A 144,179-nucleotide genomic window follows, 5' to 3' on the forward strand; every position below is an offset into this window, starting at 1 on the left:
AAAAGCATCAATCTATTGTCACTCAGTCTTCTTTACAGTCCAGCTCTCACATCCATACATGACCACTGGAAAAGCCATAGCTTTGACTAGATGGACCATGTGGTCCATACTAAGCAATAAATCCAACCAGTCCATCCTAAAGGAAATAAGTCCTGAATATTCATTGGAAGGACTGATGCTGAAGCTGAAACTCCAATACTTTGGCCACCTCATGCAAAGAACTGACTCATTGGAAAAGACCCTGATGTTGGGAATGATTGGAGATGGGAGGAGAAGGGGACAATAGAGGATGAGATGGTTGGATGGCATCACCAACCTGATGGACATGAGTTTGAGTAAGTTCTGGAAGTTGGTGTTTGACAGGGAAGCCTGGCATACTGCAGTCCACTGGGTCTCAGTTGGACACCACTGAGCAACTGAACTGAAGCAATAAATATTCCCTGTTATTTCTTGTAAGTAAAAATCATTACCTTTTGCAGTTGTTTTCAAATGTCAGTGGGTCAAGATGGCAAGTTGTGGGTTTAGTTCCAGTTTCACAGAAACACAAGGGCCTCCCTTGTGGCTCAGCTGGTAGGAGAATCCACGTGCAACACGGGAGACCTGGGTTTGATGCCTGGGTTGGGATGATCCCTTGGAGAAGGGAAAGGCTACTGTAGGGGGAGTTGTAATTTCCTCGGTTCTGTCTCGTCGCAACAAAAATTTGAAGCAATGGACCAGTGTTACAGCCCTTGGATGGAGCAGTGTTACAGCTCCATGTTACAACTCCATTTTATTTAGAAAGTAAAGGAAAATATATTCTTGAGGTGTAAGGGCATGCCAACCCAAAAGACACAAAGAGAAGAGAGGCCTCCTGCCCAAGTTTGGCTCCTCTTTTTATGTTTTTTTTCTCCTCCCCCCTGAGCCTGCCCTATGTAAATTGGGCTAGCCAGGAGGGCTGTTTGTTTTACCCGAGGTCCTCACTCTGGTCCTCAGGCCTTCCTTTGTCCTATTTTTGAGGGCTTTTCCTTTCCTTGTCTTTTAACCACTGCCATTCTGGACTCCTTTTTCCTATTCTAACTACCTAACACTACCAACTCCAGTATTCTAGCCTAGAGAATTCTGTTGCCAAGAGTCGTACATGACTGAGTGACTTTCACTTCGCTCATGGAAATATTTTGTTTATACTGAGTGGGAACATTGGCACATGTGTATATTGGTTTCCTGTTGCTTTGGCCACAGATTACCTCAAATTTCATGAATTAGTACAATACTAATTTATGATATTAGGGGCTTCCCTCATAGCTCAGTTGGTAAAGAATCGCAATGCAGGAGACCTGGGTTCAATTCCTGGGTCGGGAAGATCCCCTGGAGAACGAACTGGCAACCCACTCCAGTATTCTTGCCTAGAGAATCCCCATGGACAGAGGAGGCTGGTAGGCTATAGTCCATGGGGTCACAAGAGTTGGACATGACTTAGTGACTACACCACCACCATCAATTTATGATATTACAGTTCTGCAGATCACAAGTTTGACAGAGATATTGATGGACTAAAGTCAACATGTTGGCGGGGGTACATTTGTTCTGGAGGCTGTGGGGAAAAATCCATTTTCTTGCCTTTTCCATCATCTTGAGGCTGCCTGGGTTTCTTGGCTCTTGGCCCCCGTCCTTCCTCCATCTTCAGAGCTGGCATCTTCCAGTCTCCTTTTCTCTCATATCTTTCCAGGGTCTGCTGCCTTGGTTACATGGCCTCCTCTGATCTTTGTACCTCCCTTGGGAATACATTCCAGTATTCATTAACATGGGCCTTCCTGGGTGGCTCAGTAAAGATTCTGCCTGCCAATGCAGGAGACGCAAGAGACCAGAATTCAATCCCTGTGTCAGGAAGATACCCTGGAGGAAGAAACGGCAACACACTCCAGTATTCTTGCCTAGAAAATCCCATGGACAGAGGAATCTGGCAGGCTACAGTTCACGGGATCGCACAGAGTCGGACACGACTGAACAGCTAACACTTTCTTTTGTTATGGCCACTGAACTTTCTCAGGAAGAGAGACAAAATTCAGTCCATCTGCCTCGCTCTCCTACAGGAGAGCTTTGTTCTCTCTGTGTCCTGAGAGTACTTCAAGCCTCCTCTTGTAGACTGTGGGAAGCAAAAGTGAAAATGAAAGTCATTCAATTGTGTCCAACTCTTTGGGACCCCATGGACTAGTCCATGGAATTCTCCAGGCCAGAAGACTGGAGTGGGTAGCCTTCCCCTTCTCCAGGGAATCTTCCCAACCCAGGGATCGAACCCAGGTCTCCCACATTGCAGGTGGATTCTTTACCAGCTGAGTTACCAGGGAAGCCCAAGAATACTGGAGGTGGTAGCCTATCCCTTCTCCATTGAATTTTCCCCACCCAGGAATCAAACTGGAGTCTCCTGCATTGCAGGCAGATTCTTTACCAACTGAGCTGTCAGGGCGAGCCTGTAGCCAAAACCTCACTGGACCAGGTATCAGAGCCTGGGTTCTCCTGCAGACTCTGCCTCAGCTGTGGTGCCTTAGGGGAAACACTTAGCATTTTAAGGAATATGTAAATTATGTGGTCAGCAAAAATACCTGCCCTGCCTACCTTGTAGGTTTGTTCATCAGTTGGATAGTATGAAAAGACAAGCTTTGTAAGATGCCTGGAGCCAGACCGGAGATGCCATTGGTAATCAGATGTGCCATTTGAGGGGTTTACCGTGAGGTATACTATCCATAGGTTTGCAAAGATTCTGCCACAAATGAAGAGGCTTAGCAGGCATGCAAGGCACCTGGGGCAGACCAGACACAGTGAGGCCAACACACTCTCTTTTAAAGAGCCCTCCTCATGGTGCCAGACCCCAGGCCCCCCACTCTCACCCCAGAGGGAGCAGGCAGAGCTGTGAACAGGGGCTAGGGCAGATTTGAACCTTTCTGTGGGTTTCTGTGAGTGGGCAGGACTCTCTTTGGGAGTCACATCATTTCCTGTTCTGAGGAATTGTATGGAACACTGGAGAGATTTTTCCAGCCCAAAGATATTTATATCTCTGAGGATCCTCAATGTGTGCTAATAAAAATAAAGGCCTTAATTTGTGGGACTGGGTTTACAAAGCATGTACCATCTAGTTAAAGTGTTATTAAGGGGCTTTTCTGTGTCATTGGGGAGGGATTTCAATACTGAGTGTTCTTCAGAATTTGTTCTTCATTCACTTACATGCATGTCTTGAAAATAGGTTATTTGGGGGGCCAGTAGGGTAACACATGATGACTGGATGGCCGCAGACATGGAGGAGAAAATCTTCAATGATTACAGTGTTTGTGTCCTTCCTTCTTTTGTAAAAATGTCTCTGGGCTGCTCTATGTGTGTATGTGTGTGTGTGTGTGTGGCCCTGACAGCAGAACCCTAGGACTTTCATTTAGTAATTCTTTCAAAGCCCACAGATACAAATAAAAGATAACCCAGGTCCACCTCCATTTACTTCTCTTCTCTGAGCAATTGTTTCTACTGTGAGGGCTCAGAACCCTGTCATCTGAGATAATGAGCTGATAAGGAGTTAGAGAAAGTCCACATGGAATCAAAGTGCTGGTGACTGGGAAAAAAAAAAAACAACAAAAAACTCAAAACACCAAGGGGTCCTAAATTTAGCCCCCTTCTCTGCTACTTAGAGCCTTAGGGCTTTCAAAGGTGCTTTTCACCCCTTTTCAGCCTAGGTTTAATTTTCTTAAAATCATTATTGATTTGTCTCCACCATCAGTCTGTTTTCTATAGCTGTCGATTTTTTCTACCCACAAATCCATCCTGTTCCAAGGCGCTGCAGGGTGGGAGCCGCGGGCTCCTCCCGAGCCGCGAGCCTGCCTGTCAGCCCACCAGGCCACACACGCCGCCGTGACATCAATCACCCGACGGGAGGTGGCCACAGATGACTGCAGCCTCTACTCCATCAGTATCTTTTAACAAAGGACACAGAATGCTTTGAGTTTGCAGGAAACAACCTGGATTTTTGCCTTGTCTTCCTTGATGTATAGATTTCCCAGAACTAAATCACTTTCAAAGAGGGGAATTACTGCCCATTCCCGAAGGGGGAGTCTGGGAGACTCCTACTTACCTGTTCATCTGTCCCTCCATATCAAGGAGAGGAGGAAAGACCACATCTCAGTCTTGAGCAGTCATGTAAAGATATGTGGGCAAAGAAATCCGTTCTTTGCAAAGCCTGCCTTTCATACTGAATGTCACTCCTTAATTTTTCAGGGAGCAAAAGTCTTGATGAGAATTTTCCTCATCTTAATTTTTCCCTCCTACTTTTGGCTGCCTGACTTTGAGAGACATTTCTGTACTCATTAACACTTCTCTTTCATACAGAAGAGAGAAAATAGGTTGTACTCAATCCAGGCAATTTGACTCTGTGTTTTGAGAGAGTTGATATATGCACAGATATAAGATGTTCATTTAATTTCTCACCTATCATTGTTTGAATAGAATTTTAAGAAAGTCAAATCAGGTTTTCTTTTATTCAGTACTCAACAGAATTCATTGCTGTATATTATTAGAAGAATTCTAATGTACCTGCTAAATAATACATCCCTAACGGAGGCATTCAAAAAACCCTGAAGCTTGCGATGCAAACTTCAGTCTCTAGGAAGAAGAGTCCACCTTTCTTGGCTAAAGGATTAAATCTTTTAATGGCTGCAGTGGTTGCCCTGTCAGACATCTCTCAAAATGAAGGATGTGATACTCAAGGGACGATCCCATTGGCTATGCAAGATAAGTAACCTCATATCTGAGGGACTAGGAAGGAGGTATCCTGTTGCATAAATAAGGTGAGGAGGCCTTTAGTTAGTAAAATAAGGAGAAGATTTAAGTAAAACTGAGAGAGTTAACTAGCAGTATGGCAGGAGACCTACCCTGCTCAATTGCTGTTTTGTGTTAGTTTGTTTCTGTGCTTTATAATTCCCCATAGTCAAATTTAAGATTTAGAATCAAAGTATCCAGAGAGCTTGCCTAAGATAAAGCACTGGGAAGTAGTGTGTGTGCACATGTGTGCATTTATGTGTATAAGGAGGGTCAGAGCAGCTGACCCAATGCAAGGTAAGAAAAGGAGAGTAGTCAAGGTATGGAGTAGGAGGAGATACGTTTTCATGGTTATGGAGGATAATATCCTGCATGTATTGAACCATGAATGCTACAAATCTTTACCAAGAACTTAAATACATAGTTACCTAGAAATTTGAAATTATGATTGACAAGGTGAAGTGGATATGCTTATTAATGCTCCATTCATGTGGATTAACAGTATGAAGTAAACCATTACTCAGGAGGCAACTAAGAAGTTTCACAGAGTACCTCTAGCTCTAAAATTGGTCAATCTTGAGACGAATTCAAGACAATATCCTCCTGAAAGTGTTTCAGAGTGTGGTATCTCATTCACAGGCTTATCTTGAGCATTGTGTTGTGAAATGGACAAAATTAATTTATTCTCCTTTTCCTCCATTCTACAAATTTTTACCCTGCCCTTACTAGGACCAGCATAGCACCAGGTACTAGGGTTACAGGAAGCAATTTGAGTAAACTTTGCTGTCACCCTCAAGGGGTACACAGATTAAACGTATTGATCTGAGCAAATTGCTTGGCATATAAGAGGCTCAACAAGTACGACTTTCTGTTACATTCTCAATTTTTATAATCTGAGCTATCTTTTAAAAATAACTTTTTAAAATTGTAAAGCTGCAAATGATCCTGATGTATGGAAATGAAATGTTTCTTTTGTGATGTGAAAGGTTCTAAATGACACAGGAAAGGACTTTGAATTTTATATATCAAGGATTTTACTGTAGCTGGGTGCTGGGGAGTGTCTCGGATATAGCAGATCCATTGTTCCTATAGCTATATGGCTTGGTAATAATCTGTATAAATAAACAAATGGAGTTGTGTGCATTCCTAAAAATAGTTATTGAATGCCTATTGTGTGAATATAGCTTTATTACTAGTACCTCTGTGAAATACAGTTTTATGTTTTGTTTAAAATTCATAATGTGTCTATGATATGCCTGGCATAGTTAAGTGATGAAGAAAATACGAAATTATTTGAAATGGTCTCTGTCTTTAAGATTGTCTACTCTCCTTTTGCAGAGATTTGTTGAGTTGTTAAACGCAGTAGTGGGCTGTCATGAGTTTTGTGTTTCGAGTCCACAGAAGCACTCACGATCGGTTCCTCATCTTTCATCTTTGCTTGCATCTTGCCTTTTCCCTTGTTCTGAGCCAACATCCGATGGATGTACTTGCTGCCGCTGCCTCATTGGGCTGGAAGAAGCCTTCCCGGTGAGAGGCCTTACCTGGTCTCCAGACGAGGCAGGCTCTCACTAATCAGAAAGACTTCTAAAGACAACACCCACAGGCAAATGCTGACTCTAGGGTAACACTCATTGCATTTCATTATAAATGCCTCTTTAATGTGTGTCTTTCTGGTTTGAGTATAACCTATGGCCATGGGACTTAGATTGCTTGTACCTGGCCCCGTGGTGGGGTCAGCAGGGCCATGGTGAATATTTCTGGAAATGAAGAAAAGAAGAATAAATGAATTCTGCCCATCTCATAAAATACACGCCGTATTCTGACAACCACAAAAAATAAAAGAAATGGAAGACATTTGTCCTCTCTTGTGCGGCTCTCTCTGGCTGCCCCAAGGCTACCAAGGCCTTTTGATGATTGATTGTGCCTTGCTGTATTCTGATGATCACTTTTCTGGGAGCAGGCTACACTCTTTACATGTTGCCATGTAGCTGAATTAAGTTGAAATTCTGTGTCCTTCTAAATTTGGGAAATACTGGATTAAGCCATGTTAAAGAGATTTTTAAAATATGTATTTGTTTGATTTTTTGGCTGTGTCGAGTCTAAGTTGCAGCTCACAGGATACTTCTGTGTGGAGCACAGGCTCTTCATTACAGCTTGCAGGTTTTTCTCTAGTTGAGGCATGTGGGCATCACCCCACAGCATGTGGGATCCTCCTGGACCAGGGATCAACCTCCCATCCCCTGCATTGGGAGGCAGATTCCTAACACTGAGCCACTGAAGTCCCTAAAGGGATTGTTTTTAACTGTAGGGGCATTACTACTGAATGCATGATGAATCTCTAAGAAGGAGATGTGATAGGCAGCATTTTCAAGCTTTTGGACCTTTTTTTTTTTGGAGCATTTTGCGAAAACTTGAGGTCTGCAGTACACCCTTTCAGGCACATTGCATTTGACTCTCTTAAGGAAGAAATATGAATCTTCCAGGAGTCAAATTGAAGTCAAAGTGTTAGTCGCTCAGTCGTGTCTGACTCTTTGCGGCCCCATGGACTGTAGCCCACCGGGCTCCTCTGTCCATGGAATTTCCCAGGCAAGAACACTGTAGTGGGTTGTGGTTCACTTCCCCAGGGGATCTTCCTGACCCAGGGATCAAACCCTGGTCTCCCACACTGCAGGCAGATTCTTTACCGCCTGAGCCACTAGGGAAGCCCCAAAGGGAGAAACATGATTCTCCCAATAGTAAGGAGAGAGAACTGAGCTCAGTTTAACTTTCTGCTAAGTTACTGCTAAGGAAACTCAACAGTCTGCTATTGTCCTGAAAGAAAAAAGTCTAGTCAAATGCTGACTCTGGTAGATGATAGGAAATGAGCTCTCAAGTGTTGAGAAAAGTTTTGACAGCCTCCCAGCAACATGCTCCCCACAGGGCCAATCTCACCGCCACCCTGAAGCTGCCAACCCAGCGCCTGGGGAGATTCCCATGGAAGCAGATGGTGCTGCCTGGAGACGACTGTCTGAAGCTTGCATCTGGGCTCCTGAGCGCTGTCCAGCTGAGCACCCTGCAGACAGAATGCCCGGCAGTGGGCTTCCCGCTGCAATCCATTAGGGCCCCAGCACAGCCCATTCTTCTTTCCTTAAAAAGGGACTTGTGCTCCTTGAAATCATATCAGAAATACCTGCCCATGAATATGTGCAAGGCAAATTGTAGCCTTTAAAACAACGAATATAAGGATGGAATGCTGTCGATAAAGATGGGGTCACCTATTTAATGAAAGCTGGTAGTAGGAACCAGTATCAGTATATTAGCATTCAGAGAGGGGAGTTTTCCATGTTGTTTCTCTCCATTAGTTATCTTCTGACCAAAACATACCTCTCCTTGGTCAAACTTTTGTTAGGCTCCTTTATGCTTTCTTCAGGGCTTCCCAGGTGGTGTTAGTGGTAAAGAACCTGCTTGCCAATGCAGGAGATGTAAGAGACATGCCTTTGATTTCTGGAGCAGGAAGATCCCCTAGAGGAGGGCATGGCAACCCACTCCAGTATTCTTGCCTAGAGGATCCCACAGATAGAGGAGTCTGGTAGGGTATGGTCTATGGGGTCGCAAAGAGTCGGACGTGACTGAAGTGACTTAGCACACACACATGCACGCAAGTGTTCTTGACTGGATCTTCATCTCAGGTTTCCACATCTGTCCTTTCCAAGACCAGTCTTAGCAGGAATGTTGCCAAGTCAGTTTGGAGAAAATACCCCTACTCTTGCTTTCTGATCACCGTTGATACCTGGTCATGCTGGTCTGCTCTCAGCAAGGATCCTGTTAAGTAGATTTAGCAAAACTCTCCCTACTTTTGATGTCTTCTCTTGTAATTTTTCACCCACTGACCCCTTCACTCGGCTCCTTGGCTATAAATCTCCACTTGTCCTTGTCATAGTTGGAGTTGAGCCCCACCTGTCTCTTCGGTGGTGATTAACCCCATTGCAGTAGTCCTGAGAAAGTCTTCCTAACCATCTTGAAAAGTGAAAGTGAAGTCGCTCAGTCGTGTCCTACTCTTTGCGACCCCGTGAACTGTAGCCCACCAGGGGCCTCTGTCCATAGGATTCTCCAGCCAAGAATACTGGAGTGGGTTGCCATTTCCTTCTCCAGGGGATCTTCCCGACCCAGGGATTGAACCCATGTCTCCCACATTGTGGGCAGACGCTTTAACCTCTGAGCCACCAAGGAGCACACAGGTGTCAAGATGCTTTTTGTCCTTTAACATTAAACATGCCTTTCCCACTATGGGCTCTCTGCTTGGGATCATTTGTGCTTAGTTGCTGTTTAGTCACTAAGTTGTGTCCGATTCTTTTGTGACCTCATGAACTGGAGCCCACCAGGCTCCTCTGTCCATGGGATTTCCAAGGCAAGAATACTGAAGTGAGTTGCCATTTCCTTCTCCAGGGGAATCTTTCCAACCCAGGGATCGAACCTGAGCCTCCTGCCTTGGCAGGCGGATTCTTTACAACTGAGCCACCAGGGTAGTAATTAGCAAAAGTTAAAAAAAAAAAGAGAGAATGTATTTAGAAGGAAACTACAGAGGTGCTAGTTTTCTCTTTGGATGATTCAGAAACAGCTAGTCTTTAGTGAAAGTTCCTCAGTCATGTCCAACTCTCTTTGACCCATGGACTGTAGCCTGCCAGGTTCCTCTGTCCATGGGATTCTCCAGGCCAGAATACTGGAGTGGGTAGTTGTTCCCTTCTCCAAGAGATCTTCCTGACCCAGGGATTGAAGCAGGGTCTCCTGCATTGTAGGTGGATTCTTTACCAGCTGAGCTACCAGGGAAGCCCTAAGAATTAGGAGGCAGGATCATGAGAAGGTGAATTATATTCATAGCCAGAAAACATCTGTATTATTCCTAATATGAGGGCCAAGGATGTCAATAAATACAGAATAGTATAAATATGGCCTATCATCTCCATAACTTTATCTGCATAATGACAATTTTACAAAGCTAATGTTAAAGTAAAATTTATTAAAAAGAAAACCTATTTAAAAACCTTTCCTCTGCCTCATCTAAACAAAAATTCAGTTTTTACATTCTGCTAGCTATACCTAAAGAAATCAGACTGTCCAGTTTGTTTGAGCAGCCACGGTTTATGGCATTTATCCCAGAGCCCTGTCTAGCTTAGCTCAATGTCTGGTTTGGACTGTGAATTATATGTGTTCCTCTGGCCCTGCCTGATGTTGGATATACCCAAATACTGAAGCACATACACCTCTGTGAAGGCCCCTGCTCACCACTGACTACATTAGATGCTTCTGCACCACCTTGGTTCTCCAACTGTTTTTGAGCCTCTGGCCGCTTGGTTTATAGCAGCCACAGTTAAGGCCTCAGTGTGTATCTCTTCATGACCACATCTGAAGCAAAAGATTTTGCTTGAGTACAGCCCAGTGGTGCCTGTCCCCTCCAGCCTTGTTTTTCTCTGTTGCCCTTGTTGCCTGAAAACAAGTAAATCACAGGTTATTTATCTAGCAAAAAATGGGTTTATTTGGGATCAGTAGAGAATTACCATTTAGGGTTTGCAGCCACAGTGAGCTAATCACAAATCCCTCATGGGAAGGGAAGAAACATCCTTTTATAACAAGGGGAAGAACGTTGGGAGGGCTCTAGTCAACAGAGTCCATGGCTTTCCATTGGCTGAGTTGTTGCCAGGAGATAAGAGGAATCGCTTTTCTTCCTTCGCTGGGCTACATTCATAGGGCATGAGAGCGCCCCCTTCTGGCCTCCCGAATCTTTTTATTTCTGGCTGCTCTGGGTCTTCCATGCTGGCATGTGGGATCTAGTTCCCAGAGCAGGGATCGAACCTAGGCCGCCCCCCTGCCTTGGGAACGTGTAGTCTTTTCCACTGGACCACCAGGGAAGTCCCTCAATTCTGTTTAATTTGGATTTCTGTTTATTAATTTTTTAGCACCCTTGAGGCAAGAGATTCTGCAAAACCCACTCTGCCCCGTGCTTGGGCAATGTGGCATCATGTGGGGACTTTACGCTCATGTGGCCAAGACTTGACCAATGCAAGAGAGGAGAACGCAGATACACTTTACCTCTTTTCTCCTCCTGAGACCCAGCAGCTCATAGGCTTCTTGGAAGATAGGTCCAGGAGATGGAGTGACCTGTTGCATGTGATCCCAAGTGGTGGGCAACCTGCAGACACGCTGCTGTTTCCTCTCTCTCTTGTCCTGCCTTATCCTGTCCTGCTGTATCCCTCGTGTTTTCCTAGGATTGAATGTTGTAAGAACATATCAGCGCATAAGATTTTGCTTCGGGCTCTGGTTTCTCAGGAACCTGTGCTAATAAATGCTCCCCCAGATCTTTCAGCTCCATGCCTACCTTTTTACTCTCCTCCGAGACCCTGGAGCAGGGACTCTGCAGGGTGCATTTCCCAGACTTCTTTGCCAGTTTGTTTACAGGTTCTGCCCATAGGAAATCAGGAGGGCAGTTTGAATTGAAAAAGCAGCAGCAGGAAGAAGGGATTTCTTCTTATTTTTGTTGTTATGGTTGACAGTATAGCCACAGCAGGGGCGGTTAATTCCAACAGTGGTTAAAGACCCCAGCCTCCACCTATTGCCATCTGCTGTACCTGCCTGGGCTTCCCTGGTGGCTTAGATGGTAAAGAATCTGCCTGCAATGCAGGAGACCTGGGTTTGATCCCTGAATCAGGAAGATTTCCTCAAGAAGGGAATGCCTACCTACCCCAGTATTCTTGTCTGGAGAATTGCATGGCCAGAGGAGCCTGGCGGACTACAATCCATGGGGTCACAAGGAGTCGGCCATGACCGACCAACTAGCATTTCTTTCACCTCATCCCGGCCTTAGGTGAGGAGAGGCAGTATGCCTGGGTGGCAGCTCCTTCTTCTGCCAGGAGCTCTCCTCCAGCTCCTGGGTGGCCCCTGCTGTCAAGCATCCCTTCCTTCCCCTTCCCACAGCCTTGGGGGAGGTAGCTGTTTCCCCCCAGTTTTTATCTCTGTATTGTTTCAGAGGATTACAGGTGTCAATACACAAACATCTGACTCCTGTCATTTGTGGTAATTAGATCCTGTAAAGTCCCTGGAACACTACATGGATGAATACTGAACCATCACTCCTGGGGGAAACATATATACAACCCACACATGTGCCATACTTCTCTCACATAGATTGTAATCTTAAATCCTAAAAACAGGTCATCATGGAAGATGCAATTTTTTTAAGTTTTCAAGAGAAAAAATATTACAGATTTATATGACTTGCCTGGACTTATCCCAGGCCACCCCATTAACAGTTGCTACAAGTGAGACTCAAATCCCCTCCCACTGGCCCCAGATCCCAAGCTCCTTGCCCAGCCCGCACTGCCCCCTTACCATCTCCACCTTCTGCTTGACTTCTATCAGAGCTGAATAGGAAGGCTAAGCAGCAATTTTCAGGGACATTTGCTTTGCTCTGCCCATGTCTGCCAATGATCTTGAAAGCTCCAGGAATATTAATTTGATGGGTCATGAATGTTATGGAATAGGAAGATTATCAATACAAAATCTCATGCACAATGAAGGTCTACTGTAATCCATTTAGAACATTACTTGGCACACCATGTGTTCAACACTGTGCCCCCTTTTTTCCCACTTTACAGTTGAGTAAATTTACTTCACATTATTTGTGTGTTGCAAAGATAGTATTCAATTCTTGCTGGAGTTCATCTGATTTCAACACTTGTGTTTTCAACCATTACGCTATATTGTTTCCAAGTCTCTTAAAGATCTTTAAAGTTATAACCTTTTGTGACCATATAGTGGCTTCCCAGGTGGTGATAGAGATGCAAGAGACACATGTTTGATCCCTGGGACAGGAAGAGCCCCTGGAGGAAGAAAGGGCAACTCACTCCATTATTCTTGCGTGGAATCTTGCCTGGAGAATCCCATGGACTGAGGAGCCTGGTGGGCTACGATCCATGAGAAAAGATTCGGAAGTGTCTGAGCATGAACAACCATATAATATTTTATCATCCTGATATATAATTTCTTTAAACTATTTCTTTAATATTAAGGATGTAGGTAGGTTTCTATCTGTTTAATTAAACAGTTCTGTGATGAGTTGTATGCTTTTTATCATTTTGCTTCTATTGAAATTCTAAGGAATAATAATCTAACTCAGGTGATTAAACATCATTAGGGTTCCTGCTACATGTTGTAATTTTGTTTTCCACAAAGGGACTGTTTTGATTCATTTCACCAGCATTGATTCATTGTATCAATTAACCCAAATCACATCAGCATGTTCTAAAATTGTTACTACTGTTATCAGCATAAGTAATTTCTTGAATTTGTTTTAATTTTAATTTCCTCATTTTGGAGAAATATCTTGTTATGACAAGATGTATGTTTTTTCTATTTGTATTTGAATATCTGTAGTATCTTTTCCTCCTATAATGTTTGAAATTTTTCTATTTTCTATACATTTATATTTTCTATATGTTGAAGAAAAACTTAGTGGGCATGAGTTTGAGGAAGCTCCGGGAGATGGTGAGGGACAGGGAAGCCTGGCATGCTGCAGTCCGTGGGGTCGCAAAAAGTTGGACATGACTGAGTGACCAGCACTTTCTTTTCCCTTTTGTAAAATGTGTTTCAGGTAGGGCAACTGTGTTAGTCTTCCTGAGCTGCCGCAACAAAATACCACAGACTGGATGGCTTACACAACACAAATTTATATTTTCACAGTGCGGAGGCTGGATGTTTAACACCAAGGTGCCGGCTGGGTAGGCTTTGGTGAGGCGTATCCTTCTGGCTTGCAGACAGGTGCCTCTTCTCCATCTCCTCACATGGCCTTTTCTCTATATGCTTGCAGACAGCAAGAGTGAGCTAGAGAGCTCTCTGTTGTCTCTCCCTCTTTTTGTTTTTATTTATTTCAAAAAATATTTATTTATTTATTTGGCTGCATCGAGTCTTAGCAGTGGCACACAGGAGCTTTGTTGCACTTTGCTGGATCTTTGGCTCCGCACACGGCCTCTTTAGTTGCCGGGCATAAGCCCCAGAGTGCTTAGGGCTTCAGTAGTTGTAGCACATGGGCTTAGTTGCTCCTTGGCAAGTGGGATCTCAGTTCCGGACCAGGGATTGAACCCACCTCATCTGCATTGCAAATGCGGATTCTTAACCCCTGGGCCACCAGAGAAGTCCCTCTTCCTTCTTTTTATAAGGATACCGGTCCTGTTGAATTAGGACCTCATTTAACTTTGCCTCCTTTAGAGGCCCTATCTCCCAAATGGTCATTCTGGGGATTAGGGCTTCAATATGTGAATTTTGCAGGGACACACCTCCATCTACAGTAGTCACCAACTGCATTCAGTGAGTGCTACCACAGCAGTACAAGAAATGCTGTTGGAACTCTGACTTCAGTGGAGCTGGGGATTGAAGGTCATGAAAGTGGAGGACCTTGCCCATCTCTTTCCCTCACTTTCACACCATGCTCTAGGCACACTGGCTTGCTTCCATCTTTCCTTCAGCAGACACCACGTTCCTACCTTGGGCCCTCCCGATTCCATGAGACACTCCTCCTCTTGCTCTTTGAGGGGCCAGCTCCTTTATCATCCAAGCCTTAACTCTGCAGCCCAAGCAAAAGCTCCCTTCTGTCACTGTGCTGTTAGGTTCTCTACATGGCACTTTTACCGTCTCCGGAAATTGGCTTCCTAATTTATTTGCTTGTTTTCTGTTTGTCTTCCTCTCAGTAGGATATGATCCGTGTAAGAACAAGGGCCTTCACTGGCGTGTTTCTTCTGTTCCTACAATATTGCTGGTCACATGCCAGGCTCTCTAAATTATTTGTTCAATGATGGAAGCCAATACAGAAATTTCAGATTGTCTCAAAAACAAAATGAAAAGGAGTAGCTTTGCCACAAATGTAGATATCGAGGTGATCATTTACACCAAAACAAGGTTCCTGTTTGAGATTTAACCTGGTTACTGACATGCAACATGCAAGCAGTGAAGACTTGAGTTACCCCTTAGGGATTCTACTGCACTTTCTGAAACGTCAAGCATTATGCTCAATTTGTGTGCTACACAATTTCTCCTGCTTTGGCTGTTACCTGGGACAACAAGAAGGAATTGATTTCTCAGGTTAAGATTTAAGAAAATGAAACTTTTCTTAAGATCAGAGATACTGCCACACTTGATTTAAGATGATTTGAATTCTGCAGCAAGCTTTATACCATACAAGGAAGAGTTCTAGCCCACAGGAGCCGTTCACTGGCCAATTATTCCTTTTATTTTATATTGAATGTGGGGAATGCAGTTGATCCTATTGAAAACATTAACAGAGGCTTGTCTCTGTTTGATGGCTGTTCCCTATTTGGTGGCTGTTCCTTCTAGACAGAAAATACAAAACAATTAAGGTGGAAACACACAGCTCCTAAAGGAAGAAAACAATTTAAAGGTGCACAACTCGTTAGCTGGCATTTCTCTTATTCGTACCAAACAGGTAAACAGTTGGCCCTACTAGTTGTTGATGTACAGAATCAGCTTGTCCCTTCTTCTAATCTCATCAAGATTTCAGTGGTACACTTCCTTTATTTTGTTATATATATTAAAAGGAATTATGTTTTGAAGACTAAGCTATATATATACATAGAATTAATAAGGTGTGTCATCAAAATCTTTGGTTTACATTATATCCAGTTTTGCCTATGCATTTTAAAGCTTTTGTCTGCCAGGAGGTTAAAAAATAGAATAAAACATGCATGCAATATATTGAACCAGTATGTGGAAACATCCCAGGTGAGATATTTAACTCCAACTTCTATCACTCTTGTGTTGGTTATAAGCTTTTACTAATCTAAATTAGGTTCACAAGCAAGCTGAAATACATGTCTTATTTTATGAAAATAAACTATGCTTAAGGAAGCACTTGTTTTCCCTAAATAGGTTTCTTGAGGTGATAAAATAAGGACATAAGTTGAATATCTTTATTTTGTTGTCTTTAAATGCATTTTATGTTGAGAAGGAAAGTGTTAGTTGCTCAGTTGTGGCCGACTCTTTGTGATCCCATGGGCTATACAGTCCATGGAATTCTCTAGGACCGAATGCTAGAGTTGGTAGCCCTTTCCTTCTCCAGGGAATCTTCCCAACCCAGGGATCGAACCCGGTCTCCCATACTGTAGGCAGATTCTTTACCATCTGAACCTCCAGGAAAGCCCAACTGAGTAATAAGTGTGAAAACACTGAGTGAAATATTAACATTTCGCTTGATCTTAACCAGAATAGTTTCCTTAGAACAAGTTCCAACCTCTCTCTTTGTCATTGACTTGTTGGGAACTCAAGGATAACCATTTCACCAATTTTCTTTGAATTTGTCTCAAGTAATACAGGAAGAAGTGTGGCAGCAGAAAGATTTAAGAGCTCAGGGGAAAAATATCTTGCCCTGGAGTGTGAGGGACTTGAAAAGTCTGAGGAACATTAAGAAGCCTAAAAGGTTTCTCCCCTTACACTTCTTCATTCTGATAGGCTAAATCTGCAAACCTTTAAGAGAACCAGTTAATACAATAAGTTTAAACAAACAACAGGCCAGCTCAATAGGAAAAGAAAGACTAAATTGTAGCTTGACTAAACTGAATCATCTGGTAAAATTGGTTAAAACAGCAGTTAAATTGTTTAATTTCTTATGAGTTCGCCAGTGGATACCTGGGGTTCCTTGACTTCAACCCACACAGCTTGCTTGTTTACTGCGGGTGCTTCTCCTCCTCCGAGGACCAAAGCTGCTGCAATCACTCTGTCTGTGTATGTGTGTGTGTGCACGCCCTTCTGTAAGAAAGTCGCGCCCAAAGTGTAAGGTCAGTCAGTTCAGTGGTGTCGGTCAATTCAGTTGCTTAGTGGTGTCCAACTCTTTGTGACCCCATGGACTGCAGCACACCAGGCTTCCCTGTCATCACCAAAACCTGGAGCTTGCTCAAACTCATGTCCATTGAGCTGGTGATGCCATCCAACCATTTTATCCTTTGTCATCCCCTTCTCCTCCTGCCCTCCATCTTTGCCAGTCTCAGGGTCTTTTCCATTGAGTCAGTTCTTAGCATCCGTTAAGCTCTTCTTTATTCTCCAGTGGGCAGTAGAGGTCAGGCTGTAACTTTACCCAACCCCCAAAGTTTTCAGGGGCTTGGAAAGAGAAAATCTAGACAGAGAATAACTTATCACAATTACACAGCTTTAGATACCACCTGGCTGCCGCCTGCCTGGATTTATGTGGTAGAGGCCAGCATTTCATTTCCGTGATCTTTCCTTCCACCAGAAGTATGCCAGGTGTCTTCATAACTTGGAATTCCAGCCTTACTGACTTCCACACCCAGATAAATGGGCATGGGATTCCCTTAATCTAATCACATTCCACTGAATTTCATTCTGTCCTATGATAGACCTCCTCCCAGAAGACTGACAGTAGGCTTCTTTTCCCCAGAGAAGATCCTGTCCTCACCCTTAAAAGGTTGATTTGGCTTCCAGCAACACAATTTTTAAAAAATCTGCATCGACAGACACATTTTTGCAAAATATGTTTCATTCTTACTGGAATGATACCGTGTGTGGGATACCATTACCCATCTACATTATCTGGGTTGTAATTTAGTCCCCAAATTTTCTAAAAAAATCTTGGTATACAACTTACCCATTTAGTTAAGACTGTTTGAAAAATCAGCGTATGTTTGTGTATTTTACTGAGTTAATGTGTACATCCTATCCAAACCACACACTTTCAATTTTTTATTACACTCTTTATCAAAAAGTTCTTAAAGAAGTCTTGTATGTTAATTAATGTTTCTATTATGATTCTTTTAAAATGGGATACTCTTCTAATTCAGGGGGTGATGCCTAAAAAAGATTGTCTTTTGATTCAATATGGCAGGGCAAGGAAGATAATTATTGAAGTAATAGCATCCCAAGATGCTGACTTTAACTTTTGTATTGACAGTTGAAATTTCTTATCAGTTTAGAAAATGGGTAGTGATGATTCTTTCATACTCAGATATGCTAATATTGCTTTAATAAAAGATATTTGGGAAAAAGATGTTGGAACAAAATAAAATAGACTAGAACATAAATAACAAGAGCATATCAGGGAATGTCATCACCTTGAACAACCAGTCTGAGGGCTATAAATAACACAAATAACCGGAGCAGAACTGAGTGCTCTTTACAGCCTATGAAATAAGATCTAAGATCAGAACCCCATGATTGTGGTGGATAAAACCAATTTAACTGCTTGAATTTGAAATTAAGTGACCTCGAATGGATTCAGATTCCTTTAAAGTGGAGTAAACGTGATTCACTTACAAAAACTCAATTGTCAATCCAAATAAAAACTAAAGAAAGAAGCATCTTTTCAAATCCTTTATCCCTTGGCCCTGTTCAGTGTTCCCTGAGGGTATTAGTGACTCTGGTTAAGACATCATAGAATTAAATACCTGCTGAGGTTTAAAGATGCTTTTAGATCTGTCTGCTCCAGAAGGAAGGTAGGACAGGGCATATTCACATTACATTTCTCATGTCCAAGGCCAGGGAACTGGAAGCCACTTGAGAAGATAAGGAACCTAGGTTGGAAGAGCAAAACCCAACATGCAGAAGGTCAGTCAGGGAAGTCCAAGAGGAGATCTGAGTCTTTTGGTGAGGGGCGAAGAAGCAAATATATGAGCCATGTCTCATGATGACAAGTGTCTGAGGCCATCTAGGTTGCTTCCCTGATGGCTGAGATGGTAATGAATCTGCCTGCAGTGCAAGTTCCATCCCTGGGACTGAGAAGATCTCTGGAGGAGGGCATGACTACCCACTCTGATATTCTTGCCTGGAGAATCCCATGGGCAGAGGAGCCTGGCCGGCTATAGTCCATGGGGTTGCAAAGAGTCTGACACAACTGAGTGAATAGCACTTTCATTTTTTAAATTCATGTTTCTTCCTGCCTCTGTTCTCAGCCAGCAGGAGAGAGATGTCACCTGTTGGAACCCAGTATGAAAAGGGATGTGAGTCTCCCAGAGCCTCTGCATCCTTCCCATGCCAAGGGAGTTTAGCTTCCAATCTTTTCCTACAGCCCAGCCCTAGAAGATAGTGGGAGGAGACTAGTTTATGGGCTGTGGTTGGAAAATATTTATTAAAACAGCTTAAGTAATAATGATAGCTAACATTTACTGTTTACTGTTAAGTGCTTTACAGACATCATTTAATTTAACTTTTCTAACAACTCCATGAGGTTGGTTTGATGATCCTTTTTAAGATGGAGAAATCTGGGCTTATAAAGGTTAGAAGCATGTATCTGTAATACAATATGGGGTAGAGATTTAAATCTAGATCTGATTCTAAATTCTTCGTTCTTAACAATGATCTACTGCCTCTCAAGTAGCAACTAGACAAGTCAATGAACTTGACTACTTATCTGATTCCAGAGTGTATTTCCTCTTCTAGAAGTCTTTTAGTTGCACCATTGGTTTCTGGAAGCCCCTCTGTTCTTTTGTTTGAACCAGGTATAAACCTAGGTAATTAAGAGCATATGAAATCAATGGGAAAGTAATTTATCTGTCACCCAGGGTTACTAGGAAAAGAAAAGTTTCAAAATTGATTACAGCCTTATGAATTTTTATAAATCCATTAGTATAGTGATTGGAAAAAAATTAAGACCATAATATTGTTCATAAATAAGAACTAAATGACTTAAAAGACATCTGATGGTACCATTGCTGCAGTTGCAAAGTTTAATACAGTTATTAAAACATAGACAACTTTTATGGATGGGTAATGATTTTAATCCCAATTTGTAAGTCTCTTATCATAATACCAAACCACTCAAGGTAATAATAGTTGTTTCTTTTGCTGAATTCATATAAGCACATTTTTGTGACAAATTACACATTACTTTGTGTCATCTCTTGTGGGTGTAAACAGACATCTCCTTTTTGATTGCTGATTGAAATCCCGATTTTCTTAAGGAGTCCATCCCTTCCCTAGCAATGACAGCCATTTTAGTTCCCTCATCAGAGTTTAATTTAGGACATGTTTTATGACCCAGTTTTGGTCACTGAGATGCAGAGGGAAGTAGTTGGATGCTTCTGGGGATGGTTTCTTTGCTATTAAAGGAGAGACACATAAGAAGAGATATGCTTTTCTTTCATTGGATATTCTTGTATCTGGATGTGATTACTGGAATAGTTGCAGCCTCTTTGCAACCATGAGTGAGCTATTCTGAGAAGAGCTGGGTCGAAAGACGGGAAAATATTGGGTCCTTGATGTCCTACTAAATTTTCAATCTTGAAAGCCAACAGAGTTATAATGTATGAAATAAACACATTCCTGCTGTGAATCACAAGTTCCTTTTTTTGTTGTTATTTGCAGCTCAAAGCCTCCTAACTGGTATTGAGGACATCTCTATTCCTTTTATCATTGAAGGGCATTTATTTTATCAGAAACTTGTATTTGTTTGGTATAATCTTAAATTTAAGTTTGCTACTGTTTATCATTCTATGACCTATGCATTCCCTTAGTTAAGCAGATGGTAAGATGACCTGAACACATCTCTGCTAAAAGCAGAAAAAAGTAAATCAGAGGGGGTAGAGAAATAGGCAAAAATCAAAATAGAGTCTGATATTAAAGGATAGTATAAACTTTATATGTAATCCACATGTTTAGAAAGAGTTAAATGATATTTACTTTCTACAATTGGGAAAATTGGGCTTGTTTTCAAAAAGTCCTTTGTTCAGTCATCTTGTCAGTTAGCATTTAACACACATTAGCATTTTCTCTGCATTAACATTTACTTTGGGTACTCTGCTCACGCCTAGCTTTACCATTCAGTTTCTGCCTAGGGAAGGCTACAGTTAAACAGATGAAGTAAGATGCGTGTATTTTATTTATTTCTGTGTAACAATTTACCTAAAATTTATCAGCTTAGAGTGCTTATCTCTGTCTTTGTGGGTCGTGGTTTAGCTGGGTCCTAAGTTTCAGGGTCCCTCACAAGGCTGAAATCAGGCGTCAGCCAAAGCTTGGTGGCATCTGAAAGTTTGATTGAGAAGAAAGTTCCACTTCCAAGCTTACTCACATGGTTGCCAGCAGAATTCAGTTCTTTCAAAGCTTTTGGATTGAAGGCTTCAGTTCCTAGTTGGAGTTTAGCCTTAGGCTACCCACAGTGCCTGCCCCGTGGTCCTTTTCAATGGGACATCCCACTTGATCAAAGTGTGCAGTCTGAGAAGGCAATTGAGAGAGCCTGCCAGCAAGACTGTGGTCTCACTCTTGTATAACTAAGAAATGATACCACATTGCATTGTTACCTTCATATTCTGTTCCTAGAAGCAAGTTGCTATGTCTAGCCCACACTCAAGGAAAGGGAATTAAACAAGATCATGAATATCGAGAAATGGGAATCATTGGAGGTCATTTTCTAAATCTGCCTTCTATATATGATACATATATAAATATGTTTGATACAGAGCAATGAATGATGCGTTTCAAGGGAATAAAGCAAAATAGGAATGCACAAGGGTGAGGAACTAATTCTGGCTGGAGGCACAGAACGAAGATGGGACGTAAAGACTTGACTGCTGCTGCCAAACTACTTACCTTACGTTCCAGCTTGTATGGCACATACACATGTCATGTGGAAAAGCAATGGTAAAATTGCTGTTTTGGGTAAGTAAGGCTCACTGAAGCATTACGAATAGAGGAGTAACCCCTCACAGAAGATTCATGTGGGAATTCATAAGGCAGAATGGAGGAGTAATCTACAGGCAGAGAGGACAAGTGAAGGAGAGGCTGCAGGAATGAGAATGAGGGATAATGACAAACTGTCTTTGGGTTGTGAGGTGTCAAAGGATGGGCTGTGTGAGAGAGACATTGAAAGGAAGGAACAGTTCTCTTAGTGAGAACTGAAGTGTCTGTTACCTGAAAAGGACAACTCGAAGATAACACATTCTGACCCTGGAAGCCTGGGCTAATGGCTAGTCCTGTTAGTGAAACAGGGCAATCAAAACGTTGATTTTGTTGAGGCTCTGCTAGAGAGTCTAACAAATTACTACTTAGTAATAGCTTTATCTCCTGACCAAACTTATATTAGGAGTCTTGTTTTCAGGCAAATGGGCAAAGACAAAGATTAGTAAGCCACACTAATATTGGCTATTCCAGAAGACTGTAAATTGGATCACCATCATCATTGCAGAGCTGGGATTTTGTTTCTCAGATTCCCTAGACTGAATTTCTGCCTAAATAAATAGCCATCAGATGACATTATGGGGCAATTTATCATAGGGTATTATAGATAATCAATTTACAAAGCATTTGGGAAAATTTTCCTGAAGCTGTTTTATTGGCTACTAGTAGTGTCACATGTCAACCATCTATTATTTTGGATTTGCAACGGCAGCTAGTCTTTTATAAGACATCTAATCAATTTGGTGCACAGAGGCTTATTATTGAGGTAAAATTCACACAACGAAGATTCTTTCGTTCCAATAAGACTACACCATGGTTTTAGATTCCATTAGTGTACCAATATATAGTTACAATTGTACATAAGGAGGGAGAGCAATTTTGATCGATAAACTATGATGGTTTAATTCAACAGTATGTTAGAAAATCAGAAAAATGGAGTTTTGGAAAATGGCATTTTGTCTTTATAGTTGTAGGACTGTACATGGAAATAATCATCTCAGCTTTTTATGAGAGACAAAACCGTCAGCCAGACTACACGCATTTCTCAGACTCACAGCAGAACCTCTACAAAGGGTCAACATTAGAGCAAACGCTCAAACATCTTGTTCCCAGGTTGGTAACAAAGTCTAGTCTGTGTGTTTGTTGGAACTTTGCCTCAGCCAAAGCCAGGATTCTTTGGAATATGTAACACAGGCTGTTCTTAAAATAAGCTTAACAAAATGGCAATAAATGAAACTAATAGGATATAGCTTTTGGTTATGCAAATTAATTGCCATGTAAGTAACAAAAGGAGACCAGAGACCTAGAAATAGTCTGGAAAAGGCAATCAAGACCTTGGGTTTAGACGTATATATGGTTGAGTTCGGGTCGTGAAGATACCCTGGAGAAGAGAATGGCAACCCACTCCAGTATTCTTGCCTGGAAAATTCCACAGACAGAGGAGCCTGGCGGTCTACAGTCCATGGGTTGCAAAGAGTTGGACACCGAGTGACTCAACATTTTCACTTTCCTTTCTGTGCGGTTCCTCATTGGTGTGGTGCAGGGGAGATCCGGAACAGCAGAGGGCGCTGTGGACACTTGAAGAGGGGAGAGGCCTGCGGGGAAGGGAAGAAGGAAGTGACCCTGGATACCCATGGAGGGGCGGGTTGGCTGCGAGGCCTCTAGTGTTAACGTCTGCTTGCGGAGCAATGCTCTTGATTCACTTTTGTTCACGGTTCTCATTTGACCACCCTGGATCCATTCAGTTCTCGTGAAATTGTCTCTGAAGATGGAAGGATTAGTATTCACCGTCTTCTAAAACTTGTTTCTTAAGGAGGTAACACAAAATCTTGACATCTGAGAGATTTATATGTTCATGAAGTTTCGCTGCTGCTGCTGCTACTAAGTCGCTTCAGTCGTGTCCAACTCTGTGCGACCCCATAGATGGCAGCCCACCAGCCTCCTCCGTCCATGGGGTTTTCCAGTTGCCTGGAGTGGGGTGCCGTTGCCTTCTCCGGAAGTTTCGCTGTAAGAGGCAAATGTGTCCCATTCCTTGCAACCACATGAACTGTAGCCCGCCAGGCTCCGCAGTCCATGAAATTCTCCAGGCAAGAATACTGGAGTGGCTGTTCCCTTCTCCCGGGCATCTTCCCCACCCAGTGATTGAACCCAGATCTCCTAGATTGCAGGCAAATTCTTTACTATCTGAGCTACCAGGAAAGCCCAAGAAGCAAATATTATCTTGCAAAAGGAGAAATCTCATTTCTTTGTCTTTCTTCTGAGGTTCTCAATGCTTTGCAGGATTTAAACTGGTGAAATAGATGTGAAAACAAACGGGTCTAATGCATTTGCTGGTTAGTCTTAGGTGAGGAGGCTCAGAAGTCTGGCAGCTGTGAACTGGATGCAATATCTTTGCCCACTTTCAGTTCAGTCTTGCCCTATCTTCCCCTCTGTGATTTTTAAAAATACAACTTCCCCAAATTGTTGTTGTTCGGTTGCTAAGTCATGTCCAACTCTTTGAGACTCTATGGACTACCGCATGCCAGGCCTTCCTGTCTCTCACCATGTCCTGAAGTTTGCCCAAGTTCATGTGTATTGAATCGGTGATGCCATCCAACCATCTCATCTTCTTCCACCTTCTTCTCCTTTTCCTTTTTCCTCAAATTCAGGGCATGTTATGACTTAATTGTAAATTGTGATGAGATCCTTAATTACTAAAATATATTTAAACATTTTCAAACTAGAGAGAAAGGAAGAGAAGAGTTAATTTCTCAAAAGTTTACTTTTATTTTTTAATGATAATTTTTGGTTTTTAGTAGTGCTATAGAAAGTGTAGTTTCACTCTAGACTATTTGGAAAATGCATAGCACTGACAAGATGAAAATTAAGTTTAGTCATCATCATCCCTGCTCCATCAGAGATAGAGTGTTAGCATGTTTTCGTGTTTTCCTCTAGTTCTCTTCTCTCTGTTACATCAAGTTTGTGAATAGTTAGAAAAGCTAGCTCCATGTTTTCTTTGATTGCCAATATTCCTGATTGTAAACTGGAGACCATATTATTTCCTGGTAGATTCCTTAAACTAGGTTACTGTCTGAAAGGGTGTAATCATGTGTACGGATCTGGATATATGCTGTGCTGTGCTAGGTTGCTTTGCCATCCTATGGACTGTAGCCCAGCAGGTTCCTCTGTCCATGGGATTGGATTCTCTAGGCAAGAATACTGGAATGGGTGGCCATGCCTTCCTCTAGGGGATCTTCCCAACCAAGGGGTCGGACCCATGTCTCCTGCTTTGGCAGACAGGTCCCACTAGTGCCACCTGGGAAGCCCAAGGGTCTAGATACCTATTGCCAAATTGCTGTGCAGATAGATTGTATCTGGTTCCTCTTCATTTGTAGTGCATGAGAATTTTCATCTCACTGTACTCATCTCAGGATTTATCATTAAAATGTTAGAAGAAAATCATACTGATTTTGGTTTAATTTCTATTTCTTTAATGAGAAGCAAAATGGAACATTCTTTTTCCATAAAAATGTACCATTCATATTTCTTCTCTAACTTAAATGTCTTGTATGCTTCAAAAGGCTCCATTTTATCCTCCTTCTGTTAAGAGTATTTGGGGAGGTAAAATCCATTGGGCCCCTTGTTCCTAAATGTGAATTGGATTGTGCCAGTTAGATACATAAGTTTTGAAAGGTGAAAATGGGAGCCGATGCTACCTTTATGTGGCGGCTGGTGGAAAGTGGCCTCCAGCATGTGAGTGTTGGGAATGCCCAGCGCTATGGAACGTTCCATATGTGGAACGTTCCATAGTCAGAAGAGCCTGGCAGGCTACGGCCAATGGGGTTGCAAAGAGTTGGACATGACTGAGTATGCACACATGCACATTTCACAGTCTAGTCACCAGTTTCATGGATGTAGGGTGCTTATGATGTTAGCAGCTAAGGTCTCAGCAGAGCAGAATTTGGGTCCTGGCCGCACTAGTATTTATGATCTTCAAGGAGAAAGCCTTGTTGTGGCTTTCTGATTTCCTTTTCTTCAGCCATTCCAAAGATTTTGAAGGTATATAATATTCTCTCTTAAACTCCCTTCTTTTAGAAATATACAAAGTGGGTACTGTTTACTGCATGGAAACATGGCTGATACATCATCTGTTCCTCAAGTCTTCAGGATTCTTTCCTTGTGGCCTGATTGTATGGTTCTATGTACACATTTTACTGAGGACTTTTAGTGATTTTTTTGCACAACAATGCAAAAAAATAAAAGTATTTAATAGCCCTCTTCATAAAGGGTTTTTAGTTACTATACCCTAGTCTTAGTATTAATATATCTATTAGTATCCTTTATTTTCCCCTTCCATGGGGTCACAAAGACTCAGATATGACTGAGGCACACACAAGGATCACAGTCTTGCAGTGCGAAAGGGGCTTGTGTAACTCAGTGAAGCTATGAGCCGTGCTGTGCAAGGCCACCCAAGACAGCTGGGTCGTAGTGAAGAGTTCTGACAAGAAATGGTTCCCTGGAGAAGGAAATGGCAACCCACCCCAGTATTCTTGCCCCATGGATGGCATGAAAATGCAAAAAGATATGACTCCAGAAGATGAGCACCCTCAGGTTGGAAGGTATCCAATATGCTACTGAGGCCAAGTACAGATGTAAGAGTTGGTCCATAAAGAAGGCTGAGGACCATAGAATTGATGCTTTTGAATTGTGGTGTTAGAGAAGACTCTTGAGAGTCCCTTGGACAGCAGGGAGATTAAAAAAGCCAGTCAAAAAGGGTATCAACCCTGAATATTCATTGGAAGGATTGATGCTGAAGCTGAAGCTCCAATACTTTGGCCACTTGATGGGAAGATCCAACTCATTGGAAAAGACCCTGATGCTGGGAAATATTGAAGGCGAAAGGAGAAGAGGGTGGCAGAGGATGAGATGATTAGATAGCATCATTGGTTCAATGGACATGACTTTGAGCAAACCCTGGTAGATAGCGGAGGAGAGAGAAGCCTGGTGTGCTGCGGTCCATGAGGTCGCAAAGAGTTGGACATGACTTAGCAATATACAACAACAACAATCCTTTATTTACTTCATGATTTTTTAAAATTTCTATTTTCTAGATTCTATGTCTTCTCTTTAGGCTATGTCTTAATTGCCCTTGTGATTTAAAAATTCTGAAACTTATTTTGGCTTTTGACATGTTTTAGAAAACAAAGATCATAGTCATTTTAGAATCTAAACTTTTTACCTTTATCATTAGTATGTTTTCATATCTGTTAGGGAAGCTCCTCCTTGTTTTTCTTTAACAGTCTCTTTTGGGTATTCATATCATTTATTTTCTTCAGATGAGCTTGAAAAATATGTTGTCAAGTACTTAAAAATAAGCCCTAAACTAGTTTTGGAATTATTGACTTTTTTATATTGCTGAATCTTTCCATCCTTTAATATGGCTTATTCATCATTATTCAAATATTTTTTTCATCAGAAAAGAAAGTCAGAAAGTGAAAGTCACTCAGTTGTGTCCAACTCTTTGCAACCCTGTGGACTATACAGTCCATGGAATTCTCCAGGCCATAATACTGGAGTGGGTAGCCTTTCCCTTCTCCAGGGGATCTTCCTGACCCAGGAATTGAACCGGGGTCTCCTGCATGGCAGGCAGATTCTTTACCAACTGAGCTATCAGGGAGGCCCAAAGCATCAATTCTTCACACTGAGCCTTCTTTATGGTCCAGCTCTCACATCCATACATGAAAGTGAAAGTCACCCAGTCATGACTGACTCTTTGAGACGCCATGGACTATACAGTCCATGGACTTCTGTGGGCCAGAATACTGGAGTGGGTAGCCTTTCCCTTCTCCAGTAGGTCTTCCCAACCCAGGGATCGAACCCAGGTCTCCCGCATTGCAGGCATATTCTTTACCAACTGAGCCACAAGAGAAGTCCTTTTTCTCATGCCTCCCCATAAATTATCAGTTACAATTTTCTTAAGATATTGAAATTTCTTGTTAATATTATTCACAGGTTTCCCTACTGTATTTTTAATCAGTTTGTTTCTGTCACCTTTAGTGTATTTTATCCTCATCTGCCGACGTTTTTTTGTTGTTGTTCATTTTGTTTGATAGGATTTCTTTTCTTTATCTTTAACAACCATTATCTGTCTCATACTGGAAAGGCAATTCTCCACTTCAAAATATAGGTATTTTAATAATTTTCCTAGAGAGAAAAGATAATTCCAAGTTCATTCAAATAAAATCAGAGCATACTTACTAAGGTCTACAGGCACGTGGCTCTTTCTCTAGCAAATGCTAATGGATATATAATGAGAAATTTCCCATCTGTTTGAGGAAGTAGGAAACAAGTGCATGAACTTTTAAACAGTAGTGAGATTTAAAAATAGCTGAATAAGGCATTCCTGAAAAGGCAAAACTATGGAAACAGTAAAAATATCAGTGGTTGCCAAGGGTTCAGATGGAGAATAAAGAGGGGTAAACAGGTGAAGCACAGGGGAATTTTTAGGGCAGTGAAAAACTCTTCTGTATGAGAATGTAATGGGGAACACATGACATTGTGTAGTTGTCAAAATTCAGAGAACTAGACAACACAAAGAGTGAAATCTAATGTAAACTAATAGATTACTTTGGCTCAGTATTGGTTCCACAGTTGTGACAAGTGTACCACACAAATACAAGTTGATGATAATGGAAATTGAAGGCAGAGGAGACAGGGAATATATGGGAGCTCTCTACTTTTCTGCTGTTTTTCTATAAACTTAAAACTAGCCTAAAAAATGAAGTCTGTTATTTAAAATCAGTAAAGAACTTCAAAGGAAAGATTTCACAGGATAGTATTGCCAAATGCATAGTTCAGACAAAACTAGTAATGGTAACTCAGAGGACAAGGTATTATTTTAAGTAAATGTGATCAGAAAGGGTTGTGCCAAATAACACACCATAAGTGAGATTTTGCAAGGTTGACTTGGATGGATGGAGATTTGCTGCCTAGGCAGTGCTGGAAGGTTGGTTGGCTTCAGTAAAGGATGGAGGTAGAAAGGTGTCAGATGTAAGAGAGACGGCTAATGCTTTGCTTCAAACACATCTTTCCTCATTTTTAGTACCTAGCCTCTGAGTTTAGGATAATGTCTTTGAAAACCTTGACTATCGGGCTGAAGTGTTTGGACTTGAATCTCTAAACAACAGGGAGCCACAGCAGGCAAGTAACATGATTAAGGTGAAATCTGAGCTTGATATTTTAAATGTAGAATACTAGAAGGTAATTGCACAAGCCCTAGGAGGGGACCAAAGGGGAAAATATCCTCCTCCCATCCTGCTGTGATAGGATGAGGTGACACTTGTGGGGCCGGAGACAATGCCTGTAGCAGACACTGTTGATACTTTGCCTGGGATCTCTTTTCCTTCTGAGTGTGGCGGCCTCAGCTCCTATGAGCTTTTGCTTCTTTGTCTTTGGAAATTTATTTTTAAATTTTATTGTTGGAGTATAAATGCTTACCAGTGTTGTGTTAGTTTCCGCCATGCTGCGCTCAGTCGCCCTGTTGTGTCCGACTCTTTGCGACCTCGTGGACTGTAGCCCCAGGCTCCTCTGTCCATGGGGATTCTCCAGGCAAGGATACCAGAGTGGGTTCCCATGCCCTCCTCCAGGGAGTTTCTGCTGTACACCGCGCAACAACACAAATCAGCGTTAAGTATACACAGAACACCTCCCTCTTGAGCCTCCTTCCCAACCCACCCCCACCCCACCCCTCCAGGGAACCTAGCTGAGCTCCACGTGCTATCCGACAACTTCCCACTAGCTATGTGTTGTACACGTGGTCGTGTATATGTGTCAATGCTCCTCTCCCATTTTGTCCCACTCTCCTCTTCCCCTGCTGTGTCCGTGTGTCTATTCTCTATGAAAAATGGTACAGGTGAGCTTTTGCTTATAATGGCCTGTTCCTCCTGGTTGCTTTCAGCCTGCTGCCTGTGGGCTTCTGGACTGTTTTGCCCGCACTCGCGGAGAGAGCCAGAGGCCCTGGAAGAGTTCAATACTTCCTACCCCTCACCAGCCAGACCTTAGTTACTGACCTCACCACTTCTCCTGGGAATGTTACTTTATCATTTGCATATAAATCCTTGTCCCAGAATCTTTGTCTGGGGTCTCTGACTAAAAAAAATATTACCTAGTAAAAACTTTTGTGAGAAATTAGCTTTAAAACTCTGGACAAAAATCTCTCCAACTTTTCTGGCCATCCATCTCGTTATCAGCATGCTGAGGTGTTGGTGTGTGTCAGTCCTTTCTAAATTTCACTCTGATTTTAACATCCTAAGATCCCAGCTCTAACCCTTCTATTGAGTTTAAGGTTGGGAACTGCAGTCCTGAGAAGATTAATTTTTGTCCTGTTCCAAGTTTGCCCTCAATACCTCCACCTGATTTTTTAAGGAATTATCTCTATTACTAGTTGAGATGAGGGTAATTGATATACCAGAAATTAAGAATACTTGGTTTTATTAGAACCTTTTGCATGGACTGTCCCTGGCAATCCAGTGGTTAAGATTCCATCCTTCCAGTGTAGGAGGTGTGGGTTCAATTGAAGTTCAGGGAACTAAAATCCACATGATTACTGGTGAGGCCAAAAAAAAAAAAGAAAGTAAAACCCCAAGCAAACAAAACAGCCATATTTGCTTAAGCAGTACAGGTAATCAGGTAATTTGGGGAAAATAATATACATGTGAATGGAAAATGTTGAACTAGAGAATAATAAGTTGGAAGGTGGAGAACTTTCATCATCCTATAAAGAAAGGCAACATTAGAGCAAAATAAATGGATACTAGACACAAAGACCAAAAGAGGGGAGGAAGGATGCATTTAAAATGTAGGGAATATACATTTAAATGGGAAAAAGATGATGCAAAGCCAATTCAAGTCAACAAATACAGCCTACTTTATTGTTCCTTTAGGTATTATAAGGTTCCGGGGGCTATCATTTCTATCAGAATGTAATCTCTTAGGAGCTTAAAAATAAGACAGTATCCTTGAGAGGCAAGAATGAAGGTCAAGCATCTTAAAGGCAGGATTACTCTTGGGCAAAAGTGTTCAGAAAGTTGAGTGTGTCAGTATTCTTCTGCCCCTTCCTTCTATGTCTTGTCTTCACATCCTTTGGTGGTGGTGTTGGCTCCTCAGATGCCATGGCCAGCGAACCCTCTCTCCAAGCGACAGTTTCCCCCTCACTCCTCACCAGGACCTCATGCCACTAGGGTCCTTCCTCTCTCCCAATCTCTTTTCCCTCCTCTGGGCCTTGTTCTCTGATATGTATTAATGAATGTCAATCACTTATTAAGTACCTTAAGAATCTGTTAATGTGATGGCTAGGTAACTGATAAATTTATTGGACAGCAACGTTTTAACCCTTAAAGATGAATACTTAACAAATGTAGTCAGTTATAGGCCTGGCTAGTGGAGGGGAATATTTTTGAACAAAAGCAGTAGTTTTCTTCTGACCCTTTTTCCTAAGAGAGACAGTGACACAAATCTGTTCAAATAAATTAATGTTGCTTTTTTGATGACTGCCCCATATGGCAGGAAGAGGTTTAGATGCCAGCTGACATGCCCCACCAATCCCTTCACTGTGTATGTACACAAGAAGCAGGAAATGGAGTAAACTCAATTTTGTGTTATTCAGGGTGGTATTCATTGACCTATATACCTGCTAATTTGTGTAATGTTTGTTCAGGAAATTGCAGTTGAAAAAAGATCTTGCATCACAGGGGGAGCAGAGGACCCAGAGACATAATCTTCAATTTATCAAGATGGATGATGGATTCTTTCATTGCTTCTCAATTCCCAGAACTGGCTTATGTATTGATAAGGATGGTCCCCAAAGATCTGGGCATTATGCTGCTGCTGCTGCTGCTAAGTTGCTTCAGTCGTGTCCAACTCTGTGTGACTCCGTAGACGGCAGCCCACCAGGCTCCCCCGTCCCTGGGATTCTCCAGGCAAGAACACTGGAGTGGGTTGCCACTTCCTTCTCCAATGCATGAAAGTGAAAAGTGTAGTAGAACATAAAGGTGACAATAGTAAGTATATTTTTTTGTGTGCAGTTGTAGGAGCAAAAAGTTGATGACATAGGCTAAGAGCAAACAGAATTGCGGGCAATGAGTTCGACAACTAATTGAAGGAATTCTGCTCCAAAGGGAGGAGGAAAGACATGGGCAGTGGCTGAAGGGTGAAGTGGGATTGTGAGAGGGTTGTTTTTAGTTTACAATGGGAGAAATACGAGTATTCCTAGGCTAATGGGAAAAATCAGTGAGAGTGATGAATTGATGATGCAAGAGAAAGAGAAATGCTAGAGTGATAATGCTGGATAAGTGAGAATGGGGTTCAGCATATACGTTGGTTGTCTGACTTTGAAAGTGAAAGTCGCTCAGTTGTGTTCGACTTTTTGTGAACCTATGGACCATACAGTCCATGGAATTAAGTGGGTAGCCTTTCCCTTCTCCAGGGGATCTTCCCAACCCGGGGATTGAACCCAGGTCTCCTGCATTTCAGGCGGGTTCTTTACCAGCTGAGCCACAACTTTAGGGGTATGGACAGAGCACAGAAGACAGGGACAAGAGCAGAGGATCTGGACCCCGATACAGGAGGGTGTTTGGATGTGATGATGGGAGCAATGGAGTTCTCTTCAAATTGTTTCAACTAACAGTGAAATTGGAAGCCAGGTGATTGCAGAGAATGAGGATGGGGAAAAGATGTGGGAACTTTGAGGAGAAGACAGTGCAGCAAAGAGCCATCTGGTGATGAGGGTCTTGGGAGGGAGGGATGGCCTGGGGTTCTGAAACTGACATCATGTGATGATCCTATGGTCAGTTCATGGTGTCCAGGTGCTTTAATTGTGGCCAGGCTGTGAGTGTTGGCCGCGAGAGTTTCCCAGGGTTCTGAGTGTCCGTCATGATCTTGGAGACTGGAGGCTGTCAGACAGATGGGTTACATTCAGTGCAGACTCCCGCTGGACATTACATTGGCACGTTACACACGGGATCATTTCCCATTAGACTGAGATTGAGATGAAAGTCTGTTCTGCTGACCTAATGATTTTGGTCAGACACACACTGATTCTCCAGGCTGGCTGCTCTGTGGCTCTCTGAATAATGAATGCAAGTTAAATTAATAAAAGAACTTTCTTACTAAATCATGAGATAGCCACTAAATACAACTTAACTTTTACTAATTTCATGAAACTTTGACTAGAGATAATTATTACAGTTAATAATAAAAATGAATTCTGCCATCCCAAGGGGACGTATTTGTAGGTAACAATTCTCCAAGTCATATTACTCAGTTTATTAAAATATTTATTTTTTACTTTTTGGTTGTGCTGGGTCATTGTTGCTGCACAGGCTTTATCTCTAGTTGTGGTGGGGTGGGAGTTGCTCTCTAGTTGCGGTGTGAGGGCTTCTCAGCAGTGGCATCTCTTGTTGTGGAGGACAGACTATAGAGCGCAGGCTCAGAACTGTGGTGCATCGGCTTAGTGCTTCACAGCATGTGGGATCTTCCCAGACCAGGGATCGAACCCATGTCTCCTGCATTGTCAGGCGGCTTCTTTCCCACTGAGCCAACAGGGAAGCCCCCATACATACTCATTTTTTTTTTTCATTTATTTTTATTAGTTGGAAGCTAATTACTTTACAATATTGTAGTGGTTTTTGTCATATGTTGACATGAATCAGCCATGGATTTACATGTATTCCCCATTCCGATCCCCCCTCCCCATACATACTCATTGATTCATGTCCTTAAGCCATGTCTCTGATGGAAATCTCTCATCACTTTCCTGCCACATACTGGAAGTTCCTTCAGATGAAGGCTGGATGGTTCTTTGAGTGAGTGAGCGAGTGAAAGTCACTCAGTCGTGTCTGATTCTTTGTGACCCCATGGACTATACAGTTCATGGAATTCTCTAGGCCAGAATACCAGAGTGAGTAGCCTTTCCCTTCTCCAGGGTATCTTCCCAACCCAAGGATCAAACCCACGTCTCCTGCATTGCAGGCAGATTCTTCCTCTTTTTTTTTTTTTTTCAGGCAGATTCTTTACCAGCTGGGCCATAGTTAAGCCAAAGAGTACTGGAGTGGGTAGCCGGTCCCTTCTCCAGCAGGTCTTCTAGACCCAGGAATTGAACTGGGGTCTCCTGCATTGCAGGTGGATTCTTTACCAACTGAGCTCTCAGGGAAGTCTGGATGGTTCTTTAAGCCATTCATCTGGGCACTGAGAAGGGTCATGGGAAGAACATTTTGAGAGCACTGTTAGACCTGAGGGGAGATTTTAATCCAGAAACAACTGTCAGTTACATATTTCTTCTGGAAGGTGACTTCCTGTTTTATGTTTTTAAATACAGTGTTCATTCCAACCGTGGGTGATGTTTTGATTGGCTGAGGATTGTTAGTCGCCGCTGACTTGAGAGCCCCAAGGAGGCCCTATGAGCCCTTGGCTGGAGTGAGCGGAAAGGAAACTTGAGAGCAAATGCCTTTAGGGTGACATTTTCAACACATCCAGAATTCTTCTAGTGAGGCTGATAGTTTTACACCATCTGCTATAGGTTATTTAACACATCATCATCCACTCGAGGAAAGTAGGGCCTTCCTAAGCCAAAAGCAGGGAGGAGATACGTCTTCATGAGAACAATTCAAATGATTGCTGGCTGCTCCTGTCACTTTGACAGGATCTGGAAGGAATAAACACGCAAATGCCTCAGAGACCCATTTTCCTCTGCACTCCCGAAAGACTAGGGAGAGAGGTTAGGTAGAAAAAGACACTACAAACTACTGATGAAGAATGCTTACCCTTTCTGAAACATGTTGAGTCTCTGGGAACATTTTTGTCCTGTTGGTAGGTGGAGTGACGCTGGCAGTGAGCATGGGCCGTGTTTCCAGCTACCCCGCGTACTTGAGGCACGTAGCCAGGGGCTGTGACACATTGTGAAACTAAAGGGATTTTGTACTTTTGTTGGAGGACTCCCCTCTTTCCATTTTCATGGGGCTGCTAGTATTCATTTTTGCTTTTCTGCACTTTTTGAAACAAAGCATTACTAGTTGAAATTTTCCAGAGATGTAATAAAATGTTCGAGAAACAGCTCTCGTTAAGAATATACTGAGTCATTGCAACTGAGTCTTATGGTTCTTAATGGAGTATATTTTTAAAGTTAAGTAAGTGGAAAATTTAGGTGAAAGAGAACAATCTCCATCTAAATTCAACTACAAACTACTAAGTTGATATAGAGCAAAACGAATATTTGTAAGCTGTTCATAGGTGTTAAGATGTATTCATCACAATAATTAAATAAGCATGTTATACTTATTTCCCCTAATGGAATGGGTAAGTTTGAAGGATCAATGTATGAGGGATGCTTATATCAATTCAATGACATATTATTTACTTACATAGTCTCAAAATCAAATGATCATAGTGAAGCAAAAATTTAGTTCAAGCACCCTGAACATCTGTGATGGTATTTAGCTTATTTGTAGTTTTGTTCATTCATTCACTCATCTATCCCTCCATCCAATAGTATGGCACTTGTGCCATTTTTCAGGAGGTATCCAGAGCCCCAGGGTTGGCGTGGCAACTAAGACAGACGTGGGCTCAATGCTTACAGGCCATACCAGAGTAGTAAACTAGTAGTAAATTAGTAGTAAACTGGAGAAGGCAATGGCACCCCACTCCAGTACTCTTGCCTAGAAAATCCCATGGATGGAGGAGCCTGGTAGGCTGCAGTCCATGGGGTCGCGAAGAGTCAGACACGACTGAGCGACTTCACTTTCATTTTTCACTTTCCTGCATTGGAGAAGGAAATGGCAACCCACTCCAGTGTTCTTGCCTGGAGAATCCCAGGGACAGGGGAGCCTGGTGGGCTGCCGTCTATGAGGTCGCACAGAGTCGGACACGACTGAAGTGACTTAGCTTAGCTTAGCTTAGTAGTAAACTAGTGTTAAACAAGCAGTTATTATAACACACAATTACTCTTTTAACAAGACAGGTAGGGTTTTATGAGAAATATAAGAAGAAATATGTAAGGAATGAAACAGGGATGGTGGCTGGTCAAGGAAGCCCTCTCTAGGGAAATAATAGCCTGGACTAAATAGACTGGCAGGCACAGTGGGCTTCAGCCCCCTACTCTCTTCATTTATCTTACTGGAGGCATTTCTCCTCAGAGGTCATCAGTGAACTACCTGTGGACCAAATTTCCGTAACCTCCCATTCTTTACCTTAGAGTCTTTGTACCAGAATTCATTTTCCTTATTATTGCACATATTGGGATGTGTGGCACTCATCAGACAGACACCTTCAGATTCATTTTTTAAAATCTTATTTTGCTGGTTTTTATTTTAAAACAATTTATTGAAGTATATTTGACATGCAATATTGTATTAGTTTCCTGTGTACAATGTAGTGATTCAACATTCGTATAGGTTGTGACATGACCTTGACATTCTTGTTCTCTTTTTGGCCTCATAGAGGAGATTGGGGTCACTATGGCATCAGCTTGTGTTAAGGATGATTGAAGAAAATGCATCATTATACTGCCCGCTATGCATGTGAGCTCTGGCATCAGCTCTTTTGCATATTACAGCCTTCATAAAGTCATATGTGAAATTTAGATTATCTTCATCTGGCTGCAACCCAATGAACTGAAGTTTTTTTGATTACTGATATTTTGTGGTTTTATATTAGTACTGCCTAGGAAGACCTGTGTGCTCAAATACAACTCCTGGAGTAGTGGCATCCTGAGCGGGGGTATGATCATTTTGGAGAGGTCAGTGGGAACCATTGCTAATGAGAATGATGCTGAGGTAGGTAACTGGAACACATGAAGGTTTTTCTCTGCATGCAGAAACAAATAGAACTTGGGAAGAATCAGGAAGAGTTGTTTCTGGTTGGCAGGATCTGAGCAGTCAGCCTACTAGAAAAAAAAAAAAAGTCCTAAAGCAGGAACAGATGTGCAGGGTTGAAGGGACAAAGTCATGGGATGTGGGAATTTGGCTAGGAGCCCAGGATAAGAGAGGTAGAAGAATTTCATGAGGGGTGTCCAGGGAACAGTGCAGTTTGGGTGCTTGGAATCTCTAGTGTGAATCTGGGCCCGGGTAGCAAAAGGTTTCAAGTTTTTAGAATGAAAATGGCAGTGAGAAATAGTGCAGCCTTTGACTGATGGTGGAATTTTAAGGGAATTTGCAAGTTAGTCCCAGAGACCCAAGTGTCAACTATAGTTCTAGCAGAGTTATTTTACTAGCTGCATGAGAAAAAAAGTAGCTGAATGAGGCATCTTTTTTTTTTAAAATTAATTAATTAATTAATTAATTTATTTTTTGTCATACATTGATATGAATCAGCCATAGATTTACACGTATTCCCCATCCCGATCCCCCCTCCCACCTCCCTCTCCACCCGATTCCTCTGGGTCTTCCCAGTGCACCAGGCCCGAGCACTTGTCTCATGCATCCCACCTGGCTGGTGATCTGTTTCACCATAGATAATATACAGGCTGTTCTTTTCAAAATATCCCACCCTCACCTTCTCCACAGAGTTCAAAAGTCTGTTCTGTACTTCTGTGTCTCTTTTCTGTTTTGCATATAGGGTTATTGTTACCATCTTTCTAAATTCCATATATATGTGTTAGTATGCTGTAATGTCTTTATCTTTCTGGCTTACTTCACTCTGTATAATGGGCTCCAGTTTCATCCATCTCATTAGGACTGGTTCAAATGAATTCTTTTTAACGGCTGAGTAATATTCCATGGTGTATATGTACCACAGCTTCCTTATCCATTCATCTGCTGATGGGCATCTAGGTTGCTTCCATGTCCTGGCTATTATAAACAGTGCTGCGATGAACATTGGGGTGCACGTGTCTCTTTCAGATCTGGTTTCCTCAGTGTGTATGCCCAGAAGTGGGATTGCTGGGTCATATGGCAGTTCTATTTCCAGTTTTTTAAGAAATCTCCACACTGTTTTCCATAGCGGCTGCACTAGTTTGCATTCCCACCAACAGTGTAAGAGGGTTCCCTTTTCTCCACACCCTCTCCAGCATTTATTGCTTGTAGACTTTTGGATAGCAGCCATCCTGACTGGCGTGTAATGGTACCAAGGAGGCACTTTGGATGGACACTTCGTGATCCACACTAGGTCCTCAAGCATTGTCATTTTCACTGATATATAGCTGGAAAGGAGATGGACAGCTTTGGAGAGTAGGCACCTTTTTTTTAGGAAGGGATGGTGGGTGAGGCCCAGAGGTGTATGTCGCTTATAGTAGTAGTAGCAGTATTAGTTGCTCAGTCGTGTCTGACTCTCATGATCTCATGGACTGTAGCCCACCAGGCTGCTCTCTCTATGGGATTCTCCAGTCAAGAATACTGGAGTGGGTAACCATACACTTCTCCAGGGGATCTTCCCCACCCAGGGATTGAACCTGAGTCTCTTGTGCTGCAGGTAAATTCTTTACCGTCTGATCAACTAGGGAAGCCCACTGGAATGGGTATGTTGCTTACAGCTTCCTGAATTTGAAAGAGTGAATCTATGTCATACAAATTAAATAAGATGTAAGCTTTCCACTTAATTGAACTTAATTGGAAATAAATCCTCAAGAAGATGCTTTCAACACATCAGTTCACCAGTGAGGGTAATCTTAGAAACCGAGAGCCTCCCTGGAACCCTGGTAGCTTCTCCTTGTTGGTATGTGAGATTTGCCCTCTGACTTAGCAGAGAGGGGTGGTACCTTCTATTCTCAAACAAGAGGGTCTTCAAAAGGATTTCCTTGAGTTTTCAAAGCCAGGCGTTGTGGTTAGGAGACACACAGGAACTAGTACCAGGCTTAGGACCGAGAAAGCTTAAGTACCTGGCAGCCTTGGGTGGGTTTGACTGTCGGAGGCCATCAGAGGGTGAAAAGTAGAGGTGCATCCAAGGAAACCTGATGCTAGGGTCTCAGTTTGCCCAGGACTGTGAGGCTTCCTGATTCGTGACACTTTCAATAGTAAAAGCAGGCTTGACTTGGGCAACCTAGGATGCTGGATCATCTTTGATGTCCCATTGAAATTGATCTGTAGTTCCTGATTGTAAGGGAAGGCAGGCCTGGGTGTCTCACCTCCTGCAGTCTAGATGTGGGCCATGAGGGACAGAGATCGGCCAGGAGCTCATTGAGGGCCCAGTAGGCCAGCAGGAAGAGTGGGGGCAACGTGAGCAGAAAGCCTTCTGAAGCATAGCCAAGGCTGAGAAAGGATTCCAAGAGGCCTCTTGGAATGGATATTGACGTGGCCAGGGACAGAGTACCTGTAGGCCAGCAAGTCTAGCAGGGAGTTTCTGAGGAGCCAGTGCAAGTATCCCTGGAGAGAAGATGTCATCTTTATCTGTCCGCTGAATACCACTTGTTCAGTCGCTCAGTCTTGTCTGACTCTTTGCAGCCCCATGGACTGCAGCACGCCAGGCTTCCCTGTCCTTCACCATGTTCCGGAGTTTGCTCAAATTCATGCTGATTGAGTTGGTGATGCCATCCAACCGTCTTATCCTCTGTCACCCTCTTCTCCTCCTGCTCTCAATCTTTCCCAGCATCAGGGTCTTGGGGATGCAGCTTTCACCATGTGGCAGGGCCAGAGCATGCAAAGCCTCCTCCCTGGGGGAGAACTGATCCACTCTCACTCCTCCTGCTTCAGCTTGTGACCCAGCACCTGGGACTTAAGTAGGGGCAGAAGCTTGTGGGATAAGATTACAGAAAGTACCTTGCTTCCTTCCTTTACGTAAAGGAGAGCGGCTAGAACACTAAATCAGGTCTGGAGGTGTTTTGGGTTTTTTTTGGCTGCACCATGGGACTTATGGGATCTCAGTTCCCCAACCACCACAGACTGAACCCAGGCCATGGCAGTGAAAGTGCCAAATCCCAACCACTAGACCAGTAGGGAGCTTCCAAGCCTGGAATTTGGATATCTTGAACTGGACATTCTTATGACTGCATTTACCACTGCATTGTCTTAAAGTGATCAGAGTGAAGCAAATACCCAAGAATAAGCCATAATACCTTACAGTAGACTTTTCATCCAGAGGCAAAGAAGGATCATATTTACTGAGTGCAGTTAAAAGGGACCTTGGAGACAAAAATAATAAAGATGTATAACGTTTGTAAAACAATGCAGTTATAGAAATCAGTCTATTGGTAACAAAATGAGAGGGGCTTCCCAGATGGTGCAGTGGTAAAGAATCTGTCTGCTAATGCAGGAAACATGTGTTTGATTCCTGGCTCAGGAAGATGCCCTGGAGGAGGAAATGGCAACCACTCCAGTATTCTTGCCTGGAAAATTCCATGGACAGAGGAGACTGGAGGGCTACAATCCATGGGGCCACAAAGAGTTGAACATGACTGAGCACACACAACATAATGGGAACACACAGAAAATAAGCCCCCAAAAGTCAGGCTTGTTCTGTGATAGTAACTCCTCACCAGGTTAGTATCATATGTCCTGGCTATCAAGCATGCTTCTGATTCAGCTTCCTGTTTTCCTTTTGGAAGAATCCAGAGTTGATGTCTGTGTGTGCTGCTCTTTGATCTCCTTACATTGGGAGAGTCTGATATTTTCAAGGCCATACTCCACAGCAGTCTGCAAATTTGAACTTGTCATGGAACCAGATATGCAGGCATCTAAAAGGCCCACATTGCAAGAACAACAGCTAAAAATCTTCTTTCTTTCCCGAAGAAGAGTCCAGACCATTTATCACAGTCAGAGGCAATGCATGAGATGACTGTAACAAACAAATGAATGAGTGCCCGATAAATCACAGTAGCTTGATTAATCAATAAAGATATTGATTTTTTAAAAGTGATCTTTCGCATCCCCTCCCCACCCTCCACCAAGGGATTTGCGCAGGCCACTGAAAGATAAATGTGTCTCCCATTCTTTGGGGCTTATGTTTGACCCAGTGTAATAGGAATTGATCATTATCTAAATGTTGTTTTGGCTGAAACATTGTAATCTGCTGTATTACAATGTCTTAGAGTTGCTTCTACAGGTGCCATCCTCTGTAGCTACATCTTTTTATTATAAAGACTCATGCTTCTGATCAGGAATCCCCCTGGAGCTCTCTTTTCCCAGCTATATGTTGATGAGGAGCCAGAAAACCAATAACGGAAATTTTCCTAACTCATCAGAGGCTACATGTGTGAAGATTATTGTTTGCCAGAGGCTGGTGTTTTCTATCAGAAACTTACAGGAGTGAATAGGCCAGATGAGGTGTGCTAAGATGCCCAGTGCTTTACGTTTTTCTCAAGGAAGGAAAGATTTCCCATTCCCCAGTAGGAAGCATGGATTCTTCTCATACCACTGATACTGGAGGTCATGGTTATGGAGAACGTTTGCATGCTTTTCTTGGTGGAAGGAGACTGGAGCCAGTCCCCCATCCCTGGCACGTTCCCGGCTTCCTTCTGTCTCCTCTCTGCCCCCCACTGAGGAGCTCTCAGCCACTTAATACATCAGAGGGAGTGGACAGCTTTCTCATCTTCTCTGTGGTCCAAGGTGACCTCAGAGGACTCAACACCATTTTGCCCAAAGTCTGAAGTAATGAAATCTAGAAGGTCAAAACACTGACCACATGATCTGAGCCCCAAACTTATACATGCCAGTGCTAATGTTGCATTTTCACTTAGACATTTCACGAACATTTCTACCTTCATTTGTCCATGCATGCATGCCAAGTCACTTCAGTCGTGTCTGACTCTTTGCGACCCTATGAACTGTAGCCTGCCAGGCTCCTCTGTCCATAGGATTCTCCAGGCAAGAATACTGGAGTGGGTTGCTTGTGCCCTCCTCCAGGGGATCTTCCCAAACCAGGGATTGAACCCACTTCTCTTGTGTCTCTTGCATTGGCAGGTGGGTTTGTTACCACTAGTGCCACTGGGGAAGCCACCTTCACACATGTAAAATGGCTATTTATCTACCCTCAAACCTATTCTCACCCGGGCCTCCCCATTTCAGTGAGTAGTATCACTCTTTACTCACCTCTCTAAGCCAAGAATCACTCAACTAATCTTCAGAGAGTTGATAATGAGACTTTGTACAAAGTATATCTAATTCTATCCTATTTAAAGTCCTTCAGCATCTTCCCACAGTACTCAGAAGATAGCTCAGAGTCTTCACTGTGGTCTTCAAGGCTGGGCCTGGCCTGGTTCCTGCCTTCCCCTCAGGTCTCTCTTTATTCTGCTATTCTCTAGCTATGCTGACCTCCCTGCTTTCCTTGAATATACTTTCTTCCTTGCCTTAGAATCTTTTCTGGCCTTAGATCCATTTTGGGTGGTTCCCTCTGCTTTAGGACCTATTTTGCTCCATATTTCTTACCTCAGGTTAAGCATCACTTCTTCAGAGATGCAGTTTCCAACTCTCCTGTCCAAAGTAGGTCCTTCTCCTGTTGTTCTTAAAATACCTTAGTTTCCTGCCAACCACTAATCTCAACATGAGATTATTTTCTTGTCATTCATTTGTTAATTTAGTGTCTTCCCACCCCTCTCAGGAAATGTATTTTTTTGAGGCCAGTGACCACACCTCTCTTGTTAATTATTGACTATAAGCAGTGGTTAGGCCTGGCCCAACTTCTGGTACCTATGGGCATTTAATATATTATTTCTTGAATAAATAAATATTAAAAATGATGAGTAAAGTTACTACCCAGTTGGCCTTAACCTTTCTCAAGTCACTGTCTGCTACCAGACAACTGACAATACCATGGGCTGGTGAGGGTGTGAGGCGATTGTTTCTCAAGCATAGTTGATAGAACTATAAATAGGCATAACCCCTGGTGGCTCAGACTGTAAGGAATCCAGCTTCAATGCAGGAGACCTGGGTTCGATCCCTGGGTAAGCAAGATCCCCTAGAGCGGGGAATGGCGACCCACTCCAGTATTCTTGCCTGGAGAATTCCATAGACAGAGGAGCCTGGCAGGTTACAGTCCATGGGGCTGCAGAGTCAGACACGACTGAGCAACTAACACTTTCACTTTCCTAGCTTTTCCAGAGGGCAATCTAGTAGTAGAAAAGTATTAGACATATATGCTATATGATTAAGCAACCTTTTACTTTTAAATTTAATTTTATTTTTAATTAATTTTTATTGGCATATAGTTGATTTATAATGTGTTAGATTTAGGTGTATAGCAAAGTGAATCATTTATATATATATATATAACTGATTCTTTTCCCATATAGCTCATTACAGAGTATTGAGTAGAGTTCCCTGCAGCAACCTTATTTTTAAAGAGTAATCACAAAATGGGGAGAGATTTATGCCCAAGGAGTATATCATAGAGTTATTCATAATAGCACCAAATTGGGAACAACCCATACATCCATTAAACTGGTTAAATAAATTATGGTACATAAAAACAATTGAATAATAGGTGACCATTACAAATGGTGCAGATCTATATTTATTGACATGGATGAATGTCTATGACATATTGTTGAGTAAAACTATCAGTTTTCATATATTATGTACATATATAATGATTCCCTTCACACAAAATTGTTTACACTCAACTATATGTATGTATATATAGAGAGAAAATGGAGGAATGTTTATCCAAATGTTAGCGGTGGTTGTACCTTGATAATGGAAATTCTAGTGATTTTTGTTTTGTTTTTTTGAGTTGTTTGGTTTCTATAAGGAGAATTTATATCTTTTATACTAACAGTAAAACTATTTGTCAACCTACCTACCTATCAATCTATACCTACTTTGCTGCTAGACACCATTGATAATAGTTTGGAAATATTTAATATGTATCCACAAATGAAGTTGCTCTGTAGTTTTATTTTATGGGTGTTTTTTTGCGTTTTGGTAGTAGGCTTAGCCAGTTAACTAAATAAAAACAATTGTAATTATTTCTGTTTTGTTTTCTGTGCTCCAGCACAGTAATACTACAGAAATGATCAGATTTTTAAACCATTAAAATATCTAGACTAGATGAACAGAGGTGGGGAAGGTGATATTTCTTTGGCAAATTAAAATCTGTGATTATTGGACCAGGAATCAAACTGGGGTCTCCTGCATTGCAGGTAGATACTTTACTAGCTGAGCTACAGGGGAGGGGTGAAGAAGGGGTTAATTAAGTTATGATGGGGTTCTCTCAACTACTCCTGCACAGATTTTTCTTTTCTTTTTTTTTTTTTTATCACTTCTAGCAGTTGTAGTTTGGTAGGCCTATACCTCAATCTTGTTCTTTTGGAAAGCCATTGAAACTTTCTAGTAAGTGGGTGGCGCTCCTACCTAATTTCCACCAGTAGTTGCTGATTATATTTCTTTAGATATTTGAATGGGAATCTGTAGAGGACGTGGAATTAGAGATGTGACTTCAGATGGCTATCTTGAACCAAATGCCTTTAAGATGACTTTTCATGGAGACACTTGGTCCCTTCTGTCTGCACAATAAGATGCACGTAATTGTACTTGGAGGAACATTTGGAGAGGGAAAGGGTAGATTTAAATTTGGGTATATGTCCCTGAGACTTTTTTTTTTTCCAGTGAAGTTACCTAATTATCAGTTTAGCTTTTACACTAGGTGCTATAACATATAATTTTTTATATATTTGAGAATTTATGAAAACTAGTGAGTACTTTTTGTAACAAATGTTTACTAATCAATCTTGGTTTAATCATAAGCCTTTTATAAATTATTCTTACCTAAGTCAATGTTTTCTACTTAACCCAGAGTTTGGGGGGTGTGTGTGTGTATGTGTGTATTTGGTACTATTTTTCTTGTTAAAAAATAAAGATGAGGTTCATATGGCAAAGTCAGCCAAGTTTTCATGCTTCACAATTTTACTGTGGGAAGGGTCCCCCAATTTTTTTGAACCCTTGGGAAGATTTCTCAACATGCATATTAAGGAACAAGAATAAATAAAAAGCTTTTCTTAATGGCTAAAAAATAGCTACTCTACCTTGTGTCTTTAAAATACTGTTTATAAAAGAAAATGACAGCAGGTTAATTTGGATCCTCCCTGTGAACTTGGAACTATTTGGATGAAGACACAGACAGTTTTCTGTCATGCAGTTCTAGGTGTGAAATCTGCTATCATGTTGGGAAAATATATATATTGTTTTTTGGGAAAGAACTATCAGAAACCGTCAGTCAGAAGAGACACAGGTGCTATATTTAGTATCCTGAAGGCATTCTTCAGGTAGTATGATTCTGATGAAACCAATTGTTTACACACAGCTTACACACACATACTGATTCTAGTGGTTTTAGAAGAAAATTTGTGACTTTACAGAAGTGAATGTGATATATTTTGGGTGTTATTTTCACTGACTTTGATTGCTCTGTCCTCACATCTGTTGCAGCTGCCTTCTATGGCAATGGTGCTTCTCTGCATTAATTCCCTTCAAAATGAAAAATACTAGGACAGATAAGACTCAATTGTTGCCTGTAGGAGTTTTTACATCAGATTCCCTTGATCTCTACTGTGCCTGTTTTCTGGGAAAAACTTTTGCTTGAATCTTTATCAACCTGATTGAAAATTTTGTGACGAAGAAGTCCACATTAGCGTCCCTCTGGTGTGAGGCATCCATTTCTATTTTCTATATGGATCTCTTTTCATTTCTAGTTTTTACAAGTTGGAAGAGTAGAGCAACCAGTAGTAGTTGATAAAGGGCAACAAAATCAGCAATAAACACCTGTAAAGATCATGTCTTCATCTAACCCATCCTTGTAACTGTTTGAAGATAGCATCTTAAAATACAGTGCATTGCCATTCAAATCACTGAATTTAGGCTCATGACTAGATCACAAGGACACCCACCCATGAGCTCACAAGGAGGAATGAAAGGGGAACCACAGTTGCCTGTGTCTGGAGTGGCCTTACAGTATAGATATGAAAAGTTGTGATATTCTGGATATAAAACTAATGCTCCTGAGGATATTGAAATGAGGCATCTTGTTAACAGCAAAATTTTCTGTACCCTTGTGTATCAAGTCTATCACGAATGTCACAGTGCCTTTTTATTTTCTTTATAAATCAGTTAGATATCTCTGCCCTTGGTAAGACTTCAGGTTCTCCCAATACCTCATCTTCCTTCTTCTGACAAATGTGAATTCATCTTTGTCCACCTCAGTTTCTTCATTTTGGTTATTGAATCTTTCCCTTGTTCTTCATCATTCTCAGATCTTCAGCCACTGGTCATGAGTTTCCTGACCCCTCTCCTTGCAAGAGGGAAGCTAACAAGACCATCAAGTCTGGCAGAAGAAGGTGAGAAAAGAGTCTTACTGTGTAGTCAGCTGAGCATCCCATTCCTGCCCATGGTTCTTGGGCCCCTGGCAGCCATAGCAGCAATTTTCTTCATGTAGGCTTTGGGTTAAGAGGGCTCCTCTGTGGCTATGCTTCTCTGTGTAAGAGTTACTCTATAATCAATTTGGAAAGAAAAGAAATCAAGGTCATTTGAAACTCTTCTGATTAAATAGCCTATTTTGTGCCTGTAGACCAAAACTTCTGTGTGGGGGAGTTTTACATGACATTTCTCTGCTCTTTTAGTCAAAAAATATCTTTTTATTAACTTCTAAATGGGAATGAGGTGAGGTAGTCTTTAGAATTCCTACTACCCACAATAAATTGCAATGATGATTATTCTTCAAAATGTAAGTATTAATTCACCTATGACATACATTTTTATCATAATATGTTTGCTCCTTGGGCTTTGCTCAAAAGGTTATTTGGGGTCTAAATATTGTGACGAGTGAAATACCAGGAGCCAAGGCAAGTTCTCCTGAGATTCAAAACTTTTGGGAGCACGGATTAAATTCTCTGCAGAGATTTTAGCCTAGAAATGACACTAATTCAGTCCCTGACACAGATAAGTTGGTTCCTGGCCTTCAGATTTCTTCATCACTCCGCCGTGGTCTCCGTTAACTGACTCCATCTTTGCAAGATGTTTCCTTCTTCACACTCTGTTCAACCACCTTTTAGAACTTGCCAATTGTTTCCTACTGGGTCCCTGATTGATACACCTCTCTTCCTCTGCCAAGGGCAGGAGAACTATGACAGGATATTCTTATTTAATTTTCAATGAGTTCCATGAGAGCAAGGACAATGGGCTTTGTTTTGCTCTGTCTGTTTTTATAAATGGATTAATTAATGTAGGAACATTGTTGGTCTGTCTTCGGGAAGAGTATCAGTGAAGCAAGGAACAAGGGATCTTAAAATAATGTTTATGCAAACATATCATAGGGTCTGAGCTATATGTGTCTTACATAAACTTTTTATATATTGTCAAAGCCAACTTTTACCTTGCTGATCACAATATGAGAATGAAATAACCCACACTGGAAGAATTAATTCTTAAAATGTTTCAAGTAGTAGGTGTGTTTTTTGAACACAGGCTTTCTTAAAATCTTTTCTTTTTCATTGCTGTTTCATGAGTACCCAGCCTGGAAAGTAAGGATTTTCAGATATTATTTCACACACAAAGTCTAGTAGTTTATTATATGGAGATAGTGAAGGACAGGGAAGCCTAGTGTGCTGCAGTCCATGGGGTCACAAAGAGTTGGACACTATTTGGCAACTGAACAACAAAGACATTAAAATTTAGTTAGTGGATTTGCAACTCTAGAACAGAAATATATTAAGTGATAATATGCTGAAGCCCAGAATCAGTCTGTACACTTACTGTTCAGTTGCTCAGTCATGTCCGACTCTGCGACCCCATGGACTGCAGCATGCCAAGCTTCCATGTCCTTCACCAGCTCCCGGAGTTGAACTTTTATGCTCATCCTCATATAGAATAACAAAAATGTGTTATCCTCTAGCACATTGATTTAATAGCTTTTTATAGATCTCAGCCAAGCAATTATTCCCAAACCCCAGCTATTCTGACCTTTCTCATCATTGTTTTTCCTGCTATAAAAAGCATTTTGTACATAGTACTGGGTACTGGGCAGGAATCTTAAGCACACACTATCCCTAAATTCTTAAGCTTTAATCTTTTGCTGTAGCTCTTCTGTTCTGAAGAGAAAGAAGGTTTGCTCAGAGAAACTAAAAGCAGCAGGCAGGACTTTGAAGATATATAAAAGGAAGTTTTCTAAGTGTTCAGTGAAATACTTATTTATCTTTCTTTTTACTTATGGGACTCTTGATTGATTAATTTTTTACAGTTCTCCAAATAACAAAGTTTACACTCTTAACACTGGCAATTATCTTTCACCCAGAACTCCTTCTAAGTAAATTTTATTTTCTTTATAACCCTTATTACATGTAAAATTATCTTAATATATTTATTTAAAAACAAATCTTTCTTCTCCATAAGAATATAAACTCCATGAAGACTGGTACCAGCTTTATTCCTATATCTTGGAAAGTATTTGACATATAATAGGGATGGAAAAAAAATATTTATGAAATAAATCATGATGTCATTAGCTTTGGGCCTTTAGGTGGTAAAGTTGATTGTGTCACAGGTTATTTGGTGACAGCTATGTTTATAATGCTACGTATTTTCTCTGAAAAGATATTTCACTGGATGAAAAAAATACCTTAGCATTTGGGGCCAAAAAACCCCAGACAGATTTGATTATCAAAGTAGATGTAGATTCAAGGCTTATGTGCCATCCATCAAGAGGTGGTCCATTGCTCAGGAGAAAGGGATAAATACTTGTTACCACCGATGCTTTACTTTAAACAATTTCAAAGCATGCTGTAACTCCCTTGTGCTCCCAGAGTAAGATTTAGGATTAAAAAGCTCCAAGAGTTTCCAATCTCAGTGGAAAATTGGCTGTCCCATGGAACGAGATATATACTAACTGATTTCACCATGCAATTGGGTTCTTAATGAAAGCAGCATAAAACAAAATTTCACCCCTCTGTGTTCCATTTGTACATCTTGTACCTGAAATAAAATGTAACTGTTGTAAATCTTCAAGTTGGATTCAATAAAGCAATAATACTGTACTGTACAAACTGACCATTTAGCTTAACGACTGATATGTTACACCATTAACTTGTCTCACGCTTTGTGTTAGGGCTCCCTGCTAACTGACTAGTTGTTAACTACTGTAATGAACAGATTCTTCCAAGGGGAAAAACCTCTTACCTGGGGAAGTTGGTGATATCCCTGACTGATGGCGTAAAGGTGGCCATGGAATAATGAATAGATTTTAAACTTATTAAAGTTTTACTGTAGAGGCATTGTAGGACCTCAAAAAATTTGCTTTAGAAATGAAATAAGTGAAAGAAAAAGCATGTAATATCTTGTCAAGGCTTTGTAATTTGCACATTACATGTTGGTTTCTTAGCTGCTACTTAAAAAAATCTCTGTAGTCAAATTACATGGTTTGGAAATATAGTGTTATTATTAGTGCCATGGCACTTATTTTCTCTTTTGACCAGTGTACCCTCTGATTAAAAATATCTTTCCCATCCTCTGCAGAAATAGATGAAACTGTGGAGGTAGTGAACTCTGAATTATAATAAGCTGGTGGGAAGGCAGAGCATCCACAGAGACACCGTAGACGTGGAGAAGAGAAGGGATGACTTCAAGCCAGTTTTTCCAACTGATGAAGGGAATGGATATACCTGTTAGTCATAGGTGGTCCAGCCACACCTGTACTGGACATAATAGTCCATGTCTCTATGATAACGTGATAAAGGATTCCCACAGTTTTATCAGCTTTTATGGCAAAGTAATCTAAATTCTTCATTTTGCAGAAGAAGCTCTAATGTCTTCTACTTTTGAGTTTTGTAATATACAAGGGCCCCTTTCTCCTGCAAGGCAGATTCATCTTTGTATTTTTCTTAGAAAGCAAGCAATCCGGCAATTTTTGATATGTGATTTTCCACAATTATATTATCAATAGTATCCACTCCTTCAGAAATATATTAACTGAAAAAATTAAAGTCATGAAGATGTTGGAGGAAAACAGCTATGTGTGTTTATATAATCGAGGGTGGGGAGGAGTGTTCTTTTTTTTGAAAGGCTTTCTCAGCATGGTGCAAAAAGGCAGAATTCACAATTGAAATGTTCATGTGTTGCAACTAAATCAAAATTAAAAACAAACTTCTGAATGAAAGCCCACGATAGAGTTAAAAGGCAAACTGGAAACTGAAACAATGTTTTTGCATGATAGTTAAATGTTAATTTGCTAAATGTGTGATGTATTTTTAGAAAGAAATAGGGGAAATTGGAAACCTGAGTACCCAACCATGGGGGACTGATGAAGTAGGTTATGGGCATCCATTAAGCAAAATAAAAATATGTAGTCATAAAAATATAATTTCATATAACATGGGAAGATATTCAGAATACAGTTAAATAAGAGAGGCAGTTACACAAAAGAAATATGATAAATATATTTCTATTTTTACTAAATGTTAAATGATTAGGACAAAACTTTAGAAGGTAAAAACATAAAGTATAATGATCAACTGTGGTTGGTAATATTTTAGGTGATTTTAGATGATCTAATTTGTCTAAAATGAGCATGAATTACTCATGTAGAAGTACAAAGAATTACATCAAAGTGTATAAAATACATCCCGGATATATAAAGAGTGTCACGCTGCTGCTTAAAATATTCTTTCATTTTTATTTTATTTTAGTGAATACCATCAAAAGTCCTTTTAAGTGGATGCCTTTGGAAATCATATGAAATCTTTCAGATGCTTGGGAAGGGGCATAAGCTGATATTTAAAGTGTCTGTCAACAGGTTATATGATGATCTAATATGTGGAATTTACAGATCAGGGGAAAAATGATGCAGCTGCTGCTTGTATGTGTATACCACAGAGGACCACCACCCAGAAGTGATGCTGGCCAAACACTGTCATTGCTCATGATGGGTAATAAAAAGTCCCTGGCCATAAACTCCCTGCTCCTGTCATGGCTGTGCTGAAAGAGCGCCATGAGGAGCAGAGCCAGGAAAACAATTACTGGAAAAACTGATATGAAGAGGACCTGCCATGGTTTGACTGCTTTCACTAGTGTCTCATTGTGGTTTACCACTGGTATTCCAAATAGAGATTGAATGGACCAGTTCTTGCTTTTGCACAGTTTTCTCTATTCCGCGCCCGACCCCCATGGTGGAAGTATGCTGTGACGTGTAGCTAAACTATTAGCAGAGCTCCTCTGAACCTATATTAAAATCCTGCTATGCTACTCACTAATGTATAATCTTGGGTAGGTCACTTAACTTCCCTGTTTTTCCCTGGTGACTCAACTAGTAAAGAATCTGCCTGCAATGTGGGAGACGTTGGGTTCGATCATTGGATTAGGAAGATTCCCTGGAGGAGGGCATGGAAACCCACTCCAGTATGCTTGCCTGGAGAATCCCATGGACAGTGGAGCCCGACAGGCTACAGTCCATGGGGTTGGCAAAGAGTTGGACACGACTGAGTGACTAAGCGGCAGCAAAGTAGAGTTGGTCCTACTACGCACCTCCTAGGGTTGAGAGGATGAAATGGGATAATACTTGTAAAGAACCAAGACAGTCATTGGCCCATGATAAGTACACAGTGAATGTCAGCTACTGTTGTCATGATGTTCACAACCTTTTGAAAGCTCCCAAATTTAGAGGATGGTTTTGGTCATAGTATAGTTCTATGAGTAGCTGATATGGCTGGTTTACCCATATGCTTGGAGTTCTAACTCTGAGCTAATCATTTTGCATTCAGTCATTTTAACAACTCTAGGAGTTGATATTATATCCTAGTTTTCAGATGATGGCAATGAGGTTCATCAGGACCCATTCTTTTCCAATCTCACATAGTCCCTTCACCTATACCTTCTGTCTGCTTTTCTGTTATAGAGTCCCCTAGAATTCACAGGGCTAAATTCCAGCTACCCTTTTAGCCATCCACCCCCAAAAGACCAGGTACTACTCTTCAGCAGGGATTTGAAGAATTCCAAATAAGTAGTCCAGAAGAATTGCTGGTGTTTTGCTATGGCCCTTTATTGCATTCTGTGAGTAGATTTTGCTCAGTCTTGGTGATTGAGCTTAGAACTTATTGTCCTCTCAGTTGGAGTACTGCCTCCATTCAGTCATCTCAGGATAGGAGAATTGCTGAACTCTCAGTTTCTGTCTCCTTTTGCTGCAAGACATCCATAGAGACTGCCTCAAACCTCTACCTCTTATGCACCTATTGTCTTCTTTTCCTCCCCTGCATTCTGTTTTGTCCACTTGTAGGCCTCCATTGACAGAAACCACCTGCTTACTTGAGCCTCTGCCTAATGGCATGTTGGCTCCTTCAACGTGCCACTGGCCAAGGCAGATTTGGTCCCTGCCGGAGAATCATTGGATCAACAGCATGCTTTCTATATTAGCTCTGTTAGGCCTGTGGATTCTTCCAAATCTGTTCCTCTTGCCAAAAACAAAGCTCCAGCCTTGAATTTGTAGTCTGTTCATGTCAGAATCCACTTCTCAACTCTTTTCATGGTCATTAACGCCAGCCAATAAATGAAATCTCCATTCCCACTCTATGAGGACAGAGGAAGGTGCCATCGTTGACCTGAGTTACCATTACCATAGAGCATCTTCCCATCTGTCCATGTGGGGAGCCTGGGAATTATCCAGCCTCTTGCCTTCGAATGGAGGAAGAGGTCCACTGACCATCTCAGCTCATGCTCAAAATGCCAAAATGAGCTCATTTCATTTTGAAATAATGAAATCATTTACCAAATTGTATTGATTTCTCAAGACTTTAATGTTTAAATATTTTTCATCAGCTGTCAAGAGATAAAGCTGCCTGCAGAAAGCAGAAAATAGAAAAGTCAATTCTCTGACTAGAGTGGAAAACTGCATAACTTGAAATTCTCTTGCCTGTCTCCTATAAAACCAAAAACATGCAAAAATAACCTCCTATTTGCATATAAAATAGCTACATAAAATTGGTCTACAGCTTATCTCATTCTGTAAACACAAGGAAAGGAGAAAATACACATTTGTATGTACAGCTTATGTTGAAAAGTCTTATTAAACCTAAATTATGCATTTCCATTCAGGAAAAACATGTCCACTAATAGAAAACTGCAGCCATTTTGCTGGCAAAACACACCAAAGGTTCACATGGTGGGAAGCAGTTCTCTATCTTATACAAGCTGTTGGTGACAGGCATAGTGAAGTATTTGGTTAAAATACTGTTTCTTAGGCTTCTGTGGAATGTGGCTGCACTACCGCAGAAGTGTCATCATTTGTGAGGTTGGTGAATGTACGTCATATGGTGGAGAGAGCAGGAGTGAATGGACAGACCACGAGGCGGGTCTGATGCCTATGAGAGCAGAGGAGAAAGCAAAGAAGAAGATGAGTAGGAAGTGTCTCAGACCAGAACAGCTTCCAGATAGGCTCAGCTAGGTTGCTAAGGAGCTTCAGGGTAAGGAGAGTGCCCATTAGGAGACTTCCATGTTGGACAGGAGTAGCCAGGAGAGGATATGGCCCGAGCATGAGTGCTTCCCTAGATTCCACATTGAGATGTGGCGGCTGTTGGCTAACTGCAGTCTTTGCACCTTGTTCTCTTTTTCCCCAGTAGATTTTGTTTTCATTAAAAAAAATTATATTGAAGTGTAGCTGATTTACAGGTTTCACAGGTGGCTCAGTGGTAAAGAATCCCACTACCAATGCAGGAGACCAAGGAGAGGCCAGTTCGATGTCAGGGTTGGGAAGATCTTGTAGAGTTGCCTTTTACTCCAGAAATTCTCTACTGGAGTAGAGAATACATCAGTATTTGTCTGGAAAATTCCATGGAGAGAGGAGCCTGGTAGGCTGCAGTCCATGGGATTGCAAAGGATCAGACACGACTGAGCATGCACACACACATGCAAACACATAGCTGATTTACAACATTGTATTTACTTTCTGCTGTATGGCAGAGTGACTCGAAGTGGGCTTCTTTGGTGACTCAGTGGTAAAGAATCTGCCTGCTAATGCAGGAGATGCAGGAGATATGGGTTCAATCCCTGGATTGGGAAGATCCCATGGAGGAGGAAATGGCAACCCACTCCAGTATTCTTGAAATCTCATGGACAGAGGAGTCTGGTGGGCTACATATAGTCCATGGAATAGCAAAAGAGTTGGACAAATTTTCATATTTTTTTCTATTTTGGTGTACTGCAGGATAATGAATATAGTTCTCTGTGTAATACAGTAGGACCTTGATGTTTATCCTTTCTATATATAATGTTCTGTATCTGCTGATCCCAAATTCCCAATTCTTTCCTTCCCCACCCACCCCTCCCTTGGCAACCATAAGTCTTTTCTCTAAATCTGTGAGTCTGATTTTGTTTCACAGGTATGTTCATTTGTTTCATAGTTTAGATTCCACATATAGGTAATGTCATGCGGTATTTGTCTTACTCTTTCTGATTTACTTCTCCTAGTATGATAATCTCTAGGTCCATCCATGTTGCTGCAAGTAGCATTATTTTATTCTTTTTTTTATGGCTGAATAATATTTCAATGTGCCATATCTTCTTTACCATTCATTTGTCGATAGACATTTAGGCTGTTTCTTTTCTCTGTTGAAGCAGATTGGAGTGCCTATCACCATAGCTGTCCTTGTTGCCATGGTAGCCATTTGTTGACTTCAAGCAGATGTTCTTATATTTTATCCTTATATAGCTTCCTGATGGGAAGATTAATTTGATGTACTCTGATGTTCTGTAGACTTAAGCAGACTCTTGAATCTTACTTGTTTTAACAAAAGTTTTACTATAGTTTGGTAGCAAGGATTGGCAGTCATGAACCATTTCTGTTTAGAAATTCTTTGCAAAATGACATAAACTTAAAGAAGAAAGAGTAAAGACAGTATTTCTTCTGATAAATTGGTTTTACTGGGGCAGAGCTCCTTGGTGCCTACTACCCAACATGGCCTAGAAGTGAAGGACCCACCAGAAATGAAACTCCAGTGAGGAGAAGTAACTGCTCAGTTATCAAGTCTTTGGCCCTCAAATAACTTCTTTTAGTCTTTCCCAGTTTTTGCGCCCCCCCTCCCCCATTTCAGATTGATTTTTCTCACTATTGAGGTTACTCATGGCTACCTAATGACTTGATGGGTAAGAGAAGATAGGAAGGTAATGGGTGTGGAAGTAATCTCTACCCAACTTTAGGTTGAATCACCTAAAAATCAAGAATTCTTTTTTACAATTAACCTTGTGTATAGGTTAAAGTGTGTAACAGGTACCACTTCTTGAATAACTGAACAAATAACAGTGTAGATATTGGACAGGAGCCAAGCACAGTTCAACTGGGATATGTCTATCTAGTGATAGATGGATCTTGTGGTGCCTGCTAGGCTGTGATGCTCTCCCTTGACTGAGTTTCTAAGCAGGACATTTTTATCATGTTGGTTAGTTGCAAACTGAAAGATACAGAAAGACTTACTATAATGCAAGGAGAAATTGGAAGATAGGTTTTGAAGACAGAGAGCATAATTGTAAAAATTATGGAGACTCAGAGGGGCATTGAGTGATGGGGCAAAACTTAGTAGTTAAGTGTTAAATGGAGCAATACAATATAGTAAGATTGGAACGCTATGGGCTGATTAGACAAATCTGTCCTCCTGCCTGTTTTTGTAAATAAAGTTTTATTGGAACGCAGCCATACCTATTTGCTTATACACTGTCTATGTCTGCTTTTATGCCAGAAGGGCAGAGTTGAGTAGTTCCTAAAGCCAAGAGCATTTATTTTCAGTCCCTTTAAGAAAATACTTGTGATGCATGAAATACAGGCTTAGAGTAGGCATGAGGAAGACCATCATCATTGATTTTACAATTTTGTCTGGAAGCGGGAAAACTTTTTTGGGGATTTTGTTTAATATTGTTGTTGTTTAGTTGCTAAGTTGTGTCCAACTCTTTTGCCACCCCATGGATTGTAACCCACTAGGCTGCTCTGTCCATGGGATTCTTCAGGCAAGAATACTGGAGTGGGTTGCCAATTCCTACTCCAGTTTGATTAACACAGTTTCAACATTTTGGAGGTGGTGGACCCACCTTCTTTTACCTGTCTCCTAGATATGTCTCCTTGCCATAGTCTTCACTTTTTCCCCCCGCCTTTTCATTTTTTGTCAGCCCCTTACACTGCATTGCTTTCCTCTCATCTTCTTGTCTCATTTTTTCTTTTCCTTTGCCCTTCCAGCTTTGCTTTCTCTTTCTCCTATGAGAATCTTTATTCCCACATTTTCTGCCCAGTTGTTAACAGTCTTAGACAGGGTTGGGATTATAGATCTAGTGCACTTAGCCTTTAATTTGCCTTCTTTCAAGGTTTGCATTTCCAGCACCACATTCTCTTAAGGCAGAACACACCTGTACCTCCTGTCAAGTACAGGATTCCACAGTGTATTTCACACTAAATCCTTCACACCATTTGCTTTTAGATGCATCTTGCTACACCAGTTTATGTGAGTGTCACCACATGCAGTTTAAATAATGGACAGTTTCACTGGCTCAGCAGAGCCTCTGGCTTTCATGTCATATTTCTCCCTTGCCTCCTATAAAGAAATGCCTATTTTTTCCTCCCCCAGGTTATTACAAATCTTGTCACTATTATAGAAGCACAATTTTCTAGTCTCTTCAGTTTTGCCTGTATTGATTTTTAACTCAATTTTATTTGCATTGCTTTTAATGGAATATGTGGGCATTTTCATTCATACAGGTGACTTGATGAAGGAACAGTGCACTCTTTGTACTCAGCAAGTAATTTTTTCTCATTTGAGAGCTCTAGTTTTAATTAAGTAGTGCTGTGATTTAAGTAGTGGGTGCTTCCTGTAAGAAATTTTATTATTTTGTGACTCCTACCATGATTACTATCATTTACCATGAGCAAAGTAAAATAAAGAGGATTTATGGACTGTCAATTAAGGTACCCTACATTCAACCATATAAACTCTATTCCCACATGTCTGGGACCTACATTCAATTCAGTGGACATTTACTTCCTGCTTAATGTATTCAAATGAAATCACAGTTAATATCACACATTTTTTCCTTAAATCATTTTTGGAAAAGTTAAGTTCTGAATAAAGAAAAAGCAAAATATATAGTATTCAAGAACATTAATGTAATTTAAAGTAATGGCAACATAATTACCTTTAGTACAATGCCCCTATTGAGATTGTAGTGCAGTCCACATTAAAATGTTAAAAGGGAATTTCAGCTACTTAGGTAATAATGACATGTAAGATTTCTTAATTATCTTATTGGAAACTAATTTTGAAACTCTTCATGAAGAGGCTCAAATGATGGTGGTTCTTGTGAGTAAGGGGACATCAGGTTAGCAAAGACTGGGAATTTCATGATCACAGTGTGAAGGAAGGTGATGCAGGATGACAATTCAAAACTTCTTACTTCCTTTTTTTGTGCATTTCTGGACCTGCTTTGACTAATTCCACAAAAGTGACTTTTAAACAAGCTGACAGGAGAGTTTCAGATGTCCAGTATAAACCAGCCTTGATCCTGAGAACCCCTTGAACTCTTTTGCATTAAACAGGGTCACAAAAATATTGCTAATATTTATATAATTTCTAATTTTATATTGATATAATGCTATAATGAACTATATCATGTACTTTTTTCCTGAGGGTCCATTAATAGAAATGGGACTTTAAGGTCAAAGGTAAACATATGTTTGAAGCTCTTGACACTTTGCAAAAATGCACATATGAAAACTTATAACAGTTTACACTCCACTGTCATTGTATTAATGATCCTATTCCCCACTCATTCTTCATCCAACTCTCCAACATGTGTTACTTTTCAGAAATATCTATCAGCTTGATAGATAAAAATAGCAATTTACTGTATTCATTTATGTCTCTTTGATATTAGAAAGGGAGCCAATTTTTCATATTTTATGGTACATAAATATTTCCTACTCATGGTATTTGTTTAATTTGTTTAACTTTTCCATCTCTCTCATGTCATTCATCTGTGTCTACCTGGTCCTAATCTATGTTTACATAGAAGAACTTGTCCAACAGATAAGAGTGACAAAGCTGTTCAGACCAGCAAAGAACTTCCTCACAGGATTATTCATAAGTAGAATAGGTTATCTTTTGAGACAGTGGGCTCCTTACTGGAAACATCTATCTTTGGAGATTCTTTTGGTTGCTTGAAGTTTGGAAGAGAACTCAGTTATCTGTTCTGAAACTGTGGGATCCCTTTGAACTTTTGTTCAAAGCATTTTGTATTATGGTTCCTTGTTTGTTCTCTGCAGAAATTTAAAAAAAAAATTTGTCTTCATAGTTGATTACAGGTAGAAGACAGCTGCCCATTATAGATAGTAAGGACCAGTAAGGTAACTTTTGATAACTTATGTGAGACTAAAGTCAAATATCTACCCACAAAGAAAGAATAGCGAGGGGGAGGTTCTTCCTCAGTGGAAACTCAGATAATGACTCAGCGTGGGCAAACTTTGGCTTTCATTACACATTCTTTTAAAATAATACAGTAGGGAAACACCAATAGCAGTAATTGTTTTGACATGAAACGTGACATTAGCTTTTTCCCACTTTCAGTGTAAACAGTGCATTTATAGTCCACTTAACACTAACAGATAATTTTCTCCTAATGAATGTAAGAGTGGTTAAAAAAAAAATATCATGATGTATGAGGAGCGGTGACTGTTCTTAATGGAATTATGCATGCTTGATTCTTATTACCATAATTAGGTTTTCCCATATTATGTGTTTTGCAGGATTGTATTCTAGTAGAGTACTAAATCAATAGCAGCCTCCTTGGGGTCTGAAAAAAAGCTCAAGCCAAATGAACTTTCCCATATGTATGTAAAATAAACTGCCATAAATTAATGGGAGAGCTTTTTTCATGCTCTTGTAGTCTGAAATCATGAAGAATACATCTTTTCAGACATATAATTATATCACATTTGGGGGAAAAATAAGATACCAAATGAAGTAAAAATATGAAAGCATGTGCTATTGTCATCTTTTCTTATTTCTTCCTCTACTATTCTTATTTCTCATGGGGTAACTGGGGAATACTGACTATTTAATAAGATGGAATATTTTATCAGTTGAGACAATTAAAGACGGAAATAGAAAAGGTGCAATATACAAAAACAGGAAGTGTAAGGGCAAGGCTTTGCTCTTAACTCCCATTGTATTCAGTGGGCTATTGTGAACTGTCTTCCAATTACACTTTAAACAGTTTCTCTTGAGACATTTTCTCTATCTGGTTGGTTCTTGGAGTGTCATCATCTTGTATCATTAATACCATCAAACATCACATAAGATTCTGTTCTGTATAAAATATATTTGTATCACCGCAATTTTGAGCTCACGATTTGATGCTGATGCCAACGTTGATGATGCGTGTTAGGTACATAGAATGTCCAGAATCCTGGGCTCTGTCCTTTGGAGGTGTTTCATTATCTCATTTGATCCTTGTAACAGTCTAATGAAGTAGATGCTATTATTAGAATCCCTTTTATAGTTGAGGACCTGGAAGCTCAGAGAGGTTAAATAACTCCCCACAAAGTTATCTATTTAGTAAGAAACATAACTGGAATAGAGACTCAGAGCCTACACTCTTCATCAGTATGATCTATTATCTACCCTCCAACCATCTCAGAAAAAGTTTCAAAACTGACAAGTATAAAGGAAGTGTGGACAATTTAAACCTTGTATGCATTTATAAAGCTAATGGCTAGTGTACAACAGGTGAGAATATAGAGGAGAGCTCTGGGATGATGGTCATGGTGAGGTATCACATGGAATAAGAATTAGCATTGGTTGGGACTTCCCTGGTGGTCCAGTGGTTGAGAATCCACCTTCCAATGCAGGGGATGAGGGTGTGATCCCCTGTCGAGGAACTAAGATCCTACATGCCAAAGGGCAACTAAGCCTGTGCACCTCAACTAGAGAGCCCGTGTGCCACAAGGAAACATCCGCTATGCTGCGACTAAGACCGACAGAGCCAAAAATGAATAAATATTAAAAAATGAATTATCATTGGCAATCTTGTTCAGCAGGCCCAGTTTCAGTTTGGAATCCTGCAAAATTTTCCTTTCATTTTTTCCAACCTGTTCCTCTGCTTTTCTCTATTTCTCTATTCCCTTCATCTGTCAGATGCCCACTAGAGTTCAACAGTCTTTACTGAGTTTTAGTGACAAGATTTAAGGTTAATCCCATGGCAGTCACCTTTCTAATGTGTTATTCTTATAATATATACACAAACCACAAAGGTTTCCATATCATAAAACTCAGAACTTTTTAGTCACTTCTACTAATGCAGAAGCTAATTCAAATTTTACAAAATAAAAGAAGGGATTTGCTCAAGGAAGCATTAAAAATTCATTAGAGCTCAAAGGCACCAACTTTCAGTTCTCTGAAAATGGGCTGTGAACTCTACAGGCCCCTGCAACTAAAACAGGAGTTGGAGGGAGAGACTGCAGGCCAGCTTTTAGGTTAAACTGTTAAACCAGGGAGAAGGCGTGCGGGCAGTTGTTCTTGCCATGAGGGGAATGGAGTAAAGGCATGTGGATAAGGGAGCCCACGGAGATAGGCCCTCACCCTGGTTCTGTTAGTGACCCATGGAATGACCTGCAGCAGTGTGACTGCGCTCAGTTTTCTTGTCTCTAAAATGCAGTTAACGGTGCCTTCCTCTCTGTATTGCTGGGGATGGAATGTGAATACCTGTAAAACTCTTGGTACTGGACGTGCGTGCGTGCATGCTAAGTTGCTTTAGTCGTGTCTGACTCTGGGCAACCACATGGACTGCAGCCTGCTAGGCTTGTCTGTCCACGGCATTCTCCAGGCAAGAATACTGGAGTGGGTTGCCATTTCCTTCTCCAGGGGCTCTTTGTGACCCAGGGATCGAACCCAAGTCTCTTACATCTACCTGTATTGACAGGCAGGTTCTTTACCACTAGCCACCTAGGAAGCCCTGGTACTGGACAATGCTTGTGCTTAGTCGTTAAGTCATGTCTGACTCTTTGTAACCCCATGGACCATAGCCAGCCAGGCTTCTCTGTCCATGAGGATTCTCCAGGCAAGAATACCAGAGTGGGTTGCCATGCCCTCCTCCAGGAAATCTTCCAAACCCAGGGATTGAACCCAGGTCTCCTGCATTGCAGGTGGATTCTTTATCATCTGAGCCACCAGGGAAACCCAGTAGTAAATGTTCAGTAAATGGTAATTCCTACCATCTTCACTCCTCCTGCTTTCTGGTAGTGAAAATAAGATGTTCCCCATCACTTGGAGACTGACCACTGCTTGGTGTCTCAATTAGCATCAATAAAATGATAGCTCCCAGGGACTGAACATACCGCATTCTTCCTGAGTGGCTCTGGGTCAGCTGCTCTTCTGTTTACTTCATAATTCAATCTTCCAATATACTTCTGAGGGAGGTGCAGTTATTCCGTACTTACAGAGGAGGAAGCTGAATGTGTATAACTCTTATCCAGAATCACCGAGCACTTAACTGGCATTCCCAGGGCTAAGATTAATATCCAAATATTATTAAACTCTAACACTAGTGTTCTTTTTGCTCAAATATTTGCTTGCATGAAAGGTCAGTTTACTGAGATGATTACTGGGAAATTGAGATTACAAGTCTCCATTTTGTTCTTTACCTTAAATCTTTTTCCTCTTAGCTTTGAACTCTTTTAAACTCTGATGTCATAGTATCTGATTTGTATTTCTTTGTATAATTTTCAGCATATCATTTCTGCACGTACTGTGGCTTGCATATACCTAAGTATTTTATTTACTTTTGGGGGAAATTGTAAATGGCATTTGTGACTTTAATTGTGGTTCTGCATATGTATTGTTGGTATGTGGAAATGTGATTGATTTTGTGTTGATTTGGTATTCTTTGATCTTGGCTGAGCTTACTTGTTCTAGGATGATTTCTATAAACTATTAATACTTGGGGCACTCTATGTAGATAATCATGTCATATGCAAAGACAGACAGTTTTATTTCTTCCTTTCCAATTTTATGCCTTTTATTTATTTATTTGACCTTATTGCAGTGACCAGGATTTTCAGTAGTGCCCTGAGTAAGAGTGGTAAAAGTAGATGTCAGACTTCCTTGCCTCATTTCTTATGTTACAAAGCATTCAGTCTTTCACTATGAAGTATGACATTAGGCACAGGTTTTTTGTAGATGCTTTTTATCAAGTGGAGGCTTTGCTGCTGTTGTTTTAGTCACTAAGTCATGTCTGACTTTTTGCGACCCCATGGACAGTAGCCCACCAGGCTCCTCTGTCCATGGTGTTTCCCAGGCAAGAATGCTGGAGTTGGTTGCCATTTCCTTCTCCAGGGGATCTTCCCGACCCAGGGATCAAACTCACATCTGAATTGGCAGGTGGATTCTTTACCACTGAGCCATCAGGGAAGCCCCAAGTGGAGGCTAACACCTCTCTATTCCCAACTTGTTGAGAGTTTCTATCATGAATGGTCTTGGATTTTGTCCAGTGCTTTTTCTACATCAAATAACATGACCATATAATTCGATTAGTTGGTTTTTTGTTTTTTGTTTTTGTCTTCAGAGGCAAAGGAAAAGAATCAGAGTCTACATTGGGTTCTGTGAGTTTCAGCTGAAAATAACAGTGGTTTATTGCAGTTGCTGAACACGTTAGAAAGTAAATCTCTATTGTAGATAGCCCTGCAAATCCAAAGCTGTAGGAGGTTTAGAAAAAGATGGGTTTTAGCAGCATGTGTAACAATGATGACAGCACTGTAAGTCTGATGTTGAATTTTTCTAACTCCCTTAAACATGACATTGGGCATGAGTCAATCATATGTTTCAATCTTTAGAGAGAAGAAAAAGGTATTTTGTCTCCAAGTTCTTTTCTATTACCCTGTTTGTACTGTAGAATAACATAATGGGTAGATTGTGTAGAAAGTAATCTAGATTTTTATCGTCATCAACTGTTTATAATCCAAGTTCACATTCTTAGGAAGATAAGACAATAAGACATAAAACAAATGGTTAGCAAAAATTCTCCACAGCCTGACATAAAATGGACTTTTGGGGTCCATTTGTCCGGGAATTAGGCAATGCATGCTGGAGAAAGTATCTTCCAGATCGACTTCAGGTCTTGAGAAAGTTGCACAGAAAGGACTTCATTTACATTCTGTGTTATTCGTCATCGTTCATTCAGGCAACATTCGTGGTTCTTCTTCTGGGCGGGGCTTGGGCTGGGAAGTGGAAAGAATGTGGAGGGAAGCGTGCAGTGGGCTTTGATATTAGGGAGGAAGAGAGACGCATAAACAACTGTGAGGTTGAAGCTAAAGCACAGCCAAGATGTGGATGAAAAGTGACAAAGAAGAGCATCCAAATGCTTCACTGATGTGACAACATCTGCCCATACGTTTGAAATAATTGGCGTGACAATCAGAACCTTTCAGTTTCCATCTGGATATTTGTTGTATTGTCAACAGGGCCCAGTTTGGAAGAGAAAGTCTTCATTCGGTTTTGTAGTGTGATAGATGCTTTCAGGTTCTTTTGTTTCTTCCCTGTAACATGGTTGTAGCTGCTCATGTAATATACTTCTGATGATGTCACAGAGGCGGCACCCTGGTGTCTTCCATCACTCACGCACCAGGCCACACTGGCACTAATCCTCATTGCATTTACGCTACCTAATTTAAAAACTGCTGTCTAATACCCTGAGGACAAAGAAACTCCAGGAGAATTAAGTGATAATATTATTCAGTGATATCTTTTGAGAGCATTTACCTAATCAAAACAAAATTGGGAAACCTGGTATGAATCTCTCCCTCTCCCCGGATGGTGCAGAGCGAGGCAGCCGTCTGGAGCTAGCTATGAAATACCTTCCACGGCAGTCCCTAAATGGAAGTTTGAGCAAGGAGGTGAGACGAGAAGGGGGCCAGCCCAGCTCAGCGAGATCTCAGGGCTTCCTGGCAAGTCCCTTTGATGTGCTGTGCCTTTGAAGTAAACCCTTGCAGAGTGGGCACCCCTATCCTGCAAGCTCATCATTAGCCCCTGCAGTTTATCAGAGGGAGGAAAGTCCTCTGGTAATTGCTTCTTTGAGGGAGTCAGAGAAAAGTGAGACAGAGAAGGAGATAACAAAGACAAGGAGAGAGAGAGAGAGAGAGCAAGAACTCCAGAAGGTGGTGAGAACTGGAATGTGAGCCTGAAAGTCACTGGCATTTGAATCTTAACTCCCTGGGTTGGGAAGATTCCCCTGGAGGAGGTCATGGCAACCCACTCCAGTATTCTTGCCTGGAGAATCTCGTGGACAGAGGAGCCTGGTGGGCTACAGTCCATGGGGTCTCAAAGAGTCAGACATGACTGGAGTGACAACACGCGTGCACACACACCTATATTTTAGTTGCAGTCTGTAACATTAAAATAATTAGGGCTTGGCTTTATAGAGGATTTTTGGGGGGGCTATTTTATACTTTTGTCTCCAGGTTCCTGAGCCTGTTTTATGCTGATAGGACTACTGATTACTTATTTGTGTTTTAAAATGTCACTTTTAGAGAAATCTAAGTCTTCTTGAATATCTTTATTTCACCCATTTTAAACTCTTTTTGAAATTCAAGGCACATAACTGCCAGCATCAAGAAGCTGCAAAATGAAGATGACAATTGTGTTTATTTCATAAGGTTATTATGAGGAGAAAATGAGCTAATATTTGGAAAGTCCTTAGAAGTATGCCTGGCAAAGTAACTGTTTTGATGTAAGTGTTTATTAAACAGAATAATAGAACCATAGAAGGGAATAATAAAATACTGAATAAAATATACCATGGTATCATTAAATGATGATCATCTGTCATCATTTAATATTGATCTATGTTGAATTATTTCCAAACTCCGTTGATTACTCTAGAGAAGTCAGAGTTGGTTTTTGTCCTCTCTTGCTATAATTCAGTTCAGTCACTCAGTCATGTCTGACTCTTTGCGACCCCATGAACCACAGCATGGCAGGCCTCCCTGTCTATCACCAACTCCCGGAGTTTACCCAAACCCATGTCCATCGAGTTGGTGATGCCATCCAACCATCTCATCCTCTGTCGTTCCCTTCTCCTCCTGCCTTCAATCTTTCCCAGCATCAGGGTCTCTTCAAATGAGTCAGCTCTTTGCATCAGGTGGCCAAAGTATTGGAGTTTCAGCTTCAACATCAGTCCTTCCAATGAACACCCAGGACTGATCTCCTTTAGGATGGACTGGTTGGATCTTCTTGCAGTCCAAGGGACTCTCAAGAGTCTTCTCCAACACCACAGTTCAAAAGCATCAATTCTTTGATGCTCAGCTTTCTTTATGGTCCAACTCTCACATCCATACATGACCACTGGAAAAACCATAGCCTTGACTAGATGGACGTTTGTTGGCAAAGTAATGTCTCTGCTTTTTAATATGCTATCTAGGTTGGTCATAACTTTCCTTCCAAGGAGTAAGTGTCTTTTAATTTCATGGCTGCAATCACCATCTGCAGTGATTTTAGAGCCTAGAAAAATAAAGTCATCCACTGTTTCCACTGTTTCCCCATCTATTTGCCATGAAGTGATGGGACCAGATGCCATGATCTTAGTTTTCTGAATGTTGAGCTTTAAGCCAACCTTTTCACTCTCTTCTTTCACTTGCATCAAGAGGCTCTTTAGTTCCTCTTCACTTTCTGCCATAAGGGTGGTGTCATCTGCATATCTGAGGTTATTGCTATTTCTCCCGGCAGTCTTGATTCCAGCTTGTGCTTCCTCCAGCCCAGCGTTTCTCGTGATGTACTCTACATATAAGTTAAATAAGCAGCGTGACAATATACAGCCTTGATGTACTCCTTTTCCTATTTGGAACCAGTCTGTTGTTCCATGTCCAGTTCTAACTGTTGCTTCCTGACCTGCATATAGGTCTCTCAAGAGGCAGGTCAGGTGGGCTGGTATGCCCATCTCTTTCAGAATTTTCCAGTTTATTGTGATCCACACAGTCAAAGGCTCTGGCATAGTCAATAAAGCAGAAGTAGATGTTTTTCTGGAACTCTCTTGCTTTTTCGATGATCCAGCGGATGTTGTCAATTTGATCTCTGGTTCCTCTGCCTCTTCCAAAACCAGCTTGAACATCTGGAAGTTCACGGTTCACGTATTGCTGAAGCCTGGCTTGGATAATTTTAGGCATTACTTTACTAGCATGTGAGATGAGTGCAATTGTGAGTTAGTTTGAGCATTCTTTGGCATTGCCTTTCTTTGGGATTGGAATGAAAACTGATCTTTTCCAGTCCTGTGGCTGATGCTAAAAGTCCATCTTTGGAACCATTTGGTGTCATTTAGGAGCTCCAAAGATCTCTGGTATGTAACCCTTTATGTATCAGTGCAGAGAAGAATTTAGGGAGAGCAAAGTGATAGCTAAGAAATGATTTATTGGTATAGGCTTATAAGCAGGCACGTGAGAAATGCTGTGCCCTGAGAACTTACTGGGCTACAGGTTTATAATCAGAGGATAACCGGGGAGGTGGAGAAGACCTTCTTTGTCTCTCTTGAGTAAACATCATGCCTCCATCATCAGCTCCTCCTCCAGGTTGACCAGGGGAGTTTTCTTGTCCTTGTATGCGAAGCTAGGTCCACAAATTATTGCATTTTATGTGTGCAGAGACCATGTCTAAGGGATCATTAACTTTCTGAGCTCACTGGGCAGTATGTGAGTCTCATGCCACCATTGTTTTACTGTTTGGGGGCATGTCTCATGCTTCTAGAGTTGTGTGCTTCTGTTGCTAAGCAAGCCTGCTTGGTTTTGTGGTTAAGCGAACCTGCTCTTTTGAGTAATCATGAACTTACAGGGGTCTTCCATATTTTTTCTAATTATAATACCCTAGTGGGATTAACTATTTAATCACCTACTTTGTCCCTATCATCTTGGTGCTCCCTGTTATAGATATCACAGAAGACACTGATTAAATTATTTCTAAGCCCTAGGCTTTTGACTTCTATGGTGTTAAGGAGAACACTTGTCCTCAGTTACTTAGGCTTTGTCAGGATTATGGCCAAATTTGGCAGATTATGGCATTGTCTTGAGGTTTGGCTGAGCTGTGGCCCAAGGTAGTCAGATGGTGACTGACTTTATCAAGGTGAAAGTTTCTCTGGTTTGATATCTGATAAGCAATATCCTTTGACCCCTCTTCCAGGAAAAAATTAAAAGTTCTTTTGGTTTCCATGTTTTCTCTCCATATTTCTGTGGAGTCTCTCACCAGGTATTTCAGAAGCAATGCCAGAAGAAATCACTTGTCTCCTTTGACTGATGTATTTATATTAATCATCACTCTTTTAGCAGAGCCTGATCTAGAACATCCCAGTGACAAATTTCTTTCTGTTGCTTTTGCAGCAAACTTAGAACATTAAGGCTAAAAATCTACCCAGGGCCAGGGCTGTTGATGACATCACTGTTAGTCCCAGGGTAGTGCCTGACATTTCAGTTTATGGCTTACATTCAGGCTATGGGGATGGTGTGGTGACCATCCATGGTTGTAGATGGACATTGGCTGAAAGTCTGACTTAGGGTTTGCAAAATAATTGCAGTTTCCTGGTTACCAATTTTTAAAGTTTATAGACAGATGTCTGCAAATTTGTTTGAGGTCTCAATACAGAAGAAATTGTACCATATCTGTGCATTCAGAATACCAAGGGTGTATCTAGTCTATTTAAAATAAAGCTCTAGCTGTTTTCATGCTTTAGACCATCATGTGTGTGTACATGCCAAGTCGCTTCAGTTGTGCCCAACTCTATGCAACCCTATGGACAGTAGCCCACCAGGCTCCCTGTCCCTGGGATTCTGGAGAAAATTCTCATTCTTTACTGTGGAGCCACAGGGAAGCCCCTTAGACCATCATCTTAGGAACAAATACAATAGTTACTCTTTACTTTGTGGAACTGAATGCTTAGAGCCACATCTAAATGTAATCCGAGGGCTTAGGTACTAGGTCTGTGCTCAATGGATGTGCTGACATTACATGAATTAAATGTATTACACTTTTAGGGGCTACCTGATATCTCAGCATCCTGTGATTGAAAATTACTGTGAAATGGGATCCTGTGTTTCAAACCTAGCAAGATGACTGATTCCCTACTCATTGCATTCTCCTCTGTAAACAATTACAAGAAAAACTGGAACAGTCACTTGCATGTTTTTAGTGATGGCTGGGTGTCTAACATTGTTGAAAGTACATTAGTAATGTAATCTGTCAATTAACACTCACATCCTCCTCCTAAGGTTTTTATATTTCTCTCCATCAACAAAAGACAGCCTATGGAATAGGAGAAAATATTTGTAAATGATATGAGCAACAAGCTGTACATGAATGAACTTATTCACTTTACCCATAAACACAAGGTCCTACTCAGTACCCATTGTGGAGAGTGAGTTCATCACTGTTTGGACAGACACTCGTAAGAATGACAAAAGTTCCTGAAGGTCATAATCATCCTTGAAATCTTAGTGCTTTTCACTTAGATAAGTATCTCCTTGACCTTTAATTTCCATATTTTCTTTCACATATCTTACGATAACTGGAAGCTAAATGTAGAAATGCTTATTTAAATTTCTTCAGAAAATATATAAAAACAAACTCCCATGCATAAAAGTGATACACAAAATGTGCATTGAAAATGGTATGAGAACTGTCATCTCACCATCACCTTTTTTTTTCACCTGCTTAGGGAATTGTCCATCTCTGGCCTGTTGAACAAATTTTTGACTGCAAAATTGAAGACTGCCAGATCAAAAATGCTGCTTTAAGCATGTTATTTCTTAGCTTATATTTTACACTTGGGAGAAAAAAGCATTAAACTACACGTTAAAGCTTAATAGAATGGTATTAAAGAATGGGACTGATTTTAAGATGTAAGTTGCAGAAATACTTTTGTAGGTCAATCAAGATTTATTTATATAGCACTATTTATGATGTCTAGATTTTACTGAACTTGAACAGTATAAGCCAAACTGCAATACTTAGTCTCTTATACCACAGGTCCCCATAATCCTAAGAATATTTCTAAATTTGAGAAACTAGCTACAGCTTTCACTGCTTAATTTTCAATCCATTGAGGAAGGAAAAAAAAAATTTGTTAAAAAGACATAATTTCCCCTTGTGTCTGAAATTCTGGCTTATATATTGTTATGTTAAATGAACTGTTAAAATAGTTTTGCAAAATTGAAAAAATATGTCTTGTATCCATATAGAAATAATTCTAAATTTTTGGAACCTAAAAATACCACAAGAACTAAAAACGGGGCTTCCCAGGTGGCCCAGTGGTAAGGAATCCACCTGCCAATGCAGGGGACACAAGAGACATGGGTTCAATCCCTGGGTTGGGAAGATCCCCTGGAGAAGGAAATGGCAACCCACTCCAGTATTCTTGCCTGGAAAATCCCATGGACAGAGGAGCCTGGTGGGGACTCCATGGGGCCGCAAAGAGTTAGACACGACTGAGCAACTGAGTAGGCACACACCCATGCATCCAGAACTAAAAACAGTTTTCAAGTAAAGCAATCTATAACTGACATTTATTTATCAAGTGCTGTATGCCCAATGTGCCCAGGATGCCCAGTGAACCATCTCACTGAATCATCACCTTCATCCTAAGAGACAGACATTTTCATCGACCCCATTTTTCAAACAGGGAAGCTGAGGCCTAGAGAAACTGAAAAGTGAAAGAGAAAGTGTTAGTCACTCAGCCGTGTCTGACTTTTTGCAAGCTCATGCCATAGATTGTGGCTCACCAGTCTTCTCTGTCCATGGAATTTCCCAGCAAGCATATTGGAATGGGTAGCCATTCCCTTTTCCAGGGGATTTTCTCAACCCAGGAGTCGAACCTGGGTCTCCCACATTGCAGGTGGATTCTTTACCATCTGAGCTACCAGGGAAGGAACTGGTAGATGATGCAGCAGGGGTTAGAACTCTTCTGATTCTATGGTCCATGCTCTCAATCCTTGGGTAGTAGATGCTTGAGGGACCAGAAAAAATAAGTAGAACCCAGAATCTTAAAAAATGCTGTTACTCTGCTTATGCGAAATTGATCACACTCTATCAGAGTAAGATCATAGAAGGAAAAATTGTCATTTCCCCAAGTTCACTGACCTGTTGATCCCTGTTGTTTGGTCACTAAATCATGTCTGCTCTTTTGTGACCCCATGGACTGTAGCCTGCCAGACTCCTCTGTCCATGAGATTTCCCAAGCAAGAATCCTGAAGTGGGTTGCCATTTCTTTCTCCAGGGTATCTTCCCAACCCAGGGATCAAACCTGTGTCTCCTGCATTGGCAGAGGATTCTTTACCACTGAACCCCTAGGAAGCAATTAAAGACAATATTGCTGAGTTAGAATTTAGCTATCCAAGGCAATTGGGGAACATGTGAGAGACAGCCTGGCCTTGGTGGTCCTTACTCCTATTCTGACTCTGGAGCCCTGCTGCCTCTTCCCACTAGTCAGTTCCAGGTTGATGCTCACTCTGGTTAAGAGCATGGATTCTGGAGTTAGACACACCTAAATCCTAGTCCTGGACGGAGATCTGTCACTAGGAGATTTTGGAAAAGTGACAACTTTTCTGAGCTCCATTTTTCCATTCATGAAAAAAAGGTATATAAGAATATAATATGTTTTGGTGTTGTCAGGGGACAAAATGAGCTAATTCCAGCACATAATATGCTCAGTTTTTCTCTTGCTCCCCTCCCACTCCTGTTCCTCTTGCCCTGTTCCTGACCACTGACTGTCTAAAGTCCTTAGTTTTTATTTATTTATTTATTTTTAACATTCTATGATGAGGTCTTGTTTGCTGCAAAATCTGTTCTCTTCTTCCCGCATCCATATTCATGTTTTATGTGTGAAGGTTGATCTTAGCTTGAGTTTAGGAATAAAGCAATTGAATGAGCCTCCTGGGAGTGTTGGCATCTTGAAAGCAAAAGCTAGTAACCCAAACAAATCTAGTTTGCAGACTCTCAAGCTGTGTGACAATATGAAAGGATGTTAGGCAGAGTGGGAGAGACATTTTTGGTAAGCCTTTTCAAACCAAATTGTATTAGCCATAGTCTATTCTGCTAGAGAGGACTGGCCTCCAGCATATTTGTGCACTGCCCTCAATCCGAAGGCCCTCTTGAAAGCAGAAACACTTCCTGCTCCGAAGTGGGAACAAGAAGGTGTACAGATATGCTGGCCTGACAGTGTCAAAGGCTGACTGTCCCCACCTTAGAGGCACACTTGGTAGAGTTTATAGTTTGTTACTCAGAGCATTCGATTCAACAATTGTAATCAAATGCTCTGCTGGTTGAGATGCATAGATGTGAGGAAAGAGAAGAACTCAAACGGTTAATAGAGAATTTCAGAAGAAGTGTTGAAATGGCAACCCACTCCAGTATTCTTACCTGGGAAATCCAGTGATCGGAGGAGCCTGGCGAGCTACAGTCCTTGGGGTTACAAAAGAGTCAGCCTTGACTTAGCGACTAAACAACCAACCAACATAGTTGCTTTATAATGTGTCAATTTCCGCTGTACAGCAAAGTGATTTAGTTATACACATATATTCTTTGTCACATTCATTTCCACCATGGTTTATCACAGGATATTGAATGTAGTTCCTTGTGCTATATATTGGGACTTTGCTGTTTATTCATTCTCTATATAACGGTTTGCATCTGCTAATCCCAAACTCCCGATCCTTCACTTGCCTGCTGCCCCTCCCCCATGGAAACCACACGTCTGTTCTCTATACCTGTGAGTCTGTTTCTGTTTCATAGATATGTTCGTTCGTGTTGTATTTTAGGTTCCATGTATAAGTGATATCATGTGGTATTTGTGTTTCTCTTTCTGACTTCTCTTAGTATGACACTCTCTAGGTCCATCCATGTTTCTGAAAATAGCATTATTTCATTCTTCTTTATGATTGAGTAATTCCCCCCCCCCCCCAAGCACTATGGTAGGGATTATCTTCTGAAGATAAGAGGTGCTGAAAGTAAGAGTACTTAAGAGTAGGATTCACTTAGCTTAAGTCCTGAAATGTACACAAAATGGGATCTCTTGTAGTATCATGAGTGCTGTTGCTAGAATCATTGTTAGTTACAGTATGAAACAGGTTATTCTTCCTTCTTGAAGAATCAACTCTCAAGTGGCACTTAGAGGTTCACATATTTTCAGTGACGTGCATGTTGACCACTAATATAACCAATAGAGTGGGTTAGTGGAAAGAGGGAATCTAGAGCTTCTTCCCACATGTCATTTAGTAATAACAGTTAGTATAGCTGAACAGAATTTACCCTCCCTCTTCTTTTTTCCTGACTTGAACTCTATCTGTAGGGATTGTTTCTTTATATTTGTTCTCTGTGATTCTATGCTACTGCTGCTAAGTCACGTCAGTTGTGTCTGACTCTGAGAGACCCCATAGACGGCAGCCCACTAGGCTCCTGTCCCTGGGATTCTCCAGGCGAGAATACTGGAGTGGGTTGCCATTTCCTTCTCCAACCCATGCAAGTGAATTCTATAAGAAATAATTTAAAGGATGATTTTCTTAGTTGCCAGGCCAGAGAGAAATATTTTCCAAAGGTCAGTGATCTTTAACACTGCTTGATCTTTCTCATAAATTCAATATAAGCCCTTATACAATATAGATTTCCTTGAAGTTTCAGAGCCTATAAGAAAGTGCAGCTTCTCCCCAGGTCAGGACTGTCAAGGCTGTGACTTCAACCACCAGAGTCATACAGCTGATTAGGACCTTGCAGAGCAAGGATAAAGAGACTTGGGAAACTAAAATCCACTGTAGGAAAATAAAGGAATATAGATTCACCCCCAAAGTGGGGTGAGGTTGTGCCCTTTTAAAAAAAATTTTAAATCTGGAGCTTTGTTCATCAACCATGAGATTGACCACCAGGCCATAGCTTCAGAATGAAAAATGAGAAGAGTCTGCATATTAGACAGTGCTAAATGGACTAGGTTATTTTGGTTGTCTAAGAAAATAGAGATGCCGATTCCTGATGAGCATGGTCTGTGGGGAAAGACTCTGTTAGGAGCAGCATCTTTGATTTTTGTCCATAGGATTCTTCTTATTTTATAACCTCGGGGAGAAGACGGTGACTTTACATGTGGCTTCAGATTTCACTTCTCTTATTCCTGATTTGGTCTCTCTGCTTGTGTGGTCAGGGGTTTTATTGTTTAGGATGAGGCATGTTGGTTTGTAGAATTATCTGTCTAATATCCCCATGATTTCCCCTGCTTAGTATTCCTGGCCTTCCTCGCTGTGTTCTGTGAATCGTTATCTGACTCTGTTTATGTCACTACCAACTGCTCTCCTGATTATATTTGTGACCTTGGTTATATAGCTCACCCTCTCTGTCTCAACACCCTCCTTTGATGAAGAAGAATGACAGTTACTTTTAAGTTCTTTAGAGAAAGATGTGTGTCTTTATTTGTAAGATATTTATCAGAATCCAGGGAACTGTAAAACTGCAAAGATTCTTAAGCAAAAAATGTGGCATTGGAACATCTATTTTTTTGTTATTGTCTACTTTTCAAACACCAGGCAGTTAGCCTAAGTGTAACAAAGTTGTGAACTGTTGCTATGTATTTGAATATAGCTTGATCTGACAGGCTGTAGATAAGTCATGGTTCCTTTCCACAGGTGAGACTGATGGGCCCAGGATATTGGTGACATAAAAATGAAGAAGATAGATATTATACAAGTCATGATCTAATTGCTCCAAAGCCAAGGACATTAAACATCTTTGAATAAAACATACAGTCAAATCCTAAGATTCATCCATTAATTTCTTTTTTTTTTTTTTTCTTTGTCAGCAATGTCTGTGTTTTTTAATGTACCCCTTCATCTGCAATTTTCTGGAAGAGTTTGAGTAAGATAGGTGTTAGCTCTTCTCTAAATTTTTGGTAGAATTCAGCTGTGAAGCCATCTGGGTCCTGGGCTTTTGTTTGCTGGAAGATTTTTGATGACAGTTTCGATTTCCTTGCTTGTGATGGGTCTGTTAAGATCTTCTATTTCTTCCTGGTTCAGTTTTGGAAAGTTATACTTTTCTAAGAATTTGTCCATTTCATCCAAGTTGTCCATTTTATTGGCATAGAGCTGCTGGTAGTAGTCTCTTATGATCCTTTGTATTTCAGTGTTGTCTGTTGTGATCTCTCCATTTTCATTTCTAATTTTGTTAATTTGGTTTTTCTCTCTTTGTTTCTTAATGAGTCTTGCTAATGGTTTGTCAATTTTGTTTATTTTTTCAAAAAACCAGCTTTTAGCTTTGTTGATTTTTGCTATGGTCTCTTTAGTTTCTTTTGCATTTATTTCTGCCCTTATTTTTAAGATTTCTTTCCTTCTGCTAACCCTGGGGTTCTTCATTTCTTCCTTCTCTAATTGCTTTAGGTGTAGAGTTAGGTTATTTATTTGGGTTTTTTCTTGTTTCTTGATGTAAGCCTGTAATGCTATGAACCTTCCCCTTAGCACTGCTTTTACAGTGTCCCATAGGTTTTGGGTTGTTGTGTTTTCATTTTCATTCATTTCTATACATATTTTGATTTCTTTTTTGATTTCTTCTATGATTTGTTGGTTATTCAGAAGCGTGTTATTTAGCCTCCATATGTTTGAAGTTTTAACAATTTTTTTCCTGTAATTGAGATCTAATCTTACTGCACTGTGGTCAGAAAAGATGACTGGAATGATTTCAATTTTTTGAATTTTCCAAGACCAGATTTATGGCCCAGGATGTGATCTATTCTGGAGAAGGTTCCGTGTGCACTTGAGAAAAAGGTGAAGTTGATTGTTTTGGGGTGAAATGTCCTATAGATATCAATTAGGTCTAGCTGGTCCATTGTGTCATTTAAGGTTTGTGTTTCCTTGTTAATTTTCTGTTTAGTTGATCTATCCATAGTTGTGAGTGGGGTATTAAAGTCTCCCACTATTATTGTGTTACTATTAATTTCCTCTTTCATACTCGTTAGCGTTTGCCGTACATATTGCGGTGCTCCTATGTTGGGTGCATATATAATTATAATTGTTATATCTTCTTCTTTGATTGATCCTTTGATCATTATGTAGTGTCCTTCTTTGTCTCTTTTCACATCCTTTATTTGAAAGTCTATTTTATCTGATATGAGTATTGCGACTCCTGCTTTCTTTTGGTCTCCGTTTGCATGAAATATTTTTTTCCAGCCCTTCACTTTTAGTCTGTATGTGTCTCTTGTTTTGAGGTGGGTCTCTTGTAGACAGCATATATAGGGGTCTTGTTTTTGTATCCATTCAGCCAATCTTTGTCTTTTGGTTGGGGCATTCAACCCATTTACATTTAAGGTAATTATTGATAGGTGTGGTCCGTTGCCATTTACTTTGTTGTTTTGGGTTCACGTTTATACAACCTTTCTGTATTTCCTGTCTAGAGAAGATCCTTTAGCATTTGTTGAAGAGCTGGTTTGGTGGTGCTGAATTCTCTCAGCTTTTGCTTGTCTGTAAAGCTTTTTGAATTCTCCTTCATATCTGAATGAGATCCTTGCTGGATACAGTAATCTAGGTTGTAGGTTATTCTCTTTCATTACTTTCAGTATGTCTTGCCATTCCCTTCTGGCCTGGAGGTTTCTATTGATAGATCAGCTGTTATCCTTATGGGAATCCCTTTGTGTGTTATTTGTTGTTTCTCCCTTGCTGCTTTTAATATTTGTTCTTTGTGTTTGATCTTTGTTAATTTGATTAATATGTGTCTTGGGGTGTTTCGCCTTGGGTTTCTCCTGTTTGGGACTCTCTGGGTTTCTTGGACTTGGGTGGCTATTTCCTTCCCCATTTTAGGGAAGTTTTCAGCTATTATCTCCTAGAGTATTTTCTCATGGCCTTTCTTTTTGTCTTCTTCTTCTGGAACTCCTATGATTCGAATGTTGGGGCATTTCACATTGTCCCAGAGGTCCCTGAGGTTGTCCTCATTTCTTTTGATCCTTTTTTCTTTTTTCCTCTCTGCTTCATTTATTTCCACCATTTTATCTTCTACCTCACTTATCTTATCTTCTGCCTCCGTTATTCTACTCTTGGTTCCCTCCAAAGTGTTTTTGATCTCATTCATTGCATTATTCATTTTTAATTGACTCTTTTTTATTTCTTCTAGGTCTTTATTAAACAGTTCTTGAATCTTTTCAATCTTTGTTTCCAGGCTATTTATCTGTAACTCCATTTTGTTTTCAAGATTTTGGATCATTTTTATTATCATTATTCTAAATTCTTTTTCAGGTAGATTCCCTATCTCCTCCTCTTTTGTTTGACTTGGTGGGCATTTTTCATGTTCCTTTACCTGTTGGGTATTTCTTTGCCTTTTCATCTTGTTTAGATTGCTGTATCTGGAGTGGGCTTTCTGTATTCTGGAGGTCTGTGGTTCCTTTTTGTTGTGGAGAATTAACCCAGTGGGTGGGGTTAGACGATTGGCTTGTCAAGATTTCCTGGTTAGGGAAGCGTGCGTCAGTGTTCTGGTGCATGGAACTTGATTTCTTCTCTTTGGAGAGCAATGGAGTGCCCAGTAATGAGTTTTGAGATGGGTCTATGTGTTAGGTGTGTCCTTGGGCAGCCTGTATGTTGATGTTCAGGGCTATGTTCCTGCGTTGCTGGAGAATTTGCGTGGTATGTCTTGCTCTAAAACTTATTGGCTCTTGGGTGGTGGTTGGTTTCAGTGTAGGTATGGAGGCTTTTGGACGGTCACTTATTACTTAAAGTTCCATGTAGTCAGGAGTTTTCTGGTGTTCTCAGGTTTTGAGCTTAAGTCTCCTGCCTCTGGATTTCAGTTTTATTCTTCCTGTAGTCTCAGGACTTCTCCAACTATACAGCCCTCCTTTCGAAGACAATGGGCTGCTTTTCTGGGCGCCTGATGACCTCAGCTAGCGATCAGAAGTTGTTTTGCGAAGTTTGCTCTGCGTTCAGTTATTCTTTTGATGAATTTGTAGGAGAGAAAGTGGTCTCCCCGTCCTACTCCTCCGCCATCTTGGCTCCTCTCTCATCCATTAATTTCAACCAATATTTAAACAAATCCAACCAATATGTTTTTATCAAATATTTGGGTCCCAGGCTCTTTACTGAGGTTACAAAAGGAAGATGAAGCTTTTGTTAATGAGCTTATAGTCTAATGAAGAAGACAAATTTTGTTCTAAAAGTAAAGGGGAGTAATATTTTAAACCAGGGCATGACTTATATAGCCCTATAGTTTAGAAATATTATTTTGAGTTTCTAATGAAGAACAGCTTGGGGTGGGAGTCAGCAAAACTGAAGACAGAAGATCAGTTCATAGACTATGGCAAAATCAAATGACCACAACATGCAAGATTCTCTGTTAAGTGCTGACAATTCTAGAATAATGTGTATGACATGGTTCTTGCATCCAGGTATAGAGTATACTTAGAGATATATGGCATAAAATCTAAAATTAAATAAATATGTGATCTTCTTTTTCCTTAAAGGCATGGGGTTTTTTGGTTTGTTCAGTATTTCATACCTAGAACAGAACTGTTGCTCAGTAAATGTTTGAAAGAATAAATGAGTTGAAAGACTGTCTGATGAATACATGATATAGACTTTTAAAGGAGTGAGAATTTTACATAAGGAAATAATTACTGTGGCATGTTGATGACCTCAGATACCAGGAATAGACAGCAGAGGAGAAGGATGTGTGTATGTGTGTCCCATCACATCAGACTGGACATCTGATTTAAAATGAATTTTGAAGGTTAAGTGGCTGTTTTCCAGAAGGGCACAAGGAGGAAGGATATTTTACAGAGAAAATCATGTGCAAAGGCATAAAAGTTGTGCAGGTGTTTGCAGTTCTCTGACTGCATGTGTATTAATCTGGCGTGAGTATAAATAAGATGGGATTTGGGCTAAAGGAGAAGAGGAACTTGGTAGACAGAGACCACATCTTGATAAACTACCACACAAAGTAACACATTATACCTTATAGCCTTTTAAGGAATTTTGAGCAGGAGGGGGAGATAGTTGTGTTGCTAGTTCACACCAAGAGCAATGACGTGGATGCACTGGAGGACTTGAGGCAAATCAGGAGGTTCTGTTAAACAGAGATTGGGAAACTGCCATTTAAATGAAGTTGATTATGCTCAACTTAATTTCAATAGTATATAATTTTATTTTCTCTTTAGCTTGGTTCCCTTTCCCATTCTTTGTGTTACTATGCTTATGCTGTTTTAAGCTGTGAATCTCTTGGAATTTATCCAATTTGAATTGTATTGAGCTTCTAGGATGTGTAGGTAAAGGTCCTTTATCAAATTTGGGAAGTTTTTAACCATTATTTTCTTAAATATTCTTTCTGCCTTTTTTCTTATGTCCCCTGGGTATCCCATTATGTGTATGTTGGTATGCTTGAATAGTATTCTACAGGTTTCTGAAGCTTTGTTCATTTTTTTTCACTCATTTTTTCCCTGTTCCTAAGACTAGACAATCCCAGTCCAAGTTTGCAAATTCTTCCTACTGCTGGCTCAAATATGGTGTTGGGTACCTCTAGTGAATTTATTCTACAATGTATTTCAGAATTTCTATTTGGTTCTTTTTATAATTTCTATCTCTTTATTGGCATGCTATATTTGCCAAGATATTGTTCTCATACTTTATTTTCCTTTTGTTGCTGTTGTTCAGTTGCTCAGTTGTGTCCAACTCTTTGTGATCCCCATGGACTGCAGCAGGCCAGGCTTCCCTGTCCTTCACCATCTCTTGGAGCTTGCTCAACCTCATGTACATTGAATCAGTGATGCCATCCAACTATCTCATCCTCTGTCATCCCCTTCTCCTCCTGCCTTTGATCTCTCCCAGCATCGGGGTCTTTGGCATTGGCTCTTCGCACCAGGTGGCCAAAGTATTAGAACTTCAGCCTCAGCATCAGTCCCTTCAATGAATATTCGAGATTGATTTCCTTTAGGACTGGCTGGTTTGATCTCCTTGCAGTCCCAGGGACTCTCAAGAGTCTTCTCCAATACTACAGTTCACAAGCATCAATTCTTTGGTGCTCAGCCTTCTTTGTGGTCCAATTCTCACATCCATATATGACTTCTGGAAAAGCCATAGCTTTGACTAAATGGACCTTTGTTGGCAAAGTAATGTCTCTGCTTTCTTTTTTTTTTTTTTAATTGAAGGATAATTGCTTTACAGAATTTTGTTGTTTTCTGTCAAACCTCAACATGAATCAGCCATAGGTATACCTATGTCCCCTCCCTCTTGAAACTCCCTCCCATCGCCCTTCCCATCCCACCCTTCTAGGTTGATCTAGAGCCCCTGTTTGTGTTACCTGAGACATACAGCAAATTCCCATTGGCTATCTATTTTACATATGGTGATGGAAGCTTCCATGTAACTCTCTCCATACATCTCACCCTTTCCTCCTCTCTCCCTGTGCTCATACCTCTGTTCTCTATGTCTGTTTCTCCATTGCTGCCCTGCAAATAAATTCTTTGGTACCATCTTTCTAGATTCCATAGATATGTCTTAGTGTACGATATTTATCTTTCTCTTTCTGACTTACTTCACTCTATATAATAATCTCTAGGTTCATTCACCTCATTAGAACTGACTCAAATGTGTTCCTTTTTTATGGCTGAGTAATGTTCCTTTGTGTATATGTATCACAACTTCTTTATCGATTCATCTGTCGATGGACATCTAGGTTGCTTCCATGTTCTAGCTATTATGAATAGTGCTGCAATGAACATTGGGGTACGTGTGTCTTTTTCAATTTTGGTTACCTCAGGGTATATGTGTAAGAGTGGGATTACTGGATCATATGGCGGTTTTATTCCTAGTTTTTTAAGGAGTCTCCATACTGTCTTCCATAGTGGCTGTGTCAATTTACATTCCCACCAACAGTGCAGGAGGGCTCCCTTTTCACCACACCCTCTCCAGCATTTTTTGTTTGTAGACTTTTTGATGGCCACTCTGCTTGTGTGAGGTAATATCTCATTGTAGTTTTGATTTGCATTTCCCTGATAATGAGTGATGTTGAGCATCTTTTCATGTGTTTGTTAGCCATCTGTATGTCTTCTTTGGAGAAATGTCTGTTTAGGTCTTCTATTCATTTTTTATTGAGCTGTTTGTTTTTCTGGTATTGAATTGTATGAGCTGCTTGTTTATTTTGGAATTTTTAATATGCTGTCTAGGTTTCTCATAGCTTTTCTTCAAAGGAGCAAGTGTCTTTTAATTTCATGGCTGCAGTCACCATCCACAGTGATTTTGGAGACCAAGAAAATAAAGTCTATGACTGTTTCCATTGTTTCCCCATCTATTTGTCATGAAGTGATGGGACTGAATGCCATGACCTTAGTTTTTTGAATGTTGAGTTTTAAACCAGCTTTTTCACTCTCCTGTTTCAACTTCATCAAGAAGCTCTTTAGTTCCTCTTTACTTTCTGCCATAAGGGTGGTATCAGCTGCATATCTGAGGTTATTGATATTTCTCCTGGAAATTTTGATTCCAGCTTGTGCTTCATCCAGCCTGGCATGTTGCATATGTACTCTGCATATAAGTTAAATAAGCAGGGTGACAGTATACAGCCTTGACATACTCCTTTCCAAATTTTGAACCAGGTTCAAATTTTATTTATTTTCCTTTAGCTTTTCTTATTGAAAAAGATATGGTTTCTTTTAGTTCTTTGAAAATGTTTAAAATAGTTGATTTAATTTATTTGTCTACTAAGTTAATCATCTTCAGATCCTTAAGGGTAGTTTCTATTTCTACTTCTTCTGTGTATGGGCCACATTTTCTTGTATTTTTGTGTGTCTCATCATTTTTTGTTGAAAATTAGACTTTTAAAATAATATAATTTGACAACTTGGGAAATCAAATTCTTCCCCTCTACTCAGATTTGTTGTTGCTATTTCTTTATTTAGTAATCCTCATCGGCTAATTCTGTAGTAAACTAATGATTGAATAAAGATTTCTTTAAATGCCTTAGTTCAATAAGACACACAACCTTTGCAACAGGCTCTGACTGTGTTTTGGAACATTCATTCAATGCTCAGTTAGACAGTCTACATTTCTGCTTTCATTGCTTTTGCAGTGTGTCAAGATCAATTTAGGACCTTCTCAAGTTCTTTCCTGGATATATGCATGACTCTGTGACCATGTCTAGTCCTACATATACCATGGCTTTCTAGATTTCCAGTAATAAAATGTTCAAAGTTTGAACATCTCATTCCCCAGATTTTTCCTTTAAGTCTCTTATTTACCCCAACTGGTAATGCTGCCTCAGGCAGCTGTGATGTTAAACAATTGCTGCTGATTGTTTTTGACAAATGCTCCATAGAAAAGGCTGCAGGCACTGAATGAGGGCTGAGTCAGGTCAAATAAAAACAAATTCTGAGAATAGGTTTTTCCCTTAAATGACAGACATGTCAAATAATGGCAGTTCTCTGAATATGGTATTTGGAGGGTCTCTAAACCTATTCTACCCACAAGTGACTGCTGCTTACTTTACTATGATTATGGAGTGGTTGATTTTGAAGGATCATAGAGCTGGGAAGAAAGGAATAGGATTAGAATACATTAAAATTCTATAAAGATCATTGTTATTACTGAGATTCAATCATTTTTCTTGAACACTCATTATATTGTTACTAGCCTTGGTTAGTTTTCAGACTGCTAGAAAGTTGATTTTGACAATTTTGTGGGTGTTTTCATTGCTTTTATGGAGGAAAATGACTTCTTTTTAGAGTCTTTAATGAAAATGACTTCTTTTTAGAAGTCTTTAATGAAAATGACTTCTTCTTTTTATAAGTCTTTAATCCTTCATTCCCAGTTTCCATAAGAAAAAAAAATTCCTTTGGATTGGGTGAGGACTTATAATGTCACCGGTCCTTTCAACATATCATTTGATTAAAACACGTAAGAAGCAATGTCTTCAAAATACTGAGCACCGAGAATTTTGCACAAAATGAAATTATAAAGACACTTTCAGATATGTAACATCTTAAAATTTGCCTCCTAAGTAACCTTTCTCAAGTATATTCTCATATATCGGAATATAGACTTTGTGAAAATGAGAGAGCAAACCAAGAAAAAGAATGACATGAAATGCTGGAAAGAGACAATTCTATGAGAAGTTGCAGATCAATTGCTATAGAGTAAACTAGTCTATTGTGGAATAACTAGTCCAGGTTGGAGGAAAAGGACCGAGTGCTCTAAGAGGAATTTCTCAGAAGAAATAAGAACTTATGAAAAATTGTAAAGTTTTATGATGAAAAAGTCTGTTAGAAGAGACTTCTTACAGCGATGGTAAGGTTGAGATGTTACCCAAGATATAGAGAAAATGAGCAAATGAAAACATTAGGAATTTTTAAAATTGAAGTAAAAACAAAACAAAAGTTGTTCAAGAAAGGGCATCTAGTTTTAGTTTGTTACTTGGCTCAATATAAAATAACAGCTTGTATAACTGTAGAAATATAAATACTGAAATGAAAATAACCAAAATTTGTGTTATAACTGCGTAACAAGATAAGGTGCAGAGTGTAAAGTCTCATAACAATTTAACAAATACTGTCTGAAATTGATAAAGAGATGGCACCATGGGCATATTATTTAGGAGTTTTAAACTAAAATTCCGAAAGTAAAATTTGAAGATGGTTGCCCTTTGGAAGATAAAGAAGACAGATGACATGTGTGTGTTATAATGCTATTTGTGTTTTCAACTATAGCTGTTTATACTAGATGAAGGTAAACACTGACAACTTTAAGCCTAGTTTTAGTGAAGTGTTTTAAATATGAGGCTGGAAATTGAAGGAGTGTAAGTCAGTATAGCACATTTTCTAGGAAATTTTCAAGGAAGTTGACTGGGAAGGGAGGAGAAAAATAGAGGGTAGGAGGAATGTTGGAATAGTGATTGGACCAAGTCATTTACCCAATATTTATTTTATTTTATTTTTTTAATTTATTTTTATTTTTTTTATTAGTTGGAGGCTAATTACTTCACAACATTTCAGTGGGTTTTGTCATACATTGACATGAATCAGGCATGGAGTCACACATATTCCCCATCCTGATCCCCCCTCCCACCTCCCTCTCCACCCGATTCCTCTGGGTCTTCCCAGTGCACCAGGCCCGAGCACTTGTCTCATGCATCCCACCTGGGCTGGTGATCTGTTTCACCATAGATAATATACATGCTGTTCTTTCGAAACATCCCACCCTCACCTTCTCCCACAGAGTTCAAAAGTCTGTTCTGTACTTCTGTGTCTCTTTTTCTGTTTTGCATATAGGGTTATCATTACCATCTTTCTAAATTCCATATATATGTGTTAGTATGCTGTAATGTCCAATATTTATTTAAAAAAAAAACTTTAGAGTGTATGTAAGCTGAGAGAATAGTAGATGATAAGAAAATTTGAGGGAGTAAAGCTTGAGTACTCTGAAAAGACGCTTCTTTCTCTGAGCCTGGAAGGAGGGCTATAAGAATGGGAAAGTAAGTCAGTTTTTATGAAGAGAGATGAGAGGCTGAGGATTTTTCTTCTTTTTGATAAACCTCTAAGCTGAGAATGAGACAGGGTCATCTTCTATGAAATGTGTTGATTGGTTCTTTAGGAGAAAGGTGAAGGTTTGAAATAGCAGCTTGAGGGTTTAGAAGTTAGTATTGACATGTATCAAATTAACAAGTGGTACTGAAGAGCTCAGTGATATTTAAGCCACTAAGGAATATAACTATTCCCACCATCACCATCAGGTGATCTCCCTTTCTGAACAGAACAGTAGACTCAGTAGTCTGGGTAGGAGAGTGGAGAAGAGGGATGATTAGTTAAGATGAGGGTTGAGGAGTTTAGAACTGATTTGGATGAAAGGACCCCACTGCAGGTATTAGAAAGAGATAAACCCAAATGGCTATGCCTGGAGAGGGAAGGGGATGACATCTAGAAAATGGAATGTTCAAGAGGCTCATAGTATCTGTGGACTTAAAAATATTCACAACCTAAAAGTTGAATGTTATGTTTTATCTGGTGGGAATTTTTGAGACTTCCAGCCCAGGAGATAGCATCTCAAGTAACCCTGAGAGAATGCTCTGAGGAGGCTAGGGGGGAAGCCAGGTTATATAGAATTTTTGCAATAAAGGGCAGATAGTCTGAAAGCCAAAAGATTATTATGAATTAAAGGAAAACTAGATATCTCAAGTTAAAGAATTTAGTGCTTTTCTATGTATGGGAAGATGCAAGAGTCTGGTTTCACTGAAATCATTTCTTTTGATATGTACTCACCTCTTTATGACAAGTATCCTGTATTTTCATATCTTGAGTTTTCTCAGGGCTCATTGTGAGGAGTTGTTGCAGTCTGGATGGTAGATATTCTTTCCTGAGATCCCTCAGGACTCCCCAGTTCACCATCCATGGTGGCTGCAATTGCTAATGACTGTGACATCCTTTGTTTACTGACATGGCAGGAAATATTCCATTTCTCATATCCACAAGGTTGAAGAAAAATTTTAGGTAAAAGAGATTTTAGAAGCTCGCTAGTGAAAAAAGGTTGAGGTGTAAACTTTTAGTCAATGAAATAACTTGCATTGCCCAGTCCGTTTGAGATTTGTTGTAAGTATGTTTAGTTTTTATTTGAGTAATTGTATTACCTATAAGGAAAAGGTATAAACATATTTAGAATGGGGAATAATGTATTGGAAGTTGAATATCAGGACATATGACCTCTACTGCTTCAAAGTTGAGGGAGACTTAAGAAAATGTGCAGACTTCAGGAAGGTTTGAAGGATGACAAAGGAAGAAGTTTCGAGATGGTGGAGTGAAGAGCGTACTCCAATGTTTGTACAGGAGAAACTGACTGAGATTGCATGAAGGGAATCATATTTTTTCTGAATATTTATTTATTTACTTGACTTCTCCAGGTCCTAGTTGTGGCATGCTGGTCTTCGATCTTTCGAATCTTTCAATCCTGTGGCATGTAAGATCTTTAGTTGCAGCCTGGGAGACCTAGTTCCCTGACCAGGGATTGAACCCGAGTCCCCTGCTTTGGGAGCATGGAGTGTTAGCCATTGCACCACCAAGGAAGTCCTAGAAGCTTGAGTTTTAATTCTCGACATCCAAAATGTCTTTCCAGGAAAAATGAAATCAAGATGGGCCTTGACCAGTTAGCCAGTGTGTGCTTAATCTCTTCTTGGATTAAATCTCTTCATGTCATCTCCCCCAACACTGCCTGTGTTGTAAGCTCAAGCTAACAAGCTCTCTTGAATGACATATTCATACAGCTCATCAGCTTTGTTTCATTCTGCCCCTTCCTGCCCAGTCTCTCAGCCACAACTGCTACTTTCTGCTGCCTCCACTCCCCAGTGGGGGTTGGAAAGTGGGGTGAGCAGGAAGCAAGAAAAACATGGGAAAGAAAAGGAAACTATAAAAGGGGGGAAGATGAACACACATAAACACACACACAAGAGTTCAAATGGAAAGGGAAATTTGGAAAGAAATGGAGTTTGTGAAAGGTTTAAAATGATATTGGGGGGAGAGGAAAGGATGAGGGAAAACATGAAGAGGAAGGATGAGAATGCCAGAGTCTCTTAGTTGTTTTGAAATTGCTTTTTTTGCTGGTTTGTTATGAGGAGTGGAAAATATGGGGTCTTTATTTGACTATCGGTGGTTCTTCTTTTTTTTTTTTTCACTGTGAACCCATGTGGGAATGGTGGTCATATGCAAGGCACACTCTCATGGAAGTTCCCAGGTTTATGAGAAATTTCCAACACACTAATTTTAATTCTGCTCCTTTCTCTTTCAGCTAAGAAGGTATGTTATAAGCAAACAGGTAAAAGTGATCTTGTTATAAAAATAATGCATTTAATTTATCTTAAAAATCCTTGAACATTTGACTGTTATTATTGTAAATTACTTTTCAGAATTCTCATAGCCAATTATGATACTTGGGTTGAGGACATCCTCAGTAAGTTACTTATGGAATTTTATATGCCAGTTTGGTACAAAATAAAGAATAGTTTCTATATGTAAATGAGTAGCTGGGGGAATGCAATCAATTCAGCAAATAACTATTGAGCATCTCTAATGTGCTGGGTATATTGATCTCAATCACTTATCATAAGCTTTGCAAGAGCAATATCCTTCTTGATCCTGTTCTTTCTATCTCCGCTCTTCCTCCCTACCTCCTCCTCCTCCTTTGTCTACTTCTGATATCTCAGTTTCTATCATTACTGTATGACATATACTACATGCTCTACAAATAAATGCATAAATTTTGGGTGCTTTGGTGTTATAAGAACGCAAAACCTTTAAGTGCTGCTTTAAATTAAGGAGAATAAAACTTAGAATTAAAATTGGGATGTTGTGATTTCTTCATATGTGAGTGTTACCAGTTTTCTCTTTGTCCTACATTTGTATCATCCACATCTACCTTTTCCAGGGAATTTCCAAGCTTTGGGATATATATTATCAGGAGTATCTGAAGACTGGCACACATAAAAAAACTCACAAATAAATAAGAGGCTAATTTAGAAAGAAATTCTATGGTAAAGCAAAAAATTCTATGGGAAACTCACAGCCTGAATGGAAGAATTTTGGAAGGCTTAGCATTTGAATTGTTCTAGAGACGTTGGAGATAATGGGAAAGAACTTAGAAGTGGCAAAAGAACTTGAGAAGATTTATCATGGGTTATAAATTGGATAGCAAGTACAAATGGAGAAATGAAAGTACAAATTGGAATTATATTTTAAATATTTTGATTGTTGGATTACTCTTTGAATGTACTTCACATGGAACTCTGGCTATTTAACAGGCTCCATTATAACTGGAGACATAAAGCAACTAGTTAATGGAGGTTAACGGCACACTCTATGGGTCCAAAGTAAACTTTTATTGGGATGTTGAGAAAGGAGAAGGTAATATTTAAACAGATTTTTGGAGGCTGTAAGAAATTCTTGTGTGAAGAGGCAAGACACACCATGAGGAAAATAATGTCTTAGGAAACACCAGGTTTTTTGTTGGAAAGTATAAAATCTGTGTATTGGAACATAGATTTTATGACCAAGTACAGCAGGAGCCTAAGTGGGAAAGATTTGTTAAAACAATTGCTATTTATTGAATGTTTAGTGTCAGATATCGTGGGCTTCCCAGGTGGCTCAGTGGTAAAGAATTTGCCTGCCAATGCAGGATTGTCAGGATCCAATGTAGGTTTGATTCCTGGGTCAGGAAGATGCCCTGGAGAAGAAAAGGCAACCCACTCCAGTATTCTTGTCTGGAGAATCCCACGGACAGAGGAGGCTTATGGGCTGCAGTCTATCGGGTTGCAAAGAGATGGACATGATTGAGCAACTGAGCACATGCATGCATGTCAGGTATTGTGCAACTACCTTGATCGCTGCAACTAAGTTGTGACTATGTTCATAATTATAGTCAAGGAAAATAATTAGAAGAAGGCTGAGGATAGAATGCTGGTAAATACTGACACTAAAGGCTAGGCAGAGACAGAGAAGAATAAAGTATAAATGGTCACAAGTAAGTCAAGAATCAGCAGAAATCATATCCCAAAGCAGAGGAGAAATGTTCCAAGAAGGTGGCTGTGGCAAAGGGCCAAATTTCAACAGTCTGATGTCTGAGAAGAGGGAGTAGGAGCTAACATTTTAGTGATCATGGTTTGCATTTGGGGAGAGCATTTTCAGTGGAATATTGGAAATAGAAATGATATTAGAGGAGGCATCGGTGAATGTTGATGAGAAGGTAGAAACTGCAGAGAATCAGCTGCTGTTGAGGATTAATGGACCTTGAAGGAAGCAAATGGGGACTAACTCGAGGGGTCAATAGGACCTGAGAATCTTCTTATAGACAAAGAGAGAGGAATAATAAAGACAGCAGGATTGATCTACTGGAGATAAAACATCCCTGATGTGGGAAAGCTGAAGGGAGGGGATGAGCTCCAAAAGCTAGGGGGCCTTGGGAGGGAGGGAGCCCACCGCCAGGCAGAACTGGAGGGAGGGCTTCCATGTTGATCTGACTCTGCATTGAAGTTTTGACTACTGTTTGGTACCACACATGTCTCCATATTTCTGTAGCGGTAAATAAGTCAGACCTGATCACTGGATCACTGGGATCATGCCCCCATGCACCCGTAGGTCCCTGAGCTCGTTCCCAGTATTTGGCCACAATCAGTAGTTCCAGGACTACTTTATAAAATAGCTATGGCTTTTCTGAACGTAGGAACATTTCAGAGTAATGTAAAAACATGACCTGTTTCTACAGGTCAGCTTTATTTGTATCTTAATCTAGCATGGGCAAGAGAGCAGAGGCTGAAACACAGGTGGTGCAGGGCCTTATGTACATGCTAACCCCGCCTTCTCACCCATCTGCAGGCAAATCTTCCTCAGTGGATGCTATCATTATAGCACCAATCATAATAAGCTGTTTCAGCAATTATCCCACACTCTTTCTGGAGTGTAAGGTTTCTCAGGAGCACAGAATTCTGTCCAGGCATAGTTACACTGCAGTCAGTGTTAGCAGCACATAATTTATGTTGGACCCTATTTCCAGCAAGCTGCAGTTCATTTATATTTTTTGTATTTTGGTAGGAAACCATTTTTCCCTAGTTAACTGAGATCTACTCTTTAGGCAAGAAAAGGAACCCACTAGTTTTCAGACCATAGAAACAGATGCACTCTTAGGTCTGGCTTCATGAAGTGGGAAGCAGATATACTGACATGGGATTATCTGAGGGCCTCACCGCCACTTGGCTGTCTTCTTACACTACCTGTTGATATCTAAGGCCTGAAATTTATACTTTTTTCTTTCCAGCTTTCTTCTTTTAGTTTCTAAACTAAACATTTCTGAGGTGGTGGTGTGAGGGAGTCCTAATCAGTTAATCCCTATAGAGAGATTCCTTGATATGTGGGCCTTTCAAAAATATTCTGCTTTATGTAACCAGACCCTCAGAAATCCCAAGGAATTTGTGAAAGAAGACCCGCCAAACTCCTCACTTTATAGATGAAGAAACTGAAATTCAAAGGTTAAATGACAAGCCTGTCTTAGCAAGTGTGCTAAAGGCTTTGTAATTCTTACCGCCATCTTCTTTAGTTCCTTCCTAAATGGAGAAATTAACCACTCAAGAGGAAGGACATCATGGGGACCCAGGCTTTATAAGCAGGCTTGAAGCCTGGTGTCATCATGTCATCTTGAGTTACCATTTATTGAACAAGTACTGTGAGCCAGTTACCATGCTGTTTACACAAATTCTCACCTATCGATCATACACAGTGCTGCAAGGCTGGTAGTATTATCCACATTTTAATAAATACTAAACTGCTATTTATAATGAGAAATTGGCTGGCAATGGGCCGACTAATAGATGACAGGGTCAGGAGTTGAACCCTTGTCTGCCTGGCTTCCTCCATGCTGCCCCGTTGGAGTTCACAGCTTCCATGCCAAGTAAGCATGAGGCATTCAGTTTCAGTTTCTTATCTTTTAAAAAATATTTAGTTGTTTATTTGGCTGCATCAGGAATTAATTGTGGCATGCAGGATCTTTGTTGCATCATTGGATCTTTCCTTTCGGTGCAGAGGACTCTCGAGTTGTGTTGCATAGGCTCAGTAGTTGCAGCATGTGGGATCTTAGTTCCCCGACCAGGGATCAAACCTACATTCCCTGCCTTACAAGGCAGATTATTAACCACTGGATCATCAGGGAAATTCCTCCTTATCTTTAAAATGGATATATTCATACGTATCTTGCAGGGTGTTTTGACCATTAAATCAGAACACAAGGGAAACAGCTAATACGATAGCATTAGCTGTTTCAACAGCAGTGATGGGTGTTCTTGTTTCTCCAAGTGATTCTGTTGGGTGGGCTTCCCCGGTAGCTTAGCTGGTAAAGAATCCGCCTGCAATGCAGGAGACCCCGGTTTGATACCTGGGTGGGGAAGATCCCCTGGAGAAGGAATAGGCTACTCACTCCAGTATTCATGGGCTCCCCTGGTGTCTCAGATGGCAAAGAATCTGCTGGCGATGTGGGAGACCTGGGTTTGATCCCTGGGTTGGGAAGATCCCCTTGAAGAGGGCATGACATCCCTCTCTAGTATTCTTGTCTGCAGTATCTTCATCAACAGAGGAGCCTGGAAGGCTGCAGTCCATGGGGTTGCAAAGTGTAGGTTGGGGCTAAGCACACATTCTGTTGGTTACTGTGGGCCTGGGTCTGCAATCTAGGTTTTCTGATTCCCACCTCCTCCTCATGTTGCCATGTGATACAGAGAGAAGGGCCTTGTGGGGCAAACAAAAAACAGGCAGAGGAGGAAGAGCAAAGGGGAGAGAGAGTGGGAGCAGTCAGCAGTGACAGGCATACTTGTAATGATGGGTACGTGGCTGATCAAGAAGGGCCCCTCGGGAGGATGCAGTGATGTGTGCAGGGGAATGGCCATGAAGCGGAACCAGCCCCAGTGGGAAGGGAGGCGTTGAGGGATGTGAAAGTGAGCAGAGCCATCTTTTGGCTTAATTTACCATTTATTTGACTTGAGGTAAACTAGAAGAAGAGATCTATTTAAAATGGATTTCAAATTACGAAATTAAAGAAGCTTCAAATTGCAGGTATAGAAATTGCGGATGATCTGACCACATCCAACTATGGAAAGGATCAAATAAATATGATTAAAGCATAATTGGAGTTTAACAGGGATAGAGAGGTTATGAGAAAGGAGCAGGCTGTTTTGAATGAACTCATCCATCCATTTCCTCGTTCGTTAAGTACTGCTCAGCCCTGGCCATGTGGGAGGCACTGTGATAGCAATTAGAGACACAAAGCTGAAGAAAGAAAGGCTTTTTTTCTCAAGGAGTTCGAGGAAACATGTATAAATGAGTGACTAGAATATGACATTGAAAGTCCCACTAAAGAGCCTTGTGTAGAATGTTCCTGGAATACAGAATAGAACCACTTCATGTAGCCTTGAAGAACACTAAAGGACTGCTTAACAAATTAAATGATCATCTTCTTGGAGGATCAATAGCAGTGATTCTGACTGAAAAGTGGGTGAGGGTCATTCTGGAAAGAAGTAAGTAAAAGACACAGGGACAGCCTCTGCTCAAGGAGATAATGGTGTGTTATGATTGGAGTGGAGTGTTGGGCCTGTGGGAGAAGTGATAGATTATAACACTGCTAGCAATGCCTTAGAAAGTTTGGGATTGTACTTGCGGGTGGTGAGGAAACTGGAGAGGATCTGAAACATTAAGAGCTTCCTAGGGCAGTGTGGCAGAAACACATGCTTCAGAGGTCACTGTGGTAGTGTAGGTGAGAGATGAAGGTGTGAAGTAAGGTAGCAGAATGGAGGAGGCCCAGAATAGTACAGTCTTCAACTATTTCATGAGTGTTTTAAAATTTTATTTATTTAGCTGCACCAGGTCTTAGTTGCAGCATGTGGAATCTTTTTTAAGTTGCGGCCTGGAAGTTCTTTAGTTTCAGCCTGTGAACTCTTAGTTGTGGCATGTGGGATCTAGTTCCCTGACCTGGAATTGAACCCCGGCCCCCTGCATTGGGACTGCAGAGTCTTAGCTACTGGACCACCATGGAAGCCTCTCATGATTGTTTTTTAAAGTTCCAATATGGCTTGCTATTTTGAAGTACCTAAGTAAAAGTCTCCATATACTTTTAACTTACTGTTTTTAAGGACCCAAGTGAAAGAACTTTCCTTGGTGTGATACCATTTTTCTAACCACTGGTCAGTGGTTTCCTCCACTCTTTGATTTCTTTTTCCAGTCACCCTCTCCCCTCCCCTTGTCACAAATTCATATTCTTTCTCTCCCTCAGCTCTGGCAACAACTCCAGGCCCTCACATTTCCCCAGCCTGATTCCTGACTCAAAAATAGGAGGAATATTTGTTTTTCTCTTTCTGACTTACTTCACTCTGTATGATAGTCTCTAGGTCCATCCATGTTTCTACAAATGACCCAATTCCATTCCTTGTTATGACTGAGTAATATTCCATTGTATATATGTACCACAAATATATTTTAATGCATCTGTATGGAATCTGAAAAAAATTTGTATAGACAATCTTATTACAAAGCAGAAATAGAGACACAGACATAGAGAAAGATATATGAATACCAAGTGGGAATTGTGGGGGTGGGATGATTTGGGGGTTTGGGATTGGCATATATACACTACTATTTATAAAATGAGGACTCTTAGTAATCGCTCAGTGATAAAGAATCTGCCTGCAATGTGGGAGACTCAGGTTCAGTTCCTGGGTTGGGAAGATCCCGTGGAGAAGGGCATGGCAACCAACACTAGTATTCTTAATTGGAAAATTCCATGGACAGAGGAGCTTGGGTGGGCTACAGTCCTTGGGGTCACAAAGAGTTGGACACGACTGAGTTACTAACACATGTATAAAATAGGCAACTAAGGAGAGTCTACTGTATAGCACAGGGAACTCAACTCAATGCTCTGTGTGAAGAAAATATGAAAGAGGGGATATATATGTATGCATATAGCTGATTCACTTTGCTGTAGAAAACTAACAGAACATTGTAAATCAACTATACTCCAATAAAAACATTTTAAAAAATATGGGGAAGAGTAAGCATGGAGCTGGTAGAAGAAATCCTTTGATATGGGTAGATATTTCTTTTGGGGGGAAATGTAGACTAAACCAATACCAGAACCCATGGGCTGGTGGGAAGATGAATAATAATTACATCAACAAGTCCCCACTTTGCAGAGCAGAATTCTGTTGGAAGGTAGCAGTCCTGAGACCTCTGTGAGGGAGTCAGCTCAGCTCAAACTTCTGAAACCCATTCAGACCTACATGAACGATAGCAACCCAAGAGTCCCCTCTTAGAGGCGGGTAAGGGTTGACAGGCATCAGAGCCAGGAGAAGATAATAATTTATGTTAAAAGGATAATGCTTGTGTAATACACACATTTATACATTTATCTTTTTGTCTTCTTGTTTTATAACATTTAGAAAATTTTATATTTTATAAATGCACAATTCAGTTGATTGGTTATATTTCACAACATTAAATAATTTTGAAAGGTAAAACACTGATATTGCTATCAGTACTTTGGTATTAAATATAGAAATAGCACAATAGTTATTTTGCTCTAGTATTACAATAGCTAAATGCAATGTCTTTCCTATCTGATTGTGGAACCCCTGTATATTATCATGGAGAATGGTAGACTTTCCAGAGAAGTAGGGGAAGCTCAACTTTTATAAATGTTTAATAAAAAAACACTTATTAAACCACTTAAAAGTTTATTATTTAGATACCCATTAAACTATCTAATTAAACCATTAAACCATTTGTATGTTTATTAAGCCATTGCTATAATTTCCATCCTGACAATTTTTTGGGTCATATTTTCATATTAAGTTCATCATTTTTAAAAATTGGAGTATAGTTGCTTTACAGTGTTGAGTTTGTTTCTGCTATACAGCAAGTAAGAGCCAGAGACTGTTTTGGGCTTTGTGGTCCATGGTCACTGTTTCAACTACTCCACTCTGCCATTGTGGCATGAAATCAGCCATAGGTAGACACACATGAATGAATGGCAGAGGTTCCAATAAATCTTTCTCTGTGGAAGGATTGCCAGTCCAATTTGGCCCATAGGCTGTGGTTCACTGACCCCTGGATTATGGTGTTAAATAACTGGTTAAGATCAACCTGGACTGAAGTCTCTAATAGTGTGCTGTTGGGTCCCATCTGTGAATATGCTTTGTTCAAAATTGTTGTCAGCAGTGTTGATGAGATAGAAGGCAAGTCATGAGCAATAAGAACTGATGAGAAATAGCTAACATTTTGGACAATAGGGATTCAAATGGTATTTTGATGGATGAATAGTGAGAAAAAGTGAGAAAGATGAAATTTAGTAGAATAAATATAAAGTTGGGCCTAAAGTTGAAAAAGCACTCTGGAAGTACAGAGGGGTACTATGCCTGGCAGTTATTCCTGTGGAAAATTCTCAGAGCAACTGCCTAAAGTGTTTACAGCTGCCCAGTGATATGAGGTGGTTACCAAGAATGCTAGTGGTATTTTAGGTTACTTTAACAATCTGAAGTGTCTAAGGCAAGTGGGGTTGTGATCCTACTCAGTTGGGTGTGGACCAGAGTCTACTGAAGAGCTATATGTAGTTTTAGGGATCATGTCTTATTAAATATTTTGTCACATAAGCAAGGACACATATCTATTGGTTTGGAGAAGGATGTAAAAATCCAAGGGATTTATTTCTAGAACTACTGAAAATATTTTATAGATATGTATTCAGTTCTAAACAGACCAGTAAAGCACACTTTTTCAAGGTGAGAGGAACTTTCCCTGTTTGCAGAAAAGTAAGTACAGAACCTGTGGGCATGAAACTTGGAGCATGAAGTATTTCTCTGTGGAGAAGGCAGGGCCGAGTGGGGAATCACACAGACAAACCATATTGGCTTGAAGAAATCTGGTCAGCGGGGAGAAATCTTGGTGCAGGAAGAAGAATCTTTCCACGGTGAATATCTGTAGTGTTTCCTGCCTCTCTCAATTGGATGGGAAGAGTAAATTCTCTCCCCTGTTGTTAGAGAGACTATAAAATGGTACAATCACTTTGGGAAAAGTTTGTCAATTTCTTAAGTAGTTAAACATATACCTACCATATGATCCTGTCATTCCCCTCCCAAATAATAATAATTATCCCAAACAACTGAAGGCCTATGTCCAAATAAAGACTTGGACAGCTTGGCTTCTGTCAGTCCCAAATTGACAACAACCCAAATGTGTGTCAACATGTGAATGGATAAACAAATTGTGATATATTTTGAAAATATCAATAGAATACCACTCAGTGATAGAAGGAATGATAGTCCCCCAACATGGATAAATCTCACGTTGGTGTGGGATGTAGGATATGAAGATGGGAAGAGGGACTATGAAGCAACAAGAGGAAAATTTTATGGGTGATTTTTTTGTTCATTGTCTTTATTTTTAGGATGGTTTCACAGGTGTACATATATGTGAAAACTTATCAAATTGTACACTTGAAATGTGTATAGCTTACTGAATATAAATTATACCTCAATAGCACTAATAAAATAATATACAAAAAAGGCTGTGATGCCTGAAAACTGTAAAATGTGATGACTGGTTATGATTCAAAGAAAAGTAATCCAATTTCCTGCATTGTTTTAGGGTAACTAACATTCATTAGAATCCCTGTAATAACAAAATTTAAATTGACTTTAAATGCTGTTTTTCACAAATAATCTCATATTTCAGGAGGCCTCATGCTATGAGAACTACAGCAATTTTAGTTTTATTGCTTGCTTGGCTGAGGAGAATAAACAAAACTAAGAGGCAAGAATCAGTTCCCTCAATTTTGTGTGGTTTTAGCTTTTAATTCCCCTGCCCAGCCTCCATACCCTCAGTGCTTAGAACAATAAGGCCATGATGATAGTGGATGTTTAATAAATGCCTTGACTTAATGTATAATTAAAAGGCCCGAACAATGTACTCTCAGTTGCTTATTAAAATATCTGTTGATGGAGAAAACCCTTCTATGGGTATAGAATAATTTAAAAGCACTAGGTAGAAGACATTCAAAGTAACAGACTATCTAAGTATTTTTAGACTTCAGATAAATAGCAGTTTCTTCTTGATAAATTTAACTCTCCAGATGTGAGGACAATTTTTTTTTTCTTTAGTAAGTTCCGTCTAGTCAAAGCTATGGTTTTTCCATACTCATGTATGGATGTGAGAGCTGGACTATAAAGAAAGATGAGAGCCGAAGAATTGATGCTTTTGAACTATGGTGTTGGAGAAGACTCCTGAGAGTCCCTTGAACAGCAAGGAGATCAAACCAGTCAATCCTAAAGGGAATCAGTACTGAATATTCATTGGAAGGATTGATGTTGAAGCTGAAACTCCAATACTTTGGCCACCTGATGCGAAGAACTGACTCACTGAAAAAGACCCTGATGCTGGGAAAGATTGAAGGCAGGAGGAGAAGGGGATGACAGAGGATGAGATGGTTGGATGGCATCACCGACTTGATGTACGTGAACATGAGCAAGCTCCGGGAGTTGGTGATGGACAGGGAAGCCTGGCGTGCTGCAGTCCATGGGGTCTCAAAGAGTTGGACACGACTGAGTGACTGAACTGAAGTTTGATTAAAAGGATGTATGCATTCATCAATTTTACCTTAGTCATAATGAGGGGTAAATAGTACAGGTTTTATTTTATTGTGCAGGTACAATTCTGGATAAGTTGTTTAACTGCTGTTTATTTTCTGCACTGGCCATTTGAAAATAAAAGCACTTTTCTTGTAGAGTTGTTGTAAGAAATAAATGAAATTGTGCATGTAATGTACTGTAGTGGACGCTGTGGTATGTCCCTGCATGTTCCTCGTTCAGGACTGAGGCACTTATTCCCCCAAATGCCTGGAATGTTGGCTGCTGAGGGCTCATAGCTGAGGTTCTCAAGAATTTCTCTGGAACAAAGAAAGTTGCCTAACTCAAGAATACACCCTCTTCCTTAGGGGCATCCTGTGTCTAGTGATGGGTCCTGGCAGGAGTGAAAGATCTAGCCATCCTGCCACAGTTGGAGGGATTATGACTGGGCATCCCAGCTCCAGAACTCCCTTAGGCTGAATTCAGTTCAGTTCAGTAGCTCAGTCATGTCCGACTCTTTGCGACCCCATGGACTGCAGCACGCCAGGTCTCCCTGTCCATCACCAACTCCTGGAGTTTACTCAAACTCATCTCCATTGAGTTGGTGATGCCATCCAACCATCTCATCCTCTGTGGTCCCCTTCTCCTCCTGCCTTCAATCTTTCCCAGCATCAGGGTCTTTTCAAATCAGGTGTCGAAAGTATTGGAATTTCAGTTTCAACATCAATCCTTTCAATGAACACTCAGGACTGATTTCCTTTAGGATGGACTGGTTGGATCTCCTTGCAGTCCAAGGGACTCTCATGAGTCTTCTCAAACACCAGAGTTCAAAAGCATCAATTCTTTGGTGCTCAGCTTTCTTTCTAGTCCAACTCTCACATCCATATATGACTACTGGAAAAACCATAGCCTTGACTAGATGGACCTTTGGGGCAAAGTAATGTCTCTGCTTTTTAATATGTTGTCTAGGTTGGTCATAACTTCCCTTCCAAGGAGTAAGCACCTTTTAATATCATGGCTGCAGTCACCATCTGCAGTGATTTTGGAGCCCCCCAAAATAGTCAGCCACTGTTTCCACTGTTTCCCCATCTATTTGCCATAAAGTGACAGGACTGGATGCCATGATCTTAGTTTTCTGAATGTTGAGCTTTAAGCCAACTTTTTCACTCTCTTCTATCACTTTCATCAAGAGGCTCTTTAGTTCTTCACTTTTTGCCATAAGGGTGGTGTCATCTGCATATCTGAGGTTATTGATATTTCTCCCGGCAATCTTGATTCCAGCTTGTGCTTCTTCCAGCCCAGTGTTTCTTATGATGTACTCTACATATAAGTTAAATAAGCAGGGTGACAATATACAGCCTTGATGTACTCCTTTTCCTATTTGGAACCAGTCTGTTGTTCCATGTCCAGTTCTAACTGTTGCTTCCTGACTTGCATACAGATTTCTTGAGTCAGGTCAGGTGGCCTGGTATTCCCATCTCGTTCAGAATTTTCCACAGGTGGTTGTGATCCACACAGTCAAAGGCTTTGGCATAGTCAATAAAGCAGAAATAGATGTTTTTCTGGTAGTCTCTTGCTTTTTCAATGACCCAGTGGATGTTGGGAATTTGATCTCTGGTTCCTCTGCCTTTTCTCCCATCCAAGTACTAACGAGGCCCGACCCTGCTTGGCTTCCGAGATCAGACGAGATTGGGCGCATTCAGGGTGGTATGGCCGTAGACTACTCTGCCTTTTCTAAAACCAGCATGAAGGCGCTGGGGTGGCGAGTGGCAGAGAGGAGATACCCCACATCCAAGGTAAGAAGAGCCCCAGTAAGATGGTAGGCACTGAGAGAGGGCATCAGGGGGCAAACAGACTGAAACCAGAATCACAGGATTGACTGAGTCTGGTGCTATTGCATTGCAATTGAACTCATTCCTGTGCCCCATATTGTGGCATTCATTCCTCAGAGTTGTTCCTGAGAGCACTGCCCAAAAGTCTACTGCCTGCAAATCTTTAAGAATTTAAGTTTCTGTTTTCAAGGAATCCTTACTGACAACTATTGGTACTGGCAGTTGGTCTAGAAAACAGATGCTTTAATACTGCTAGGATTTTTATTGGGATTGCTTTGAATCAATCAGTCATATTGCTGGAGAGTTATGTTTATATATTGTCCAGTTTATGAGTATGATACATACCACGTCTATTTTTTGTCTTTAATTTCTCTTAACAAAGTTGTGTGTGTGTGTAAAAACTTGAGACGTGTAAATACATTTATTCTTATATATTTTGTTTTGATATTCTTAGAAATATACTGCTTTTGCTATATATTGATTGTGCATCTCACATTGTTAAATTCATTACCTAATTCTCATACTTTTTCTGTAGTTTAGAATTTTCTTCATCTTGTCTGTGAATAATGATACTTTTATTTCTTGCTTTCCAATCCTTGTAATTTAAATCTTTTTCTTGACCTATTTCATCCGCACAGACTTCTATATAATGACAGAAGGAATAATGCAGAGGAACACCTTTGTTTCATTCTTGATTGCAAGGGGAAATCTTCTAATATGTTATCATAAGTATGTCTTCTCTATATTTTTTTGTAAATACTTTTTATACATTAAGGAAGATCATTTATATGCCTAGTTTTTGAAGGATTTTTGTCATGATGTAGAGTGGATTTTAATTAAAGTTTTTTTTGGTGTGTCTGTTAAGAAGACCATATAACGTTTTTTTCTTTATTCTGTTAATGTGGTGAATTTCACTGATTAAATTTCCTAAGATTGCTATTATGTCACCCTAATATTTTCCTTGTGAAAAATGTTAATTACATATTTAATTTCTTAAACAAAGAGTTATTCAGATTTTCTATTTTTTCCTCTTTCAGTTTAGGTTGTATTTTCTGATCATTTCAACTAAATTTTCAAATTTATTGTCTTAAAGTTGTTTATCCACTATATCGTTCCAATATCCTTAGAGTAAGAATCCATTTTTTTTAAACACTTGATAATGGTAATTTGTTTTTTTTTCCCCTACTCCCCTGCTTTCTCCATCCCTCCTTCTCTGTCAGGCTCAGTAATGTTTATTAGTCATTTATTAATTTTATTAATCTTTTTAAAGAAACTTTAAAAATTCTCCCTATTGTATATTTGATTTTTATTTTATTAAATTCTGATCTTTATTATTTACTCCATACTTTCCCCAGATTTAATATACTGTTCTTTTCTAGCTTCCCTGGGGCTTCCCTGGTGGCTCAGACAGTAAAGCGTCTGCCTGCAATGTGGGAGGCCCGGGTTCAATCCCTGGGTCGAGAAGATCCCCTGGAGAAGGATATGACAACCCACTCCAGTACTCTTGCCTGGAAAATTCCATGGAGGAGCCTGGTAGGCTACAGTCCATGGGGTCTCAAAGAGTCAGACACGACAGAGCAACTTCACTTTCACTTTCTTTTAGCATCTATTGCTGAATACTTAGATCATTAGTTTTAAGCATTTTTTCCCTTTGTAATATAGTCATTTAATTCTATACATTCCCCTCTAACTATGAGTTTAGCTATATCCAGTAATTCTTGTTGTATCATATCTTCGATTTCATTTAGTTCAAAGGACTTAATAACTTTCATCACAATTTCTTCTTTTACTCATGGGTTAATTAGAAGTCTATTGCTTATTTTCGAGATAGCTCTGGATCTTCTATCTTCTTAAAAATATTGATTTCTAGCTTAATTCCACTGTGTTTAGAAAATGAACTCTGTATGAATTGAAGCCTTTAAATTTTTTTAGTATTAGTTTATGGCCTATACATAGTCAAGCTTCCCTGGTAGCTCAGCTGGTGAAGAATCCGCCTGCAATGCAGGAGACCCCAGTTCGATTCCTGGGTCAGGAAGATCCCTGGAGAAGGTATAGGCTACCCACTCCAGTATTCATGGGCTTCCCTGGTGGCTCAGATGGTAAAGAATCTGCCTGCAATGCAGGAGACCTGGGTTCAATCCCTGGGTTGGGAAGATCCCCTGAAGAAGGCATGGCAACTCACTCCAGTAATCTTGCCTGGATAATCCCCATGGACAGAGGAGCCTGGCGGGCTACTATCCATGGGGTGGGAGAGTCGGACACAGCTAAGCACAGCACAGCTCAGGGTCAGTTTTGGTAATTGTTCTGTCTTTGAAAAGACTGTGCCTTCCTCAGCTGCAGGTATCCTATTCTGTATGTGCCGGTTCAGTCAAATTTGTTGGTCACATTGTGCTGTGCGCTTAGCCCTCAGTCATGTCATTTATCTTAATTATTGCTACTAATTTTTGTTGGCTTTTTTTTCCACTTGCTGAATGAAATTCTCCAACTATGATTGTAGATATGTCAATTTCTCCTTTATATCCAGCAGTTTTTGCTTTATATTTGTTGAGAATGTGCTGATAGACATTTACACACTGAGAATTGTCATTTTTTTCCTGTAGAATGGATCATTTTATTGGTATGAAATGTACCACTGGTTCTCCTGTTATCTTAAAGACTATTTTGTCTAATATTATTATAGTAATATCAGTTTTCTTTTGGTTAGTGTTTGTATGGCAGATGTTTTTCCATCATTTTATTTTTAACTTTTCTGTATCTTTATATTTAAAGTGTCTCTAATAAGCAGCATATATTTTATTTTATCTGGTCTAATAAGTTTTTTAATTGTGGCATTTAGTTCATTTACAATTAATATAATCAGTGTATTTAAACCCACATATTTATTATTTTTTCCTATTTGACCCATAGCCTGTTAGGTGTATACTCATTTACTGTTCAATTTCTTCTTACCCAAAGACTGCAACTTGTATACTTGACCCAGTATGTAATAAGTACTTTTGTTCTTCACAAGCTTTGTGCAATTGTTGTCATTTATTTTAACCAACATGTATTTTTCAAACCCAGAAAAAATTATCATTGCTTTTTAAATACTAAGTATTCATATATGTTTACCAACATTTTAATTTTTTCCAAAGATTTTCATTGTTTTTATTACCATGTTTCTAACTGCTATCCTTTTGCCTGAAGAACTTCTTTTAGGATTTATTTTGGGGCACACCTGCTGGCAATAATTTTTCTCTGTTTTTGTCTAAAGGATTTCTATTTACTTAGTCTTTACTATTTAAGGGTATTTCACTGGATAAAGGATTCTTGATTTATAGTTATTTTCTTTCAACACTTTACATATTTCTTTCCCTTGTCTCCTGCCTTCTGTCATTTCTGTTGACAGGTTAGCTTTAGACCTTATTGCTGCTCCTTTGAAGGGGATGCATCTTCTTTTATAAAATTTTTTCCCTGCTGGATCTGTTTTTCTTCAGGTCATTACCTCTTTGAATATTTATGTCACATTTTTTCTCTTCTCTTGCTTCTCTGGTGTCTCAGATGGTTAAAGAGTCTGCCTGCAATGCAGGAGACCTGGGTCGATACCTGAGTTGGGTTGGGAAGATCCCCTGGAAGAGGGCATGGCAACCCACTCAAGTATTCTTGCTTGGAGAATCCCCATGGACAGAAGAGCCTGGTGTGTATAGTCCATGGGGTCACAAAAAGCCGGACATCACTGACTAAGCACAGCACAGGTAATTTTACCTTGTCCCATATGTTCTTTACACACTTCTTTTCTCTTTAGAATCCAGCTGTGATTTAGTTTTGATATTTTATACTGATCTATCTTCCAGTTCATTAATATCCCCTTGCCTTCTCAGTTACTCATTCGGATCCAACTCTTTGTGAACCTATTGGACTGTAGCCCACCAGGCTCCTCTGTCCATGGGATTTTCTGGGCAAGAATATTAGAGTGGGTCACCATTTTCTCTTTCAGGGAATCTTCCTGACCCAGGGATCAAACCCACATCTCCTGTGTCTTCTGCATTGCAGGAGATTCTTTCCCGCTGAGCTGAACTTCCCTTATACTGTGTCTAATTAGTTATTAAACTCATTTCTTAATTTCTTAATTTTAGTTCTAGATAATTATTTTCATAGATTCAGTTCTTTTTAAAGTTTTCTATATTTTATACTTTTTCTTTAATGTACAAATCAGTCATTCTAATATCTTCTCATGGTCACTCTAATACCTGTATCACTATGGGTCTGTTACAGTTATCTGTTTTTTTTTTTTGTCTCATTTGACCCTACTTCCAGTCATATTTGGAAGTTTTGGATTACATGCTTGATACTATGCATCTAAATTGAAGATATTAATAATATTATGTTTTTATAAGATATTTTTTTTTTCCAGAAGGCAGTTGAAGTAAAGGCCAATCATTTACATCCAATCAATGATGAGATGAACTGGGAGTCGGGGTGGTGATTTTCAGACAGGTCTCCTTCTGATTCGTTCCTACTACTAGTGTATTATCTTTCTGAGGTCTTACTTGAAAGCCTGGGAAATTTACCATAACCCTGGTACTTTGGAGGTCTCTAAATTCAGTTTGGCTTCCAAGCTCGGTGAGGATGTGAAATTCCACTTAGCTTTCAAAGATCTTAGCAGCTTTATGCTGGCTTTTTCTACCTGTCGCTCTGTTCTGCCATTATCTGAAAGGCCAAAAGTCAAGCCGAACTTCAGTTTACTTCTCTATAGTTCTCTTTCTTCCTGAATTTTGGCTTCCCAAGTCCAGGTTGCCTTGAGAATTTACCTCCAAGCCCAGTGTGACTGCCATAAACTTGAAGCTGTAGTTTTTTGTTTGGTTTATTTATCAAAGCTAAAAAAGGTAGTGAATGTGGGGTTTACCTCAATGTTCTTCTCTCCTGGATGTTAATTCTTTAAGCCAACATTGTTTGGGTGCTTTTACTGTACATATGCCTTTGTACAGCTGCTTAGGGTTTTATGTTTTAAATATCTTTTATGGTTGTCCATGCAGAAAGTTTGATTTCATACATGCTATTCCATTGTTGAGAGCTTCCCTGGTGGCTCAGATGGTGAAGCGTGTGCCTACAATGTTGGAGACCTGGGTTCAATCCCTGGTTTTGAGTAGAAGATCTCTGGTTTCTTAAAGATTAGTGACAATGACAATCTTTTGAAGCGTTTGAAAAACATAGTTCTGGGCCCCATTTCTCAAGATTCTGATTTTTATCTGCATTTTCAACAAAGATCTAGATAATTTTGACATAATTTTGGTCCTGTAGTCAAACCCTGTATTTTTTTAGAGTCTATAGGTTGAAAACACCTATATACCTATTCCCTTGTGATAAAATAAATTTATTTTTTATTGAAAACAACATTAAACAGCAAGAAGATGGCTAGCATTATCCCAGACTTTTCAATTCCTTTTTTGAGTAGTAAGAAGATATAAAAGCCAAGGAGTAGAAACCTAGGAAAGGAAGAAAAGAGAAGATTCTATTTTCTGGGGGTGCAAAACTGCCTAAGTTTGAAGAGAATACATATCCACTAGTTATGATCTTGTCAATAAGACTACATGGTTGCTCCATAGAAGATCCATATTTTCAGGCAATTGGGATTCATTCTACATCACCCTGCCTTAAATGTAATTATCATTGAATTGATTCACATTCTATCATTCTATCAAGACACATTCTCAGATGAACCCTTTTGATGTATAGATCTTGTAACTTCTTTCTTTATTATGATCTGCAAGATGAGATTGCCCAAGTCTGGAATGATTCCCAAGTGTGTGTGTGTGTTTTGATTTTGTTTTAGAATTATTGTAATGGTAGCTCTCCTGGGCTATTTCTATCAATATGTAATCTCTCTAATTTTCTATTTACTCTTCTGTTACATGGAAAGGAAAATGTCTAGTTTACAGGTCTAATGTTTGGGGGATAAATTGAGATTATCCTTGTGATATTGTTTTATAAATAATAAAACACTAAATGTTTTTATTATTTAAAGAGATATAATGCAGGCTACAGCATTGAAGAATGAGAGCACAAGATTTGCTAGAAGTCATCGATTGTTCAATATGGCTAGGGTGAGAGGAATGTAAAAATATCTTGTTCAGTGAAACACTGGATAATGGGGTTGGGTCTAAGTCATGAAAGTTTGATTGCCAGGCCAGGTTTATACTTAAGGCAAATGATTGCCTTATGGATAGAGGCTTGACGTGGTAAGAAAAAATTATATGGCATTAAGTGTAAGATGTCCTTGACTAGATCTATGAAGAATTAAGTGGTTATTGACATAATTTAGGTGAGAAGTACTGAGACTCTGAACTGGAGAAGAGGAGATGGAAAGAGGGGACATTTGAGAGAGAAGTTGAGGGACAGACTCAGTGAATCTCATATATGAAGGGTGGGTGAATAGGAATATTTGTACTATCTTCGCTCCTTCTGAGTTTTCTTGACTGGAAGAATTAATAGAACTAGGGAACACAGGTTTGGCCCCAAATCTCAAACTTACATCTGGTTCAGTACTTGCTTTTTTTTTTTTTAACTGTACAATTTCAAAACACATTTTTGTGTTACTAGGCAGTTTCTTTTTTCTTGAGTTGCCCCTACATGTGTGCATGCATTGTTTAAAATTATACTATTAGATATTCAGTAGTATTTATGAGCCAAGATTCCAACTTCCATGTGTTCACTGTTATATAAAACACATTGACAGAATTTTTTCTGACACGACATTATATCACATATGTAAGGGCTAAATCTGGAAAAGTTTAATAGATAAAATTCATTCTTCCAGTTATGCACAAGGGATTAACACGGGCAACTCCCATTAAAGCTAAGCATTCAATTCCTTGGTCATTAAAGTTTCACCACATTCAGAGGAAGAGGTCACACATGAAGAGGAAGAAGAGCGGCATGTAAATCATTTCCATACAGTGTATTGTATGAGCCATTAAAGAACATCTAGAAGACATTTGTAAAGTGAAGGTTTTTTTTCTGTCATAAGAGCTGCAGAGCAGCACTTCCTTCTTAAATCTCTCAACATTGCTCTGGCTGAGACGACCTTCCATCTGTGCTCTGACTTGGCAGGACTTGTACTCCAAGTTATATCATCTGTGTATATTCAATATCTTCTCCGTCATCGAGTATTTCATTAAACTGCTTTCCATGCTTCAGAAATAATCATAGCCACTGATTACTGAATATCTAATCTATATTAGTTGCTTTAGACCAAAGCTCTTCGAAGTGTGGTACCTAGACCTTCAGTATCAGCATCACCTGAGAATTTATTGGAAATTCTAATTCTTGGCTGCTACTCCTGAGCAGCAAAATCGGAACATTGAGGGCCAGAGCCCAGAAACACATCTTAAGAAGGCTGTGGGTGACTCTAATGGACTCTGATGTTTGAGAGCCACTGTTTGAGACATATCTCCAATTATAATGGGTTCCCTGGTGACTCAGTGGAAAAGAACCTGCCTGCCAATGTAAGGGTATGTGGGCTCAATCCCTGGGTCAGGAAGATCCCTTGAAGAAGGAAATGGCAACCCACTCCAGTATTCTTGCTTGGGAAATCCCATGGACAGAGGAGCCTGGTGGGCTACAATTCATGGGGTTGCAAAGAGTTGGACAGGACTTGGTGACTGAGCACTCACACATACACTCCTGAGCTACAGGTTTAGAACACTGAGGGCTGGCAGGTCCAGGAACCTGTGATTTAACAAGTCTATGGGTGATTCTAATGGATTCTGAAGTTTAAGAGCCATTGATTTAGATGTGTCTCTAATACATCTGCTTGTTAGGAATTGTCTTCTTTTATGATGTCAAAACTGGATGGGAGAGAAATAAAGTGAGTTGCCCCAAATCAGGCAGGTCTAGGATCTCAGAAAGAGGTCTGTAACATGCTTCGCACCTCTGCAGTATGTTTTGACTGAAGACTAAATATACACCATGTCACAGAAGAACAAGGCTCTGTTCGTAACTTCTGCTGTTATGTTTTGAGGCCCTGAGCTACGTATTTGACCCCTTTGTGCATGTTTTTTCATACACAAATTAAGGTTCAGGATCATTTACCACTGTGCCTATGAGATCAGCCAACCAATACGTTAGCACCCAGGGCTATGAGACAAGAGACTAAGCTGTCCTAGGTGACTAGGAAGATAAATGACTAGAAAGTACATTTCCAAAAGAAAGTCATGCAAATAATAAAATAACGTGCCCTGAAAAATTGATTTGTCTTCTCTTTATCATCTCTAATATGTAACTCTCCATTGAGTAATATTAAGAGTTTTCCATGGCCTCGGCTAAATTAAGACATTTGGCTTTAGCAATGAATGCACCATGGACAGTGAATTTTCAGCCCCTGATCCCTAGCTTGGGGCTCCTCCAGTGGCTCAGCCTTAAAGAATCAACCTGCAATGCAGGAGACACAGGAGTTGCAGGTTTGATCCCTGGGTTGGGAAGATCACCTGGAGGAGGGCATGGCAACCCACTCTCATGTTCTTGCCTGGAAAATCCCATGGACAGAGGAGCCTCGCAGGCTACGGTTCATGGGGTCACAAAGAGTCAGACATGACTGACTCCTATTCCTCTTTCCCTTAAAGGAATTATGTTTATATCTGGGAAACCTTAGATACATCTTAGCTAATCTCTTCCTCTAAGAAAAATGTTTTATTCTAAAATAGGTTTTTGCTTCACTAGTATGTCTTGAAAATCTGTCATGTTCCTAGCACTGTGTCTAGGAAGGAATCTAGGTGGTAACCAGGGAATCATACACATTCTCTTCCTCGTGACTTTAACCTGGTAGAGAAAGTCAGATACACCCGATACATGGAAAACCAAAGCAACAGTATGAGAAATCTCATGTAGGAGGATCTTGCTCTTAGAGTTACTCTGAATTCGGGGATCACAGTGAGATGCTTGGGCTCATATGATCTTGGAATAATTTGTCCTGAAAGTTGAAAGCCTAGGGAGGAACCAGAGGCAAAGAGAAGAGAGGAAACAGGGTAGGGGGCCCATTACACTGGGCAGCGACTGGTTCCCCCATCTCTGCCCCTAGATTTTCTCTAGTCCAGTTCTCAGGGAAACACTGAAATGTCCTTGCTCATCTGTGCAGCCCAGCAGTTGAGAGCTGGTGCTAATTGATACATCGATTCTATTCTTTTTTTTTTTTTTTTTTAATTCTTGTTTTCCATCTACTTAGCCTAGGATCTATATTCAGAGATTGAGGAAAGAGTTATCCATTTCTCTAAGAGCACTGCTGATTTGTGTACAATACTAACCTGACTTCACGGGACAGGCATGAAACGGGTGAGGGAAATGCCATTTGCTGAGAAGGCAGCAGAGGCAGGATTTTAAGCTGGTATGGCTTCGTCCTGCCCTGGGAAAACTCTGCAGCCAGGAGGCTCTCCAGGCCCTGTGATCATCTGTATGCAGTGGCAGTCTGCGTTCCCGCCATGGGCAAACTGAAGAACCTGCAGCTCGTGCCAAGAGCTCCTCCTGAAAGCAATTGTCAGGATTCACCATATGATTTCAATTCTTTGTGGACTATAAAAGAGACACTCCACCATTTTTTGAAAGGGATATGAGCAGGCATGTTAGTAGCTTATGCATTATTTAGAACCTGCCATCCCGCCTCGGCCTCACAAAGGAGAATGAGAGCATTGTCACGGCTGCTTTCAATGCCTGTGAGGGAGGAAATAGAGACGTTGGGTTTTGTAGCTCTTCTGCATTACCTGTAATCTGGTGACCTGTAATTAGCTTGCTGAAAATCAGAAGCCCTCTATTCATTTTTTTTTTTTTTTTACCCATCACTGAAGATAGGTGTCAGGTATCTAATTATATTTTAAAAAATCACATTGCTTATACATTTGAGAAATGTAGTCTAATGATAACAAAATTATTAACTTCAGCTCATATTTTATCCAAAGTCATGTATATGAAAGATTACGGGACATTGTGTGGACACAGCTGATAGCAGTATTTGACTCACTCTTATTTCCAACAGTGCCACATAGAATTATTTTACTTTGTTTGGAAACATTTTCAGTGAGGTATTTGGACTTTTGGATAAGATTGTTTCATCAAGATATGCTCATGAAATTGCTTGGCAGCTACACCATCTTATAGTTTAACAGCTTCTATCCTTCCTTTCCATTTATGGATCTTTTTATCTGTTTTTGAGAGGTAAGAAGGCTAGGTTTTAAACCTTCAAATCATTTATGTCCTTCCATGTTAAGCACCTGATAAGCTCTTTCACTTCCACTTGTGAAAACGTTTCTGGAAACTTCTCCCACGACAATTCCTCCTTCCCTCTCCTCTAACTCAACCCTTTATTACATGAGTTGCTCTAGTTCCTGTGGGCTTTCTCCTTTCTCCAACATAATATTTAGACTTTGTATTTCCAGAATCATCTTCTCTGAAGACCACCTGGTCACATCACTGCCAGTTCAAAGATCTTCAGTGGCTTCTAGCTGCTCTTCGAATGAATTACGAAGTCTTCAGTGTAATAATTAAGGTTCCCTGCAGAGAGCACTGAGCTTCTCAGGTGGCTCAGTGGTAAAGAATCTGCCTGCCAATGTGGGTTTGGTCACTGGTTGGGGAAATACCCTGGAGAAGGAAACGACAACTCACTCAAGTCTGCTTGCCTGGGAAATCCCATGGACAGAGGAGCCTGGAGGGCTACAGAGGCCATAGGGTTGCAAAGAGTTGGACAGGACTTAGCAATTGAACAACAAAAAATTTAATTTTTAGGAGCTAGTATACATGGTGTTGTATTTTAAAGTCACATTCCACTTGTTCATTATTGCTTTATAGGAACACAATCAACTTTTATAGATTAACCTTACATTTTGAAACCTTGCTAGGATGACTAATTAGTTCCCAGAGTTTTATTTTTCTGATTCTTTTAGGTTTTCCACATAGATGGTCTCATGTCATCTGTGAAAAAGACAGTTTTTTGTCTTCCTTCACAATATGTATATCTTTTCTTTTCTGCCATATATTGCATTAGCAAGGAGTTACAGTAGAATGTTCAAATGGAGTGAATGTTGAAAGAGGAATCCTTGCCTTGTATCTAATCTTAGTGGGAAATCTTTGAGTTTTTCACCATTAAGTATGAGCTGTTCCTTATGTACATACCATACTTTTATTAATTTAACATTTAAAATTGAACAGCTCCCTGAAATTGATTATATGCTTTGCAGCCAAAAATGGAGAAGCTCTATACAGTCAGCAAAAACAAGATCAGGAGCTGACTGTGGCTCAGATCATGAACTCCTTATTGCCAAATTCAGACTGAAATTGAAGAAAGTAGGGAAAACCACTAGACCATTCAAGTATGACCTAAATCAAAACCTTATGATTATACAGTGGAAGTGGGAAATAGATTTAAGGGGCTAGATCTGATAGACAGAGTGCCTGAGGAACTATGGACAGAGCTTTGTGACATTGTACAGGAGACAGAGAGCAAGACCATCCCCAAGAAAACGAAATGCAAGAAATCAAAAAGGCTGTCTGATGAGGCCTTACAAAAAGCTATGAAGAGAAGAGAAGTGAAAAGCAGAGGAGGAAAGGAAAGATATACCCATCTGAATGCAGAGTTCCAAAGAATAGCAAGGAGAGTTAAGAAAGCCTTCCTCAGTGATCAGTGCAAAGAAATAAAGGAAAACAACAGAATGGGAAAGACTAGAGATCTCTTCAAGAAAACTGGAGATACCAAGGGAACATTTCATGGAAATATTGGCACAATAAAGGACATAAATGGTATGGACCTCACAGAAGCAGAAGATATTAAGAAGAGGTGGCAAGAATACACAGAAGAACTATACAAAAAAGATCTTCATGACCCAGATGATCACGGTGGTGTGATCACTCACCTAGAGCCAGACATCCTGGAATGAGAAGTCAAGTGGGCCTTAGGAAGCATCTCTAGGAACAAAGCTAGTGGAGGTGATGGAATTCCAGCTGAGTTATTTCAAATCCTGAAAGATGATGCTGTGAAAGTGCTGCACTCAATATGCCAGCTAATTTGCTAATTTGGAAAACTCAGCAGTGGCCACAGGACTGGAAAAGGTCAGTTTTCATTCCAATCCCAAAGAAACGCAATGCCAAAGAATGTTCAAACTACTACACAGTTACACTCATCTCACACGCTAGTAAAGTAATGCTCAAAATTCTCCAAGCCAGGCTTCAACAATATTCAACCATGAACTTCCAGATGTTCAAGCTGGTTTTAGAAAAGGCAAAGGAGCCAGAGATCAAATTGACAACATCCACTGGATCATCGAGAAAGCAAGAGAGTTCCAGAAAAACATCTACTTCTGCTTTATTGACTATGCCAAAGCCTTTGACTGTGTGGATCACAACAAACTGGAAAATTCTGAAAGAGATGGGAATACCAGATCCCTGACCTGCCTCTTGAGATATCTGTATGCAGGTCAGGAAGCAACGGTTAGTACTGGACATGGAACAACAGACTGGTTCCAAATGGGGAAAGGAGTACGTCAAGGCTGTTTATTGTCACCCTGCTTATTTAACTTATATGCAGAGTACATCATGAGAAACACTAGGCTGGATGAAGTGCAAGCTGGAATCAAGATTGCCGGGAGAAATATCGATAACCTCAGATACGCAGATGACACCACCCTTATGGCAGAAAGTGAAGAACTAAAGAGCCTCTTGATGAAAGTGAAAGAGGACAGTGAAAAAGTTGGCTTAGAGCTCAACATTCAGAAAACTAAGATAATGGCATCTGGTCCCATCACTTCATGGCAAATAGATGGGGAAACAGTGGAAACAGTGGCTGACTTTATTTTTTTGCGCTCCAAAGTCACTGCAGATGGTGACTGCAGCCATGAAATTAAAAGACGCTTACTCCTTGGAAGGGAAGTTATGACCAACCTAGACAACATATTAAAAAGCAGAACTTTGCCAACAAAGCTCTGTCTAGTCAAGGCTATGATTTTTCTAGTAGTCATGTACGGATGTGAGAGCTGTATTATAAAGAAGCTAAGTGCCGAAGAATTGATGCTTTTGAACTGTGGTGTTGGAGAAGACTCTTGAGAGTCCCTTGGACTGCAAGGAGATCCAACCAGTCCATCCTAAAGGTCATCAGTCCTGAGTGTTCATTGGAAGGAGTGATGTTGAAGTTGAAGCTCCAAAACTTTTGCCATCTGATGTGAAGAGCTGACTCATTGGAAAAGACCCTGATGCTGGGAAAGATTGAAGGCGGGAGGAGAAGGGGATGACAGAGGGTGAGATGGCTGGATGGCATCACCAACTCAATGGACATGAGTCTGGGTAAACTCCAGGAGTTGGTGATGGACAGGGAAGCCTGGAGTGCTGCAGTCCATGGGGTTGCAAAGAGTCAGATATGACTGAGCGACTAAACTGAACTGAAATTGAGACATTTAATGCTTGTTCTCTAAGGGTTCAAATCATAATTATTCCTTAACATTGGTTGCATCTGTAACAAGGCTACCTCCTCTATAAAAACAGTCCTATTGTTTGCAATCATGTATCATTCTCTTTGAACTTCTTTGTATGGGTTATCTTTTGCTTAACAAATAATCACCATCTTCATAGCTTAAAACAACATGCATAGACTGTCTTACAGTTTCTGTAGATCAGGAGTTCCAGCACAACCCAGTTCATCCTCTGCTTAGGGTCTTATAAAGACATAGGTAAGATGTCAGCCTGTATGAATTGGGTTCTCATCTAGAGGGTTAACTGAGGGTGGATCTGTTTCCAGGCTCCCTCAGATTGTTGACAGAGTTTATTCCTTATAGTTGCAGGATTCATGGCAGGTTGCTCCTTCCAAGCAAGCAACAGAGAGAAAGGGATTCGGATAAATGGGCTCTATGTGCTCCTGCAATCTTCACATCCAATCAACTTTGCCACTTTTCAGTGGTTAGAAGTAAGCCACAGGTCAATGCTACTCTCAAGAGGAAGGAGTTACACAAAGGGGCATGGCAACCCACTCCAGTATTCTTTCTTAGAGAATCCCAATGGACAGAGGGGCCTGGCAGGCTACAGTCCATGGGGTCACAAAGAGTTGGATATGACTGAGCAACTAAGCATGTGAATACCTTAAGGATCATGAGAGCCTTCTTAGAATGTCTGCCACACTCCGTATTATACTTCCCATTCTCTTATGATATAGTTTATGTCTCTCACATTTTTTAAGAATCTGACTTTCTCTTTACAAGATTTTTTAGCTCCATGATCTCAACAGTTTATGCTACTGGAGTCTCAAAGAGTTGGACACAACTGAAGTGACTTAGTGCACATATGTGGGTTAAGTAACTTATGATTTCAGTTGATCACTGGATGCTTATATTATTCTGTAGAGTTTGTTTTTATCTGTCTCACATATTGTAAGCTTTTTGAAGACAAGAACAGTATTTGTAACTTATTTTGTCTAGCACCTAAATAAGTAAAAATCAGCATTTAACAGTATACTCATTGTTTACTGAGTAAACCTTTTAGAGCATGAAACTATTGAGCAATTAAATTTGTAAGATGGATGTTATCCTGCCCTAAAGATGACAGATGTGCCATGCCTTATGAAATGTGTTGTATGAGGGATGCCATAATGTATTCAGTTCTCCAGGAACATCATGCCTCTGATATAAGGTCACTCTGTTTTTCTTCATTTTCTTTTCTTAGCTTTGCATGAAATATTAGCTGTGTGGAAAACTGCCAAACATCTTGAAATAGGGGCACTGGATGTGAGGTGCATTTCTGGGATAAAGAAGAGCAGTTGTCCATGATCAGAAGGTGATGGAGAAGTTCTAGGAGGGAAGGATCAGTAAGTAAAAGCATCCAAACTTTAGGGAAAAGGTTTCCCAAAGGGTTTTCCTTCAAGCTCTTGTTCATTGGATATCTTAAAGGTGTTATTTGCAAAAAGATTTCTATTGTCCAAGGATGTTAAGTGATGTTAAACAGATTCTTGGAAGTACATTCTTCAGACTTCCTAATGAGCATCATATTCTTCCAGTGGGGAGATTTCAGATGTGACTTCCCTGAAATTTGTTTTTCTTGGAGGGGTGTGTGTGTGTGTAAAACGTAGAGAATTTCTTGATTAGTTTAAAAAAGATAGTTAAAAAAAATAAAAACAAAATGACATCTTGAATCCCATGATGACTTTGGGGAGGGAACAAAATATTGACTAGAGCTGTGTGAGTATGGGTGGGCTGGTGCGGGAACACCTGTGTCATTGAAGAAAGAATGGAGACATCGTTAAGCATTCTTGTTTGCATCTTGAGTTTAGATAGCCTGAGCAAAGCTTTCCTATTAGTTAGCAAATCTTTGAGGGAAAGCCCCATGGTTAATGTAGTGAGTTGAACAAGTTTTCACTGTTACTTAAAAAAGGAATAAAAATACATTTATTTTTCTTAGTGACTGAATAGATAATATCCATGGTATATGCTTAGTCACTCAGTCATGTCCAATTCCATGACCCCATGGACTATAACCCGCTAGGCTCCTCTGTCCATGGAATTTTCCAGGCAAGAATACTGGAGTGGGTTGCCATTTCCTACTCCAGGGACCTTCCCAACCCAGGGATTGAACCCACATCTCCTGCATTGGCAGGCGGGTTCTTTACCACAGAGCTACCAGGGCTTCTCCAACATCCATAGGTACCATACAGAACTAGAAGCTAAACGCATTACCTCACAAATGTAAGCTAAATGTACTTCTTTATCTTGTCATTCTAAAGTTGAATTTCTGTCAATTTATATACTACAAACAGGGTTTCCCTGTAAGAGTCAAAGGTTTGTTTTACCAGGTCCAAGGACTGGTATTTTAATAAACTTCAGATTGATTGTTTTAAAAAAACCAAACAACTACATTTGTTAGGATGTTTACTCTAGAGAATTATGTTTATTCTCTTAGTGGAATAAACTGTATTTACCATGGGAGTCTGAATCTGTTCAACCACCTTTTGAAATTTATTTGTTGAATATAGTTTTCTTGATCTAGTTATAATTAACTGATAAGTGAAATCTGTTTTCATTCCAATCCCAAAGCAGAGTAATGCCAAAGAATGTTCAAACTATTGCACAATAGCACCCATTTCACATGCTAGCAAGGTAACGCTCAAAATCCCTCAAGCTAGGCTTCAACAGTATGTGAACTGAGAAATTCCAGATATACAAGCTGGATTTAGAAAAGGCAGAGGAACCAGAGATAAAATTGCCAACATCCTTTGGATCATAGAAAAAGCAAGGGAATTCCAGAAAAACATCTGCTTCACTGACTACATACGCTAAAGCCTTTGACTGTGTGAATTGCAACAAACTGGAAAGTTTTTAAATAGATGGCAGACCACCTTACCTAACCCCTGAGAAACCTGTATGCATATCAAGAAGCAACAGTTAAAACTGAACATGGACAACAGACTGGTTCCAAATTGGGAAAGGAGTATGTCAAGGCTATATATTATCACCCTGCTTATTTTACTTATATGCAGAGCATATCATGAGAAATGCCAGGCTGAATGAAGCAGAAGCTAGAATCAAGGGTGCCAGGCGAAATATCAATAACTTCAGATATGCAGATGACACCACCCTTATGGCAGAAAGTGAAGAGAAACTAAAGAGTCTCTTGATGAAGGTGAAAGAGAAGAGTGAAAAAGCTGGCTTAAAGTTCAACATTCAAAAAACTAAGATCATGGCATCCGGTCCCATCACTTCATAGCAAATAGATGGTGAAACAATGGAAACAGTGAGAGACTTAATTTTCTTGGGGTCCAAAATCACAACAGATGGTGATTGCAGCCATGAAATTAAAAGAATATTGCTCCTTGGATGGAAAGCTATGACAAACATACACAGCCTATTAAAAAGCAGAGACATCATTTTGCTAACAAAGGTTTGTATAGTCAAAGCTATGGTTTTTCCAACAGCCATGTTTGGATGTGAGGGTTGGGCCATAAAGAAAGCTGAGTTCCAAAGAACCGATGCTTTCAAATTGTGGTGCTGATGAAGACTCCTGGAGTCACTTGACTGCAAGGAGATCAATCCAGTCAATCCTAACGGAAATCAACCCTGAATATTCATTGGAAGGACTGATGCTGAAGCTGAAACTCCAATATTTTGGCCACCTGATGCGAGGAGCTGATTCATTGGAAAAGACCCTGATGCTGGGAAAGATTGAAGGCAGGAGGAGAAGGGGACGACAGAGGATGAGATGGTTGGATGGCATCACCGACTCAATGAACGTGAGTTTGAGCAAGGTCTGAGAGATAGTGAAGGACAGGGAAGCCTGGAGTGCTACAGTCCATGCGGTGTCAAAGAATCAGACATAACTTAGCAGTTGAATAACAACAACTCTAAGAGCAAGTTTATATAAGCAAATATTAAATGTGTTTCTAATGGAATAACTTCACATACACCCACAGACACAGACAAAGCAACAACTTGAAGTGCCATTCTTCCTCAAAGGTGTCTCAGAAGTTCTAAATCTCAGTGAAAGGGATAATGGTGATTCCATTAACAGAAACAATGAAATAAAGCTGGAATATGTAGTTTGGAAGGATGGTGGAGGATAGGGTGGTATATTTAATTTTAGAAACGTTGAATTAGGGGGTAACGTGAATTTGGAAGTCATGATGTTCTGATGTCACAGCTCTGAGAATCGATTTCTCAGAAAAAGCCTGGGGAACAGAGAGAAACTTTATTTTAGTAAATTCTGGAAGCATATCAATAAGCACTGGATTAAAGGGTCAGAGATGTGAAGAGCCAACTCATTGGAAAAGACCCTGATGCTGGGAAAACTTGAGGGCAAGAGGGGAAGGGGATGACAGAGGATGAGATGGTTGGATGGCATCACCCACTCACTGGACATGGGTTTGAGAAAACTCTGGGAGATAGTGAAGGACAGGGAAGCGTGGCGTGCTGCAATTCATGGGGGTGGCAGAGAGACACAACTTAGTGACTAAGCCACAAAGGGTCAAAGAAAATCTGTAGAGATCTCATTGAAACAAACAGTTAAAAAATTTTTGTTTTGTTTAAGTATAGTTTATATACAATGTTGTGTTTATTTCTTCTGTACAGCAGAGTGATTCAGTTACACATGCATATATGTTCCTTTTTTCATATTCTTTTCCATTATGGCTTATCATAGGATATTAAATAATCCCCAGTGCTACACAGTAGGACATTGTTGTTTATCCATGCTGTGCAATAGTTGCATCTACTAACCCCAAATTCCCAAATCATACTGCCTCTACCCTGCTTCCCCCTTGGCTTCCATAATTCTGTTCTCTATGTCTGTGAGTCTGTTTCATAGAGAGGGTCATTTGAGCCACATGTTAGATTGCACATATAAGTGATATTATATTGTATTTGTCTTTCTCTTTCTGACTTACTTCACTTAGTATGGTGATCCACAGGTTGATCCAAGTTGCTGCAAATGGCACTATTTCATTCTTTTTTATGACTGAGTAGTATTCCATTGTATATATGTACCACATTTTCTGTATCCACTCATCTGTCAGTGGATATGTAGGATGTGTCCATGTCTTGGCTATAGTGAATACTATTGCTGTGAATATAGGGTGCCTGTGTCTTTCTGAGTTATAGTTTTATCCAGGTGTGTGCTCAAGAGTGGGATTGCTGGATCATAATGGCAACTCTATGTTTAGCTTTGTCAGGATCCTTGATACTGCTTTCCATAGTGGCTGTTCCAGCTTACATTCCCACAAGCAGTGTAGGAGAGTTCCCTTTTCTCTACACCCTCTCCAACATTTGTTATTGGTAGACTTTTTAATGATGCCATATTGGCTGGTGTGGAGTGATATACCTCATTGTATTTTTGATTTATAGTTCTCTAATAACTATCAATGTTGATCATCTTTTCATGTACCTTTTGGCTTCATTAGAATAAATATTTCAATTAAGTGGAACCAAGCAGGCAAATCTTGCCAAATACATGAGTTTCTTGGGAAAATATTATAAATGAAAAATCTGGAAGGGAGTCACTTTTTCAACTAATGTTAAGAGAACTGATGAAAAACTTAATGAAACTTTCACGTAAGTTAATGTCAAAGTTGAAAAGTATATCTATATGATGTGATGACTTAGAAAAATTCTTTGAAGACCTGAGTAACTAGAACAAACAAAAAATAAAAAAGATTAATTAGAACAAACAAATGCTTCATATAATTCTTATTATAAGTGGCTCATTCTCAGCAAAATCTCTGACCATCTGTATTCAGATTAGCAGTACTCGCTCATTCTCTTCCTAACCCATGAAATCAATCAAGTTATTATTATATGGGTATTTATTAGTCATTTATTTTTTTGTCTCTCCATCTCCCCATGTTTGAATATAAGCTCCATGAAGGGATATCATAGCAGCTCAATAAATATTGTTGAACAAATGAATGAATCTGTCTTGTATTCAGAAGAATGACTTAGAATGGTGAGTACATATATACAACCACCACCACCATAAATTCCAGGTTATCTTAGAGATCCAAGAAGGCTTTTGCTTGGAGCTGTAATTCTTCCAAGTGTATCCTGGCTTGGAAGGGAGTGTATACAAGACCTAAACTTAACAGCTATTTTCTTTCACTGTGACACTCATGTGAAGTGATCCCCAATTAAGTTTTGAACACCAATTGGAAGACTCTGCAGCAGCCATATTGTGAATGTAAGTTCTCAGGGAGGCTGAAAGTTAGCCCAGCATTTGGGTGGGCCGTGTCACTCAGACTGGATTATTTATTTATAGGGCCCTCTTGAGGAAGGCATTCTGGTCCTACGGAGTTTTTAGACTGGCGTGGGACCAGATTGCCTTCCAAATGCCTGGGCAGAGTCCTGGGCCTCACCTTCTGGCAGTCACCCTCCTGGCAGACTTCCAATCGCATTATTCTACTAATAGTTTAGTGAAAAATGCTGAGAGTGTCCCCTCATCTTTATCTTGTGTTCCTGCTAAAGCGAGTTCAATAGCAGCTTCTGGAAAGCATTCTAATAATCTCCAAAGTGTTTAAGAAGCATTACTCACATTATCACAGAAACATGTCTTGCTCCAGAAATGTATTTACTGTTCTTTTTAGAAACACAGATGCAGTCTAGGTAAATAATACAAAACAGTTACGCTCTTGCCAAGGGAAAAATGCTGTTTTTGTATTTATCTATTTAAAAAGCAAATGAAATCATTCATAGTGAAGGAAGATGTATGATAGATCAGGATCTCAGACTTGCTCTCTTCTTATTCATCTGTATATTTATTCAGCACTGTCCTTTCAAGTTTATCTCTATCTGGTTTAACTGCGGAGGGTCTATTTTAAGTCAGCCTGTGTATAATAAACAAAAATGTGTTGTTTAACTCTTTCATGGTTTGCAGACGTGGCTTCTGTTAATTTACCATCTAACCGTATGCTGTAAAAAAAAAAAAAATGTGGGGGTTGTGTAAATTGGGAAATGAAGATTTTAAAGTCTTAGTATTTAGAGGTTGGGGCTGCCACAGTAGCTCAGTGGTAAAGAATTCGCCTGCCAAGCAGGAGACATGGGTTTGATTCCTGGGTCAGAAATATCCCCTGGAGATGTAAGCAACAACTCACTCAAGTACTCTTGCCTGGGAAATCCCATAGTCAGAGGAACCTGGTTGGCTACAGTCTATGGGATCGCAAAGAGTCGGACACAACTTAGCGATTAAACAACAGCAACAATTTAGAGGTTATCTATTTTAAAAAATTATTTATTTATTTTTAATATATTTGTCTGTACCAAGTCTTTGTTGTAGCATGTGGGATCTAGTTCCCTGACCAGGGTTCGACCTGGGCTCCCTGCATTGGGAGCATGGAGACTTAGCCACTGGACCACCAGGGAAGTCCTGAGATTATCTGTTTTTTAATGAAGTTTTAACTTATTTGGAATATCGAATCATTGATTAGCCCTTTAATGAGGGAATATGAATGAATGCAAGAAGCAATGAGCAAGTTTCTTTCTCTTGCTTCAGTTCAGTTCAGTTCAGTTCAGTCACTCAGTTGTGTCCGACTCTTTGCAACCCCATGGACTGCAGCATGGACTTTGCGACTCCCTGTCTGTCACCAGCTCCCAAAGTTTACTCAATCTCATGTCCATTGAGTTGGTAATGCCATCCAACCATCTCATCCTCTGTCATCCCCTTCTCCTGCCGTCTTCAATCTTTCCTAGCATCAGGGTCTTTTCCGGTGAGTCAGTTCTTTGCATCAGGTGGCCAAATATTGGAGTTTCAGCTTCAGCATCAGACCTTCCAATGAATATTCAGGACTGATTTCCTTTAGGATGGACTGGTTGGATCTCCTTGCAGTCCAAGGGACTCTCAAGAGTCTTCTCCAACACCACAGTTCAAAAGCATCAGTTCTTCAGCTCTCAGCTTTCTTTATAGGACAATTCTCACATCCATACATGACTATTGGAAAAACCATAGCTTTGACTACACAGACTTTTGTCAGCAAAGTAATGTCTCTGCTTTTTAATATGCTGTTTAGGTTGGTCATAACATTCCTTCCAAGGAGTAAGCAACTTTTAATTTCATGGCTGCAGTCACCATCTGCAGTGATTTTGGAGCGCAAAAAAATAAAGTCTGCCACTGTTTCCCCATCTATTTGCATGAAGTGATGGGACCAGATGCCATAATCTTAGTTTTCTGAATGTTGAGTTTTAAGCCAGCTTGTTTACTCCCCTCTTTCACTTTCATCAAGAGGCTCCTTAGTTCTTCACTTTCTGCCATAAGGGTGGTGTCATCTGCATATCTGAGGTTATTGATTTTTCTCTTGTAATCTTGATTGTGCTTCACCCAGCCCAGCATTTCTCATGATGTACTCTGCATATAAGTTAAAGCATATAAGCAGGGTGACAATATACAGCCTTGACACACTCTTTTTCTTATTTGGAACCAGTCTGTTGTTCCATGTCCAGTTCTAACTGTTGCTTCCTGACCTGCATATAGGTTTCTCAAGAGGTGAGTCAGGTGGTCTGGTATTCCCATCTCTTTCAGAATTTTCCACAGTTTGTTGTGATCCACACAAGGTCTTTGGCATAGTCAATAAAGCAGAAGTAGATGTTTTTCTGGAACTCTCTTGCTTTTTTGATGATCCAACGGATGTTGGCAATTTTATCTCTTGTTCCTCTGCCTTTTCTAAATCCAGTTTGAACATCTGGAAGTTCATGGTTCATATACTGTTGAAGCCTGACTTGGAGAATTTTGAGCATTACTTTACTAGCGTGTGAGATGAGTGCAATTGTGTGGTAGTTTGAGCATTCTTTGGCATGACCTTTCTTTGGGATAGGAATGAAAACTGACCTTTTCCGGTCTTGTGGCCACTGCTGAGTTTTCCAAATTAGCTGGCATATTGAGTGCAGCACTTTCACAGCATCATCTTATAGGATTTGAAATAGCTCAGCTGGAATTGCATCATCTCCACTAGCTTTGTTCCTAGAGATGCTTCCTAAGGCCCACTTGACTTCTCATTCCCAGATGTCTGGCTCTAGGTGAGTGATCACACCACCATGATCATCTAGGTCGTGAAGATCTTTTTTGTATAGTTCTTCTGTGTATTCTTGCCACACCTTCTTAAAATCTTCTGCTTTTGTGAGGTCCATACCATTTCTGTCCTTTATTGTGCTCATTTTTGCATGAAATGTTCCCTTGGTATCTCTAATTTTCTTGAAGAGATCTCTAGTCTTTCCCATTCTGTTGTTTTCCTCTACTTCTTTGCACTGATCACTGAGGAAGGCTTTCTTATCTCTCCTTGCTATTCTTTGGAACTCTGCATTCAAATGGGTATATCTTTCCTTTTCTCCTTTGCTTTTGGCTTCTCTTCTTTTCACAGCTATTTGTAAGGCCTCCTCAGACAGACATTTTGCTTTTTTGCATTTCTTTTTCTTGGGGATGGTCTTGATCCCTGTCTCCTGTACAATGTCACGAACCTCCATCCATAGTTCTTCAGGCACTCTGTCTATCAGATCTAATCCCTTGAATCTATTTGTCACTTCCAGTGTGTAATCATAAGGGATTGGATTTAGGATATACCTGAAAGGTCTAGTGGTTTTCCCTACTTTCTTCAATTTCAATCTGCATTTGGCAATAAGGAGTTCATGATCTGAGCCACAGTCCAGTCCTGGTCTTATTTTTGCTGACTGTATAGAGCTTCTCCATCTTTGACTGCAAAGAATATAATCAAGCTGATTTCAGTATTGACCATCTGGTGAGGTCCATGTGTAGAGTCTTCTCTTGTGTTGTTGGAAGAGGATGTTTGTTACAACCAGTGTATTCTCTTGGCAAAACTCTATTAACCTTTGTCCTGCTTCATTCCATACTCCAAGTCCAAATTTGCCTGTTATTCCAGATGTTTCTTGACTTCCTACTTTTGCATTCTAGTCCCCTATAATGAAAGGACATCTTTTTTGGGTGTTAGTTCTAGAAGGTCTTGTAGGTCTTCATAGAACTGTTCAACTTCAGCTTCTTCAGCATTACTGGTCGGGGCACAGTCTTGGATTACTGTGATAATGAATGGTTTGCCTTGCAAACGAACAGAGATAATTCTGTCATTTTTTAGATTGCATCCAAGTACTGCATTTCAGACTCTTTTGTTGACCATGATGACTACTCCATTTCTTCTAAGGGATTCTTGCCCACAGTAGTAGTCTCTTGCTTTCCTCCTTCCAATTCATGATGTAAAAGCTACACCATTTTCAGTTAGATGGTCCTTTTCTGAATGGCAGTTTGTTTTAAGAGTCATGACTCTTTCTTATTGTACCTCAGCTGCACGTGCATGATTTAACATGTGTTTGAAATGATTCAAATTGGATGTAAATCTATAAAATACTTAGTGTGAGCACAGTGCCTGGCTCATGGTATACACTCAATAAATGAATATTGAATGAATATGTCCTTTTTACTTTAATTCTTCTGCCTGTATTCAAATATATTACAAATTCTGCTGAAAACCATGGCTCATGAGACTAAGACGAAAGGCAGTTTCAATCTGGGTCTCTACTGTCCGTTTGCCCCAGAGTTCCAAGTGCAGCTGAAGCAGATGGCGAAGGGAGAAATCCTGGCGAGTGCTATTGGATTCACCTTGGATCTAATAGGAGAGGAAATCATTTAATGAGGGAGTTCTGCTGTTTCTCTCCTGTGTGAACATCGAGAGTCAGTGGAGACCCAGGTGTCTGAGCTGGTCTGGAATGAGCTGTGTGGAGTTCTTACCCCCAGGCATTTCTTGTTCTGCTCTGTGATCTCATAGAAAAAAACCAAGAATGAGTCAGCTGGAGGCTTCAAGGGTGACAGGAGCTCTGTCTTGGGCTCCACTGTATGGGGGTGTGAGGCAGAATGAACTGCTGGCCCACCAGTGTGGTGCAAAGTCTGCGTGGCATATATTCTCTGACCTCACTGCCCTGGAACGCTGCTAATGGCTGCTCACAAAAAAATCTAATGGAAAATAGTCTACCAAAACAGAGTGAATCAGCTGTTCCTTCCTTCTCTGTTGGAATTTATTTTGAGTATTAAAATCAAGTGTGAATTTATAAAATTTTATAACTCTAACTAGAAACAAGAAACCTCTGGAAGAGTCACTAATCTGTCTCTCCTGCCTATCTAGTAAGTTACAGGAAAGGGAAAGTGTTAGTCGCTCAGTCATGTCTGACTCTTTGCGGCACTATGGACCATAGCCCGCCAAGCTCCTCTGTCCATGGGATTCTCCAGGCAAGAATACTGGAGTGGGTTGCTATTCCCTTCTCCAGGGGATCTTCCTGACCCAGGGAGCAAACCCAGGTCTCCTGCATTGCAGGCAGATTCTTTACCATCTAAAGAAATCTGCCACTGTCTAAAGAATGGCCACTAGGGAAGCCCATTGTCAGTTATGCAGAGTTTTATAAAGAAACTTGGAATTTAGGGACTTCCCTGGTAGTCCAGTGGCTAAGACTCCACACTTCCAATTCGGGGAACCTAGGTTCAATCCCTGGTCAGGGAACTAGATCCCATGTATCACAACTAACTCTTCACTTGCTACAACTGGAATAAAAAAATAAAAAGACCCCCTGATGTGGCAAGTAAGACATGGCATGCCCAATATATATAAGAAATTTGGAATTTAGATGAATCTTAAACTTTCCTTTTGTCTTATTGGGGTGGCTCAGTTGTTCTCATCTAAGTGGTTCAGCATTTCATTGAACTTTTTCATTCTTGTCACAGTCCTTTGACTTAGGTAAGTGGAAAATTTTTTCTCCCATTTTCACAACACAGAGTTCCACCATGAACTCCTCTGTGAATTTCCACATCTGTTTTATATACTACCTCTGGGTGTTAACTTCCTACAAGTTTCCATATCAGTCCACCATGCAGGCCCCCACCTCTCTACTGAAGCGTGGACATTTCACTTTTATGCAATCTAGGTTTTGCATGGGGTCATGTTTAACATATTTTCATAATTATTGATGGCACAGAGCATAAGCTCTGCATTTACCTCTTATTAAAGCTTGGATAGCATGAATGTCATCCTCATAGTACTGAAGTGAGGGTTGAATTGGATTTATAGAAAACATCAGAGTTCCTGGCATATTGCAAGTGTCTCTGTTCTATCGATACTGTGTAGGGTTGACTGTGCTTTGAGATATGTTACTTGGCTTTTAAAATTGTAAATATTTTTTAAGTTATGAAAAGGAGACACTTCTTCACATGAATATAACACATAGGGAGCACATCACATCAGGATATGAAGTTTCTTTTCTTGATATTGTGTCCTTTATTCTCTTTCACCATTTCTATGATTGAGGATGTGTTGTTGTTCAGAAGCTGAGTCATGTCTGACTCTCTGTGACCCATAGACTGCATGCAGCATGCCAGGCTTCTCTGTCCTTCCCAATCTCATGTTCATTAAGTCAGTGATGCCATCCAACCATCTCATCCTCTGTTGGCCCCCTTTTCCTCCTGTTCTCAATCTTTCCCAGCATCAGGTCTTTCCCAGTGAGTCAGCTCTTCACATCAGGTGGCCAAAGTATTGGAGTTTCAGCTTCAGCATCAGTCCTTCCAATGAATATGTTTCTTCCCCAGATTCCAACGGAAAGAAGTGAGTAGTGAACTTGAGAGTACAGTAAAATTGTTAGTTTTTTTTTTTTTTTAAATAGTTATTTATTTGATTGTGCCAGGTCCTAGTTGTGGCATGTGAGGTTAATCTAGTTCCCTGAAGAGGGATCGAACCTGTTGGGCCCCCTGCATTGGGAGCAGGGAGTCTTAGGCACTGGACCACTTGGGAAGCCTCAAAGCAAAGGACAATTATAAGTAACTGTTGATTCTTTGGGTGGAATCTACTAGCACCACATAGGAAAGCATATGACCTGGTCTTAATCTCAGCTCTGCTGTGAGTGTCTGGGTCAATCACTTATCAGGTTGAAATCTCAAGCTAGCTCTTCATCTGTAAAGTAGGAACAATACTAATGCCATATAAACCTAATCGGGTTGCTGTGATGTCCTGATGGAATGATGTATGTGAAAAAGGTTTAAAAATTTGGAAGATTTTACACAAGTATAAGGTATTAAAGCTGCCAAGGGATTGTCTAGATTTTCCTAACCATTCAAAGCTAAAATAATCACTGTGGCTGGAGACCCATATGTGGATTCTTCTCAAAAAGCATAGTGGAAAATAAGCAGTTGTTTTATAAAAACTTCCACATTTAATGATAATATTTACCACTCTTATTCGAAATTCTAAAGAAGGACAAGTTATTGGTTCCTTGATACATTTAGCAATTTTAATCCCTTTTCTATTTCTGAGGTCCAAACTCAGTGCTTTTTTTTTAAACCCAGAAACCTGCATAATATTATTCTGGAAGGTGAGAAATCTAGTCCATGGAATAAAACAACTTTGTACCACACCTAAATTTGGAATGCAGAGATACACAAGAAATGTCAGTCTAAGCCGTCCAATATCTAGGATTAGAGAGAAAATGTTCATTTGAAACCAAAGTCCTTGACAGTATATTAATAGTGAAATAAAGCTTGATCTGTGACAAAATACATGAGTATTAGACAGTGCAGAAGACAATGAGGGGATTAATAAATGAAATTGAGCAATCATACCACAAAACAAAACAAACTTCTGTGGTTTCTGGAGACACAAATGTCACAAGCTTGTACATGTTGAAAGTCATATTTCACGTGTTCATTCACCTGATATTTTCAGATCATAGCCTACATACCAGGTACTGCGTAAAGTTGTAGGACACAGAGACAAACATATAGTCCCTTCCACTAGACCGATGGTTCTGAAGAAGGTAAATCTTGCTGTATTTTTAAGAATCTTGCATTCCACTCCTAGAGATTTAGATTTAGAAGCCCTGCAGTGGAACCTCAGCAAGTAGATTAAGAAACTCCGTCATCAATAACAAAATGAGTTCCCTGGGGTTTTGATGTGTCACTCTAGTTAATAATCACTCAACATTGTTAATGGGCTTCCCTGGTGGCCCAGCAGTAAAGAATCTGCCTGCCAATGCAGGAGACGGGGGTTCAATCCCTGGGTCAGGAAGATATTCTGGAGAAGGAAATGGCAACTCACTTCAGTATTCTTGCCTGGGAAATCCCATGGACAGAGGAGCCTGGTGGGCTACAGTCATACACCAACATACACCAACATCTTAACAAGTGGGGATAGATGCAGCATGGTAAGAAGAGCTTCTGAGATATGAACAGGGTACTATGAAATGCAAAAATAGGGACACTTAATCTGCCCTCAGAGGGAGATGGATAGGGAAGGATTTCTGGAGAAAGTGATTCCTAACCTTCCCAAATATTTTTGCATTGTTTTCTAATCATAAATTTAATGTCAGAAACCAATGAAAAACACAAAAAAGCAAGAATCATCCATTGCCTATGAATTTGATGTTCTTAAATTTTGCTATAAAATGTGCATGCTAAGTCGCTTCCATCATGTCCAACTCTTTGTGACCCTGTAGACTGGAGCCCACCAGGCTCCTCTGTTCATGGGGATTCTCCAGGCAAGAACACTGGAGTGGGTTGCCAGACCCTCCTCCAGGGGATCTTCCCGACCCAGGGATTGAACTCCATCACTTACATCTCCTGCACTGGCAGGTGGGTTCCTTACCACTAGCACCACCTGGGAGGCCCCTGCTATAACATGTATGTAGTGTTTTTTCCCTTAACCATAAATTTTGCATTGTATATATTTTTGGATTTATGATCTTTTATCATTCTGTAATTTAGGGAAATATACATACCCTTTAAACATCTCTCTTGTCTTTTTCTTTGTAATTTTCTGGGATTTCTATTATCTGTATCCTGGCATCTTATTCTATCCTTTCTCTCTGCAAATTTTCATTTCTTTATCCCTCCTTTGTTTTTGTAGATTCCTTATTTCATTATTACAGTTGGCATTTCAACTATTATATTTTCAGCATCCAGCAATTCCACTTGGTTCTTCCTTTTAACTTGTGGTCTGTTTCATATTATTTAAAACTTACCCTAGTTCTTTGAGACTTTTATTCTTGCTCTTAATTCTGCTTTATGCAATAAAACTCTTCTTTGTAGTGAATGCACTACAGAGTTAGTAATCTATTGCCCTATAAAAAATTCTTGACAAATTACCCCAAAACTTAATGATTTTAAAAACAATATTTTTTTTTTTGGTCTCTCATGGTTTCTGTGGTTCATGAATTCAGACAACGTACAGCAGGGGTGGCTTGTCTCTGCCTCATGTTGTCTGCACCCTCAGCTGGGAAGACTTGAATGTTGGGGACTGGAATTATGTGAATTACAATCTCTCACATTTCTGGTGATTGATATAGGTGTTGGCTCGAGGCCTGGCTGTGGCTGTCTGCAGAAAAACCCACACGCGGCTTCTTCACTTGGCTTGAGGTTCCTTGTAACATGGTGGCTTGGTTCCAAGAGAGACAGAGACAGAGAGAAAGAACCAGGCAGATTTGTATTTTTTCCTCTTCCTAACCTTAGAAGTCATAGAGCATCACTTCTGTTCTACTCCTCTGTTTGAGGCAGGCATGAGTTTGCTCAAATTCAAGAGTAAAGAATATAGACTATGTATTTTGGGCAGAGAGAGAATGTCAATTACATTGCAGGAAGAGTGTGAGACTGGATGAACATCTTGGTGTGGGCATCTTTGTAAGATAGAATTTGTCATGTTCTCATTGTCCAGCTGTTTTTTTTTTTTTTTTTTAAACCTGTGAGCTCAGGTTCCCTTAGGGCTATAATTGTCTATCTCTTATATGTAAGGAAGTGTGGTGAATCCGAGCACTAGCTTCTACATCTTTTGGTGAGCTTAAGAAGATCAACAGGGATGGCCTCTTCTTTGTCCAGGTGAAAGATTTCAGGAGATTATTCCTTTGTTTCTCTACCAGGGGTTCTTGCAGATGAGTTCTTGGATGTGAGCTCTTCTTTCATTACTATTTACTTCTTAATTTTTTCTTTGAGGCACCCAGGAGCTGAAGCTATTTCATCATCTGTCGGGAACCAGAATTTCCCTATTAGTATCCTTATTTTCTAAATAGTCTGTAATTAGATCTTGGATGTCTTCTTTGCCCCAGGAATTATGTAGAACAATGTAGTTTTATTTCCCCCAATTCCTATTTGATTGGGTTTAAAAATTTACACTTTAAAATCTTTTCCTTCTTTTATTGCTTCTTGGTCAAAGCAAACTGTACTGTTTTCAGAATTTGAAGTTATTTTTATTACTTAATTATACAGTCAGTTTTTGTTACTGCTCAAAGAAATCTTAAATAAAATGTATTCTCTTCTCTGGGAAACTTTTTTTTTTCCTGCTTGAATTCCTTTTAGAATTCTCTCCTTATCCTTGGAATTCAGAAAATATTAAAGGCATTTCTAGATGCTGGCCTTTTATCATCACTATGCTTGCTACAAAGGAAGCCATTTAAATTCGCAGGTTCAGGTTTTTACTTCAGGAGTTTTTCCTATGTTACATCTATAATTATGCCTATTATTCCTGCTTTCAAGTTCACCTTAGAAAGTCTTTTCCACATTTTTCATCTCAATATTACTAAGCTATTTTAAGTACAGTTAGATCTTTAATCTTATCTGGAATATTTTCTTTATTGATGTGAAGTAAGTAGCTAATTGGAGAAGGCAATAGCACCCCACTCCAGTACTCTTGCTTGGAAGATCCCATGGATGGAGGAGCCTGGTAGGCTGCAGTCCATGGGGTCGTGAAGAGTCGGACACGACTGAGCGACTTCACTCACTTCTCACTAAGTAGCTAATAATTATTTTACTTTATTCCAGAATTTATATCCAGTTTTTCCAATATCAGTGATTTGAAGTGACATATTTTATGATTTTAAAACTCCCACTTCTTTCAGGAGTGCCTGAGTCTGACTAATAAATTCATAGTGCGTGCGTGTGTGCTAAGTCACTTCAGTTGTGTTCGACTCTTTGTGACCTCATGGACTGTAGCCCACTAGGCTCTTCTGTCCATGGGATACTCTAGGCAAGAATACTGGAGTGGGTTGCCATGCCCTTCTCCAATAAATTCATAGATTAAACAGCAATCTGTGTGGTGGCATTAAAAAAATAAATTGAACCTATTTTTTTATGTTTCAAGTAAAAAAATCTAAGCAAATGATCCAGGTAAGTCTTACAACAATTGGCTGAGAGTTTACCAAAAAGAATCAGCTAGAGAGATAGGTCTTGACCTGGTGTCTCACAGGCCAAGTAATGAAGGGCCAGAAACTATGAGTAAGCAGAGGGAACAAGTTGGTCATTAAGGGACAGTCTGTGGAAGAGAGAGCAGACCACTAGATTCCAGCTTGAGTAACTGGGTAGGGAGCTATTTTATCATTAAGATAAAAAAGACAGAAGGTTAGTAGAGTTGGTCATACTGTGATATGAGAGAGCTGGTCATATTGTGACAATGAAATACTGAGAAAGTGCTATTTAGGAGGGAGTTGGACACTTGAATATGAAGTTCAAGAAGGATTCTGAGCCAAAATAATGATGTAGGTTGGTGCAGTGGAAGGCAGGGCATTGAAATTATTGGCAAATGTATTCAGCTAATCCTTGGGAAGAGAAGACGTTTTGGCAGAGTCAGAGCTGAAAACAAGGTAATAGAGGGGGGTTCTGAAAATCTTCACTAATCTAATGTCACAGAGACATATGCTGCTAATGTTTCAAGTAATTTTGTTTTGTTCCTTAAAAGTAAATACTTTCATTATAAGTGAAAAATTCCTGCACATGTGTTTGGCATTAAATTAGCTTCATGGAATAATTACACTACACTGAAATATTTAGTGGTCAAATACATTTGTGAAATGCTGTAATATGTATACCTAATTGGAGATTCATGTTGCCCATTACCCTAAGTTTCTGAGAATTTCTGCTACAAATAAGAAGCCAGTTTAACCTACTATTGCTCAATCTTCACTTACTAGGAAACTAATTTTGGTGTATGCAACATCTGTTAATACTCCTCTAGAATGATTGTTACCAAAAACATATCCTGGAAGACATGGGAATAAATCTTGTTTATCATTAGGCAGCTGAGTAACGGTCAAATGTTAAAATAATTGGTCTAAAACGAAATCATTTCAGAGAGCCGTTAGGTGTCCGTCTGTTGGACTTCCCTGGTGGCTCAGTAGTAAAGAATCCTCCTGCTAATGCAGGAGATGTGGGTTCAATCCCCAGCTCAGGAATATCCCTGGAGTAGGAAATGGCAACCCACTCCAGTATGCTTGCCTGGGAAGTCCCATGGACAGAGGAGCCTGGCAGCCTGAAGTCTATGGGGTTGCAAAAATTTTTGGCATGACTTAGTGACTAAATAGCAACAACAATTTCTTTGTTGTTCCACCACAAAAATAACTAACTGAAGATGACTGCTTAAGATTTTTGGTGTATTTTCTATCTACCATAGTACTATTTTCTTCATGCTTTATCTTCCTCTTCATCTCCCATCTCCTTTACTGTTTTCCTCTCATCCTCTTTTTATCCCTCCCTTCTCTTCTCTCCCTCTCTATGTCCTATGCAGTAAAAATGCTTGTTATAGTATTATAAAAATCTTCATGAAAATGTCAATGGTTGTATCACATTTCATCATGTAGCTTTATAATAATTAACAGTTCTTCTTTTGGATCTTGGTGTCAAAGGCATTCTTATACATTATGCTCTGATAGATATTTTTACATTGAGCTATTCATAATTTTTGAGTCATTTCCTCAATAATTTAAAATGTTTTAGTTAACCTTTTCATAAGCCTTCTTGGGATAGCTTACCATTTTACCTTAAGATTTCAGTGATGCAATGGAAGGCAATAAGGCAATAAAAATCCATCAGTGTCTTGTTAGGAATGATTCTAATGATTGAAATATTATATTTTCACACTTTGACCAGGACTTGGTAAATAAAAGTGTGTTTGTCACTCCCCATCACTTCTCTTCTTTCTTTTAATTCTCTGTTACTCTTTTCATTAGCTCCTGGTATTCTGGCCTGGAGAACTCCATGGACAGAGGAGTCTGGGAGGCTACAGTCCAGGGGGTCACAAAGAGTCGGACATGACTGAGCAACTAACACACACACACATGCAACACACATGCATCTTCTTTACCCACTTAAATCTTCCTTTCTCTTTATTCTGCTAATCTATCTCACACCTATCAGTCCTCAGCAAACACCTCAAAAAATACTCCAGCCTCACTTTCTCATCTCCCAATCTCCCATTAACCTCCTGCAAGCAAGCGTCTGATGCCATAACTTAAAACGATCGACGCCTTGTACTGTAGTTTATTTTATTTTCTGTTAGACTGTGTGCTTTAGCTGCAGTCTCAGCATACATAGCATCTGGCACCAGAATGTGTACGCAGGAAAATGAATTCATTCAACAAACACTGTACAATGAAGCCTCATCCATTCTTCACCTATACTTACCTAAGATGAATTCATCTTTCTTTGGCTCTGAGAGTAACAGAAATTCAATACACCTTTTCTTAGGAGTTATTCACTATTACATTTCCTTTCCCTTAGCATTCATTAAGATTGTCTATCTTTCATGTACACACTACTGTATTTAAGATGAATAACCAAGAAGGACCTACTGTATAGCACAGGGAACTCCGCTCAACATTTTGTAACAACCTAAGTGGGAAAAGAATTGGAAAGAGAATAGATACAAGTATTTGTATAGCTGAATCACTTTGCTATACACCTGAGGCTAATGCAACATTGTTAATCAACTATACTGAACATAAAATAAAAACTTATAAAGAGATTGCCTTTCTGTCTGTCTCTGTACCTGTCTGTCTACCTAATTGTCTATCACCTAACTATCCACCTATCTATATATTCTTACTTCTTGAAATTTTATCAAGTTTATATAAATTAACTTAATATTTTTATGCTCTAGTTTTCAACCCAAAATAATTTGTACTCTGTGTTGTCATTCAGTTATATCCGACTCTTTGCAACTCCATGGACTGTAGTCCACCAGGCTCCTCTGTCCATGGGATTTCCCCAGGCAAGAATACTAGAGTGGGTTGCCATGCCCTCCTCCAGGGGATCTTTCCAACCCAGGGATTGAACCCACATCTCTCACATTGCAGGCGGATTCTTTACTATCTGAGCCACCAGGGAAGTGGCTTTTTGTTCTTTAAAAGCAGGTAAATGGCATTAGGATAATATTTCCCATAATTGCAGTAATAGAGCTTGTGACAAGGGTCACAAGAGGCCTGTGTGGTCCAGGGGGATTGGATGGAACAGAAGAGTCACTTGCACGAGTGTTTGTGCCACTTTGTGTGTGTGCTAAACTGCTTCAGTCGTGTCCGACTCTTTGTGACCCTGTGTACTGTAACCCACCAGGCTCCTCTGTCCATGGAATTCTCCAGGCAAGAATACTGGAGTTACACTAGTCCATCTCTAAAATGAAGATGCTTCTGAGAATCTCCTGGAAGTCCAGTGGTTAAGACTCCACACTTCCACTGCAGGGGGTGCTGGCTCCATCCCTGGTTTGGGGAACTAAAATCCTTCATGCCACACAGACCAAAAAAAAAAAAAGAAAAAGATGCTTCTAATTACTTGACACAGTTGTGTGGTCAGAATCCTGTCCATGGTACCAGTAACAAAGGAAGTAAGGAACGAGTCCCTTACCTGGAGAAATTTTCTAGTTGAACTAGGCAACATCACCAGAAACATGTACACACAAATATGTTTGGGTTGTGTGCACTATCAAAGAATTGCTAAAGTTATTACAGGACCTTGAGTTGGGTCCAGAAAGTCTTTGTGGGAGAGGCCAGTTTTAAGTCATGTTAAGAGCTTTCATCTCAGGAAACAGAGGGGCTCACTTTGAAGAAGAGGATCAAGGCTTCCAGATGGAGAGAGTGGCGTGTTAGCAGGGTTAACAATGGAAGTGAGCAAGATGCTGGACGGCTTTGAAGCTAACAATTAATAGATGTAACAAATGTAAGAAGCAGTTCTGAATCATTTCTCAACTGAGGAAAAAAGTGCTGGAAATGAGTAAGAGCTGAGAGGCAGGAAGTATTGTGTTCCTACTTAACAGAATAATTTTTAGTCTTGGCATACAATTATGGATATGAGACTGAAAAGGCAAAAGAGTAAGTATATGACCCACCAGGAAGATGAAAGAGGCTGAGGAGATTACAGGTCTCTGATCTAATCGTGATGCTCATGGAAACAGTGTGCTGGGTCCTGACCAAATCTTTGTACCTAAAAATGGGAAGGATAGATATGACATCCTTAGAGAACCAAAGATACCATCCCACGAGGCAAAAAGTGAGAAATGGGAGAGAGAGAGAAAGAGAAGATGGTTTTGATTTTGTGGAATCACTGTTTAAAAAGAGAGCAGGAGAAAAAAAAATGAGTGTCTAGCACAATACTATGGTGACTAGAATCCTCTTTCCTAGTTAAGTAAGCAAAAGAGCCCCCAAATAAGTGGTTGTCTTTGAGGTTTGAGTGAGATTGGCTCGAGAGCTCTTGATAAATGACTCAGAAGTGGAATTTAGGGCTATGGTTCTTAAACTGTGGTCCTTGGATCAGCAGCCTTATTGCACCTGGGAACTTGTGAGAAATGCAGGTTGTCTGGCCCCTTGCAGAGATACTGAATCAGAAACTCTGGAGGAGGGGTGGGTCAGAAATCTCTCTCTCTCTTTTTTCTTTTTGGTGGTGATAGTAGTGTTAGTTGCTCAGTCGTCTCTGACTCTGCAATCCCTCGAACTGTAACCCAGCAGGTTCCTCTGTCCATGGGATTTTCCGGGCAAGAATACTAGAGTGAGTTGTCATTCCCTTCTTCAGAGGATCTTTCTGACCCAGTGATCGAACCCAGGTCTCCTGCACTGCAGGCAGATTTTTCACCCAACTTGTTTTTTACATTATATTACATGTATTCCATATTATCATCTTCTTTTTTGTCTTTTTGCTTATTTTTATTTTGGAGGATAATTGCTTTACAGTGTTGTGTTAGATTCTGCTATACAGCAACATAAATCAGCTATACGTTACATGTATCCCCTCTTTCTTGCACCTCCCTCCCACCCACCCCCATCTCACGCCGCCCCCCCCCATCATCTCAGAGCACTTGGCTAAGCTCCCTCTGCTATCCAGTTGCTCCCCTCTAGCTATCTGTTTTACACATGATATAGTATATAAGGACTTCCCTGATAGCTCAGTTGGTAAAGAATCTGCCTGCAATGCAGAAGACCTCAGTTTGATTCTGGGTCAGGAAGATCTGCTGGAGAAGGGACAGGCTACCCACTCCAGTATTCTTGGGCTTCTCTTGTGGCTCAACTGGTAAAGAATCCTCCTGCAATGCAGGAGACCTGGGTTCAATCCCTGGGTTGGGAAGATACCCTGGCGAAGGAAAAGGCTTCCCACTCCAGTATTCTGGTCTGGAGAATTCCATGGGCTGTATAGTCCATGGGGTCACAAAGACTCAGACGCCAGACACGGCTGAGTGACTTTCACTTTCACTTTTCATAGTATATATGACAATGCGGCTCTCCCAATTCATCCCATCTTCCCCTTCCCCCACTGTGTCCTCAAGGCTGCGTCTGTTCCTGCCCTGCAAATAGGTTCATAAGTACCATTTTTTAGATTCTATATATATGCCTAATTATACGATATTTGTTTCTCTCTTTCTGACTTACTTCACACTGTATACTAGGCTCTAGGTTCATCTACATCACTACAACTAATTCAAATGCATTCCTTTTTATGTCTGGTAATATTACACTGTACATATGTACCACGTCTTCTTTATCCATTCATTCTGTTGATGGTAGTCAGGATGTAGAAGCAATCTTGGTTTTAACAAGGCTTCCAGGTGATTGTGAAGCTTGCAAAGTTTGAGAAATACTGATTTAGGAGATAATCTGTGCTCGCCCCTATTTCAACACCTCACTATGAAAAACACTCTGTAGAGACAGGAAGTTTGCAGGATATTAATATCAGCAACTCTGCAAAGAGAACAAATTCATGAGAGCCAATTTGGAGAAAACTTTGTGAAGGAATATGACAAAATGTTTCTCTTGTGAAAATGCCTTTGTTCAACCATAAGAGTGATGATTAACATTATTACATTAGTTAAGTTTACTGATGTAAATTTAAGTTTAAATTTATCTTGTTGTAATGTCATTAAAAAGTAATTTGTGAATGTTAACAAGAGGATGTATAAAAATTTCTTTCTCTTCCCTTCCTTAAACATTTTCTCAGCATTATGAGGCAGAAGATTTTTTGTTTATTTTGTTTTGCTTTCAGAGATTCCTTTTGCAAATTGCAAGGGAGTAATGCTTTCTGTCCCTGATACACTGTTGCCTATTTAAGGCTTTTCTAAGATTAGAAGATAACAATAGTTGGTATATTAATCCTTTGCAAAGGCCCTATGCAAAAATGGGAAACATTTGAGTCTGTAGATTTAATTGAACATCAGTCAAGTTTTGCTTTTTCTAAAATGAGGAAATGGAATTGTGAAGGCCAAAATATTCTTTGAATCTTTTAAACTTGGTTATTGATAAAGAATGAGATTTAAACTGATCTTTGATCTTTGATGACAGACTATTGCAGTGTCATGAGTTTTAGAAGTAAGAACTCAATTGTGTGATTTGAAAAGCTTGGAAACCTTCTTTGCTTGCAAACAGAAGGAGTATTACAATATGTATAAAATTCTTTATGTATTTTTAATTTCCTCTTTTACTTTCTGGAAGGTGTTTGGAGACTTCCCATGAACACTACATATTCATGGTTATGCATAAAGGGTAAGCTTAGAATTTGATTTTAAACTACTGCTTCTGGTTTACATATTCTCCACTTCGTTCATCAGAACTACTCAAAGATGAATACAGTTCTAAGAGGCGAGGTAACATTTTAAGCTCATTTTTTAAGTCATAGACTTCCTTTGAGGCAGCCTGCTGTGTTTTCATACAGGTAAATGGAAATTAATCTTCATGGTCTTACTCACTGTCCTCCACCTTCACACAGAGCCAGGTCAGAACACTTCCTGCAGAACAGGAACAGACAGGTGACTCTCCTCCTCTGCCTTTCCCATTAAATGATCTGTTTGTAGGCTGATCCTTGATTTGTTCATAAGGACCTGATTCTGAATCCTCTCTTCTTGCTTTGAGTGAGTGAGTGTTAGTCGCTCCGTCGTGTCCGACTCTTTGCGACCACCTGGACTGTAGCCCACTAGGCTGCTCTGTCCATGGGATTCTCTAGGCCAGAATACTGGAGTGGATTGCCACTCCCTTCTCCAGGGGATCTTTCTGACCCAGGGATTGAACCTGGGTCTCCCGCACTGCAGGGAGATTCTTTACCACCTGAGCCACCAGGGAAGTCCTTTCTTTTCTTTCTGCTTTGGTGGTGTTCAGATGATGATGTTTAGGCAGTACATTATCTAGAGCTGCACTCAATACGTGCTGCAATTCATGGGGTTGCAAAGAATCGGACACAGACCGACTGTACTGAGCTGAACTGAATTGAACTCAATACTCTAGGAGTGCTCCTTGTATGGGACATGCTAGAAATCTTTACTATCATATTTTTCTCTTGATACAGTTGAATCAGGATATCTTTGGTTGGAGACAGATTGCAGTAAAGTTTGACATGTTCTGTGTGCATGGGGAATCGAGAGGTTTTAAAGGGGAAATTGTAAAATCAGGTTCAAGTTTTATAAAAGTAACTTTGATCTATAGGCAGTCAATGTCTACATCTAAGACATAGCATTATAATTTGGATGCTGAGCAGAAAATGGAGAAAGACACAGTCCCACAGGGTGGACCAAGCTCCCCCTTCCAAGTCATTACACCTTCTTCAGTATGGTAATTCAGACACTCACATCTTCACCTAGTGCAAATTTATCTTGTACACAGTACTGCTAATAAAAATGATGATAGCTGTATTCTCAGAGAGACAGCAGTTTTGAAGTAGGATCTTATTTCCCTGCCCAGAAATTGCACCTAGGCGCTAGTTCACCAGGGGCTAGAAGCTAGAAGCAAAGTTCCCTGACTCTTGCCCTGTTTGAAAGCAAGAATGTTTCAAGGAGGCAAAAATGTGAAACCAAGTACAAAGTTTATAATTAGAGCTATAACACAACCTATAGGAGGCTGCACAGAAAAACAAAGTCATAAGCAAGGCAGAAATACACAACCAGAGAGGCACCAGGCGCCTTGACAGAGGAGCACAGGAAGAGGTAATTTAAATCACTTATGTAGGACCGTTCTTCTGGGTCTTTCATTACCTCTGGCCAATTATCTTGTTTCTTTTTTCACACCCACCCTGCTTTGGGACCCTCTCCAACAAGTGTGCACAACGTTTGGCTAAGATGGATTCCACCATAGAGACCTGTAGGGTCTTGGCATCACCTATTATGGAGTCACACCCCTACTTTTTGACCCCCAAGGAGTCTTTCTGTTCCTGTGCAGTTGGGGAAGTTTCCTTAACCTCTGGAGTGGTCCTCTCACCTCTTTATTTCAGCAGAGCTCATCTTGTGCCACTAGATTTGTCCTTGACGTGTCTGGGAGAAAGCAAAGCTCCCATTTTACTCCATGTGACAAACACCAGCAACCCAGCCCAGGGAGTCTATCTCCTACCTCAGTTGAGCCATTTTTATCATGTGTGATTTGCAGACACTCTTCTATGTGATATAGAAATGTTAATTATTTAATTATCTTCATAACTCTTTGAGATAATACTAATTTCATCATGATTTATAAATGAAGAAACTCAAGGACACATAATTTAAGTAGTATATCCAACATTAGGGTTTCCCTTGAGGCTCAGATGGTAAAGAGTCTGCCTGCAATGCAGGAGACCTGGGTTCAATCGCTGAGTTATGAAGATCCCCTGGAGAATGGAATGGCTACCCACTCCAGTATTCTTCCCTGGAGAGTTCCATGGACAGCAGAGCCTGGTGAGCTACAGTCCATGGGGTTGCAAAGAGTTGGACACAACTGAGCGACTAACACACACACACATGTCTAAGTGAAAAGGTAAGTGAAAGGATAAGCTGGTAAGTGAAAGGGCTGCACTCCAGCTCAGAGGTCTGGCCTTAGAGTATGGTCTCGTGAACCTCTTTCCTACACTATTCCCAAAGAGCCAAAACAATGTAGAATGAATATCACCTAATATGACCATGTACAAAGTAACCTCTACTTCATCGGTTGTCATAGATGCTCCTCATGTCACTTGTTTTTCAGTCGCTAAGTCGTGTCTAACTCTGTGACCTCATGGACTGCAGCATGCCAGGCTTCCCTGTCCATGACCAACTCCTGGAGCTTGCTCAAACTCATGTCCATTGAGTCAGTGGTGCCATCCAACCATTTCACCCTCTGTCGCCTCTTTTTCTTCCTACGCTCAATCTTTCCCAGCATCAGGGTCTTTTCCAGTAAGTTGCTCTTTACATCAGGTGGCCAAAATATTGGAGCTTCAGGTTCAGCATCAGTCCTTCCAATGAATATTCAGGGCTGATTTCCTTTAGGATTGACTGGTTTGATATCCTTGTTGTCCAAGAGACTCTCAAGAGTCTTCTTTAGCAAGACAATTTGAAAGTATTGATTCTACGGCATTCAGCTTTCTTTATGGTCCAACTCTCACATCCATACATGACCACTGGAAAAACCATAGCTTAAGCTATACAGACCTTGTAAGTAAGCTCAGTCTATGGGAAGAAGGACTGAAAGATAGACATAGCAAGTCCAGGTGTTGTTGGCATTTTGAGAGAGAATGTATTTCCATTCAGAAATGTATTAAAAACGTAAGGAAGTCTGCTTCCTCCAAAAATAAGTTACAAATGAGGTTTAATTTCATTTTTTTTCTTCAGAAAATCCTCAGTGGTGTATTCTTGTAGTCTTTTAATAATAGTTGAACTTCACCAGTTCATAACTAGAGAGTGTTTTTTAAATCTGTGAATATTTATATTCTGCTTGATATTCAATTTTACTACTCCTCTCAAAACTTTTCTACTTATAGTTAATTCTTATTATTCTTGGTAGTTGTGTTCCATTAAGTCATCATGAACTCTGAATTAGGGTACGTATAGAATTATGTTCTTGTGAGCTTCTGGATACAATATTTTTTGTCATTCAATCAACATGTAATCTTATGTATATGTGTTTTTTTCCTTTTTAAAGACACAAATATATATTAAAGACAAAAATAAATATATATTTAATATATTTTGTTGATTCACTAACATTGAACTCACAATCAAAAACACTAAATTCATGCCTTAACAAATCTTATTTAACACATATATTCTCTCTATTAGACATATCCTAGCCTTTGTGTGTTTAAGAACCCTAGACAGTACTTAAGTGTTATGCCTGAGGACCATTTAAAATAGCACAATAAGCAAAATGTGCACAAAATAGCATAATATCACAAAAAGCAAAAAAGCCCCAAAATGCAAAAGAAAGAAAGTGAAGTTGCTCAGTTATGTCCAACTCTTTACAACCACAAGGACTGTAGCTTGCCAGGCTCCTCCATCCATGGGATTTTCCAGGCAAGAGTACTGGAGTGGGTTACCATTTCCTTCTCCAGAGGATCTTCCTGACCCAGGGATCGAACCTGGGTCTCCTGCATTGGAGTCAGACACTTTACCGTCTAAGCCACCATGGAGGAAGCTGTCAAAAATCCTCACACTAAATAGACCAAGAAAATGACACCTGCTCACAGTCTGAGAGATGAAACATGGCAAAGGTTCACCATTTTTGATCTCCATTGGGAATGTACACAGTGGGTGACTCATGTTTCATTACTCTGCACATGCCCATAAATGACAATGAAAACACCATAGCTATTGATTTTGAGGTTATAAATAAGTTTCAATGGGTAGGCAAATTTAAAAAATACAGATCCATGAGTAATGAGGGCCAACTCTATGTATTTGCCTTTGTATCTGATTAAAACACAGTAGTTCTACTTCTGCTAAGGTATGAATTGAGGATGTACTTGAAGATGACTTTGACTACTGAAAGGATTCAGAAGTTTCTAGTAGTTTTCTTAAGGTGACTATGTTTCCAAATGTCACAATTTTTTTAGATCTTTTCAAAATGAGATTTAGAAGTACAGTTCTCAATGGTTAGGAATTCTTCTGCTGAAAAAGGATAATGGAATTAACTGAGTTTGAGGTCTACATTTTTCCTTTCCCTTATCTTGTGGGCAGCTTGACTAGAGGTATTACAATTAGATAAAGTTTTATAAAATAGTTTAAAACATCTTCATATAAAAAACTTTTACAAAAGCTGAATTTGTCAAATTGCCAGATACCAGAGACAAATCTAAAAAGTAGGGAGGAAAAAAATAAGACATTTTACCCAAAAAACAGCAATAATAAAATTGATGACCAACTTTGCTGCAGGCAATATGAAAACCAGAAGACAATTTCATGACAACTTTAAAAAGATGAAAGGATGGACTGCCAACCTGGAATCATATACATTGTGGAAATATCCTTCAAAATTGATTGCTAAATACTCTTTAAGACAAGGAAAATATTAGACAATTTGACACCAGCAAACCTATAATACAAAAATATTCACAGAAGTTTGGATTAAAGAAAAGTAATTTTTGACAGAAATTGTTTGAAGGAATAAATCAATAAAACAGTAAAATGCAATTAAAAGATACATGTGTGGGTAGAGATAATATAATATTGAATTTTTAAAGCAACAACAATGATAATGTAAGTTTCTAACAAATGTTAGAGTAAGATACACAAAAACAGTAAGGAAAAGGGCAGAAGGATATCAGTGGAATCAAATGCTTGTAAGTTCCTTACATTGTTTGGGAATTTTAATTAATATAAAATGTAATAAGTGAACCATGTGCATAGTAAACTCTAGGGTAATCACTAAATAATAATGCAAAAGTGTTTAAGAGAAGTGAAAGACACTAATAGAAAGTACTTGACTCATTAAAATGAGGATTAGAAAAGCAGAGTAAAGCAACAAAGAAAAAAAAAGTAAAAAATAAATAATAAGGTTCTAGGCATAATCTCAATTATTTTCTTAAATTGTATAAATATAAATAAACTAAGCAATCCAATTTAGCAAATTATCAATCTGAATAATATTTTAAAAACCCCTCAAAACACAAATATATATTCTTTATTAAAAAACATACTGAAAATAGTTTGGCAGAAAAATAGGTGGAAGGCAAAGCATGGAAAAAATATATTCAAACACTAACACCACTAATATATTAATATCTATATTAAGATAGAATATTACTTGAGATAAGATTTCATAGTTCTTAATTTCAATTCCACCAGAAGATACAAAAGTCCTAAGTTTGTACATCATCAATAACAATATTCAAAATATTTAAAACAAAAGTTAATGAAAATAGAAAGATAAATACACAATCAGCAATGAAATTTAATATACCTATTGGTTATGGACAAAACAGTCAGACAGAAAAAATCATTAAATATATAGAAGATTCTCATTTTATAAATAAGAAATTGAATTATAGAACACATATAGGACTTTACATCAACAAATTCAGAATGAGTATTTTTTCCAATGTCAATGAGAAATTTACAAAATATATCCTATGCTGGACCATAGTTAAGACACAACAATTTTCAAAGGATGGAAATAATACGGAAAAAATTCTTAAACTGTACTATAATTAAAGTAGATATTAATAATATAAATGTGATTAGAAAATTCTCCAGATATTTAGAAATTGATTATTAGTAAAAGAGGAAGTCACAGTGGACATTAGACCATAATGCATGATCTTGAGAATAAATTATGAAAATACAGTATATCAAAACTACCTCAGGTAGGAGTCTTAAAAGTTGGGGCAGTAGATATTGGGTCTCATGGGCTTCCCTCATGGCTCAGATTGTAAAGAATCTGCCTGTAACATGGGAGACCACGTTTGATCCCTGGGTCGGGAAAATCCCCTGGAGAAGAGAATGGCAACCCACTCCAGTAATCTTGTCTGAGAATTCCATGGACAGAGGGACCTGGTGGGCTACAGTCCATGGGGTTGCAAAGAGTGAGACACAGCTGAGCGACTAACACTTTCACTTTTTTACAACCCCTAACTCTGTGAAGGGAGGTCAGAGGTGTATAATCATATGTATACGTATGACTGTATGTTGCTGTGCAAGGTGGGGTTTATGCCAAGAGTGTGTCTCAGACTTTTCTACCCATTTCAGTGTTTTTTTTTTTTCATTCTTTAATTCTGTAGAAATTGCTCTTCAGCTAGTTTCTGGATTCTTTTCAGGAATTGTGCTGTATATGGCTGTAGATTGTGTACATGGGAAGAGGCCTTTCAGAATTTTAAACTTTTCTTTGTCATTTGTCTATTTCCTATTTCATTGATCTCTGCTCTTGATTATTTCCTTTCTTTTTCCTTTGTTTTTCTTTTAATAGGTAGAATTTTAAATCATAGATTTTTTTGACTTTCTTATTTTCTAATATGTGTTTAAAACTTCATATTTTCTTTGAGATACATATATTTTGATATGTATTTCACTATCCTTCTAATCAAAGTTTTTTAAAAAAATGTATTTACATTGTGATTTCTTGTTTGATCCATGGATTATTTAGTAGTGTGTTGTTTGACTTCCAAATTCTGTTTATATATATATATATATATATTTATATTAGAGTATAGTTGATTTACAATGTGATGTTAGTTTCAGGTGAATAGCAACGTGAATCAGTTATGATATATACTTATATTCACTCTTTTTATGGTTCTTTTCCCATATAGGCCGTTTTAGAGTATTGAGTAGAATTTCCTGTGCTATACAGGAAATCCTTACTAGTTATCTATTTTATATATGGTAGTGTGTTTATCAGAGAAGGCAATGGCACCCCACTCCAGTACTCTTGCCTGGAAAATCCCATGGACGGAGCAGCCTGGTAGGCTGCAGTCCATGGGGTCGCTAAGAGTCGGGCACGACTGAGCGACTTCACTTTCACTTTTCACTTTCATGTTTTGGAGAAGGAAATGGCAACCCTTTCCAGTGTTCTTGCCTGGAGCATCCCAAGGACGGGAGAGCCTGGTGGGCTGCCGTCTATGGGGTCGCACAGATTTGGACATGACTGAAGCGACTTTGCAGCAGCAGCAGTGTGTTTATGTCAGTCCCAATCTTCCAATTTATCCCTCTCCCTCTTACCACCTGGTAACCATAAATTTGTTTTCTACATCTGTAACTCTATTTCTCTTATAGTGAGAACATATGAACATATGACCATAATCCTCTTGAACTTTCTTTATGACTTAATATATTGTGTAGCTTGGTTAATGTACTATGTGTATGGGTGCTTAGTCGCTCAGTCGTGTCTGACCCCTGCGACCCCATAGACTGTAGCCTGCCAGGCTCCTCTGTCCATGGGATTCTCCAGGAAAGAATACTGGAGTGGGTTGCCATTTCCTACTCCAGGGTATCTTCCCAACCCAGGTATCTAACCTAGGTCTCCTGCGTTGCAGTCAAACTCTTTACCGACTGATCTATGAGGGAAGCCCATGTACTCTTTAAAATTGCATGTATTCAGAAGTTACTAAGGGTAGTACTAGTAGTGTTAGTTGCTCAGTTGTGTCCAACTCTCTGTGACCCCATGGACTGCAGCTGCCAGGTTCCTCCATCCATGGGGATTCTCCAAGCAAGAATACTGAAGAGGGTTTCATTCCCTTCTCCAGAGGATCTTCCCGACCCAGGGATCAGACCTGGGTCTCTGGCATTGCACCCAAATTCTTTACCATCTGAGCTACAAGGAAGCAGTGCTAAGGGTAGTGCCACATAAATATTAGGTCAAAGTTTTGATGGTGTTCATGTTTTCTGGTTTGAACGTAGAATATGCAGCAGGCCCATTTATCTTACTAAATTTTCCTACTTAATTCATCAGTTTTTGAGAGAGAGGCATTAAACTCATCAACTATGCTTTTGGTCTTGCCAAATTTTCCCTTTACTTCTGTCTATTTTTGCTTTATGTATATTAATGTTGTTGTTCAGTTGCTAAGTCATGTCTGACTCTGTGACTCCATGGACTGCAGCATGCCAGGCCTCCCTGTCCCTCACCATCTCCCTGCCTATCTGTCACCATTTCCTGGAGTTTGTGCAAGTTCATGTCCATTGAATAGGTGATGCCATCCATGTATATTTATACATGACTATTATTTCCCTTTTTAAACTAACCCAATTATTATTATTATTAAAATTTTCTTTTTATGTCTGAATTATCTGATATTAATATAATCAACCCAGCTTTCTTTTACTATTTCAACAGGAAGAATCCCAAGACATTTTCCAAAGGTTTACTGACTTCTCCCCAGGATTGTGAATATGATGAGATATCATTTTCATGAATATGCTGCAGTATTTGGGAAAAGTTAGGTAATTGGGTGGCCCTAATCTGTTCACTAGCTGACTAATGCAAGATAGCTTCCTCTGGCTGGTCACAGATGTCAGAGAGATTTGAAGAATGAAGGGGACTTGACATAAGGAATGTTCCCCTTTGCTCAGATGGAGGGAAATCACATGGAAGAGCCTGAGAGAGGCCTCACATCACTGAATGTGACCTTTAGCTCATTGCCAGGGAGAAGATGGAACTTCAGTTTTAAAATTGTAAGAAACAATTCAGCCAACCACCTGCATCAGTTTGGTGGCCAACTCTCCCTGGAATCTCCAGGTAAGAACCTAGCCTGGGTGACTCCTTGATTTTGGCTTTTGTGAGACTCTGAGCAAAGAATCCAATTGAGCCTGCCTAGTCCTGGGTGTTCATTGGAAGGACTAATGCTGAAGCTGAAACTCCAATACTTTGGCCACCTCATGTGAAGAGTTGACTCATTGGGAAAGACCCTGATGCTGGGAGGGATTGGGGGCAGGAGGAGAAGGGGACAACAGAGGATGAGATGGCTGGATAGCATCACCAACTCGATGGACATGAGTTTGAGTAAACTCTGGGAGTTGGTGATGGACAGGGAGGCCTGGCGTGCTGCGATTCATGGAGTCAGACACGACTGAGTGACTGAACTGAACTGAACTGAGACATTGCACTTAAAAAACTGTGAGATAGTAAATGTGTGTTGTTGCAAGCTGCTAAGATTGTGGTAATTTGTAATGCAGAAATTAAAACGAATGAACTTTGCCCTGATACATCATTCTTTCATCCATTCATTTTAATGTAGTTTTGTTTTTGTTTTTTTTCTCCCATCACTCTCTTATCTCCTTCTGGGACTCCATTTACACATATAGCAGATCAGTTCATATTATTTTTAAAACCTTATCATTTTTTAAATCTATTTTTCAGATCAGATAATTTCTATATCTTCATTGTTAATTTGCTGATATTCTTTCCTTTCCTCTCAAGTTTCTTGTTAAGCCAATCTGATGACTTTTTAAAGTTTTACATATGATATTTTCAGTTCTAAGTTTTTATTTGATTTTTTGTAGTTCTTATTTCTCTCGATTACATTTCTCTGTATGTCATTTACACATACTTACACAGCTG

The sequence above is a fragment of the Cervus canadensis genome, chromosome 9, assembly GCF_019320065.1.
Source record: "Cervus canadensis isolate Bull #8, Minnesota chromosome 9, ASM1932006v1, whole genome shotgun sequence".
NCBI classification, from domain to species: domain Eukaryota; kingdom Metazoa; phylum Chordata; class Mammalia; order Artiodactyla; family Cervidae; genus Cervus; species Cervus canadensis.